This window comes from Schistocerca piceifrons, chromosome 7 (assembly GCF_021461385.2).
Source record: "Schistocerca piceifrons isolate TAMUIC-IGC-003096 chromosome 7, iqSchPice1.1, whole genome shotgun sequence".
Taxonomy (NCBI): domain Eukaryota; kingdom Metazoa; phylum Arthropoda; class Insecta; order Orthoptera; family Acrididae; genus Schistocerca; species Schistocerca piceifrons.
The window spans coordinates 20930112-21052007 of NC_060144.1; the positions used below are offsets into that span (position 1 = coordinate 20930112).

At 43.6% G+C, this 121896-nt stretch overlaps 1 protein-coding gene across 1 annotated transcript; it reads left to right on the plus strand.

Annotated features, from left to right (window-relative positions):
- The first annotated feature begins 61534 nt into the window (after positions 1-61534).
- On the plus strand, positions 61535-108830 carry LOC124805389 (myrosinase 1-like). The gene is made up of 11 exons (XM_047265951.1): positions 61535-61670; positions 67080-67213; positions 80888-81022; positions 83076-83198; positions 83279-83462; positions 86627-86721; positions 87555-87702; positions 96457-96572; positions 104475-104609; positions 104702-104808; positions 108692-108830. The coding sequence occupies exons 1-11, from the start codon at positions 61535-61537 to the stop codon at positions 108828-108830; spliced, it is 1452 nt and encodes a 483-aa protein (XP_047121907.1).
- Positions 108831-121896: the final 13066 nt, after the last annotated feature.

Sequence of the window (121896 nt, forward strand, 5' to 3'; positions counted from 1 at the left end):
AACGTGAAAAAGTATATATAGTTTTGCTCATAAAACTGGACTTTGTCAATTTTCATGAAAAATAGGAAATTTATTGCGATGGGAAATGTTAGCATTATTATAGGAGTGAAGCTGAAAAATAAATAATAATCGAACGTTGAACAGCGACTCTTGTCCGGCCCTGCTCGAGTGTACTAAATTGACGTAAAAACAAAGTCTGTGAACGCGAGGCACTGTGGGGCTGTGACAGCGGTGCTTCGTAGCGATTAGGGTCTGTACACTTTTAGAGGAACAGGATGCATTTGGAGGGAAAGTGGGACTTTCACGGCGAGGCGTCTCGGCGAGGCAGGTGCCGCGAAACTGTTGGCGTAGTAGCTCGATCTCGTAGTTTGTACACTCCTGGAAATGGAAAAAAGAACACATTGACACCGGTATGTCAGACCCACCATACTTGCTCCGGACACTGCGAGAGGGCTGTACAAGCAATGATCACACGCACGGCACAGCGGACACACCAGGAACTGCGGTGTTGGCCGTCGAAGCTGCGCAGCATTTGTGCACCGTCGCCGTCAGTGTCAGCCAGTTTGCCGTGGCATACGGAGCTCCATCGCAGTCTTTAACACTGGTAGCATGCCGCGACAGCGTGGACGTGAACCGTATGTGCAGTTGACGGACTTTGAGCGAGGGCGTATAGTGGGCATGCGGGAGGCCGGGTGGACGTACCGCCGAATTGCTCAACACGTGGGGCGTGAGGTCTCCACAGTACATCGATGTTGTCGCCAGTGGTCGGCGGAAGGTGCACGTGCCCGTCGACCTGGGACCGGACTGCAGTGACGCACGGATGCACGCCAAGACCGTAGGATCCTACTCAGTGCCGTAGGGGACCGCACGGCCACTTCCCAGCAAATTAGGGACACTGTTGCTCCTGGGGTATCGGCGAGGACCATTCGCAACCGTCTCCATGAAGCTGGGCTACGGTCCCGCACACCGTTAGGCCGTCTTCCGCTCACGCCCCAACATCGTGCAGCCCGCCTCCAGTGGTGTCGCGACAGGCGTGAATGGAGGGACGAATGGAGACGTGTCGTCTTCAGCGATGAGAGTCGCTGCTGCCTTGGTGCCAATGATGGTCGTATGCGTGTTTGGCGCCGTGCAGGTGAGCGCCACAATCAGGACTGCATACGACCGAGGCACACAGGGCCAACACCCGGCATCATGGTGTGGGGAGCGATCTCCTACACTGGCCGTACACCACTGGTGATCGTCGAGGGGACACTGAATAGTGCACGGTACATCCAAACCGTCATCGAACCCATCGTTCTACCATTCCTAGACCGGCAAGGGAACTTGCTGTTCCAACAGGACAATGCACGTCCGCATGTATCCCGTGCCACCAAACGTGCTCTAGAAGGTGTAAGTCAACTACCCTGTCCCCCATTGAGCATGTTTGGGACTGGATGAAGCGTCGTCTCACGCGGTCTGCACGTCCAGCACGAACGCTGGTCCAACTGAGGCGCCAGGTGGAAATGGCATGGCAAGCCGTCCACAGGACTGCATCCAGCATCTCTACGATCGTCTCCATGGGAGAATAGCAACCTGCATTGCTGCGAAAGGTGGATATACACTGTACTAGTGCCGACATTGTGCATGCTCTGTTGCCTGTGTCTATGTGCCTGTGGTTCTGTCAGTGTGATCATGTGATGTATCTGACCCCAGGAATGTGTCAATAAAGTTTCCCCTTCCTGGGACAATGAATTCACGGTGTTCTTATTTCAATTTCCAGGAGTGTATATGGATGACAAGGCAGTCTTTTAGGACAAGGATTTCCCCCGGCTTCGGTTAGGGGGATTGTTTAGTAGGCGTGTGTAGTGAACACTGGCGTCAAATAAGGATAGATGGTATATGCTTGGAGCTAATAGACGTTTTTGAACTCATCTCTGTCCAACAGCAGGATCTAATGAGTTGCACGTTTTCCCCCCTAGCTTGTAGGTGTAGGGTAGAGTCTGAGTGTTTCTGTCGCTGGTTTCGAGTGGTATAATTTTTTCCCAAATAGGATAACACGAGTTTTCAGTTTTTGCCGAGTATTGCCGTTCTTGTGTAGTGCTATGCATATAGTTGTGTAATTAAAGCTGGATTAGGTGAGTCTTATAGTTAGTTTTTGCGATTTTAAGCCGTACTTATGCAGCGCTATGCATATAGTTGTGTAATTATGTCCGATATTTGTGATTAATTATGTAAATAGGATGGATATTTGGGTCAGTTTCCGGAGCAAAATAAATAAGGTACACTAACCTAACCTTCCTCTCCTGCATCTGGGAGTTTCCATGTGTTAAGGGGGTTGCACTTAGGATTTCCATCCAGTAGAATCAGGGTTCGAGTTGTTGGAAAATTGGACTTTTTACTTGCAGCGAGTGTTTGTGCATTGAATTATTTTCGGGTGATTAAGCTTTGTGAGCGTGTTTGCATGCATTATTTCGGTGATCTGCGAGTAATTTGCACGTCTGCATGGTATGTACTGGATTATTTCAGTAAGTTAGGAGTTGGGTTGTTTGAGGGAAGAGACCAGACAGCGAGGTCATCTGTCTCATCTGATTAGGGAAGGACGGGAAAGGAAGGCGGCGGTGTCCTTTCAAAGGAACCATAGCGGAGTGCTCTTTAGGGAAATCACGGAAAACCTATATCAGGATGGGGCCGAACGCAGGATTGAACCATTGTCCTCCCGAATGCGAGTCCAGTGTGCTAGCCACTGCGCGGCTTCGTAATTTACAAGTTGTATGCGTCTCTGCATATCAGTGTAATGTGGTATTATTATTTGGGAGTAGTTTCGAGGTCTTTAAATTGTATATTGTGGCTCTAAGCACGTCAGGCTGAGTGTTTTGCATCAGGGTAATAAATAAATTAGGTGAAATCCGTAGCTAAATACATTGTTCAAAAAAGTAAACAAAGTACACTCCCTCCTCTCTCCAGCCGCCCAGAACAGGCTGATTCCATTTTTGACACCAATTTTGCTCCCTCCAGACCGCAGGCAGAGTGAGTGTTTTGTACCAGTGTAATAAATAAATTAGGTGACATACGTCCCTCGATGTATGTAGGAAATGTGGACGTGAGTGGTCGAATGACTTTGAATAGTAGGTAGTTGAAAGCGTAGCGAACCCCTTTTCTCACCCATATAAACCATTGTGGGACTTCAGTCACGCGTAAGGCTGGCGTAGGCGGTTCTGAGTGTTCTTAGAGGAAAGGGGATGTTTGTGTGTCCGGCAGACGCTGGTGGGTCTGAAAGTAGGTCAGTCGGGTGTCGTTCTTATTATCAACGCTCGACACACACATGCAGCCGGACGACAACGTGACATATCGCGAAACGCTGTAGCAGCGGTGAAGTAGGTCTGTTCCTCGGACGGATGCATTTTGCCTCTTGTGTAAACATTTATTTGCAGGACTACATTCTTCCTCTTCAAATGTTTAAGCAATAATGCTTGGTTGAATGAATGTGTGTAATAGAGCTATCCATATCTCAGCCTCTTGTTACGGTAACTCGAAACTAATGATGTATACAATAAATTTAAACAAATCATATTCGAATTTAATGAGCAGCGTCTAGTGGATGCAACACCAACTAACACCTGTCAGGTGCAGGAGTAAAGTCTTAAGGTAAAATTAGTGAACGTTTTGCCCAGATGATGGTGAACACACTTGTTTAAATACTTATGTCCCGAGCTGAGTGAGTGCTTGTAATACAGCTATGGATATCGCAGTCTCTTGTGGCGGTAACACGACACTAATGCCGTAGATAATAAATTTAAACAAATTATATTCGAACTGAATCAGCAGCGTCTAATGGAGTCAACACAATACTAACTCGTCTCAGCTGCAGGAGTATGCTCTTAGAGCAAAATTAACGTCCATTTTGCAAGACGATGGCGAACACACTGGATGGTGGTACCGCCTCTAATTGTTTAAATAAAGACTTATGTCCAGTTCCTAGGATGAGGTGAGTTAGGTTAGTGGAAGTAGCCCACGTGCCCTTTCTTTCCCGCCATTTTCTTAGGTTAGCAGATGTAGCCCAAGTGCCCTCTCTTCCCCTGCCAAAATTCAAACTTCCAGCTAGTTCACAGGAAGTGGATTCTGATCCTTTTGACAGTGATGGTGGTGAATCTTGGCGTCCATCAAGCAACGGTACTAGCTCAGAAGATGTTTCGGTAAGTATACAAAAATATTTTTTACTCGTGATCATTGTTCAGTGGCTTGTAACTTGGTTTCCCGTAACATTGCTCTCATAGTTGATCGTCGCTTTTGTGTTAATGAGACTCCTTTAGGGCCGAATTTTAATGACCACTGATTGTAATAATAGTATAGTTTTCACGGCTACAAACTTGTAAGAATATTTTTGTTATCAATGCCACTTCAGCGGCATCTATTGATTTGTGTGCCGGCAGCGGTGGCCGAGCGGTTCTAGGCGCTTCAGTCTGGAACCGCGCTACCGCTACTGTCGCAGGTTCGAATCCTGCCTCGGGCATGGATGCGTGTGGTGTCCTTAGGTTAGTTAGGTTTAAGTAGTTCTGTGTTCTAGGGGACTGATAACCTCAGATGTTGAGTCTCATAGTGCTCAGAGCCATTTGAACCATCTATTGATTTGAGTGGCATGTGACTATATCTCACGGACGTTCTGTGACTATTTTTCTATTAACATTACAGCTTGAAATAAGTAGAGCAAATGAAGTATCATTCCAGAAACCAAGCTCTTCAAGATGAAGAAAGCGTAATATTGGTCAGTGAAAAAAAATTAAGGCCAAACGTCGACGTAAAGCGGGTCAGTAGTATGTGTCTTCTAAAACTAACGAGACTGTTGAGGCAGCATCTTTGGGAAGTCCCTGTAGTTGTTCAAATAAGTGCTACAGAAAACTAATCGGAGAAGAAACAACATTTTCCACTTGTTTTGGGATATCGGAAACTTTAACGCCCAGAATACTTACCAATGTGCTCTATGAAAATGGTACCAAAAATGCGAAGGTTCGTTTCACTTTTTTTAAACACGAAAGGACCAACTGTCAAAAATTTACTTTACCTTGTTCTGCTTCAAATTTCTTTCTTTTACAGCTATCCAAAAAAGACAGCAAAGCAAATTTCATCTAGAGCTGTTACATTTTCATACAATGTGAAAGTAAATGGAATGGAAGTTATGATCTGCAAGCAAGCTTTTTTCAGAGTTCATGGTTTACAGAACCACACAATAAGAGTGAGGAATTTGCAACAACAAATGATGTTGTGTCGCGCAGTTCCAACAGAAGATGGAAGAGGTTTCTATATTAAATTTTACTATGAGGTATCCATCATAACCAAATAAAATAATGTTGAAGTATAATAATAACACGAAGTAATGTTCAACTCATGCGCTCTTTTCAAGACGAAGCCGTGCAAGGTGTCAGAACTTCCTCAATGCTATACCACAATATAACAGCCACTATAGCAGGCAGCAGAATCCCAAAAAAGTATGTTTTGGATGTGATCTCACAATTGAATCTTTATTTCGGGATAAATACTCCTTATACTGCAAGGAAAAGAGTGTCCCTACTGTCTCACAAAGCAAATTCAGGGCAATTTTGGTGTCAAAATTTAACATAGGCTTCAAACTGCCGAAAAGCGAAACATGTTCAACATGTAATGCCTTTCTAACAGCAACGAGTAACCCAGAATTATGTACAGAAGAATTACACAAAGGAAAAAACAACATGAGTTGCATCTAAGAAAGGCTGACAGCGGGCAAAATATGATCGTGTCTTTAACTTCTCTCGCTAAAGAGAGTGTGAAATAGAACCATGTAGTAGCTATGGCCAAGCAACAAACGTTTCCCACGCCAAAACTAACAGCTGGCCCAGCTTTCTACAGTATCCACGATTGTGGGTCAAATAAGGGATACATGTTTCTGTGGAGAGAGAAGGACGGAGGAAGGGGTTCAGATGAAGTTGGGAGCTGTTTATTAAAGTACTTGGAGATAACTAGATAACTAACACTCAAGCCAAAAATCTCCACATAATCACAGATAACTGTAAGGGCCAGGCAAAAAATTGTTCTCTTATTGCCCTGGAAAGGGCTCTCGTTGCCACCAAATTATTTGAATCTGTGCAGCATTGTTTTCCCGTGATAGGTCATACTAGACTTCCTTGCGGTCGTGATTTTAGTCGCAGTGAAATTTATGCGTGAAACAGACGTCCGTAGTATACACGCCAGATGAATGGGCAGAAGCAGTCAAATCTGCTAGTCCAAAAAATTTCATTGTGACGAAAATGCACAGACAAGACTTCAGAAGCTTTGGCGATCTGAAGTCATTAATCTCGATACCAGCTCTATTCAGATATGGAGATCTCATTCGTTTTAGTGAAGCGACTCAATTTAAGTTTGAGTATAAAGATGCCTTCACGCTAAGTGTGAAGCACTGCTACTCAGATACAGGAACCTTCACGTCAGTGGATCTACGTAGCAAGAGGAAAGGAAGACCTGCTGAAACACGTCCATTTCATATGCCAATAAAGTATAGAAAGCCACTTCAAATTAATCAGAAAAAGACTGATGACGTACTGTCTCTTATGACTTACCTACCTGCAACATATCAAAGCTTTTTCCGGTCATGTGCTGGAAATAATGTGAACGATGATGAAGTAGAAGAACATCCTCGTTTTCACATATACAGTGTATAATAAAGTATTAGACTGACTTATCTATTATGTATGTGTGTATGTGAAAGTGCAAAAATTGTTGAAAATTACTAGTTGATACAAAATTCCAAATAAAACCTTTAAAACGTATTTTGTGTTCTAAATTATTTTCAGGGAGACACAGTCATAAGCCATTTTCGACCACATCGTAATTAAAATGATAAATTAATGTTACATAACAGAAAGAAGATAATGTATTTTACACAATGTCTTCAACATTTTTATACTTCCATGAAATTTTAAAGTCGCTATAGCTCAAAACTAGTTGAATGTGGCTTATGACTATATCTCTCCGACTCCTTCAATTAGGAAATTACGCATGCAAATTGCTTTAACTTCGAACTGAGTAAAGCCTAGCGAAATATGTAAGTTTAATTATTACGATAATAGGTTACTTATTTTGAGTAATGAAAAATAACACCACAGCATTCAGTTGGCTGGTTTTACAAGATGACGGTGAGGGCAATATGTCAAAATTTTGTAGATAAGTCGTTATGACTATAAACCCCAGAATTGTTGGCCAATTGTCCATGAAACCAATGTAAATGGCGCCCTTTTCGTCCCAAAAACCGGTAGCCATCTTTTTCGATTCGAAAATGGAGATTGCTTAAACATTTTGGTTTGGACGAACTTGATTGGCACCACTGTATTAACTGTTTTTCCGATTCTGCGTTGGTGTACGATATCCACGTCTTGTCGCCAGCAACAACGTGGTAAAACAACTCATATCCATATTGTCCTTAGCACTCATTCTTTTCTCTCTGTGATGATCAATCAGTATTTTTGATACCTACCCAGCAGATACTTTTGTGATATCCGGGCTGTGCAGTGACAAATTCATTAGCCAGACCACTAACCGTCAATCGCCGATCACTTCGCAGTTTCTGGTTTAGTCGATCAACAATGTCGTCAGTACGAATACTGGGACTGCTACTGCGCAGCTCATCGTGAACATTTGTGCTGCCATTTTCAAACTCTCGACACCACTTTCGAACTTGTTTGTCATTCATTATTTCACGTCCATACACTAGACAAAACTCACGGTTTTTTTCAGGAGCTGAAGATTCTTTTGCCAGCAAAAATCTAAGCACACCGTGCAATGCACAACTGGCTGAATGTACCACTGTCTCGCCAACTACGATCACCTCTCAACGACTGGAAAACGACCACTGAATGAAACCGACACAGCAGTAGTTTCCTAAAGAGATGGGAGACTGAGTTGCATATGTGACACTTCATTAAGGCATGCCCTCAGTTAGACATTGGTCTCAGGACAGGACCTCATTTTTGGAATATGCCTCGTAGATGGTAAATGTATATACTGTAGGATAGACACACACACACACACACACACACACACACACACACACACACACAGGTAGCGGATAGAGCCCTACGTCAGAATACTTTAAGTGCATCTACGATATGAGGGACACTAATTGCAAGTACACAAAGACATTAATTGGGTATAATTATAATCTGTAGAAACTGATTTTACTGACCTTTTCGCTTAGGTATGACTCAAATGAAATGCCCCTCTGTTGTGCTGTCTGTATTAACAAAAAGATGTACCACCTGTTTTATTAATGTATTTAATTGATAGGACAATATCTTAAACAGTCAGTCTGAATGCGGTTAACTACTTCTTGATGTCATAGCAGATAATTCGCTCGCAAGTTCTCGTTTCATTCACCTTTTTAAAGCTGGTCCTTTCCTGCATCCTGTATCTATAATTATCAAAAGACGTATAACCACTGTAATTGAACCAAAAGCTGAATCGCATCTGATGAATTGTATTGTATTGTATCGTATGTTAACCGGGGACCTAGAAACGACGGAGAGGCTCCGCCGTCCCACACCGAGCCCAGGGTTATTGTGCGGTTCGGCCCCCGGTGGATCCCCCACGGAACGTCTCACACCAGACGAGTGTAACCCCTATGTTTGCGTGGTAGAGTAATGGTGGTGTACACGTACGTGGAGGACTTGTTTGCGCAGCAATCGCCGTCATAGTGTAACTGAGGCAGAATAAGGGGAACCAGCGCGCATTCGCCGGGGCAGATGGAAAACCGCCTAAAAACCATCCACAGACTGGCCGGTTCACCTGACCTCGACACAATTCCGCCGGGTGGATTAGTGCCGGGGACCAGGCGCTCATTCCCAGTCCGGAAAACCGTGCGTTAGACTGCACGGCCAACCGGGCGGGCATCTGATGAATAAGCTTCTCAATTTTCTGTATGCCTCAAGAAGAAGTTGCAATGTTGTTGATTTACGATGTTTGGTTCGTAGTGGATGTTTCCAAGTATTCATAGTAACTACACTCTAGACACTAAATCTAATTACACCATGGGGAGCAAACTCACTGGCTTTTACTTTTGGTGTTATGGCCTAGACGTCTTTATTTATTTAGTCATTTTATCTGGGAATAATGCGACCATCCAGCCGTCTCTTGCACCTAGCCAGGCATTCTTCATATTTTACATTACATAGACTGTTGTAAGCATCTTGTACTACGTTTAGAAATTAAAAATTACAATAGTGCAGATACGAAAACACACACACAGTTTATATTTATTAACGACACGTACTACAATAAATAGAAATTAAGAGAAGGTAGGTCTTAATTATAAGCGTTAGTACATTGGGCATGACAGGAAGGGGTTGAAGAGAAGGGGAAACAGTAACGTGAAAATCACAATTAAGAAATGTCAGCGAAAACAAAGTGGCGTGAGCCATAGCGAAGCTAAAAGAGAAATAAACATAATTGGGAGGAACATAGGTTTTATTGTTTGACAGAGAGGCAACTGGTCACTTACGTTAATTTTTGAGGAATTCTAATGAGGGTAAGAGAAGGAAGTCCATCAACTTCTCCTTAAAAGAAACACGGCATTGAATTGTGCGCTGAATGCAGGGTAGCTCCATCCAGGGGATGAAAGCAGCAACAGCGGAGCAATGTGCGAATGTTTTTGTTTTATGAAAGGGCACAGTAGGACTTGTGTTTCAGTTATGATGAGACACAGCTGTTCAATCTCTTGCGTGAGGTGCGGGGCTGGGGTGTTTTTGCTCTGAGGAGCAGATGAAGTACACATAGCGAGTGGGAGCCACATAACTTGCCTGACCACAAGCACCCAAAGTCGGCGTATGAAGTACTGCCGTGTTCATACAGAGGAACGTTGGAGGTGTGACACAGATGAAGCATTCACAGTTAGTTCCAACCGTCTGGCGTTCCCGCTACTGATGCCACGACGAATTATATCATCTGACAAGCACTTGTCGAAGTCATAGAAGCAGGCCGATGTGGCCTTGCTGTTCTAGGCGCTACAGTCTGGAACCGAGCGACCGTTATGGTCGCAGGTTCGAATCCTGCCTCGGGCATGGATGTGTGTGATGTCCTTAGGTTACTTACGTTTAAGTAGTTCTAAGTTCTAGGCCACTGATGACCTCAGAAGTTAAGTCGCATAGTGCTCAGAGCCATTTGAACTACATTTGAAGTCATAGAACGTAGAATCGCTACTGTATTGCGTGTTTGTGTGTATGTGTGTGTTTGTACAACTACGTGCAGCGTGAAAATATAACTAATGTTGTGATTATCACATGATGAAGTTTACGTACTTACTTAACAGACACATCTACTTTAACAAAAATCCCAATTTTAAAGAGAGACTTCAAGGAGGTAAAATTCTTTATAAATTGAATACATTCGGACGTTATTTTATACACTGATCAGCCAGAACAATATGACCACTGACCTACTATCGATATAAACCTGTTCAGACGATAGCAGCGTCGCCTGGCGAGGAATGACTGCTAGTCCGACACACGCACTTTGCATGTAGTATCAGTGAGCGTGCTGTCCATGTGTAGAATAGGGAAGGGGCCGATCGATGTCAGTTTGGCCGAGAGCAGATTTTGACGGCCTGGAGGCTCGGCACGAGCGATTCGGAAACTGCACGACTTGTTGGGTGTTCGAGGAGTGCCTGTGGTGAGTGCCTTCAGCACGTGACGAAATCAAAGTGAAACCGCATTCAAACGCTGTGGAACTGGGCGGTCACCCCTCGGACGTCATAGGCTAGGCTACGTTATTGGCCGGGAGGTCCCTTGCGGGGCAGGTCCGGCCACCTTTGTGCAGGTCTTATTACATTCGACGCCACATTGGGCGACCTGCGCGCCGGATGGGGATGAAATGATGATAAAGACAGCACAGTACCCAGTCCCTGAGCGGAGAAAATTCCCGACCCAGCGTGGAATTGAACCCGGGCCCGTAGGACGGCAATCTGTCACGCTCAGCACTCAGCTATAGGGGCGGACTGGCAGACTGGTGAAACAGTACAGGTGGCAAACAGTGGCGGATCTGACATCAGAATTTTAATGTCGGAAAGACTGTAGGTGTGTCTGAACACACACTATTCCCAATATTCCTAACGATGGGCCTCCGCAGCTGACGAACCATCCCTGTGTCAATGTTAACAGAACGACATCGGCAACTAGGGGCGACTGAAATGGGCGTGTGACGATCAGCACTGGATGTTGGCGCAGTGGCAGAGTGTTGTATGAAATGAGGAATCGTCAAGATATGACCATGCTGACGGTAGGGCGCGAATCCGTCGCCTTCCAGGGGACACCTCCTTGACACCTGTACTGCGGGAAGAAGACAAGACGACGGCGGATCCATTATGCTCTGGGAAGCATTCACGTGGGCGTCCATACGTCCAATGGAGCTCGTGCAAGGCACCATCACGGCCAAGGTGTATCAACACTGGTTGCAGACTACGTGCACCCCTTCGTGCGATCATGTTTCCCCACGGCAGTGGCATTTTTCAACAAGCTAATGCGCCATGTCACAAGGCTAGGAGTGTGATGGAATGGTTCGAGAAATACAGTGGCGAATTGCAACTGATGTGCTGACCCCCCAACTCACGAGATCTGAACTCGATCGAAAACATGTGGGATGTGACTGAATGTGGCGTCAGAGCTCATCGCCCCTCTCCCCAGAATTTGCGAAATACCAAGGCCTCATTGCTTCTATGCTGCGGCGCGTCGCCACTGCTATACGTGCCAAAAGTGGACATTCCGACTAATAGGTAGGTGGTCATAATGTTCTACCTGAGCAGTGTATTTTTTATAGGAACACTGAAAATTTTTCTTGTGTAGCGTAATTAATTAAAACTACTCGTGTATGTTCTCTTTCTCTGCGTTTCTTGTCCAAATGCGATAAGTTGAAAATGCATATTTCTCTAACCAGTTTGGCTTGCTTGCAACCTCTTTGCTTGATCACTGTGACAAACCTAAGGCGTATCTGTTTTGTTCTCGGCCAATACTTTACCTTCACAGGTGTGGAACATACGGTCTCTCTCGTTTGAAAATGTTTTGCCGTTACTGTTGGCCACTTCTTTTCTGGACTTTGAACGCTAGAGTCGAAAAGGCACCTTGTGCTGTGTTTATGATATTGAGAAGAGAGCTGCTTTTGTCTGGCAGAAATCTCGCTGTTGAGCAGACATTGCTGTGCATGAGGAAGCGGATGAGACCAAATCAATTTATTTACTATGATGAAGGATAGTTTTGTGAAGAGAGGTAAATTTGGATGGCTGGTTGTACCACTCTGCAGGTAGGTATATGATTGCGTTATTTCGGCTCAGTGCAATAGATGCTCAAAGGTTGCTTTCACTAACTGCCTGGAAAAAGCTTGCTGTTTCACTGAGTGCTTTATTTACTTCTGAGCTATTCGAAACATAAAAATAACTTTTCCTGAGGTGTAATATTTATTTTACCAGGTATCAGTCATGTATTTCAGACGACTTTACTTTGGTTTGTAAAGCTGAATGTAGGTTGGAAAATTCCTACGGCACTGTAAAGCTTTTCTCTTGACTTTAAAGCCAATATGGATTACTTGATGTACTCACCCGAATTCATTTGGCAGAACCACATCATTCTTGCTATTTGAGCTGTTTGCATGCATCGCGCTTATGTACTGCCATCTCGCTGTCTTACGAAATTTAAGTGACAGCCACTCTGATGAACGGTCACTCAACTACGGAGTTGGGTCTCAGAATTATAAATAATAATAAACAGAATTTCTCTGTGGTGTGCATACCGTAAGACCTTCGGTACACACACCATCAGATTATTTGACTTGTCGCTCTAACGAAGTAGGCGAGTGTCAGCAATATGTCTCGTGGTCTTATCGTGGCGTGTTTATCTTCTGCCGTTAGGTCAGACGATAGAAATGCCACTTGCATGCTTAGAGTAGCAGATTGACGGTGACTAACTTTAAACAGAACTTGATTAATTTTCACACACATTTATTAAAATAATAACAAGCATAAAAATAACTTAACTTGGTTCTGGATGCTATTGACAATGGACATCTGTATTTCCTTTGGTCTTGGTACGTTAATCTTATTCTCACATATCTCCGATACTTGACAAAGTGTCTATACATTTCTCTTCATGGCGATGTACAGGAATATGGTAATCTTATTAGGTGCAGACTGAAACTTGACTATAGAGTAATGCAGACTAATGCAGATTGACTAATCGGAGGTCTGTACACTCGTTATAATACCTCGCGCGTTCAGGTATCACTGCGCGAGTGTGATCCGCGAGGAGAAAAGGTTCTACGTTAGCAGCAATCTCATTGGCTGCGTTACATATTAATATGCGGATTGGCGGAAGCAGAATTTGGTCCGTCTCTAAGACAGCGCCATCTCGTAGTGCGGAAACGCATCTTTGGGCGGGTTTAGTGACATCTCTGAACAGTCAAGGGACTGTGTCTGTGATACAATATCCAGTCAAAGTCTACCTTCTGGAGTTCTGGAAACCGGGGCGAGGCAAACCTTTTTTTGATGTGTGTACATTGTGAACAGTCTGTAAAATGTCGACCAGTTAGAATACAGGATTTCCAGATCATCGGTCAATTTTGACAAAGAACCGAAAGATCTGATCATAGTTAACGCAACTGGATTCCAATAGAACTCTTTAGAGCTAATAAAATGAGTTGTACGTTCTTAAATATGGAAGAGTTTCACTTCGCGCCCAAAATTTATATGAAAAGGGATGTTCCAACAGACATTCTAAAGCCATTATAATCATATCGTTGACTATAGTATTCGTAGATAGGTGGGAGGCTATGGCACATTTAAATCAAAGTCCCTCAGTTTAATACTGAAGAATAAACAACAAAATGCAACTGAGTGTAGCGTGTAAGTAACCACATCGGAAGGACATCTGTGGAGACGACGAACTAACCTGCGGTTCCTGAAGAGAGGCAGCAACCTTTTCATAGTTGCAGGGGCAACAGTCTAGATGATTGGCTGACGTGGTCTTATGGAAGGAAAGGTACACAACAGTCAGTCGCAATGCCATTAGTTTTTATTAGCCTGCAAATCTAGATTTCGGCTATAAATAGACATGTGACTATACACCAGCAAGAACATATGGTGCCATGAACTGCCAAGAGTCTGTTGAATTGTAACGAAAATGCACCGAAGATGGCTGTTTACAGCCGAAATCTAGATCTGAAAGCATAATAAAAACTAATGGAATTGTGACTGACTGCTGTGTGCCTCTTCTTCCATATAATCTACAGTCGCTGTGCACAACGGTTATTAATGGAATCAAAATTGATGTAGCCTTGTAACATTATCCTACGTAGTCTTCCTATATTGGTGCTGCGAACAGCTGAAAAGAAGGGGAAACTAGAGCTATTATGTTTTCCGAGATTATTCAGCTCTACATTAATGGTTCTGTGATGATAACATTGCTCTTGGTTAAAAAATTTCGGAGATAGGAATGTCTTTCATTCGTATTTGTAGGAGGGGCCTTCTCAGGAGGATGTCATCTGGATAAAACAAGTCTGGTATTCACAAGGTCGAAGTGTTGAATTTTAGATACCTTGATCGTGAGGACTGGTTGGAGAAGTTGAAAACAGAAACTAATATGTCGCAGTTATGAAACTTCCTGGCAGATTAAAACTGCCAAGAGTCTGTTGAATTGTAACGAAAATGCACCGAAGATGGCTATTTACAGCCGAGCACTTGCCCGCGAAAGGCAAAGGTCCCGAGTTCGAGTCTCGGTCTGCACACAGCTTTAGTCTGCCAGGAAGTTTCATATCAGCGCACACTCCACTGCAGATTGAAAATCTCATTGTGGATGTCGCAGCTAGATATAATGGGATCTAATGAAGTGTGGTGGCAAGAACAGGATTCGTGTCCAGGTGGGTGGAAGGTTGTTAACAAGAGATCTAGGTGTAACGGAGTTGTAGGTCAAATAATCAAGAAAAAAGTTGTAATGTCGGTGAAGGCTGTGGAAGGAATGACGAATGCATAGCCAAGATAGATAAAAGCCAAGACCCATCACATTGGTACAAGTGTGTCTACTAGCACCATAGATATTAAAAAGACTTAACGAGTGTATGATGGGATTAAAGAAATAGTTGATTTCGTTAAGTGGGACGAAAATTTAACTGTGATGGGCGCTGGAATCTGACAACGGAAAAACGTTTGAACATAAAACATGAAATTATGAGATCTTAGGAAGTTGCTGATGTGTTGAACATCCCGCCATCTCAGTTTACTCTATAGAAGTCTCTAACAGGTGAAACGTGGCAACTATACTGTTTTTGTGACTTAGGCTAACCTGGAATCTTTGTGTCCATTAGCATTCCTAATCCCAGAAAGCAACGTAAATTTTAATTTGAGTTTAAGATCAATAGATGAGTCTTTCAATACGAATGAATGAAATGCGATATTTTCCGTGGTGGAGGTGGTGGGGGGGTGGGGGGGGGGGTCGGATGTACAATTATTGTGGTTAAAAATGAATAAGTAATCTGTACATTGATTATATTCAATACAGCATATGTCATATTCAGAGGGACGCCCCCAGAAGGTAACAGCATTCAGAGACGCATCAGGAGAAGACTTAAGAGGCGCATTGTTGGTGTAGTTGGCGACACTTAGTCGGAGCGTCACCAGAAAGAGTCCCTGTGAGAGCACTGTGCAGGGCGCCGAGAATGTTCTAGAACATGGGCGTGGATGGACTTGGGATTTCCAAAAAATGCGATGTGCACTATGTGCGAAGACATCCAACAAGCGGAGAGAAAGGGAAGAAAAACAGTGAGATGAAAATTAATAGTTTTTATGGAGAAACAAATCTACAGTAAATCCCATGGGACCGTTATGTTTAAATTTTACATCTGGCAGTATTAGTAACGCCTAATTTTGTGTCAATCGCAGTGTGTGCAGTAACGATGGACATCACAAGGGCCGGCCTGATGTAACAGTTGCGAGTGACGGTCGCCTGTGCGGATTCTCGCCTAGCTGAGGGCGTAGAGGCAAAATCGGTGGATTCGGGGAGAGGGGAGGGGGAGGGGAGCTAGGGTGGGGGGAAGGGGGGGAGAAGATTGACACGCAGGTGCAGCGTTAGCGTCCAGTAGTCACTGTAGAATAAACAGCCAGTTAGAATTAAGACAGTTTCGAGAAGTTTATTTTGTATGAGTGTGAACATTAAACAGTGAAATATGAATGCAGGGGCTGATTTGCTCATTCAGGATTTTGCTTCTATCCACACCAAGTAAATTCGCCTACGCCGTGTGCTCCTCTTGCGTCGTTTCCGAGAGTGAGTCCTTGAACTACTGAGGATCATATTGCTGCGACACAATACGGTTAGTGAATGGATAATATTGTTCTAACTTTGTGAAGTGGGTTTTTCGCATGCCAGTTGCAGTGCTCTGCATGTTGAACTATTTCTTTGAAACACCCAATTGCCAGAGGAGTTTTTTTACTGCGCTCTATCTTCATGTGTGAGAATTTATGCTCGAGTCTGTAAGGGTTATGTTTACCACGGGCTCCGTAACGTCGCACAGAACTGGTAGGGAAGCCGTCTTATGACTTCTCGGTTTTTTTTCATGAGTATTTGTGATGCGGTGCTAGGCACAGACTATGTCGAAATAGTAACATTCTCTCAAGCAAGAGTACTAGAAGCTACCGCATCTCAGTCGTAGTCTATATAGCACATCTACATCTACATCTACATCCATACTCCGCAAGCCACCTGACGGTGTGTGGCGGAGGGTACCTTGAGTACCTCTATCGGTTCTCCCTTCTATTCCAGTCCTGTATTGTTCGTGGAAAGAAGGATTGTCGGTATGCCTCTGTGTGGGCTCTAATCTCTCTGATTTTATCCTCATGGTCTCTTCGCGAGATATACGTAGGAGGGAGCAATATACTGCTTGGCTCCTCGGTGAAGGTATGTTCTCAAAACCTCAACAAAAGCCCGTACCGAGCTACTGAGCGTCTCTCCCACTGCAGTTTATCTGTCATCTCCGTAACGCTTTCGCGATTGCTAAATGATCCTGTAACGAAGCGCGCTGCTCTCCGTTGGATCTTCTCTATCTCTTCTATCAACTCTATCTGGTACGGATCCCACACTGCTGAGCAGTATTCCAGCAGTGGGCGAACAAGCGTACTGTAACATGCTTCCTTTGTTTTCGGATTGCATTGCCTTAGGATTCTTCCAATGACTCTCAGTCTGTCATCTGCTTTACCGACGATCAAATTTATATGATCATTCCATTTCAAATCACTCCTAATGCGTACTCCCAGATAATTTATGGAATTAACTGCTTCCAGTTGCTGACCTGCTATATTTTTAGCTAAATGATAAGGGATCTTTCTTTCTATGTATTCGCAGCACATTACACTACACATGTTGTTTTGTAGTTGATGGTAGATTCAACAGATTTCTTCTCTGGCTGATTTCTCCCGAGGTGTCTTGACGTGCCGTAAATATGTCAAACAGAGAATGCTCTATAAAGGGTGTTAAAGCGGACCCTACTTTTACACGAATTCGAAAGCTGACTTCTGGGCCCAGTAAGAAAGGTAGGTAAGCATAATTTTAGTGTAGTGTAGCACCAAGTTCACTGGAATTTAGATCCAGTCTATAGCCACAATTTTCTATTTCTTGTTTTTCGTTAATAGAAGGATATTGAAGAACATCGTCATAAAATGAAAACACGTATAATTACAATTTGACTGGTAGCTAATAACTTTGTAGCTCTCTCAAACACTTCGCTGACTCACCTTAAACTGTCTTTGTCTCTCAGTTGCTTCTATGTCTTCAGTAGAGTTTGTATACGGTTCGTAATTTAGGCTGCTAAATGTCATTCCCACAGAACCTGAAACAAATTTGAGATAAAACTGTTAAATATCTCATTACCTGTGGGTGAATTCCTTTAGCTTCGCATCAGAAAATAATACCAGTTATTGTACATCATTTATGCTACGTTTAAGTTGTTGAATGTGCAATACCAACAATAGATCACACAAAGTTGATACTGAAACGATTGAGGAACTGTCTAAACTACATTTGGTTCCTGATTTACATTTAAAGAAACACTTATAATAATTTTCATGGTAATTTCTTCATACTTAGCGCCATTAGATTACTATTTCTCTTATTATTGAAAGAGGCGGAAGCCCGCATCTCGTGGTCGTGCGGTAGCGTTCTCGCTTCCCACGCCCGGGTTCCCGGGTTCGATTCCCGGCGGGGTCAGGGATTTTCTCTGCCTCGTGATGGCTGGGTGTTGTGTGCTGTCCTTAGGTTAGTTAGGTTTAAGTAGTTCTAAGTTCTAGGGGACTTATGACCACAGCAGTTGAGTCCCATAGTGCTCAGAGCCATTTGAACCATTTGAACCAAAGAGGCGGAAGTACTTAATATAACCGTGAATAACTCAGTAGAATGAAATTTTTTCTGAAACTAGCAACATCTACTGAACGGATTTCTCAAATATATTTACAATTTATGTATTAGTTTTAAACGTGTCTGATTCGGGGCAGATGTCCCTATTTGAGAGGCACAACTGGTAAAATTAAAGTTGTTTTTGTTTTATGTTCATAATAACAAATCTAGCTATGCAACAATTTTTATATGTATAAGCATACTTGTAAATTACTTGAATTTAAAAAAAAACGAACGTAAAGCCCTTAGGCTCCTTGCTTAATAGTTTAGAGATACCTGAAGACTTCTGTGTACAACATCCAATCTAATACCAGTGTGTATATGTGCTGCATCTGTTAAAATTCACCACAAAGCTAAAATATTTCCAAGGATCCCAATAAACACTGGTACGATGGCGTTTATAATGATCTGCTTGGAGCACGACTCCAAATTTTGCTACATATTGTTCAATTTATTTTTCCTCTCAGAACAACTGTTTCTAATTTTCACTTAGTTCATTATTTAAAACGTTACATATTTTGTCAAACTAAATATTTTTACATTACAAACGAGTTACAGTTAGACAGTCCGCACACTGTGTGCAATTGACCAAAAAGTTACTTTGAAGAATGAGTACTTCATTCGTTATGTTTTATTGCATGATTTAAGATTCATCATTCCTCTGAACTCTAAAACGTGTCTAAAAAAAAAAGGAAGATTAAAGATGGTGTTGATGATGAGACAGTTACAGGTAGGGCCCAGGATCCGATTGAGGAACGGTAGGAATCTTCCCAGCATCCATCTTAAGTGATTTATCGAAATCACAAAGGAGCTAAATCTGAATTGGTACATAGGTAATTGAAATCCATTGTCATACCGCTGCACCACATCCAATGATGGTTTGGTTTTTGAATATCATTTTTGAAAATAAATGCGAAGAAACAATTTTTCAAGTTTACTGGTTGGTTGTGCAACTAACCTTGCTTACACCAATCTTGACTTCAATGGGTATAAACTGCTGGCATTAGTCTAGCCCCAGAAAACTATTAGAAGCTGCTGAGAACAATTAAAATCCTAAAATGATGAAATTTATGCTTCTGGCGGATTCCTGGGCGCTATCAATTATGTATGTCCCTAGTTTGTTTTGCGACCAATTTCGAGGTCTTAGGCGTCGTCAAAAAAATGTTATTACAATGAATAAGAGTGTTAAAATATGGTAGCCAAAATGACGAAATCAGGAAACCGCTTCATATGTGGTATATATCCATCGAGACTATTTTCTAAATTACCCCTCGTACTGAAATGCTGAATTTTTTCCTTTATTTTACGGTAGTTTCACTTGCTCTATTAAAAATTGCTTCATTTACCTGTTTAGTCCCACATATTGCGCTGTACCTGTTTGCAAAATTGGACCTTTTTAGGACAAGATTACCTGGTTCAGTCATCAGCTTGGAGCACGTCTACAAAGTTTACTACATATTATTCAATTTATTTTTCCTCTTAGAACAACTATTTCAAGTTTTCGCGTAGTTCATTATTTAATAAGTTACATATTTTGTCAAACTAAATATTTTCACATCACAGTTTTAATGAAGTAATCCCTCTTGTTTTAATACAAAACCAAACATTAACATTTTCCATCTTTGGAAATCATCTGAGATACTCTGTAGTTCCACTATTTTAAAATCTTTATCTCCACAAAACTTTTACTGCTCACGTATTTATGTTTGTATCTGACACTGGCATAACAGTCAAAAAGTAGTTAGGAAAATAATAAATATCGCGGAATATTACTCCAGTACAACGTGTTTTTTCATTTATAAAATTTGTAACCTTCATACAGAAAACACTATTAAACACAATATGTAGAACAAAATTAATCTTTCCTTAAGTCTTACCTGTAAAACTATTATTCTTTATCTACTACTTCGATCTCCAAATTTATAAAATTTAGCTGTTCGAGCTAGAAAGGAATTCAGAGGTCAAGAAATCTGAAATGCTTGTAAGAGTGTTGTAGGGTAGGCTGTGCCGAGAAATAGTAGTTAAGAAAAAATTCTATACGTTGCACAATTTCCGAGTTTATTAACATTGAAATTAGACAATCAGGCCGGTCGCGAGCAATTTCATGCGGCCCGCCAGAGACGGTGCCGCAAAACGTATTCGCCGTTTGTTTTCGTAAAATCGAACGACACAAGAACTGAACTTGGTACGGTAACAAGGATCGAACCCAAGGCAAAGGCAGAGCAGTTTTGCGCGCTATCATCTACGCTAATTGTATATGACACTACTTGTATCTGGCGCTCCGCTTGAATTTTCGTGCCCAACAACCTGATTGACTAATTTCAACTCAAAGTACTGTAGCTCGGAAAAGTGCAACGTATAAACTTTTTTCCTTAACAAGTATTTATCAGTAGAAGCCTATCCTGCAATACCCTTACAAGCTTTTCAGACTGTTTCTGCAACCCTCTATAGGAAACACAGGTCAAATGGGAAAGCGCCTGTATTAGAAATATTTCGTAAACAATTGAGCAGTGTCATAATTTAGACTTTCTCGGCGAATCTTCTCGCGTTATCAGCTCAGTCAAAGCGTCATTCTGCAACAACGTTTCAAGAAATTTTCTACTTGTCATCTTCAGGCGAAGTGCCGCGTTCGTGTCATTTCCTGCCGAAAATCTGTATCTCCACGACTGAATGCAGGGCGATACGCGACCTGCGAGAAGACGAAGATACGGTCGTCCTGGCGGCAGACAAAGGCAATGTGACGGTAGTGCTATGATCAGTTGACTACTGGCAGAAGACTGAGATCGTTCTACAGAATCCAGCTTACAAACAAGTGAAAAAAGATGTAAGAGGTCCATGACTAAGGAATTTATTGCTAGCACACTCGAGCAGATGTAATTTCGATGGATTTCTCACGCGCTGCCTGCGATATGTAAGCTATAAGAGAATCTCAGACCAGAGGGCAGTGTTGGCTGCAGTAGGAACTGTGTTAGTATTAGTTGTAGTAGTAGTAGCTAGCAGTCTGGTGTATGGAGTTGGCTGGGACGGTCGAGTGCAGCGATGGCGGTGCCTGAGCGTTGTAGTATAAGGTAATAGCAGCCTCGCGCATGTGTACTATTGTTATATCAAGTCCCATGTAAATGTTTTTAAAAAAATCTCTTAGTAATAATCTTTCTTATAAAAATAAACCTTTGACAGTCGTTCATCTCAATTTAAAGAATTTACTAATTTCTCCAATCCATGGTCATCCCGATTATTGTAAAGAAAAATCAGTCGTTTCTTTTTATACATGACAAATCTATCGGCCAGCATTGCACTGGGCTGTGCCAGAAAAATTTCTTATAGGAGCAGATGTATACGCGTTATCCGGCATCCTTATTGAGGTACGAATTTTCAATTTATTCAGAATGGCCATGACGCAGCACTGCTGACGTCCAAAATTTACCAGTTTAAATTCACAGTCAATTATTGAAAGGTTATAAGTGAGCCACAATTTTATTGAGAGGTTAGTCACGTTATTATTGTGAGGTTACGGAGTAGTAAACTGTTGGAAGATTACGCTAAATGTAAATGTTATACCTATTTTTTCCGTTGGGAGGTTACAAAGGGTCCTACATCAGCTGTGACAGAGAAGACCATCTCACTGCTAAACAACTCAGGCATGGGCAAGGATATGGTTAGAAGGCTGTATCACAGAGCTACGATATCGTCACGCTTGTGATATATACAAGAAGAGAGTTCCACTACGTCCAATAGCAGACACAATAAATTCAGCAACTTATGGAATTGCCAAACACATGGCGCAGTTATTGAAGCCTCTCGTGTGTCATTGTCCCCACCATGTCGAAAACTCGACAGATTTTGTGAAGATACTTCGAGGGACGTCTGGACAAAGATGACATCGTGGTCAGAGGCACATTCTTCCAACAGTTAGACGGAGTAGCCATGGGTTCCCCCCTGCCGCCATGTATCGCAAATCTATTCATGGAATACTTCGAAAAAACGGCTCTTGAAACGACGTGTCTGAAACCGAAAGTGTTCTACCGCTATGTGGACGAATCGTTCATGATTTTGCCGCATGGGGAAGAAAGTCTACAAGAATTTCTTAACTGCCTCAACGGCATACATTAAAATATTGAACTCACCATGGAGGTGGAACAAAACGGATGTGTTTCCTCGGCATTATGATAAAGAAGGAGACTGATGGCACGTTAGCCCATTCTGTTTAGAGGAAGAAGACAAACCGACCTGTACCTTAACGCGGATAGCTGCCACCATCCCACACGACACAAATCCGTGCTCACCACACTGGTGCAAAAAGCACGAGACATATGCGACAAGGAGAATCTAGTTTCCGAAGTGCAGAACTTGACGAAAAATGTTTCGCAGGAACGGCTATGCTGAGACGCAGATAAGATGCGCTTTCCAGCTGAGCAAGAACAACGAGAGAAGTAAGCGACGAAGACAGTACGCGTCTGGCGTTCCTTCCGTATGCTGAGCCACCCACGGCAAAGATTGCCAGGATATTAGAAAAGAGCACATTAAAACCATCTGTCGCTCATCAGTCAAAGTCAAGAATACGCTGGGCCCAGTGAGGAACATATTAGGAATACAGACAGCTGGAGTCTACAGCATCAGCTGCGAGTGTGGCAAACAGCACTTCGGTCAGACTCAGTGTTGTGAATCGCAGTGCTGCTCAGGACACGTTAGGTGCATTCACCTAGGCCAAACGGAGAAACCTGCAGTGGCGGAATACAGTCTCAACGAAAACCATATGTTTGATCTCGAACAAACAAATATGGTATGCAGGGCGATCGGGTTCTGGGATTCGGTTTTTAAAGGGGCTGTGTAGATATGAGTCCATTATAATATCTTGTCAACCGAGATAGCGGTTTCCAACTTAGCACAGCGTGGTATGAGTCGATAACAGAAATACCACAAGAACGCTCGAATGCGAAACCGGCGAAGACAGGGCCAGGACGCAGGAAACCCCCACCATCACCGGCCGTGACGTCCACCCCCCCCCCCCCCCCACCTCCCTCAATCCCGCCCCGCGGACCGCAATTCCCCTTCCGGAGGCGCGTGATAGCCGCTGCCGTCGAAGACGAGGCAAAGAAGCCTGCGATCCAGCATCTATAAAACACGGAGAGGACACAAACCCGACACTCTGCCTGAAGTTGACAGGTAGGAAACTATCTGGAAAACGTTGCAGCAGAACGACGGCTTGACTCAGCTAAATTCAGCAGTGCTTTAACTAAAAGTATCCATAACGAGAAATGTACCTTTTGAAAGACAAATCTGGGTCATTATACTGTGTGTGCTTGAATGTATAACGAGGTATAAGCCAGAGAGATAAGAGATATATAAAATATGGTTTAAAAATAATAGGTATAATGTAAAGAAAAAACTTATATTTAATTGAAACGTATACGAAAAAATTGTGAGAGGAAAGGTAAATCTATTTTAGATACAAATAGAAAATGGAAATGAAATGATTGTGAAAACAAACATCCATTGTTTGGTCTCCTGGATGGAGGGATCAGCAGAACTTGGGATCAGAGCTCAAAAAAGAACTGCAGGGGAAGGATACTGGAAAACAAAAAATTTTCTTTTGTGACCAAAAGAACAAAATTGGCAGAAACAGAAAAATAATGTGTGAAACTACATAGATAGTAGAAACAAAACAATAAAAAAAAATAAAAAAAGGGAGGGCTGCTATGAAACCAGTTAAGTAAGATAATATGAATATTAAATATCATAATTTTGACAAAGTTCTGTTAAAATTACATATCCCACTATAGATAATTCAATATAAACTAATAAAAACATGGCTATATAAGTAAATATAGTAGTGTTCAGATAACAATTAATATTGGGGCATCAATTAGTTGTGGTTATTAAGAAGAGAAATAAATAGTCAGTGGACGAGTAAATATTGATAGAAGTTTGGAGAGAGCATAGCAAACACGAGATGAAAGAGAGAAACAAGTTAAAAAAAGCCCAGCCGAGAGAACTATTGAGAATAAGACTGAGATGCTGTTTACCTGGATATTGCTGACATTTGAACAGCGATATTTCTCCAAACTGGAGAAAAGCGTTGAGTGCCGATGTGGCCAAGTTTGCTAGCATATCAGGCTATCAGGAAGATTGTCTTAAGTAAATGTATCTGCAAATGGTTCAAATGGCTCTGAGCACTATGGGACTTAACATCTGTGGTCATCAGTCACCTAGAGCTTAGAACTACTTAAACCTAACTAACCTAAGGACATCACACACATCCATGCCCAAGGCGGGATTCGAACCTGCGGCCGTAGCGGTCACACGGTTCCAGACTGAAGTGCCTAGAACCGCACGGACAGACGGGCTGACTGTATCTGCAACGGCATCAATTATTTTGAATGAAGTTGCATATTTGAGACACCGCACAAACCCTGGCGCAAATTCGAATTGTTTGCAGCAGGTGCTCACAGTATATCGTAAATTTAATCGAATAAAACATTCAAATCTGAGATGTGTGGTAGAGAAAATGAGTCCAAAAAATCAAGTGTGATCGAGAGAAACAAGAAACGCTGATGTGGGAGTTACACGTATTTACAGTCAAGAAAGTGAGTAAAAAGAAGTGTAAGAATGCACTCACAGGGAGACACGAGGTGAGTTGTGTTATATCCTAGCCAGTAATGCCACCCGAGCCCGCTGCCAAAAGGTTGGCAGCATCAAAGTCCGGACGCCGTCCGCATAAGCAGCGCCAGCGAGACAGGAAATCGCCGCAAGTCTGCGCGCGCCACCGCTGGCTTCTGGTTTCTTAAGCGCTGGAGTCGCGAGCGCTAGGACAGTCCTGTATTCGCCGCTCAGTTGTATACTCGCCACCGAATTGTGTACTTGCTAGTCAGTTGTGTGTTCATCGCAGCAGAGTTGTTGTTTGTCGTCAGCCGACGCCGACCTAGCCGCTCCGACTCGAACTAGACAGATCTCTGTAGACACGGAGATCACTACTGTGTTTCTGTATCTTCGTTAATAAAGATAAGTACCGACTTTTATTTAATCAGAGTGTTTGGGTTTTCACCTTTCTGTTCACTGTTCCAGCGGACCGGTCGGCCCGCTATTAAAAGTGTGGCGGTGACTTCGTAGGCCGTTTCTACAGCGAATTATTTGTCCCTACGAACGGCGCCACAAAACTGGCGACGAGGACTTCCGAACTCGTGTGCAGGGCTGGTTCAACTTGTTCTTGTTCTACTAATTATAGAGATAAAATTTTGGGGGCTGGTTTAATTTGTGTTCACTATGTCTGCCGAATTACAACAGTTGATCTTGTTACAGAGTCAGCAAATACAAAGTCTGGTGGAAGCAATCGCCAAACAAGCGGCTAATCCTCCAACACAAAAGGAACAAGCACAGGCAGCACCACCTTTCCGTGCTTTTGATGCATCAAGAGAAGAATGGCGAGAATATTTCGCGCAGTTGCAGGCGCACATGACAGTCTACAAAATCACAGGTAATGAGCGGCAGCTTTATTTAATTTCCACTGCAGGCGTGGAAGTCTATCGACTACTTTGTAAGTTGTTCCCGGAATCCAAGCCAGAAGCTTTAGACTATGACGTTGTTGTTAACAAGCTTGCTGAGTATTTCGAGTCGCGAGTTCATGTGGCAGCAGCCAGATTCAAGTTCTTCAGATTAAAGAAACTGCCACATCAATCTAATAAACAGTGGTTAACAGATTTACGGGGCCTCACCCGTCAGTGCCGATTTAATTGTGTGTGTGGAGCTTCCTACAGTGATGTCATGTTACGAGACGCTATTACTCAAAACATTGCAGATTCTCGTATTCGTGCTGCTATCTTAAAGTTGCCTGACCCGTCATTAGAGACTGTGATGAACATCATTGAAGCCCAAGATACTTTTGACTATGCTGAGTGTGAGTTAGATCAGCCATGTATGTCTCAAATTGCCTGTGCTAAGCAAGTTATGTCCCGCCCGCGGCCCCACCGGCAGAGTCAGACTGTAAAAACTAGCCGGCCGCGTCATGTTAAACACATTCGTCAGCCGCGTGTGCAAAATGATAGAGTTAAGTCTTGCCCTAAGTGTGTTCTTGCTCATCCTCGTGAACGCTGCCCGTTAAGAAACGCGGTTTGTCACTTTTGTCAAAGGAAAGGACACATCCAGACTGTTTGTTTGCGTAAACGCAAGAACAATTCTAGTGCTGCCCAGCCCATGGATATTCATGTTCTTCAAAGCCAGCCCGCCCAGAAGGTCGCGTTTAAAGACTCTTCCACGGTACGTGTGGGTAATAAACTTGTTCGCAATAAGCCACCCACCCAGCCCTCTGCTATGCGACCCAAGCGTAATTCAAACGCTGTAAAAAGTAATGTACAGACTGCAAGTGAAGCGGGAGTTGTTGTTCCACCCGCCCAACCCACGAGTTGTCGTAAGCAGCGAACACGCGCTAAACGCGCTGATTTTGTGTCTTCCGCCCCCACTGCACCGATCCAGAGACAGTGTAATAAACTATTTGTGAAGCTACGCATCCAGGATAAGACCTTCAATTTTCAATTAGACACTGGTGCGTCTGTGACTCTCATAAATAGTGCTACGTATGCGGCTATCGGCCGCCCTAAACTTTCAGCGGCAAAACATTCTTTGGCTACTTATAGTGGAGAACAAATTCCTGTGTTAGGTGTATGTAGCGTGCCAGCCACATTCCGTGGCAATACAAAAACAGTTTCATTCACAGTGCTCCGCGCTACAGACAGTGTAAACATTTTCGGATTAGACTGTTTTGACTTGTTTGGCCTGTCTATCCAAGACAATGTGTTGCAAATTAATTCTGTTCTTGTTCCTCAAGACAGCATAACCGATTTGTGTAAACAATACACTGACATATTTAAAGACGAACTAGGTTGTGCTGCGAACTTTGCCGCTCATATTACGTTAAAAGACAATGCTCAGCCTCGATTTTGTCGTGCTCGTCCAGTGCCTCACGCCCTCCGGGCACCTGTAGAAGATGAACTTCGTCGTTGGCAAAACAACGGTGTTATTCAACCCGTTTCAGCGAGCCAGTGGGCTTCTCCCTTAGTTATTATAGAGAAACCGTCTGGCAAGTTACGTTTGTGTGCTGATTTTAAGTCGACAGTTAATCCTCAGACTGTCATTGATTCTTTTCCTTTGCCTAGACCGGACGAGCTGATGGATAAGTTAGGGGAAGCTCGTTTCTTTTCCAGAATTGATCTCCGTGAAGCATATTTGCAATTGCCCCTCGACGAGCAATCACAACAGTATTTTGTCATAAACACGTCGTTGGGGTTGTTCCGTTTTCTGCGTTTGCCTTTTGGTTGTGCGTCAGCTCCAGCTGTTTTTCAGAGTTTTTTGTCACAACTTCTGGCTAATGTGCCATCGTGTTGCAACTATTTAGACGATATTGTTGTGTCCGGTCGGACGCCTGCTGAACATTTCCGTAATTTGGAGTGTTTGTTTAAAGTGTTGTCTCAGGCAGGCCTACGTTGCAACATCGATAAATGTTCATTTTTCCTTACGGAGATGGAGTATCTGGGACATGTTATTAATGCTCAAGGCATTCATCCCTCCCAGTCACATTTAGCAGCTATTCGTGCTTTGCCCGCCCCTCGCAATCTGCAGGAATTGCAAGCAGTTCTTGGCAAATTGACATATTATATTAGGTTTATACCTAATGCATCACAGATTGCTGCACCGTTGCATCGTCTCCGCCGTAAGAATGTTCCGTTTGTGTGGTCAGCTGATTGCCAATCAGCCTTTCAGCAGCTTAAGGCGGCTTTATTGAATGATCGTTGTCTGGTCCATTACGACCCTAACAAGCCTCTGGTGTTAGCTAGTGATGCCTCTTCTTTCGGCCTCGGTGCTGTGTTGTCTCACCGAGTCGGTAACGCCGAACGTCCTATTGCGTTTGCATCTAAATTGCTAAACAAAGCTCAGTGTAATTATAGCCAATTGGACAAGGAAGCGTTGGCTATTGTGTTCGGCGTCACAAAATTCCATCACTACCTCTATGGTAGACCATTCTATTTAGTAACAGATCACAAGCCCCTGACGTCACTGTTTCATCCGTCTAAACCAGTTCCTCAGCGGACAGCTCAGAGACTACAACGTTGGGCTCTTTTGTTATCACAATACCAGTATGAGATACTGTATCGCCCTACAGCTCAGCATGCAAACGCTGACGCGCTTTCTAGATTGCCGATTGCTGCGGATGATGTCTTCGATTCCTCTGACGACTCTTGCCATCAGATTGACGCCGATGAGCATCAATCCCTCCGGGATTTTCCGATTGATTATCGTCAGGTGGCACGTGAGACAGCTACGGATCCTCATCTGAGTTTACTATTACGTTTTGTTCAACGTGGTTGGCCGTCCAAGGCAAAGGAAATATCGGATCCTGTGGTTCGTCGCTGTTATCCGCAACGTCATCTGTTGTCTGTTTCGCACGGAGTTTTGCTGTTACGCACCGAGAATGACCAGCTTCGTGTAGTGGTTTCCCAAGTGCTCCAATCCAAGGTCCTCGACTTGTTGCATCAAGGTCATTGGGGAGTGGTCCGCACCAAGCAGCTTGCCCGCCGTCATTGTACATGGATCGGCATTGATAAGCAGATTACGCAGATGTCTACAGATTGTTCGACGTGTGCCGAACACCAAGCTGCTCCGCCTCAACGCTATTTTGAGTGGGCACGCCCTGCCGGTCCCTGGCAGCGAGTACATATTGATTTCGCTGGTCCATATTGGAATTCTCGTTGGCTCATCGTGATAGATGCATTTAGTAATTTTCCGTTTGTTGTGCCCATGCAGTCTACAACGTCTGCACAAACTATACAGGCGTTGACTTCAATTTTTTGTATTGAGGGTCTTCCAGAAGTTTTAGTGTCTGACAATGGTCCACAATTTACCTCTGCTGAATTTGAAAGTTTTTGTTCTGCCAATGGCATTCGCCATGTTCTTACTCCGCCGTTCCACCCTCAATCGAATGGTGCAGCGGAACGTTTTGTACGCACATTCAAGGATCATATGGACCGCCTTCGTGCTACGCACTCTCGTCAGCAGGCCCTCATCACGTTCCTGTCGTCGTACCGGACCACGCCACGCGACGGCCCTTCGTCTGCGGAGCTTCTCCACGGCCGTCGTCATCGCACCCTACTACGGTTGTTGCACCCCCCGGATCGACCCGCCGCTTCTGAGCATCGCACGCGTTTTCAGCGCAACGACGCGTTTATCACGGTCGCCATCGTTGGGAACGTGGTACCGTGATAAGTGTCCAGGGTCGCGGTTTTTATACTGTTCAAGGTGCTACTGGGGTGCACAGGAGGCATCAGAACCAGTTGCGCCGCGCTGGCCGCCCGGATTCTGCCGCTCGTTCTTTGTCCACAGATTTGGTCCGCGGCGGGTTCCAGCCGCGCCTTCCGACTTCGCTGCCGCCCCCAGGGCAGCAGCAGCAGCCGTCGCCGCTACCACGCCGACAGCCCGTCCCGTTGATGCCTCCCGCGCAGCTTCATCCGGGAGCGCCCCAGGTGGTCGTTCCGGCGCCTGCGGTCCCTCTTCAGTCGCCACCGTCTTCGGAGCTGATGGACGTCGACCCCTCAGCCGGGCCGCCTTCCCAAGCGGTGGCTGTGCAGCCTGTCCTGCAGCCGCTTTCCTTGGGCACCCCCAAGGAGTCTGACACCGCAGCGCCTTGTCCGGCGCCCACTCAGCAGCCGTCGACGCAGCGTCAGGAGACGCTGCCTCTCTTCGTGGGTCCCGATGCCCCGTCGCGTCCAGTACCAGAAGCTGCGTCCGTGGTCACAGGCGTGCACCCTGACCTCGGTTTTCAGTCGGTGTTTCCCGAGGCCCCGCGCAGCCAATGCTGGGGTGCGGACCGGGGACTGCCACCGACAACAGTCTCCGCCCCGGTCTCTTCTGCTACGCCTGCGGCCAGACCCCTCCCCCGCCGTCGACGCTCGCCACGTCAATATTCAACGACAGTGCGGCGATTTGGGGGGGGACGAGTGTTATATCCTAGCCAGTAATGCCACCCGAGCCCGCTGCCAAAAGGTTGGCAGCATCAAAGTCCGGACGCCGTCCGCATAAGCAGCGCCAGCGAGACAGGAAATCGCTGCAAGTCTGCGCGCGCCACCGCTGGCTTCTGGTTTCTTAAGCGCTGGAGTCGCGAGCGCTAGGACAGTCCTGTATTCGCCGCTCAGTTGTATATTCGCCACCGAATTGTGTACTTGCTAGTCAGTTGTTTGTTCATCGCAGCAGAGTTGTTGTTTGTCGTCAGCCGACGCTGACCTAGCCGCTCCGACTCGAACTAGACAGATCTCTGTAGACACGGAGATCACTACTGTGTTTCTGTATCTTCGTTAATAAAGATAAGTACCGACTTTTGTTTAATCAGAGTGTTTGGGTTTTCATCTTTCTGTTCACTGTTCCAGCGGACCGGTCGGCCCGCTATTAAAAGTGTGGCGGTGACTTCGTAGGCCGTTTCTACAGCGAATTGTTTGTCCCTACGAACGCCGCCACAAAAAGTTGACCGATCCTTCTTCCACACACTCACAAACTGACTTGCACACATATGTAGATACGTAGACACATGTACACAGAGCATTCAGTATACCGGATTTGATCAAGAAGGAACAAACTATCAGTATCAGTTTTGTTTGCAGTCACTCCACAGACACCCATGTGGAAACCGAAGACAGGTTTAAAGCAAAGTGGACGAACCGTTCTGTGTCGCTCTGTACTGCTCGTCGTAGAGGTGCCAGACGCGCGCGTGCGCCTTCACCAGCGTGTGCGTCGCCAGGTAGTCGCCGACGCCCGTCGCCGGAAGGCCGGGCGGCACGCCGGCTATGGCGTAGCCCCAGACGCTCATGACGGGATCGTTGAACGTGATCCACCACTTCACCTGCCCACCCAGAGACACTCGTGAGCTGAGGGCGCCACAGATGAGGTCGGCGGCCAGTTACGAGCGCTGCCTCACTGGAACTTACCCTGTCTCCGTAATTGTCGAAGAGCAGCTTGGCGTAGTCCGCGAAGTAGTCGACCATGATCTCGTTAACCCACCCACCGAGGTACTGCAGCGCTTGGGGTAGGTCCCAGTGGTACATCGTCACCTGTAGCAAAAGTACGTTTCTCCATGTATCAGGCAGAAAGCTCCCTTCACAGTTCATTGTCAGTTATCTTAATGTAATTTCATTTCTGAGATGTTAACACTGTCTCCATTCTGCATTAACGATCACGTCCAATTCCGTAATTTAGGAACACCGTTAATATATCAGTTATTCTCTCTCTCTGTATTGGGATGCATCTATGCCAGAGACTCCTGCAATGGGCAGACATGCACAATCCATAAATGTCTCAAATACCATTTTCAACGCAAAATTACTTTTTTTTTAAAGGGCACAAGTATACTTCTGAGGAAATGAAAACTAGAGGTGCAGGTAGCGATGATGGACTTGTTTCCACTGTTCGAAACCTCGTACCTCCTGAAATACATAGACTTTAAAGGATTGTAATGGCACATCAGTTTCTGCCGTGATATGCAGACCAAGTATGGGCCTACACAAGGCCCCGGGACAGTCCAGGCAACAGTATTACTGCATTACAGCATCACGACAGAAACAGTGGCATCACTTCCATTATTTACAGTATTTCACGAGATATAAGATTTAGAGCACTGAAACCAAGTTTGAAATGCCTACTACCTGTACCTCTGATTTTCATTTCGGTAGAAAAAATGAACATGTACCATTTAAAAAAGCATAACTTTTGTGTTGAAAATGATATTTGTTTACTTGTAGAGACTGTGTATTCCTGACGACTGTAAGAGTCCCTAACATGGTTGCATCCCTGGCCAACTGCATTTTTCACATTTATTTCATTTCAGAAATATACTATGACGTGGCAAATTTAGGTGATACACCCTTTATATTTGATGTCTCACATAAAACTTGTACCGCAGATATTACGGATTTGGAAAGTGCTATTGATATATCGTTTTCACAAATGGAAATTGGAAATTTGTGGTAAGTTCCCATGAGAGCAAACTGCTGAAGTCATCGGTCCGTAGGCTTACACACTAGTTAATCTAACTGAAACTAACTTATGCTAGGGACAACACATACACCCATGCCCGAAGGGGGACTCGAACCTTCGAAGGAGGCCAAGGCGCCTCAGACCGCGCGGCTACCCTGCGCGGCTCACAGAATAGATTGGTAGTCAGGGGCGCTATCTGTCTGAGGTTCACCGAGGACATACCGTGATGGAAAGACCTTGTGGGTGTTCGAGGAGTGCTGTGGTGAATGTCTTCAACACGTGGCAAAACCAAGGTGAAACCATGTCTAGAGGATGGGCGGCCACTACTCATTACAGATTAAATGAGTCAGGTGGCGAACTGTGGCGGAACTAAGACTGGACTTTAATTCTGGGCAGAGTACAAGAGTGTCTGAACGCACAGTGCAGCGAACACACCTGACGGTAGGGCTCCGCAGCCGACGATCGATGCATGTGCCAATGTTAACACCACGACATCAGTAACTACGACTGAAATGTGCACGTGATCATCGAGACTGGTCTTGGCACAGTGGCCGAACGCTGCACGGTCTTCTTCATCATGCCGTTTGGAGGGTGCGAATCCGTCGTCTTCCAGGGGTACAGCTCCCTGACACCTGTTCTGCGGAACGGAGACAAGCTGATGGCGGCTCCATTACGCTCCGGCAAACATTGATGTGAGCATTCACGGGTGTAGTGGAGCTCGTGCAAGGCACCATGACGGCCAAGGAGTATCGTACAATGGTTGTAGACCACTACAAGCCTTCATGGCAATCATGTTTCCCGATGGCGCGACATTTTTCAACAAGATAATTCTCCATGTCACAAGACCAGGCGTTTGGTGGAGTCATTCGGGGAACACAGTGGCGGGTTCCAGTTGATGTGCTGGCCCCCAACTCGTCAGATGTGAACCCGATCGAACACATCTGGGATGTGATTGAATGTGACGTGAGGACTCCTAGCCCCTCTCCCCAGATTTTACTGGAATTAAGTGAGTTGTGTGTGTGGATGTGGTGGCAACTTCTTCCAGAGACCTGCCAAGGACCCATTGTTTCCATGCCACGAGGCGTCGCCGTTTTTATGCGTCCCAAAGGTGGACATACCGGCAGTTAGGTAGGTGAACATAATGTACATAGCGGCCTAAGAAAACACCAATAAACTTTAGGGACAGGTTTCTTAGACAAAAACAATAAATGTCTAGTAAACAAGGGCTCTAAACTGCTTAACTAGAGAACTATGAGAACTATGAGCGCTTGTTCAGGAGAAGAGTCGGTTCACACTAACGACGAGGAGCAAGTGCTCATAGCTCGTAAAGTATGCGTTCTAGACCCGATGTTTAGTAGACATTTCCTGTCTTGTTTTGGTCAATACTTGCTGCTCCAAAATATGGAAAGAAAAGACCTTGATGTGGAAAAAGTAGTCGGTAATACACCCTTTTCATATTTTTTATGGTACTTGTTACAGGTTCCTCGTATCCTGATCTATTCTTTTATGTTGAACTCAAGACAGTTGTTTCTGTCGAACGCAGACTTCATCTGGTGCAGTGGACTTTATTTGAACACATACCCTTCCCATCAACGTAAGTCATAAAGAAAGATATGTGGATAGCTGACTGTACGGGTTGTACAAATATAAAGAACAGTGTTACAAATTCAATTATCTCTGCAGTGACATACAATGCTGATAACTGAATGTATTTCGTTTTACGAAGGGCAGTCATAGGGTTTTACTTATCACTGCGAAAAAGTCAAGCTATGAGAGTGAAACTTGGTGTTACGCATTATCTACAAACTCATCCTTCCAGGTGTGACATTTTTCCCAAGGACGGAGGCGTTGGCTGTTGAAGTTTGCATTTTGATTGTTCAAGAAAATAAAAAATCGCTTCGTTATCATTTTGGATATGCCTGCCACGCAACAGTTTCTTCATCCTAGGAAAGAGGAAGAAAGTATTCTGTACCATTTCTTGGGAATACGGACGATGAGGAAAACTTTGCTAGCCCCCAGAACCAGCATGTGCAGAATGCGCCGGGGCGCTTTTGTGGATCACAAACAGCCCAGCGAGAGAGGTGCAGTGGTTAGCTTACTGGACTCGCATTCGCGTCCGACCATCCTGAGTTAGGTTTTCCGCGATGCCGGGATGGTTCCTTTGAAAGGGCACGGCTGAGTTCCTTTCCCATCCTTCCCTAATCGAATGGGACCGGTGACGTCACCGTTCTGTCCCCTCCCCCTGTCCGACCAACCAAGCAACAAACACCCCCTTAGAGAGCTTCCCGCGACTTTTGGTGTTAACAGCTTCACGTACCCTCGTCAGGAGGTTTAGATAGTACGCGCCTATCACTGTTTGGTATTTACAAGCAAAATCTGTTAGCATCACTCCACGACAGTCCCGAAAGACGCTCAACAGCACCTTGCCGATGATGGTCGGGCATTCACTGCAATGGTGACTCGACTCGAAATGCTTTTACTGTTTGCTTTGTTCGTTGTCCTGAGGATGACAGCAATACAAGCAGGATTCATCCACGGTGATGAGCTGGTTAGATAAGTCAACTGCACTGTCCTGACACAACTGCTACATTTCCGGTGCTGTGTCGGGTCTTTTGGCTCTTTGGATAAGTATCTGCGTTTCCCTATTTCACGAGGGCGCGCTCATCAGTAATGGCTCCCAATCTTTTATTCTGTTCTCAGTACCGGCCGAGGTATTACGTCTCATGCATATTTATCGGTCCGGTCGACTTTCTCGCTTCGCTGACACAAGTTGCAACCCTCCGCCGCAAGAGGACTCCGGATTATAGTGTGTTATATGGCGGTGTGTAATGCAACTGTGTCACTGCATCAGAGACAACGTGCTGTAAGCGAGCTTCTGAGAGCGGGAAACGTGGCTCCAATGGAAATCTGTAGAAGAATGAAAACTGTGTTCGGTGATGATTGTGTCGACATCAGTAGCGTGCGACGTTGGTTTTTTTTGTTCGTAATGAAGGGAACGACTGTGCTGACCTCAACGTGTGTGATACTGTTCGGAGTGGACGACCGGCTTACGGCAACAGACTAGACTCATCGGAATCGGGTTGATGAATACATCAGAGAAAATCGTCGGACAACACAGGCGCGGCTCTCAGGCATCACTGCAGAACTGCGGCACAGGTAGCTGTGTGCGCAGTGATTGCCCCGAATACTAAGGAGATTGAGGCGATACGGTTGTCCGACATCTTCGAAATTGGGAATTAGCATGACTGGAGAAATGACATGGAAGGATTAGGCCCCTGCAACTAACATCATTTATCCTTGGGCAACAACATTAATTTTTATAGTTTTTTGGTAACAACAGGTCCCCTTTGAAAAACAGGCAGGAAAATTAAAGATAATTTGTCATTATAAACATGAAGGCGTTCAAAAAGGTGCATGAGACAGCCATTGAATTACAATAATAATAACCTGAAACAAATTCAAGACATAAGACCTTCACAGTATTTCTCATTTTAAAATTTTTGAATTTAACAATTTAATTAAACCAGCCAATTAAAACAATTAAAACAGTTCTAGATAAATTTCTTCAAGTGAATTCGAATCCAAGACATTAGGCCGACCACCAAAAGATAAATATTAACAAAAATAACAACTGGCCTTTAGGGATTATCCAAAAGGCTTACACCCAGGAATTACAATAAATCTTAAAACAAGGGTACAATATGTATTTTCCTGTGCAGTCAGTTAATTTCGTTTATAATGCAAGTCAGCTAACATATGATGCTCAGCTTGAGCACAGACAGCCAGGACACGCGACTGCAAACGAATAACAAGCCGCGCTAGGAAAGAAGCCGTTGACACGGAACACTGTCCAAACAACTTTGTAAGTGCTTTCAACAGACAAGAAAGATAAGTGTCTGACTGGATTATACTACAAGTAAAAGTTGTGGTTTAACCGTGATGACACTTATAGAGCCTTTCCAATAAGTTGATACACCCTAAGAAACAAGTTTCGCTAACAGAGAATTACTGAAAGGGAGCTGTAATCTCTTCCAGGAAGGAATATAAATATAAACGCACTAGGGACTTACCATTAGCTGGAACTCACAACATGCTTAAAGAGCTGGATAATAGTGATAAGAGAGACCACCAGCTTCTAAAAAATCGTGAAAACTAATATTAAAATTCAGTAACAGCTGGCTGTCTTGCATGAGAATTTTAAAACAAACACAATAAAAAAACTAGATAAGGCGTAAGCCCTTGATGTAGCTATGTGTGACAGCTGGGCACGCTACATAACCATAGCAACATTAGTCACTTCAAATTTTTTTCAGAGAGAATGCTGGGCAGTAGATAAACACAAGTTACTTCAAAATCATTCAGAGCAGACAGGGCAGTACACTAGTCCTAGAATCACAGAGCCAAATAATAAGGCGACCATGACGACTCAATGAACATAAACACGAACATCTGCTCAAACAGCTTATGGAGGGGAAATCAAGGCACAGAGCTCAACAACTAGCCGCACACAGCATAAGCCAACCAGACCTCTGGTACGAGGTGTTTCCAAGCGGCCAGCCAAGTTCTAACCGGGTGCGATGTAGCTTAGCTTCGGTGATCCTATGAGAACCGGTGTATACGACATGGTATGGCCGTTGGCGCCAATGTAACGTAAAGGCACGCCAGAAGTCGCTTAAGTCCCGTCTCCAGACACATACAGTCGCAATTTTCGGACGAAATCGGGTCATATTTGATGCAAAGCAAGTCCTTCCACCACAGTACATGCTTTTTGAACGGGTGTATTCTGGTCATCCAGCGCGAAGATGGCGCGAGCCGAACGACTGATAAAGCGTAAACGGTTGCCTAATTAATAGGCGCTCCCGCACACGCGGAAGGCGCAAGTTAGCTCGATGCGCCGCCGGCCGTTCGCGCGTCCGGCTTCCGACATTGGTCCTGTCGTCTGGCGCAATTACACACGGCCGAGCAAAGTGTGGACTGGACGCTGGCTGAGTGAGATGAGACTAAATTGGTTCAAATAGCTCTGAGCACTATGGGACTTAACTTCTGAGGTCATGAGTCCCCTAGAACTTAGAACTACTTAAACCTAGCTAACCTAAGGACATCACACACATCCATGCCCGAGGCAGGATTCGAACCTGCGACCGTAGCGGCCGCGCGGTTCCACACTGTAGCGCCTAGAACCGATCGGCCACTCCGGTCGGCATGAGATGAGACTGTCATGCTGGAAAGCGCCACCGCTATCGCTATCCGCTGTGACACACAAACACACAATATAGTTGGAGGTATTTGCGAAATCTGCACACCGCATTTACGTACATCTGTCCCCTACCGACCCGACCTGGCGCGAATGCCGCTTGGGTGTGTGGCCCATATGGCAGAGAAGAACGATGAGCGGCTGCTGAAAAGAAAGTAGCCAAAAGCGCCTTTCCTTTTTAACAAAAAACATTAACTTTTACTAACAAATTTCGCAATTTACATTCCTGCCAAACAATGGCATCTTTGGTATTCGATTAAATATCTGCAGTTTCATACAGTTCTGTTACTTGTAAAGTTTTTCTGGAAGTTTTCTTCGCACGCGTATTCCTCAAATTTTCGTTAATTTAGAATCTTATGTTAATCACCGTAATTTAAACTGACAATAGAGATTTCAGTAACACATCAGTACTCTAGGATAAAAGGGGGAGGAGGGTGACAAGGAAATAGCCAGGAAAAAAATGAAGGGAGCCAACTGCACATTTTTATTTTTTTGTTTATTTTTTTATTTTTTTAAGGGAAGAGCAGTCTGTGGATATCAAATGAAAAGCGGGCGATAACGAAACTTTCTTCTTCATTAGAATGAATTTTCCCAAACAGGTGACTTCAAAACCTATTTAACAAAATGAAAAAAATTCTGTTCTGTTTTGTTCAAATCATCCATCTCTGATGAAGGGCTACGCGGGCTAGCCGCGCGGTCTTGGGCGCCTTGCCACGGTTCGCGCGCCACCTCCCGTCGGAGGTTCTTTTCAGATGAAGGGTGAAAAAGAAAGTTTGTTGTAACGAATGATCACTGCCATTGCCGGCAAGGTAGCTCAGCGTGTTCGGTTGGAGAGTTAGCTGCCTTTGTAATGAAAAACTGAGTGAGCGGAGCAACGATGAACTTGAACAAGTGTCACGGGACGTCCGCCCCGGACAAGTGCAGCGAACATTAACGAAAAAAAATGAGATTAGAAAAAAAGAGGTTTGAGACCTCCTGCGGGCATGAGTGTGCCTGTTGTCCTTAGCGTAAATTTAAGTTACATTAAGTAGTGTGTAAGCCGAGGGACTGATGACCTTAGACGTTTGCTCCCATAGGAACTTACCACAATTTTCAATTTTTCGATGAAGGCTGAGAAAGAAAGTTTGTTGTAACGAATGATAAGTGCCACATTGAAAGTCCACGTTCGAAGGAAAATGTACTAAAACCATCTACTTCATCCTAGGTAGAGTAATTCAACTCAATGTCAAGGATGGACAAGAAATTAAGAAATAGAAAATAATGAAATAAAGGGAGTAAAACTACAGCTCATATCTAACGTTTCCACCGAGCGAGGTGGCGCAGTGGTTAGCACATTGGACCCGCATTCGGGAGGACGACAGTTCGAACCCGCGTCCGGTCATCCTGATTCAGGTTTTCCATGATTTCCCTAAATCACTCCAGGCAAATGCCGGGATGGTTTCTTTGAAAGGGCGCTGCCGATTTCCTTCCCTCTCCATGCCACAATTCGAGGTTGATCTCCGAATCTAATGAACTGCAGATCGACGGGACGTTACACCCAATTTTCCTTCTTCCTTCCTCCACGGATTTCGTCGTCAAAACAATTGAAATCGGGTAATTTTCTAAATTACGGTGATCGGACGAGAACCGGTGTATTCAACATTGTATGGCCGTTGGCTTCTAAATTACGGTTTGGAGAGCAGTCGTCATAAATTCTGTCTCAGTGGGGTTGATTAGAAATCTAGCCTGCCGTTCTCGATATTTTTGTGTACATTGCTTCTTTCTGTAGGCATTCCATAGGTCAAACACGGGAGTTTTTCCGTCAGCGAGAGGAGAAAATGGTGTGTGCTGTGTGGGCAGAAAGCCACACATTTGCGTCACGCCTTCGACAGAATGTAGGTTCCGACTATCATCCCTTTCTCTATTCTCTGTTAACAGCGTGTTCCATTTTGCATGTGCTTCAGCGATGCTCTGAGTAAAGTGAAGCGCAGTTGTGACAATTTATAGCCGCCATCCTATGCGCATTCGCCGTCATTTACACACGAGGGGTTTTGTGCTTGTCTTTCATGATGTACCAGCCACGCCGCGCAGTCTTCGTGACGGGGGTTAAAGACAACAACACGGATTATCTCGGACTGACAGCTGCCCCTGATGCCTTCTCAAACTGTGTGAGGATGGAATGAAGCACATCAACATCTTCATATCATTCTGTAAAGATGCATAAGTCACCTGTTTCAGCTCTACAGATCAAGAGGTCGTTCCAATGGAAATCCCTCAACATTCTTTGCTGCATTTACGAAGCAAGGAGTCTATAGCAATAGCGAAAAGGCCCATTGAAAGGCGGCAGTCTTCTCTAATAGATCGTGTGACTGGGAACCCGGCTGCAGGACGCCCATTAATGACTACGTGTTATGTTGCAGCCTGGAGAATGTTATGAGTCGTTTCAAATCCCATTTTCCTCATAATTCTGCTTAAATATTCATGACTAATTCTATGGAACGCATTCTCAAAATCGATGGAAAGAACAGCGGCCCTGTATCCATTGTGTGTAGTGGCATAAGCAATGCAGTCGCGGTACGAAACACTGCGTCATAAATATTCCGCCACGGTACGGCGCACGTTTGAGGAGGACTTACGACATTCTTCAACGAAAGTTTCAGTTTGTTGGAGTTATATCGGCTATGATTTTGTTATGTGCATTCAACAGAGTTGTCAGCCTCAAGGTGGAAGTGCTGGGCGTGGCTACTGCTTTCGGAGCGAGGACAATCAAACCTTCAAAAAACTCTTGTGGGGCAACGATGGCTCTGTGAATCTTGTTCGCACTGACAACAAAACTATCATTTAAAGGAGCATATAACTTGACACAAAACTTCACAGGAAAGCCGTTGCCGTCCGATGTGGCCGAGCGGTTCTAGGCGCTTCGGTCCGGAACCAGGCTGCTGGTACGGTCGCAGGTTCGAATCCTGCCTCGGGCATGAATGTGTGTATTGTCCTTAGGTTAGCTAGGTTTAAGTAGTTCTAAGTCTAGGGGACTGAAGACCTCAGATGTTAAGTCCCATAGTGATTAGAGCCATTTTTGAAAGCCGTCACTGCCTGAATGTCATCCACAATAAGGCCTTCACTTAAAAGCATTCTATCCGACCGAGTTGATACATGTGAAACTTTTTGAAATAGTAACTGAAGAGCTGTATTATCCATAGGCTTGTATTGGAAATGACTGGACAGATGCTCTTAAAGTTATGTTGTGATTTTAAATCTTTTGGTGGTTTTTAAGCCGTCAGTAGTATCCTAATCTTTTATATAGAGGTGGTCACTAAATTTCTGTCCCCGTTTTAAACGGCACACTGCAAGAGTTTCAACCGTCTCAGTTTTGAAAGTCCCACCGCGACGAATAACAGCACCCTTTGCTTTACGGCAAGGCCTGTTTAAGATTTTAGTCTTCATCTTATCTGAAGAGGGGAGAAATACGGGTCGAATGGCGACTTAACATACAAGATGTTTTAGGCATTCTTGATAAAAAGTTAACGTCGCAATCTCCCAGTAGCCCTAGTCAAGATTATAAGTAATTGGACGATGACGGGTTCAAGTTGGGGATTCGTTTGTGAATGACAAGGGAGAGATCGTGGTGTTACATGCCAGATTTGTTTAGGGCACCAAATGGATAAAAGTGCTAGAACGAAGCTATCTCACTCTATTACAGCAATGGCACGAGGCGGCCGCAATGAAAACATTTCACCACCGAGACTGGATCAGGGCAAAACACAACATCGGCGTTTCTGGCGAGCCAGGCAGCAGACGTCAGCAGAATGTAGTGGGACAGCAGCCAAACTGTGTCACGTCACCTTCGCATCTGACGAAAGAAAGTCTAAGGCGAATGCGACAAATGGTACCAAGAGCTTTACAAAGCAGTTCTATGCATGGTAGAAGGTAAACCACTGATACCTACGTAACAGCAAGCCCTATGTGGCCAAGACGAGTGGCGCTGGGTAAACATAAGCCACTACTTTGCTCCATAAATAGCCCAGCAGTTTAGCTCATAAGGCAGTCGGTCAGACGGCTCAGTGGCATACATGACGTTCGCACTAGATTCCCTGGTCGATGTGAAGTGACGTCTGGCACAAGTTTGCAGTAGATTTCCTGCACGCTACGGACAACAGTCGTTACTGGGAGAGATGGCTACCGCTACCTCTATCGCAGATGGAAGGACCTGCATGACTTTCTGTCCCGCCAGGGTCAGGACAGCTGCGTTCCTGACATTCCGGCGGACTGAATGGGGGCTACCTGGATGTTAGGCCAATACTGTTGAACTTCACGACTACACAGCAGCAGTCATTACGGTAGAATGGATGACGAAGGATGGTGATCAGGAGGGGACAGAGCACCTGCCAAGTCGGCGTGTGTTAGTTTAGTACATGTACCGACGTCAGTCAGTGCCACGGCGTCGCGGTACAGTCGGGGGCAGGACCACCACAAGCGGTGAGCCGCCAGTACAGCAGCCAGCTGGAACGAAGTGTGTGGTTTAGCTGCCTCGAGCGGGCTGAAGACCATTTACGGCGCTATTTCTCAGCGGGCATTGACAGATGATGCCAACCACGAGTCAAGACGCTACCTGTACTTTTATGGAAATATTTAACCAATTCTCAATATTTGTTGTGGTAAGGACTATGGGACCAAACTGCTGAGGTCATCGCTCCCTACTTAATGTAACTTAAATTAACTTACGTTAAGGACAACACACACACCCATGCCCGAGGGAGGACTCGAACCTCCGACGGGGGGTGGGGGAGGGAGGAGCCGTGCGAACCGTGACAAGACGCCTTAGGCCGCACGGCTACCCCGCGCGGCCAATTCTCAACATTTCACGGCGCCTACTGGCGACCATACGTCATTACAATTGTTCCGAGGAAAACTGAAATGGAGCTATCTGGGAGATCTATTTGATGATATCCATTTCTTAAACCTGGGGTTAAAAAAGAATTTCCACTGGCCCAATTATCTAATATGTTAGTAATATTAGGAATTGAATATGCATCTCCTACTGTCTTTTCATATCCTGAATCTGAAGTCGCAACAAATCCGATATTTCTTTGTTCCATCTGGTTACTTCTTACTCACAATCATGATACTCGCCGACCATGGACTATCACTATGTTCTATAATCCCATCCGATAATTGCTGATTCACCATTTCCTCTACCAAAGGCCGTAAATGCTTAGGTAGCTGATACTGTTTTCTAAATACTGGTGGACGATTACCTATTGGTATTCTATGCTTTGTGATTCATGTAGCAAGTAATAGTCCTTGTGGATGGAACAAAGCCTTATAGCGTATTAAGACTGATTCCATCAATGCCCTGTCTTTACCCTGAAAGTGTTAACTTTTAACTTTTTCTTGCAATGCAGGTATGTCGACAGGTTGCTGTGTTCTACCTCGTACCCTAGAATCCTCAATATCTTCCTCTTCGAGAACCTCCAACATGGCTATCAGTAATCCCTTTGGAAGACTCACTTCATCTCCCCCAAAATCACCCACACTTATTGCTAAAATAACCTGACCGTTGATATCCATTGTATGTATTGTAAACCTACGTTCAAAACAATGTTGCTCATCCAACATGGTCGGCCGTGGTGGCCGAGCGGTTCTAGGCGCTCCAGTCCGAAACCACGCGGCTGCTACGGTCGCAAGTTCGAATCCTGCCTCGTGCATGGATGTGTGTGACGTCCTTAGGTTAGTTAGGTTTACTTACTTCTAAGTCTACGGGACCGATGACCTCAGATGTTAAGTCCCATAGCGTTTAGAGCCATTTCAACCCTCATCCAACAAGTCATTACTTGCTAGCGGTTCTACTAAATAAACTGCACTCTGTTTAATGTTACTATCTACAGGTATCCAGATTAGGTTTTCTTATCTGCTGGTACTGTGTTACGCAAAACAGCTTTTAATGCACTTGTTTATTCGAAGCCATCTTTGCAACGGGTACGTCTTGACATATGGAAGCATCTGCAACTGTTCAACCCAATGGGAAGAACTTACCATCGAGTTCAATCGCCTGTTGCGAATGATTGATTCTAGCACAATGCCTAACCACAAAATCAGACCTAAGTATCGCAGCAACAACTTGTCCACAGTCGGCAACACTCCTATTTGCTTACGAAACCTTAGATTTTCTATTTTAAACCCAAGCCTTGCTGTCGCGACTGAATCAAATGCATCGCCGCCTGTTGCGCGCAAGCTGTACCTTGGCTCTTGTAGTCTGCTCTTTTCCACGAGGTCCAGACTGACGACCGATACGTGTACCGCAGTATCTACCAAAAATTCATATTGTTTGTATTTCAAACAAGCCACCAACGAACAATCCGTCTCTGTGTGTGCATTGAATGCACTTCTATTTAATGTGAATGCTTCTCGATGGAATGAAGATTCCTGTTGTCGTTTAACGATTTCTTTTTCCCATTATAGTTACCCCGTTTCTTTGACCTACACTCCTGTGTCTTATGACCAATCGGTTGACAGTTAAAACATTGCGGTTTGTGACACTGTGCTTTAAAATGACTATTCCTTCCGCAGCGATAACATTCTTTGTTGGACACAAACATTTTCTGGTCATTCTGAGACTTAGTAGCACTATATGTCTCTTGCAGATAATTGGCTACCTACAGCGCTGCTGCTACTTGTGGATTTTCCATTCTCACTCTGCGAGAAATTTCTGGAGATATCCCCTTATGAATACATCCAGCGCCCAATCCTCAGCGTCCGGTGTGTTAGTCAAGTCACAAGTTTGACCGTTGACCTTGCGTGTGTATCCAAAAACGCTTCAACAGTTTCATTTAACAATTGTCTCAAATTACTTAACTTTTCTCGAAAGAAACGAGCACTATTTTGTTTTCTGTATCGTTGCTTTAAGCCATCTGTCAAATCTGTAAATGTGGTTATTTTACTCGAATCCTCGTGGTACATGATGTACGTCCTACTCGGCAAGCGTAATTTGGGCTTCTGCAGTGATCTTTCTTCAGACTAATTGCACAAGCTGGCGGCTGATAACATCCTGAATAAAAATAATGACATCACCTGATGTGTTCCCATAGAAAAGGGAAATAAGACCAGTGAGTACAAGATCCACAGAAAGGGAAAGTACTGCCAGTATTGATTAAACTTCACTAGAACCCGATTGTGAAGGATCTCCCATTTGACTGCACAATTGCTGAGTCATTTGCTCGTTCTATTCTCTTAATTTATTTAACCTGTTCTGTCAGAGCTGATATCATGTCTGCTGTAGTAGCTGCTGGCGTTTGAGCCATATTTGTGCAGTTTCCTTTTTTATCACAGTAACCCTTGTATACCACACACAATATACACTGCAATGAATATCAAAACTTACTTATTACTTCGTCTCATTGAAACCTAGTGACACTTAACAAAGCTCTCTTTTGCATGACCATACGCATGTGGGATGTATTACGAGAATAAACCTATCACAAGGCGCACTGTGCCTAGACAAATTACGAATTTTACAATCTATCGAAAAAAATGCGTTTTACTAATATTCCCCTTAAACGCTGATACTTGGCTTTGCAAAAAGTAACTCTGAAGTAACTGTATCTTATTCTGGATATGATCACCACCTAACCATGCTTGTGTGAGAAACAAAGATTTCAGTGAGTCGCATCGCAACTGAAACTACTGGTGTTGCTCTGTACGGAATACTTCGTAGAGCCTTTTGATGTAGATTCTGCAAGGGTTAGAAGCACAACCACTTCCTGACACCAATTTTGCAAGAGGCGACTATTGGGAAGGCGTAAGTGTAGTTGGTTCTGTGTGAGGAGGCACTCTCCCAGATAGCTCCTTGCCGGTTTTCTTCAGTAGGATGGTAGTCACCTATGGTCGCCGGTAAACACAGCGGAAAAAGATTCAGAATTAGTTACTTGTTTCCAACTTGACTCGTGATTGGCACCGTCTGTCAATGCCCGCTGAGGAATCGCGTCGTAAGTGACCTTCAACCCCTTCGAGACAGCTGAACCGCACACTTTCTCCCAGCTGACCGCTGCTCTGGAGGTTCGCCTGTGGCAGCGGTCCTGGACCCGGCTGTGCCGTGACGCCGCGGCACTGAGTGACGGTGGCCCTTGTACTGAACTCACACACGCCGACTTGGGAGGTGCTCTCCCCTCCCGCTCACCACCCGCCTTCGTCGTCCTTTGTAACGTGAAGACGGTTGCCGTGTAGTCGTGAAGTTCGACGATATTGGACTCTAGTCCTGGCAGGCTCCATTCAAGCCTCTGGAACGTCAGGAACGTTGGTGTCCTGATCCTGGTGGGAAAGAAAGACATCCAGGTCCTCCCATCTGCGATGGAAGCAGACTGTGCTGTTGAACCCTGCAACTGATGATTATGGCGAGGTATCCATCTCTCACAGTAGTGGCTGTTGCTGTCCGCAGCGTACACGAAATCTACAACAGACCTGTGCCAGACGTCCCTCTGCTGCAAGCAGGGAATCGAGGTGCTTATGGAGCAAAGTAGTCGCTAACGTTTACCCGATGACATTCATCTTGACCGCATATGGGTTGCTGTTACTAAGGTATCACTGGCTTTTCCTTCTACCGTGATTGTTTAATGAGTTTGTTATGGCACCCTCCTCAGATTTAGTTACATGTTGGTACAGTGGATAGACCTTGAAAAACTGAACACAGATCAATCGAGAAAATGGGATGAAGTTGTGTGGAACTATGAAAAAAATAAGCAAAATATACAAACTGAGTAGTCCATGCGCAAGACAGGCAACATCAAGGAGTCTGTGTGTTCCGGAACGCCGTGGTCCCGTGGTTAGCGTGAGCAGCTGCGGAACGAGAGGTCCTTGGTTCAAGTCTTCCCTCGAGTGAAAAGTTTACTTTCTTTATTTTCGCAAAGTTATGATCTGTCCGTTCGTTCATTAACGTCTCTCTTCACTGTAATAAGTTTAGTGTCTGTGTTTTGCGACCGCACCGCAAAACCGTGCGATTAGTAGACGAAAGGACGTGCCTCTCTAATGGGAACCGAAAACATTTGATCGCAAGGTCATAGGTCAACCTACTCCTCCACACGAAAACACGTCTGATACATTCTATACGACACTGGTGACGGCATGTGCATCACATGACAGGAATATGTTGTCGACCACCTAACTTGTACACTTGGCGAATGGGTAAAAAGATTCTTCTACCTTGCCCGATTTAGGTTTTCTTGTGAATGTGATAATCACTCTCAAAAATGTGATGATAACATAAGAGTTTGTCACATAAACTTTAACAAATGAATGCAACAGTTTCACAGTCGCACAGTTTTCCCTGTGCTCTGTCAAAACATATGTTTTTAACGTTTTCAAAATTTTTCCGTGTGTAGACCGTCAAATCCTGCGTATGTCCAAGCAAATCTGAACATGTCTTGGAATTTTGGAGAGCGAAGTTGATTACGTGTGAGTGCCTGAACTTTGTTAAATGTCTCAAAATAAAAAATTAAACTTTTCACTCGAGGGAAGACTTGAACCAAAGCCCTCTCGTTCCACAGCTATTGACGCTAACCACGGGACCACAGCGCTCCTGAACTCACACAATCCTTGATGTTGCATATATTGCGAATGGACTACTCAGTTTGTATATTTTGCTTATTTTTTTATAATTCCACACAACTTCTTCCTGTTTTCTCGATTGATGTGTGTTCAGTTTTTCAAGGTCTATCCACTGTGCTAACTTGTAACTAAATCTGAGGGGGGTGCAATGGGAAGGTTCCCTTGTCAGTAACCGATCACACGTTACTCCATGGCTTAATGGGCCTGCTCCCACCGACGACATTTCGAATGAGTGATGAAAATGGAAGGTAAATGGAAGAAGACAAATCAACAAGGGCTTGGCGTCTTTCATGATCAACTTCAGTGTAATTGTTTAGTGTACCATATGTTCGCAGACCATGAAATAAACTGTATTTGCTAATGGATTAGCAGAGAAATGGTAATATCGCTGAGCGTCTTCTCCAGAAGGGGATGCAAAATTAACGATTTTGCATCTATATTTTTGTTCTGGGAACCACTGTGAAGTTCATGGCAGGAGGTAGATCCCAATGTACCATTTATTAGGTCTTTGACGTGTTCCATTTGTATACGGAGCACTGGATGAATGATTACTTAAACGCCGTGTAATTAGTCTAAATTTGTCTTCGCGGCCTGTGTGGAAGCGATGTGTAGTGGGTTGCGGCACATCCCTAGATTCACCACTCAGTTATTAAACAGGATCCTTGAGTGTCTGCCAGTACTCCACTTGTTCGATGTACCATATCAACTGATAAGTGCAAATGTCAAGTCCTTCTTTATCGAACACACTTGTCGGATAAGTATCAAGTTGCTCTTTCCTGTGTCGATTGGAAACACCTGCGCTACAGGAAGTAGATCTTGCCTCTGATACATTGGAAGTGCCCATCACTAATGGCATAGTGGATAATCTCGAAGTATTCCAAGTACTGTGACAAGTACGAGAAACAGACGTTACATTAAGGAGATTTTAGTGTCTGAAGTTTCCCCTGGTGACTCCACACGCTATATTTCAGAAACAGCGTGGTCTGTTACATGCGGCGAACACCGTGAAAGGTTTACTCGAAGAACAGCGCTAAGGATGCAATGGATCTGTTTGTTTGTTTTACTTATTTATTTATTTATCTATTAGTTTTCATGCGATCATGTGAGCCAAAGCTGCTTTTTATAGGACGAGGCAGTACATAGTTACGAGACTGCCGATTAGAAAATTTATAAGCAAAGAATTAATGAAACTAAAGAAAAACCAGAATATAGGAATAAATAACAAACGACAAAGAAAAGTTCTCAACTACAGCGAAAAATTCCTGTACAGAATAGAAAAACTGTGCCACAAGAAGGAAAGTTTTGAACTCGGGTTTGAATATTTGGGATTAACCACTGAATTTTTTTCAATTCTTCTGGAAGCGCCTTGAAAATGAAACCTGCTGAAAAGTGTACATCTTTCTCTACAGTGCTTAGGGAAACGTTATCGAGATGCGTATCGTTTCTGCGTGTGGTATTAATGTTAGAGTTTCTTTTGAATGTGTCAACATTGTCAACAATAAATCCCATGTTGGAATATATGTACGAGGACCGCAGAGTTAGCAGTGAGAAATACTTAATAATCGACTGCACATAGTTCGTGAACTGACGCCTCAGATCAGTCAGAGTGACAGTTTCTTGATCAACAATATTCTCCGTGAGTCCACAGCTCTGCCCTAAATATAACACCATACGAGATAACAGAGTGAAAGTAAGCCAGGTAAACAAGCCTTCGTGTTTGAGTGACAGAGAGAAATCATTTTTATAGTGGAGCCTGTGTGAAGTATTAGTTAAGCATTTAGCATTAAGACGTCGGCTCTGAACCCAGTGGCCTATACACTGAACAGATCGCTACCCATCATATCGTGCGAGAAGTAAAAGCAAAGTCACGCAACGGATAACTAATTAAAAATCTGAATTAAACAGGGGTGACCCAATTAAACGGAAAATATGGGTAAGGCAATTCACACAAATATACCGATAAAAGTTTCCATCTAGCTACTATATGAAAGTAAAGGTTTCATAACAGTCCGATTTATTGCTAGATGCGTTAATGTGATCCTGTCCACTGAATAAACAATACGAATAATTTCAAATGGGCACAAGGGTCTAAAAATATGTCGAAAAACCTTGGCGCTGGAGGGTGAATTTGAAATATAGATGATACAAAAACTATGTGTTCGATAATCGTCAATGATTGCTGAATAGATCACTAAAGCCTAAAGAAAAGATCCAGAAAAGTACGTACAAGTACCAGTTCTTTTGAGTAAGCGGATACTTAGGAAAACGAAATCTTGACCTCAAACAAATAACTTTGCTGTCCCTTCGTCACGACGTACGCAAATGAGACCCATGATGATCAATGTGAAGGTGCAGAGGATAGCTGCGGCAGTGGCTGAGAATTCTAAGTTCCACCCCAGGAACTGTGGACACATCTCCGTATGCATTACTAAAGTGTTCTCGGACTGCAGTCCCAAGACAAAGTCTTCTTTCTGTGGAGATCATGGCACACATTATAGTATGGAATTGGGTTGCCAAGCCACAACATTAAATTCACATTCACACTTCACCACAAGCATGCACACGAATTTGTGTATTGTGTGTGTGTTTTGAATCGGGGACCTAGAAACGACGGAGATGCTTCGTCCTGCCGTAGTGCTCAGTGGAACCCCACAGAAGGCCACAGTAGTCCACACAACCCACCGCCGCCCCGCACCGAACCCAGGGCTATTGTGCGGTTCGGGGTCCCCAGTGGACCCCCCCCCCCCCCCCCCCCACTCTCCCACTGGGAACGTCTCATACCGGAATACTGTAACCCCAAATGTCTGCATCGTAGAGTAAGCTTTGTGTACACGTACGTAGAGACAGTGTTTGCGCTGAAATCGCCGATATAGTATAACTGAGGTGGAATAAGGGGAACCAGACCGCATTTGCCAAAGCAGATGGAAAACCGCCTTGAAAACCATCCACAGGCTGGCCGGCGCACAAGACCTCGACACTAATCCACCGAGCGGATACGTGCCGGGAACCGGCACGCCTTCGAGCGCGTTAGACCGAGCGGCTCGGCGGGCGGGCATCGACATAAGTACTCTTATTTGCTTTCGTGAGGGTAAAATTTCATTAAGTTTATCTATACTTAAGGGCGCACCGGCTCACAAAGTTCCACTCAGACCTACTATTTACTTTTAGAACAGTCAAGAGAAAAGGCATTGCGTTAAGAATCTCATACACACATGGATGGCTCAAATTTCCCATACTCAAAATCACTTGAACATTTACTTATTAGACATACACACTTCCTATATTATAATCGCAAATCATTCACACTTTATATATTCTCCCTAGCGTCATTATTCACGATAAATCACTGTGTATAAAACAGATATAAATACAATGACATAGTATCCTTTCAACATACGAGAGGTGTTCAATAAGTAATGCAGCAAGTTTTTTTTTTCTCGGCTAATTTGGGTTGAAATCAAATAGAATTTGTTGCGGGACATGGTGGAATATTCACGCTTCAGCCCCTATAGTTTCGTGAAATTTCGATAGGTGGCGCCGCTATATGCAGCCTTCAAAATTGCGTCTGTAACGGAGGTGTGTTCCAAGCAGAGAGCTGTTATTGAGTTTATCTTTGCGGGAAACGAGAGCATCACAGATATTCATTGGCTCTTGCAGAATGTATACGAAGGTGTGGCAGTGAACAAAAGCACAATGACTCGTCGGGTGAGGAGTCTGTCTCCATGGCAACGAGGTCACGAAAACCTGTCCGATCTCCCGTGTGCCAGCCGGCCGTACGCTGCTGAGAAATTAAAGAAACGTCGTCAGTGTGATCGTCGACACAAAGATGCAAACGGACTTCTCCTCCTCCATGACAACGTAAGGCCCTACAGGAGTCTACGCACGCGAGAGGAGGTCATAAATCTTCTTTTGACTGTTCTTTGTCGTTCACCCTACAGCCCGGATCTCGTACCTTCTGACTTCCATCAGTTTGGCCCAATGAAGGATGCTCTCTGCGGGAAGCCGCACGTGGATGATGGGTGGGGGTGGGGGGTTACTGATGCAGCAAGTTGTTGGCTCCGACATCGACCAGTAGACTGGTAGCAATGCGGGAATACAAGCCATTCCAGCAAGGTGGCGTAAGGCCGTCGCATTAAAAGGAGACCGGGGAATAGTATGATGTACTGGAATCCGGAATAAAACCAACTTGATTGGTGTGCCATCTTAACTGCAGAAAATGTAACACTGACGTGCTCAACTTAGAGTACAATTATTTTCACATGCAACAAACACACTTAAATGTTACCAGGTAACAGAACCGTGTAACTTGCAACACCGCTGACGATGCTCCTCTGGATTCTTTCATGAAGTAGGCAGTTCACATGAACGTGTTTTCGCATGTCTCAGAATGGGCCTATAGGGTAGCTGCTGCTAATACATTTACCCACTCACTTACACACACACACACACACACACACACACACACACATACACAAATTAAATTAAATATGCCCCTAAAAAGAAAAGCGTCAAAGAAAAACACAAAAATACACTGTACTGTTTGCGAGCAAACACACACTTTTCAACACACGGATGGTCTTGACTGAAAGTTTGCAATCAGAAATGTCACGATTACATATGGGTTAATGTTCGGAGAGCTTTTACAGTACATTTTGTAAAACCGCGTCACCAATTTGCAGCTTGTATTAAGATATCGTTTGGTTGATTTGCCCTCATTTGTATTTTGGTCAAAGGGCTAGATAATACGTATATCAAAAAAAGTTTTGCACCACTCCGGTTCCCAGAACTCCTGAAGATAGATGCTGACTGTGGATGTTGTATCACAGACACAATCCCTTTGTTCAGAGATTCACTAAACCCGCCGAAAGATGTAAACAACCATGCATGAGCAGCGTCTATCAGACGTAGGGGGTCCGATAGCCGATCAGTTCCAGTCATTCTAGCATGCAGGATATACACGGCTCCTGTTGTCTGTAATTTAACCATGCCAAGAAGGTCAATGCGGCGGTTCCATCGCGTCCGCATTGTTACTTTGTGCCAGGAAGGGAAGTGTCCAGGCGTCTCAGAGAGAACGAAACCTATGTTGTTAGGACATGGAGGAGATACATAGAGACAGGAACTGTCGATGACATGCCTCGCTCAGGTCGCCCAAGGGCTACTACTGCAGTGGATGACCGTTACCTACGGATAATGGCCACCATGTCGAATAATGCTTTCCGTACAGACACAGGACGTCGTGTTACGACTCAAACTGTGCACAATTGGCTGCATGATGCGCAACTTCACTCCCGACGTCCATGGCGAGGCCCATTTTTGCAACCACGACACCACGCAGCACGGTACAGATGGGCCCAACAGCATGCAGAATGGACCGCGCAGGATCGGCATCAAGTTCTCTTCACCGATGAGTTGCATATGCCTTCAACCAGACAATCGTCGGAGACGTGTTTGGAGGCAACCAGGTCAGGCTGAACGCCTTATACACACTATCCAGCTAGTGCAGCAAGGAGGAGGTTCCCTGCTGTTTTGAGGTGGCATTATGTCGGGCTGACGTACACCGCTGGTGGTAATGGAAGGCGCCGTAACCGCTGTACGACGCGTGAATGCCGTCCTCCGACCGATAGTGAAACAATATCGGCAGCATATTGGCGAGGCATTCGTCTTCATGGCCGACAAATTCTTGCCCCCATCGTGCACATCTTGTGAATGACTTCCTTCAGGGTAACGTCATCGCTCGACTAGAGTGGCCAGCACGTTCTCCAGACATGAACGCTATCGAACATGCCTGGGATGCACTGAAAAGGGCTGTTTATGGACGACATGACCCACCAACCACTCTGAGGGATCTACACCGAATCGCTGTTGAGGAGTGGGACAATCTGGACCAACAGTGCCTTGATGAACCTGTGGATAGTATGCCACGACGAATACAGACATGCATCAATGCAAGAGGACGTGCTTCTTGGTATTAGAGGTTCCGGTGTGTGCAGTAATCTGGACCACCACCTCTGAAGGTCTCGCTGTATGGTGGTACAACATGATATGTGTGGTTTTCATGAGGAATAGAAAGTGCGGAAATGATGTTTATGTTGATCTCTATTCCAATTTTCTATACAGGTTCCGGAACTCTCGGAACCGAGGTTATGCAAAACTTTTTTTGATGTGTGTATTACCGTTCGTGCCCATAGCCTGCTTGAAATAAAGGACTGGCTTATTCTTATCTACACTTCTCCCAATGTCTGCCTTTCTGTTCTTCATGACCGCAGGACCTGATGGATGATCAGTGATCTAGTTGCATTAGTAAGACAACGTGATGTGTCCTTCTGGTTGGTTTCAGTGAGTTGCCTAGCAATGTTCATACTCACAAGCAGATGGAGTAAAACTGGTTATGTGTACTGTATGGATGCAATCGCACTTGCATCACTCTCAAATTGCACTATGTGTACACCAAGGCAAAAGTTCGAGGTGAGCGTTGCACTTGATATTTATTATTATGATATGTCTTGTGTGGACAGCACAATGAAAAAGTCTGTTATAGATGAGTGCAGTCCACACGCAAGTTATTCCAATCGTCGCAAGGGCTGTCTGGTTTTACAACTGTGATAAGAGTTGACATCCGAAGCATTGCCTCTTGACTTTGCCATCAGACATCAGTTTTGGATGTTCTAAGGAGGATTACTGGACAGTGATCAGTTGTGTCATGTGGATGACTGCTCATCACCATCAGCAGGTACAAATCCCTATTGTACGCAGCCAAATCCTGGTTCTGTGCCACCAACCATAAACATGCGGTGTGGCGCACAGTGCCGAGTGTGGCTGTCCTAGACAGGGGACTCATCGTGGGCCTCCAAGTAGAACTTGGCCCAGTCCCTTCTCATGCTCGCACCGAGGCATGTGGGCCACGATCGCTGCTTTCCTGCTGCTGGCAATGTGGTCAGCTATGCTGTCATTTCATTCGCGCTCCAAAGCCCACCTCAATCTGTCCTCAAACAGAGTTAGGTAGTTGCATGTTAGAAGTACAAGAAATGGTCGTTACAAAGTACTCATGCCACTCAACGTGGGTTACTGATCAGGAAAAATGGTTATCCATTATGAATTAAAACTGAGAGGTGTTTCCATCATTTAACTTACTGTACAAAAGTTAGTTCCACTATCATTTAAAAATGAACAATCTCGGTTTGTGTGGCATCCATGAGCAGAGTGGTGCGTACTAATGTCTAACTTCATAGTCTAATATTGGAAGTGATTGATTTACATGGATGTATATGTGTACAAATTGGTAGTCATGCTATTGATGTTTAACACATGCAAACACGGGAACCTTTTCTATTACACAAGTGACGCAAAATTTAAGGTACTTATTGCCACACTGCAAGACTAACTACTCTGCATGCAGCATGTGTGTGTACACACTCTTCTTTAATGACAGAACCTCCGTTTTGTCGTTACATTCATCCGTTTTGTTCCTGGATCATTCAACGTATGATGGTTTCTGTAAATGATGTGTAGTTGCTCTGAAACACACAACACGTACCTGAACAACAAATGGTCGATAAAGGGAAAGAATGGAAAATACCCCACAGCGATCCTCAAACTCAATAACTATATCTATCATAAATCTATCTTTGTATCTGTGAACTGATAGCCGTACCGTAGGTGCAACCACAACGGAGGGGTATCTGTTGAGAGGCCAGACAAACGTGTGGTTCCTGAAGAGGGGCAGCAGCCTTTTCAGTAGTTGCAAGGGCAACAGTCTGGATGATTGACTGATCTGGCCTTGTAACAATAACCAAAACGGCCTTGCTGTACTGGTACTGCGAACGGCTGAAAGCAAGGGGAAACTACAGCCGTAATTTTTCCCGAGGGCATGAAGCTTTACTGTATGATTACATGATGATGGCGTCCTCTTGGGTAAAATATTCCGGAGGTAAAATAGTCCCCCATTCGGATCTCCGGGCGGGGACTACTCAAGAGGATGTCGTTATCAGCAGAAAGAAAACTGGCGTTCTACGGATCGGAGCGTGGAATGTCAGATCCCTTAATCGGGCAGGTAGGTTAGAAAATTTAAAAAGGGAAATGGATAGGTTAAAGTTAGATATAGTGGGAATTAGTGAAGTTCGGTGGCAGGAGGAACAAGACTTCTGGTCAGGTGACTACAGGGTTATAAACACAAAATCAAATAGGGGTAATGCAGGAGTAGGTTTAATAATGAATAGGAAAATAGGAATGCGGGTAAGCTACTACAAACAGCATAGTGAACGCATTATTGTGGCCAAGATAGATACGAAGCCCACACCTACTACAGTAGTACAAATTTATATGCCAACTAGCTCTGCAGATGACGAAGAAATTGAAGAAATGTATGATGAAATAAAAGAAATTATTCAGATTGTGAAGGGAGACGAAAATTTAATAGTCATGGGTGACTGGAATTCGAGTGTAGGAAAAGGGAGAGAAGGAAACATAGTAGGTGAATATGGATTGCGGGACAGAAATGAAAGAGGAAGCCGCCTGGTAGAATTTTGCACAGAGCACAACATAATCATAGCTAACACTTGGTTTAAGAATCATGAAAGAAGGTTGTATACATGGAAGAACCCTGGAGATACTAAAAGGTATCAGATAGATTATATAATGGTAAGACAGAGATTTAGGAACCAGGTTTTAAATTGTAAGACATTTCCAGGGGCAGATGTGGACTCTGACCACAATCTATTGGTTATGACCTGTAGATTAAAACTGAAGAAACTGCAAAAAGGTGGGAATTTAAGGAGATGGGACCTGGATAAACTAAAAGAACCAGAGGTTGTACAGAGATTCAGGGTGAGCATAAGGGAGCAATTGACAGGAATGGGGGAAATAAATACAGTAGAAGAAGAATGGGTAGCTTTGAGGGATGAAGTAATGAAGGCAGCAGAGGATCAAGTAGGTAAAAAGACGAGGGCTAGTAGAAATCCTTGGGTAACAGAAGAAATATTGAATTTAATTGATGAAAGGAGAAAATATAAAAATGCAGTAAGTGAAACAGGCAAAAAGGAATACAAACGTCTCAAAAATGAGATCGACAGGAAGTGCAAAATGGCTAAGCAGGGATGGCTAGAGGACAAATGTAAGGATGTAGAGGCCTATCTCACTAGGGGTAAGATAGATACCGCCTACAGGAAAATTAAAGAGACCTTTGGAGATAAGAGAACGACTTGTATGAATATCAAGAGCTCAGATGGAAACCCAGTTCTAAGCAAAGAAGGGAAAGCAGAAAGGTGGAAGGAGTATATAGAGGGTCTATACAAGGGCGATGTACTTGAGGACAATATTATGGAAATGGAAGAGGATGTAGATGAAGATGAAATGGGAGATATGATACTGCGTGAAGAGTTTGACAGAGCACTGAAAGACCTGAGTCGAAACAAGGCCCCCGGAGTAGACAATATTCCATTGGAACTACTGACGGCCGTGGGAGAGCCAGTCCTGACAAAACTCTACCATCTGGTGAGCAAGATGTATGAAACAGGCGAAATACCCTCAGACTTCAAGAAGAATATAATAATTCCAATCCCAAAGAAAGCAGGTGTTGACAGATGTGAAAATTACCGAACTATCAGCTTAATAAGTCACAGCTGCAAAATACTAACACGAATTCTTTATAGACGAATGGAAAAACTAGTAGAAGCCAACCTCGGGGAAGATCAGTTTGGATTCCGTAGAAACACTGGAACACGTGAGGCAATACTGACCTTACGACTTATCTTAGAAGAAAGATTAAGAAAAGGCAAACCTACGTTTCTAGCATTTGTAGACTTAGAGAAAACTTTTGACAATGTTTACTGGAATACTCTCTTTCAAATTCTAAAGGTGGCAGGGGTAAAATACAGGGAGCGAAAGGCTATTTACAATTTGTACAGAAACCAGATGGCAGTTATAAGAGTTGAGGGACATGAAAGGGAAGCAGTGGTTGGGAAGGGAGTAAGACAGGGTTGTAGCCTCTCCCCGATGTTGTTCAATCTGTATATTGAGCAAGCAGTAAAGGAAACAAAAGAAAAATTCGGAGTAGGTATTAAAATTCATGGAGAAGAAATAAAAACTTTGAGGTTCGCCGATGACATTGTAATTCTGTCAGAGACAGCAAAGGACTTGGAAGAGCAGTTGAATGGAATGGACAGTGTCTTGAAAGGAGGATATAAGATGAACATCAACAAAAGCAAAACAAGGATAATGGAATGTAGTCTAATTAAGTCGGGTGATGCTGAGGGAATTAGATTAGGAAATGAGGCACTTAAAGTAGTAAAGGAGTTTTGCTATTTGGGGAGCAAAATAACTGATGATGGTCGAAGTAGAGAGGATATAAAATGTAGGCTGGCAATGGCAAGGAAAGCGTTTCTGAAGAAGAGAAATTTGTTAACATCCAGTATTGATTTAAGTGTCAGGAAGTCATTTCTGAAAGTATTTGTATGGAGTGTAGCCATGTATGGAAGTGAAACATGGACGATAAATAGTTTGGACAAGAAGAGAATAGAAGCTTTCGAAATGTGGTGCTACAGAAGAATGCTGAAGATTAGATGGGTAGATCACATAACTAATGAGGAAGTATTGAATAGGATTGGGGAGAAGAGAAGTTTGTGGCACAACTTGACCAGAAGAAGGGATCGGTTGGTAGGACATGTTCTGAGGCATCAAGGGATCACCAATTTAGTATTGGAGGGCAGCGTGGAGGGTAAAAATCGTAGAGGGAGACCAAGAGATGAATACACTAAGCAGATTCAGAAGGATGTAGGTTGCAGTAGGTACTGGGAGATGAAAAAGCTTGCACAGGATAGAGTAGCATGGAGAGCTGCATCAAACCAGTCTCAGGACTGAAGACCACAACAACAACAACATCTGTGAACTCGCAACTTTACCTTTCTATCTCTTAAAATTACATTATTCTTTACTTATTCGTTTCTTCTGTGGACCGTAGATGTCTTTCCCATCACATTTATAATCACAAATATGGATTTCCTCCAGATGATAGTTGTACTTTCTGTGAACATTATAATAAGGACTCGAAAAATTCTGCACCTTCACTTCATGTGACTCATGTATCTGTTAGTGAAGTGGCGCGTCGGTGCTCTAACTCTCCCCCTTAATGGTCCAGTGTATCCCACAACTGTCTCCCTTCCCTACTGGCACAGTACTCCATCATGACCTGCAAATCAAGGCTCGCTGTGTCCATGCTATCGGCAAACATGGCACAATGGATCTCATTGCTGGCTCCTAAAGAAAATTCCACTAGGCAGACAATCCTGATTGGGAACATTCATCCAGTATCTCGTTCGATGCTTTTATCCTTGTCATCTTCCATTCTGCTACTATGATCCAACTCTCACTGGAGGTCATCCACACGTTAATTTACCAGTGTCTGAGCGACTACAATAAAAGGACTAATGTGGCAAATTGGGCGCTCTCAGTTTTATCAGCATTTAAATATCTCAACATATTTTAATTTGTTTGAGTGTACCTTTCGCTAAGTGTGATGTACCAAAATTCCTCTCCTGTTCAAACACGAGTCAGATTACTCTTCCTTCTCTTCAGGTGTACCTCTGCCCATGGATGTGAGACTTACTGTAAGATCTCAGACTACCTTTGTTCTATAACCATTTGAAGTGGGAAATGTGTTGCCATCCCTTCAGTTTGCAGCTCCTGATGGGTTCGATCACTACAACATTGTCATGAATAATTCTCCTAACTCGGCACAGTCCAAAGTAGGCACAGAAAAATATGTGACTCATGATCTTACTTTTTCGTGATATTTCCTTCATCTTTAACAGAACCTTTCCACCTTCACCAAGCTTAAGCTGTCTTCTCACGCCTTTCTGATTAACTATAAATACACTTTTAACTGGCGCAGACATCCACGTTGATATTACTGCCACGATCTAATTTGTAGCATATGTTCCCCTATTTCCAGCATTTACCGCCCATTAAGGCCTCATAACTCGAATAGCATTCTCACCATCACTGTTCAGTGCTCTTTCTTCTTTCCTCTCCGTCTCAACCACCAGAACAGCTGCATTCGCTGTATCTGTAGCACATATGTTTTCCTGGTGTTTTATCATACATTCTTCGTTCACACTTTGCTACTCAGCTCGAATAAACATCACCTTAAGGTATATCTAGCACCGGTTGATCCATCCTTTTGAATGAAGAAGTGTGTAAAACGTGCTAGCGGCCTTTTCTTAAATAATAAACCATACGTACTCTATCTCATCATCTTCGGAGTCGCTAGCCCAAACACCTTCCCATTTGTCGTCATCATCTTCACAACATCCTTCAGTACCTGATCCTCTTCTTCTACCGCTAATTCTGTCCTCGCCTCTGTCGTCAGAACATCTGATGAATCTGCTTCATTACCCTCGTTTTCCTCTTACAAGGAACCTCTTGACTGCCAGGTCGCAAAAGGCCAGTGATGCGTATGCCACATAATGTCTTCCATGCAAGCAAAATATTGGCTGCTAATAGCAACAGGGGTGGGACTGGAGATATACAATGACAAGACCGGCATGAGCCGATGGAGAGTAGTTGAATTGTGTAGACAACGAGTAACTCACAACAGTGCTACAGTGTTAATACAAAGCAGAACAATGGCAACGATAAGCAAACAAAAATTGCATTACATCAACAACAACAGTTGCCGAACTTGACATTTCTTCAGAACGGAAAGGAATTTCGCAGGGTGAGAAAGAAGTGGCAGATGGAATATTAGCATTTCTACGAGACGAGTTAGTAGAATATATGGTTTGTATACGCTCGATTCTGTGGCAATATCCATTAGGAACACAATAATGGTGATATGTGCTTAAGGAGTGAAAGTGATAGTGAAACATGTCGAGCCGTGTAGTTTATCATCCTTGTCGGATAGGGAGCCACAAATCTGGTGCGATACTATCTGACAACTTCCTTCGTAATTCATAGCAGTCGATAAATAAAACTCCGAGGAGTTGTATACCTCCTAACGGCAAGGTCACAGCCTATCCCATTAGACAAATGCGCTGGGTATTCCCGCCTCCACCATCGTTGCATTGATCAATTGACGGGACAGGACTACGTACTTCCACGATTTCTGCACCTTCTCTGCGCTGATCTCTTCTTCCTCCTTGGCTGCCTCAGTCATCTAGTTGATATGGAGACACCCAAGATCATTGAGGAGTCTTTCTACGCCACCTATCACCGTTCTTGCAGGGTGGATGCCTCGCACACCAGTTTCAGTTGTGGACAGTATACTGCTTCACCTCGAAGTGGATTTGCACAGACATGCTAAGAAAAAAATTAAAAATTAAATTTTTAGGTGCAGTCTTCAGGTCTTTAGAGGGCAAAATCTGTTTAAGACAAAGAGACGGATTATGCCAAAGGCTGTTCAGTTGTATGTTAGGAAAGGTAATCATGGAATGGAGGAAAAGAACAGAAGAAGGAATTAAAAACACCGCAATCTGGACGAAAGGATGTAATCTGAGAACTGATTGTTTGGGTTTTGTAAAAGATTTTGCCATCTTAGCTGAACTTGGAGATGGTGAGCAATGCAGATAAATATCGTACAAGAGAGAGCTTTAAAAGCAGACACATATATATTTTGAAAAAACAGTATATGGCAGCTGGGAAGACGGCATCTAAACACACGGAAACTAGTACAGAAGAATGAAGAAAGGTTCAAAAATGGTTCAAATGGCTCTGAGCACTATGGGACTCAACATCTGAGGTCATCAGTCCCCTAGAACTTATAACTACTTAAACCTAACTAACCTAAGGACATCACACACATCCATGCCCGACATAGGATTCGAACCTGCGACCGTTGTAGTCACGCGGTTCCGGACTGAAGTGCCTTGAATCGCACGGCCACCGCGGCCGGCTAATGAAGAAAGGCTGCAAAATTTAAATATCTAGGAAAAATAATGGAGCTGAATGCGCTGGATGAACTTTAAGCTGCATCGTGACATTCATATTACTGATAAAATCTTTGCCAGTGGCGAGTATATCTGATACGAATATCTGTTGTCGAAGTTTTCAGCAATCAGTACTGTTGATACGTCAACGTACTTTCCCATCTCCGTAAATGATAACTCAAACTTAAGATGCTACTTTTTTATGCCTACCGGAAATGGCTATTACACAAGTGATTCGGTTTGGTCGAGTTATAATCAGTGAATCACTTAATCTGTTCAGTGCTGAGTAATGTTACGAAGTAGTTTACAACCTGTACGTATATATATCAGCTGGGTTGTCTGCCTGACATTACTGACTATACGAGATGCTGAAGCTGACCCTGTTGGCTGGCCTGATCGCTGTTGCCGGGGCCCAGACGGCAGTCAACCGGTTCCCGGATGGTTTCCTTTTCGGGGCGGCCACTGCTGCCTTCCAGATCGAAGGAGCGTGGAATGAGGATGGTGAGTATAAACTAACATCTGTGTAAGAGTCTTCTTAATCGTCATGTGGTTTAAATATGAAAGATGGTGGCAAATTAAAACTGTGTGCTGGACCGAGACTCGAAGTCGGGACCCTTGAATTCTGCGGGCAGGTGCTCTATCGAATATTTTTTCTTTTTGTCTGCCGATTTCTTTTTCCGTAGACCCACTTCAGGTGTTGGCCCCTAACGCCCTTACTACCCATAAAATCTATCTAACACACAAACAAAAACAATACCTAGTGCCACTGCCGCTTTCACCCTAAAAACTAAGTAGGGGAGATGTATGCCACCCCATCAGGCTCCGTCTGCAAACTAAAAAGAGATACGCCTCCGATAGTTTTGTAAAAAAGAAAGAGGAATGAAAGAAATGGTACCACGATTTATTTTATTTTATTATGTTAACTATTTTAAAATCTTCTTTCACGGCTGTCCAGATCGTCTTCTCGTTCATCGAGGGTGAAACACCCTACAATTACCGTTGATCTCTCACATCAGCCCATCCTGTGCTATATCTTTAATCTCACACGCTGTAGCCGGTATCGGTGGCCGAGCGGTTCTACGCGCTTCAGTCCGGAACCGCGCGACTGCTACGGTCGCAGGTTCGAATCCTACCTCGGGCATGGATGTGTGTGATGTCCTTAAGTTTAAGTAGTCCTAAGTTCTAGGGGACTGATGACCTCAGATGTTAAGTCCCATAGTGCTCAGGGCCATTTGAACCAGATGAACACCCTGTGCATCCCAATGCTTTGAGGGGCGCATAAACAACGGACCCAAGTAATTAGCAGAGAGCGAACCATTCGACCCTTTGCGCCATAAAACCATGTAGTTGCTCTTTAAATAGAACCATAAATCTAATACAACCATTAAAATTGCTACACCACGAAGATGACGTGCTGCAGACGGGAAATTTAGATGACAGGAAGAAGATGCTGTGATATGCAAATGATTAGCTTTTCAGAGCATTCACACAAGGTTGGCGCCGGTGGCGACATCTACAATGTACTGACATGAGGTAAGTTTCCAACCGATTTCTCATACACAAACAGCAGTTGACCGGCGTTGCCTGGTGAAACGTTGTTGTGATGCCTCGTGTAAGGAGGAGAAATGCGTACCATCACGTTTCCGACTTTGATAAAGGGCGGATTGCGATTGCGGTTTATCGTATCGCGACGTTGCTGCTCGCGTTGGTCGAGATCCAATGACTGTTAACAGAATATGGAATCGGTGGGTTCAGAAGGGTAATACGGAACGTCGTGCTGGATTACCCTTCACGCTGCATCACAGACAGGAGCGCGCGCAATGGTGTACTCAATGACGAACCAGGGTGCACGAACGGCAAAACTTCATTTTTTCGGATGAATGCAGGTTCTGTTTACTGCATCATGATGGTCGCATCCGTGTTTGGCGACAGCACGGTGAACGCACATTGGAAGCGCGTATTCGTCATCGCCATATTGGCGTATCACCCGGCGTGATGATATGGGGTGCCATTGGTTACACGTCTCGGTCACCTCTCGTGCGCTTTGACGGCAGTTCGAACAGTGGACGTTACATTTCAGATGTGTTACGACCCGTGGCTCTACGCTTCATTCGATCACTGCGAAAACCTACATTTCAGCAGGATAATGCACGACCGCATGTTGCAGGTCCTGTGAGCCTTTATGGATGCAGAAAATGTTCGACTGCTGCCCTGGCCAGTACATTCTCCAGATCTCTCACCAATTGAAAACGTCTGGTCAATGGTGGCCGAGCAACTGGCTCGTCACAATACGCCAGTCACTACTTTTGATGAACTGTGGTACCGTGTTGAAGCTGCATGGGCAGCTGTACCTGTACACGCCATCCAAGCTCTGTTTGACTCCATGCCCAGGCGTATCAAGGCCGTTATTACGGCCAGAAGTGGTTGTTCTGGATACTGATTTATCTATGTACCCAAATGGCGTGAAAATGTAATCACATATCAGTTCTAGTATAATATATTTGACCAATGAATACCCGTTTAGCATCTGCATTTCTTCTCGGTGTAGCAGTTTTAATGGCCAGTAGTGTAATTTTGCAACGGCCTCACTAGAAATGTATGACAGCCCCATTCCTTTAACGCACACCGTGGCGTCATGTGGAGCAGCAGGGTGGTATGTGACGTCAGCATGGATCAGTTCTGTGGACTGCACGGACTGAGTCGTCCGTTGGAGCAACAATGGCAGCATGCGACGTCTGAGGAGCCTACAGTCCGCAGCCGTATCACGAACGAAGCGGTGCATGTCAAGTGTCGACAGCTGAGCGTCGGGGCAGAGAGGGTCCTCGGAAGATGCGTAATGTGGGGAAGTTTCCAGTCGTTATCACATACCACAGCCCCCCACCGTGGTGGGAAGGAAAGGCGCGTGTATGTTACTCCACACTCGCTTCCAGCCAACCGCCGGATGTCGGCGTTTAGTCAGCAAACAGTGCTCGCCGCCGATGAGCTACCCAAGTACGACTCACGACTCTCCTCACAGCTTTACTTCCGCCAGTACTTCGTCTCCTACTTTCCAAACTTCTCAGATTTCCTGTGAAACTTGCAAGACCTTCACTCATGGAAGAAAGGATTTTGCGGAGACATGGCTTAGCCATAGTCTGAAGGATGTTTCCGGAATGAAATTTTCACTCTGCAGCGGAGAGTGCGTGAACTTCCTGCCACGCTCCACCAACATACTGACACGCATATGAGTTTATCACTTCAGACAGCTGACAATATGTCTCACGCCGTTTACGCTTTCGCACATTGGTGTAGTGGACTGTACGTAAGGTATGGAAGATGACAGAAAGGCCCACGCTGGACAAGTCACGTATGTATAACATAATGAGAGAACATGATTTTTTTTCACTTTTAATGTTCCAGTCTGAGCAAGATTTATGTGGTGTACGTACACTGATGAGCAAAAACTTTATGACCACCTTCTTAATTGCTTGTTTGTCCGTCTTTGGACCGAACTACATGACTGATTATGCGTATCACGGATTCGACGGTTCGTTGGTAGGTTTGTGCAGGTGTGTGGCATTATATGTCTAAGTAAAAGTCATGTAATTGGCGTAAATAACGGGGCCGCTAATTTGCTTATGCGTGACGGGGTACGATAGCGACCAGTTGGGTTTACACCAGAGGAATTTGGTCGCCGGGACATCAACGTGACTTCACTATAATGCTCCCCAAACCATTGTAGCATGGTTCTGGCTCCGAGATATGGACAATTATACTGCTAAATGATGACACTGCCTTAGGGGAAACATCAAGCATGAAGGGATGAGGGCGCTTTGCAGCTGTTAGCGTTGCTTCGATTGCTGCCACAGGCTCCATGCAAGTACAGGAGAATGTCTCCCTTAGCATAATACTGCTGCTACCAACCTGCGTCCGTGGTGCGCTGCACTTTTCGAGCCGTCGTTCACCTCGATGACGGCGTTTGTGGAGACGATCTTCGACCTAGTGTAGCGAAAATGTGATTCACCCAAAGAACCGACACGTTTCCACTGATCGACGGTCGAATTCTGATCGTCCCGTGCTCACTGTAATCGTAATTGACGATGTCGTGTTGACATGTGAATACGTAGGGGCGGTCCGCTGCGGAACTCCATGTTCAACGATGTACGATGAACGATGAACGATATGCTCCAGAACACTTGTACGTGCACCAGCATTGCGCTCTTTCTGCAGAGCTACCACAGATCACCATATATTGTACTTTAGAGAGAACAGAAGTCCCCTAACTCCGCGTTCTGTGGAGGGTCGTCCAACCACTAGTGTTGTTCACTGTCCTACCTCTTTCCACGACTAAAGCACGTCAACATTAGACCAGCTTCGCCGTTTTCGAGATGCTCGTTCACAGGCTCTGTGTCACAATAATCTGATCTCTCAAATGTTTTTTATTTCAGTCTCTGACCACCATATCAATTCTTTTGACGATGGCCGGTTTCAGTCAGTAATGACCATCCTCAGATCTTTTCTACACCATGTCTGAGGATGGTCATTACTGACTGAAACCGGTCATCGTCAAAAGAAATGATATTGTGATCAAAGACTGGAATAAAAAAAAACATTTGACAGTATTGGATCACTGTTCAATTATGCGACTATGCCGCAGGTGGTGGAACATGAATTCTGTCAAACTCGCTTATCTAAATGGATTTCCCCATTTTCATTCCCACAACTTCGCTAGGGTTCCCTCCCGTCCGTGTCTGCTCCGCTTACAGAATTTTGCTATCGCGCCACATGCTCACAACACCACCAGGCGGTAACCAGCATCGCTGGACTGTGGTCATGTTTTGGCCTACCAGTGTATGTGATTGCGCACTGCAGTATTGTAACTGTAACAGGGTGATTTTGTATGATTTCTGTACTGGAAATGCAATTCCTAACAGTGGGAGATACTACGAAATCCCGCACAGGCTTTGAATTCTGCAGCCAACAGCAACTGTCAACTGAAAATGATAGCGTTAAAGGCTTACACGAAGACTGTGCTGATGTGTTCAGCATCGTTACGCATCTCTAGAAGTAGAGTTGTGTTCTGCATAAAATCCAGTGTTTTATTCCTGATACCTAAAGCATGAGAGTGGCGGCTGACATCGGAGGTGGGAAATTAAGCGCCGTGGACAGTTGCAAATTACTGTTAGTTGTGCTAAAATATAATATGCTGTATATAAGACGACTAATAGACCGTCTTCCTCTACTGCGAGCTCGTTTGCCACCTCGTTCCCCCTCTGAGACACACACTGGCTGCAATATTCGATTTCCATTCGACTGGGTACGAGCCGATAATTCTCCTTTCAGAAATTTGTTTCCTCCTTTTCTTATCACTCAGTTCTTGCTCTCTTTCTTACTGCTGTCTTCTGCAGAAAACTTCTGGACTCCCTCCGCTCTCAAGCAACTGTTCCTCATTTTCTTCTGCTCTGTGTCCATCTACTTTCTCACAGTCAGGTGACAGGCGATGTAGCGAAATGGCGGTGCCAAAACAGTTTCCTCTGCGTGAGGCGACATTTGAGCCACGTGCTAATGTCCTAATGTTGCCTAGGCATCGTTCGTGGGGCGTCCGTTGGCCTGTGAAGGTCTTTGGTGACGGGTTCATACTCTGAGGTATCTCGGTGGCCCTCTGATGATAAATTCCTGTACTAATGAATCGTGTGAGAGGCGTGGGATATCAATGGTTGTCTGCTCGCAGACCATTGCAGTATGGACTCAGGTTCCTACAGCGGAGTGGAGGAGAACAGTAGCATCATTACCAAGAGCCTCCATTAGAAACTCTCTTTGTAAAACTGCTTTCCACTTAACTGTACCTTAGAAATGACATATATTATAGCAATTGTTCTTTCGCTCACAAGTCTGCTACAGTTCGTGGAATTATAGTTCGTTTGTACGCAGGCAAGGGTGAGAGCATCTGGGACCGCATGCTCCACGAACACCCGGAGTACGGCACGAATGGCGACAACGGCGACGTGGCCTGCGATTCGTACCACAAGTACCAGGAGGACGTGCAGATGCTGAAGGCGATCAACGTGAGTACTCGCTGTTACATAAATGTGGTATTCAGTGAATCTACATTGTCAGTGTCGCGGTAAGCCGTGGCACAATTTGTTGATCTTCTCCCCACATACCAGAACGTACTTCCCTCATACAGTATTTAAGCAATTTAGACTTAGCAACAACGTGTCTATCCTACTTGGTGAATGATTCCTGCTGCCATGGTAGGATACATACAAGATAATGAGTTTAAACCGATGTATCTCCTTTAGGCGTAATTATGCCCTTTGCTTATTTACCTAGAGTAAAAGTAACTTACTGATACCACGTAAATATTGCGTGTAGTACTTTAAATGCAATCTGCTCAACAAGTATCACAAAGATGCAGATATTGCGACGGTAAACTAATCTTATCTACCATTTACGATAAATACTTAAACAGGTGATATTGTGATATTAACTCTTCCTGAAAGTTTAAAGTTCACGAAATCTGATCATTTATTCTATCTTTCGTTACTCACGAATTAAGATAACAAAGATACCTAATCGTTTAACGGGGATACTGTGAACAAGACAACGGTTCAAAAATGGTTTAAATGGCTGTGAGCACTATGGGACTTAACTTCTGAGGTCATCAGTCCCCTAGAACTCAGAACTACTTAAACCTAACTAACCTAAGGACATCACACACTTCCATGCCTGAGGCAGGATTCGAACCTGCGACTGTAGCGGTCGCGCGGTTACAGACTGTAGTGCCTAGAACCGCTCGGCTACTAGGGCGGGCAAGACAACGGTCAACTTCAGAGTATCGTTGATAGCTTTCAGAATTCCTGTTTGCATTTTCTATTTATTTTATATATTTTTTTCTTCCATTAAATTATTTTCTATCTTGTTAATAACTTTTACCTACAGTCTGTGTATTAAAACCTATATAAAAAAAGAAACAAATTTTGAATCTTTCGTATGTAAGTACGTGAAGTGTCTTATCTTTCCCTTTGCTTACTTTGTTTGATCTCTGATCCTGGAGAAATAAAAAAGAAAGTTATTTTCTTTTGAAATTAAAGCTTTATCATTCATTAAAGTATGTTCATCGTGTTCACTAATATCAACTGGCTCCTGAATCTTTAAGACAGAATTTTATTCTTTAAGGGCTGTCTGGCAGTTTCACGTTATTGTCACTTAAGATCAATTACATGTGTTGAAATCAAGTAGTGATGTCCTAATTTAGCTTTGCCTACAAAAAAGTTAGTTAGTGCCACCACCACTTGATCTCTAAAAATTTAACAATCAAGAAAATCTCTACCATTCAGACGCTGAAGAATTTGTTACATACTCGATTCTGCTGATCTTGTTGGGCGAAGAGCAAATTAACTCGCTTGAAAAATGAATTTCCCAGTTATGCGGATGTAGTCGCCGCTGCATCAACAAAATTTCCTCTTGAGCATGTACATGCACTTGAGGTAATATATAAACAGATCCTTCACCGTCCGCGAGATCACAAACACTCTCGCTTGAAATGGTTCTGTATAGGACACCCACCCGTATTTCGCACCGGAGCTAATTGGTGCTTACCCCATTCTAATACTATACATGTTATCGATAAATGTTGTGTTTACGACCTTTTGGGGCCTTATCGATCTAACATCCTTTATTATGCAGTATCCTTAAATTGACAAATGAATCGAATTCATTTACCGAATGATAAAGGAACAATATATGCATATTACTCTTTAGAACGGCATGAACTGACTATAGACAGAAAGTTTTAAATTTACTTGACAACCTTTCCGTAGCAACCTAAAGACAACTTCTCCAGTGACTTACCCATTCTCGGTCTGGCAACTTAACTACGGCAGGATCAATATATTACTGTCATCAGAGCCATATTACAGCTCAGGAACGATGAAAATTAGACAAACGCTACTAGTACTCTTAAACAATGTTGTCGCTGCATTCGTTGGCCATGAGTGAAGTGTGCAGCGGCTGACCACACGCTTGCAGTACACCCTTCGCGACCACGGAGCTGCAACATAGGTAGCTACTCTTGGCCCCAACAGTTTGCGTCATCTTTCTCCTTCTTTTTATCTACAATGTATTTGACACAAAATTTGTACATCAAGAAATTTTCAATTTTATACATCAGTTTTATATTCATGGAGCTCATTTCCCACGGTTTATAAGCTAAGAATGGCCGTTAAATGTAGTTATTCCATTAGTTTTAAGCTATGTAAATGACTTTTCTCTTGCTAGATATGCAATTTCGAGACCACCACATTAGCAATACTGTAACCATACTTTTAAGCAGATCCAAATGAGGATGGAGCTTTATAACTAGACTTTTTGTGCCGCCTCTAATATAGTAAATGTTGTTGGACTAATCACTTTCTATACGTGCTCTAACATATGGGCATTTGACATTGGTATTTACAATAAAACCTGATATCCTGTATCTATCTCAGTTATGTCCAGAATTTGCCACACATCACACATTGCATTTAAAGAAATCTGTAGCCCTGTCTGCACTTCTTCAATAATTTTTTTTTCCACTAGCAGATCACATTCTTCTCGTGTAGCAACTATTTTCAGCGAATACTCGGATTTGTATTTTGGACTTCCATTTCCGCTTTCTTTTGCGTACAAGTAAGATATTAGCTAGACAGAAAGGCGTCATTTCTACAATAGGAAATTGTTTAAGTCCTTTTAGTATATTTCTCCTTTTCCTTGAGACCTGTGGAATAAGATGGTACCCAATCCTAGTTTGGCAATAAATATGTTTGACAGTATAGTGTGTAACAACGTTCTAGAATGAGAATAATACATCTTTGACTATAATAGGAAAGCTTATATTGTTGTTGTTGGAGCTTGTGTTAACAATTTTCACACAGTTCACAGGTAAATAATTAAAACTGTAGGCAATCAGAACAAAGTTAATTTTTCTCGGTCTTGATTGGAAGATTTACTTGTACACTAGTCAACGCTTATGTATTCTTCTTACCTCAGCAGGAAAATTGCAGAACACTGTTAATCACAGCAACTATTCTGTAAGCTGTCCAACTGTTTGCACCACACAGAAACGATAGTCACAGAATGCAGGGGAGCATAATGGAAATACTCTTTCTTGGCATTTAATACAAACAGACAGTCTTCCACAGAAGCAAGCACACCATCCATTCTATAATTACAAATCGTGGCCTGCAATCTGGTAACAGCATATTCTTTAGCTTAGGAAAATGTAAAAGTTTCTCATGCACACATATAAAGGACACTTCATAAAATAAATAGATGGTTTCTGATATAATTGTTCAGTTCTTGGCTATTGATTTGACGTATTAATATGATATTTATCTTTATTCTATAACTGGAACTCACCCACATTAAACTGTCTATTCAAAATGTCTAATTGTTGCTCACAATCTCACTGCTGTTTCCTTGGTAGTCGTCTTGCACACAGAGGTCATGGTTTGATGTAAGGTAATTACACATCTCCATTTTGTTAAAAATCCCAGAAAAATCTTGCGTTATATCCAGACCCACAAGGAAATAGTCATCTTACCATAATTGCTTCAGAACTGACCACTTAGATATCTCTTAAACGTACCACATATCTCGCTCTTTAACGTTATAGACCGTCCGTTCCCTAATGGTTCTTGGCAGTCCACTTGTACACAGCTGCAGGCCTCTGACAGCAACATGATACATGTGAAGCCCACATCTCCTGTAAAAGGAGACACAAGACATGTGCAAGTTTGAACACAATAACAAGTATCCACTTGCCTGAGAACTACACATCTGACCACCATCCCCTGACGTCACATACAAGAGACTGGGAGGAAGAAGTCTCTTTTGGACTTAACTTGGAGTTATCTGAAATGAGTGTACGCTTGTACGAAAGTGAAATGTGGACGATGAGCCTTTCAGACAAGAAGAAAATGGAAGGTTTTGAAATGTGGTGCTGTAGAAGAGTGTTGGAAATAAGATGGGCAGACCGAATAACTAATGGGTGAATCCAAAAGAGGAAGAATACTTTGCGGCACAACTTGACTATAAGAGCGGACAGGCTGATGAGACACATTCTGCGGGGTCAGAGAATCACCAAGTTGGTAGTGGAAAGAAGTGTGGGAAGTACAAATTACAGAGGAGACGAAAGCTGAATACAGTAGACAGATTCAGAAGAATATACGTCGCAGTAGCTGTCCAGAGATGACCGGGCTCACTCAGAACGAAAAGGAGAAATGGTTCAAATGGCTTTGAGCACTCTGGTACTTAACATCTGAGGTCATCAGTCCCCTAGAACTTAGAACTACTTAAATCTAACTAACCTAAGGACATCACACACATCCATGCCCGAAGCAGGATTCGAACCTGCGACCGTAGTGGTCGCGTGGTTCCAGACTGAAGCGCCTAGAACCGCTCGGCCACAAAGCGAATAGGAGAGCTGCATGAAAGCTTCCTACGTTTTACTTCTCCGGAGTTACAAGAAATTTTTCTGTATGTCACGTCAATTTTTGCTGCAGTTATATCTTATTCAATAAGGTTTCTATACTGTTTCCTCATCCATCCTGATACATTCTACTTTTACTTGCCATTAACTTCGTTCCCTGGCCAGCTATAGTGTTACTTTCTTACCTCATTCATAAGATTCTTGTAATGTTTTTGTTATGTTGTTAAGATTGGGTATTTCTGCGTGATACATAACTCTTTGGAGTTTTGTGTACAAACGATGTTCTGTCGTGCCTTAATTATTTTGCTTTACTACATTTTAATTCTTGTAACTACTTTCATGTCGTTATATAGATCATTGGTCGTTACCTCATATAAATTGCACTACATTTCACACTGTCCTAATTTTGCAGCTTTCTGTTTCGTCGTATACCACCTCTCCTTTATCTTATAGAGATTCAACCTACTGCTTATCGAAGCTGCACTACGTTTTGAGTCTACTTCAGCCCCTTGGCGTGCTCTGCAGTGCAGAAACTCTCTTTTTCTAACGAAGACATACTCAACTTGATATCTTCAGTTCCCTCCTACATATCCAATGTTCTAGTCGATCTATGTTTGCTTTCCAACCACATTGGACTATACTAGTTTTTCATCCCTCTTCACAGTTTCAACAATTTCTCTGCTCATACAGAATATTTTATTAAAGTGTTCGTCATTCTTACAGCGGATAGTTCTGGTAAAAAATAAAAAAATCTTATTAACATATGACCAGAAGAAACATTTTTGAGCTGTGGAACATTTTATCGACTGACAGGCATATGTCTGTTGGCACTAGAGGAGGTGTTCCATGGATTCACTACTTATCGTTACCAGTCCGGCACCCTTGGTTCTCAAAGAATGACAGATTTGTACGAATATCTGGTTGCCTTCGGATTCGGTTACAAGCGTGCCACAGACTTTCCAGTAAGGTGTGCAAGTTGTCAGTGGATCTAGAACATGACGGTGACTTTAATCGTCCTCAGCGTTATAACTGTAAGGGATTAAGATTAGGTGAAAGGGGAGGGGACCTAATCGAGCTATAGACATATCACTACACTTTTGCGTCAGGCACTGTCACACGAGGCGCAGACAGAGCAGTGGTGCACCGTAGTACAGTAAGAGGCTTTATTGCGTGTGTTACGTCTGACAACAGTATTAGTGCTAGAAGCAGAAGTACAGAGGCACACACAAAGAAGTAGAAATGTGTAATGAACGTCAACAAGGAGGCACCCTACACCACTGTGCTTGGGCCGTTCTACGCACAAGTTAAATGGCCCAATATTTGGGCCCAACCATTTGGCCAATATTAACACGCTGAGAATGTGAGGCACTCTTTTCAAATTCCTTGTATATTACTTCTATTTTCTCATCCTCGGCTTGTTTCATGCACATAAAGGCCTGTGCAGTCGTGGCTGGTGCGCTTAGTGTCAGAGCACAAAAGAATCTTTCAGTAATAACGTATCACTTTTGAATTTAAGTGTTTTAAGGCGTCCTTTGCCATGGTGGTTATATTAGAAAGGCCACACAGATATTAATATCTTTTCTGAACCAAAGAAAGCACACGAGATACAGAAAACAGTATATACCAGTACCTAGGATCATGCCGTATTGCTCAGGGAAACGGTTTTGTTAAAAAGATCCGAAGTACCCTTTACCAAAACTGTTTCACTGGGGAAGATCGTGTTGTGGTTCCTCCCTTAAACAGTCGCATGAACTTGAAAATGACAGATATCGGGAATAGTGACCAGGGGATAGAAAGGTAACCGACACCGCTCAACAGAGACAAGGACACTGGACCTAGTGAGACAACCGTACGACATAAGGGTACGCAAAATAAGTCGCTCCTCTTCTAGCGTCTGTAGGTCGCTGGAGGAGCTAAGCGTTCCTAGTAATCGGAAGAAGAGCAGCTCATTCCAGTTTCGAAGAAGGATCGTCGAGTAGACGCACAAAACCACAGGCCTATATCTCTGACGTCGGTCTGTTGCAGAGTTTTGAAACGTGTTTTATGCTCGCGTTTTATGTAATTTCTCGTGACCAAAAGTCTGCCCCGCAGGAATCAACATGAGTACCGGAAACAACGGTCGCGTAAAAACCACCCCCTCTGTTGAACCAGGCGCGCGAGATAGTAAACAACAGGAAATATCGGTGCATCTCGGCAGCGCGGCATAATGAATGAAATACGAGCGTGCGGAATGTCAGACCAGCCATGTGACTGAAGAGTTTCCAGCAAACAGAACACTGTAGGTCATTCTCAACGAAGAGGAATAATCAGACGTAAGAGTAACTTCGGACGTACAGCAACGGACTGTTATAGGACCATTTCTTTTCACAATGTATATGAATGAATTAGTGTACAATGTCGAATGTTCCGTGAGGCTTTTCGCGAACGATGCTGTTGTATACAGGGAAGTCACAATGCTTAGAAAACCCTTGTTCCACCAACACACGAATGTTTCTCATCCGTGTGCGATGTGTACCAGATAGGGTCGATAGAGGAAACTGAGAACATCCGAAGAAGAACGGCGCGTTTCGTTACAGGTTGATTTAGTAAGCGCGGAAGAGTCACTGAGATTCTTAGCTTGTTCTATAGGCGGATGGTGCAGCAGAGGCTTTCTGCATCACAGTATGGTTTACTTTTAGCGTTCCGACAGTGCACGTTCCTGGAAGAGTCAGCCAAGATATTGGTTCCTCCTACGTACGTCTCTCGAAGTCATCGTGAAGGTAAAATTATAAAGACTCCAAATTACACGGAGGCATGCCAGCAATAGTTCTTCCCGCGAACCAATCGTGACTGGAACAGGAAAGGGGGAACTGACTGTAGTGCATAAAGTACCCTACGCCACTCACCGTAAGGTGGCGTGCAAGGTGTAGTTTTTCAATGTAATGTTCTATCACCCATATTTACTCCGACATTCATTCTTTAGGTGGCGTCATTTGACTTTTATGCCTCACAAAATGTTACGATTCTGATCCCCTGCATTGCTTATCCCAGTATTCACGCCTATCCTAACATTTCTTTCAGAAAATTGGACCTCTTTCTGTTTATGAGCTCGTACTGTATACTCATTCAAAATCAGCGTCCCATTAATCTGTCTCACAGACTGGAAGATTTGCAAATCATTAACTGCAAACTGTTAACTTTAATGGCGCGATCTGCATGCAATCCACATAAAATGCATGGTTACTCTGCTATAGCACACAGGGGCGTGGACCCAAAAATAAAGCTTGCAGTTCTGCAGCATTTACTGTAGCTCAACCATCATCACCTGTCGCATGTTCCTACTCAGAGTGACGTCTGCATGTAAATGTGATACATAAATTGCACATTCATTTGAAGATGACAATGAATAAGTTCTGCACTCTATAAGACACATTACTTAAAATACATTACTCGCCATTCAAATTGCTACACCACGAAGATGACGTGCTACAGACGCGAAATTTAACCGACAGGAAGTAGATGCTGTGATATGCAAATGATCAGCTATTCAGAGCATTCACACAGGGTTAGCGCCGGTGGCGATACCTACAACGTGCTGATATGAGGAAAGTTTCCAACCTATTTCTCAAACACAAACAGCAGTTGACCGGCGTTGCCCGGTGAAACGTTGTTGTGATGGCTCCTGCAAGGAGGAGAAAGGCGTACCATCACGTTTCCAACTTTGATAAAGGTCGGATTGTAGCCTATCGCGATTGCGGTTTATCGTATCGCGACATTGCTGCTAGCGTTGGTCGAGATCCAATGACTGCTAGCAGACTAGGTTCAGGAGGGTAATACGGAACGCCGTGCTGGATCCCAACGGCCTCGTATCACTATCAGTCGAGGTGACAGGCATCTTATCCGCATGGCTGTAATGGATCGTGCAGCCACGTCTCGACCCCTGAGTCAACAGATGGGGACGTTTGGAAGACAACAACCATCTGCACGAACAGTTCGACGACGTTTGCAGCAGCATGGACTGTCAGTTCAGTGAGTATGGCTGCGGTTACCCTTGACGCTGCATTACAGATAGGTCCGCCTGCAATGATGTACTCAACGACGAACCTGGGTGCACGAATGGCAAAACGTCAATTTTTTCGGATGAATCCAGGTTCTGTTTACAGCGTCGTGATGGTCGTATCCGTGTTTGGGGACATCGCGGTGAACGCACATTGGAAGCGTGTATTCGTCATCGCCATACTAGCATATCACCCGGCATGATGGTATGGGGTGCCAATGGTTACAGGTATCGGTCACCTCTTGTTCGCATTGATGGCACTTTGAACAGTGGACGTTACATTTCAGAAGTGTTACGACCAGTGGCTGTACCCTTCATTCGATCACTGCGAAACCTGACATTTCGGCAGGATAATGCACGACCGCATGTTGCAGGTGCTGTACGGGCCATTCTGGATGCAGAAAATGTTCGACTGGTGCCCTGGCCAGCACATTCTCCAGATATCTCACCAATTGAAAACGTCTGGTCAATGATGGCCGAGCAACTGGCTCGTCACAACACGCCAGTCACTACTCTTGATGAAGTGTGGTGTTGTGTTGAAGCTGCATCGGCAGCTGTACCTGTACACGCCATCCAAGCTCTATTTGACTCAATGCCCAGGCGTATCAAGGCCTTTACTACGGCCAGAGGTGGTTGTTCTGGGTACTGATTTCTCAGGATCAATGCACCCAAATTGCGTGAAAATGTAATCACATGTCAGTTCTAGTATAATATATTTGTCCAATGGATACCCGTTTGTCAGCTGCATTTCTTCTTGGTTTAGCAGTTTTAATGGCCAGTAGTGCATCATACGAAACACCAGTTGCAATCCTGTTGCCTTAAACCCTTTATTGCCATGTCATGTAATATACATTGTAAAGCTATAACGTGAACTACGTTCTCAGCTATCGACCTAGATGCTACCTCGTCGCTACGTATGAAAAATATACGCTACCAGGAAGAAGTCATGTCGCTGCTACCAAAATAGCTCTCCTCTCTCTTTAGAGTACAAACTTGAGATTCGTTTACAGTAGTATGCCATTCCTCTTTTGTCTCTTCCCTCCTCCTCACTTCCGAGTATGTTGTGCAACCCCACACCATTCATAACGTGGTGCATGTGTGACATCCTTGGGCGTCCTCGACTGTTCTTCCCCTCTATAGCTCCTGCTACATAGTTCCACTGATATTATTGTGTTTCAAAATGTGCCCTACCAGGTTGTCTCTTCTTCTTTTGAGGTGTCTCCAGAGAGATCTGGTTTCTTGTACTCTTGTCAGCACCTCTCCACGGGTAACTCGGTCTTTCCAGCTGATCTTTATCAGCCTTCTACAGCACCAGATCTCCAGAGCTTCTGGCTTTCTTCTCTCCTTTGTACATCAATAATATTTTATGAGTCGCCATTGAATGTACCTAACCACATGAACCATGGACCTTGACGTTGGTGGGAAGACTTGCGTGCCTCAGCGATACAGATGGCCGTACCGCAGGTGCAACCACAACGGAGGGGTATCTGTTGAGAGGCCAGGCAAACGTGTGGTTCCTGAAGAGGGGCAACAGCCTTTTCAGTAGTTGAAGGGGCAACAGTCTGGATGATTGACTGATCTGGCCTTGTAACACTAACCAAAACGGCCTTGCTGTGCTGGTACTGCGAACGGCTGAAAGCAAGGGGAAACTACAGCCGTAATTTTACCCGAGGGCATGCAGCTTTACTGTATGGTTAAATGATGATGGCGTCTTCTTGGGTAAAATATTCCGGAGGTAAAATAGTCCCCCATTCGGATCTCCGGTCGGGGACTACTCAAGAGCACGTCATTATCAGGAGAAAGAAAACTGGCGTTCTACGGATCGGAGCGTGGAATGTCAGATCCCTTAATCGGGCAGGTAGGTTAGAAAATTTAAAAAGGGAAATGGATAGGTTAACGTTAGATATAGTGGGAATTAGTGAAGTTCGGTGGCAGGAGGAACGAGACTTGTGGTCATGTGAATACAGGATTATAAATACAAAATCAAATAGGGGTAATGCAGGAGTAGGTTTAATAATGATTAAAGCAATGGGAATGCGGGTAAGCTACTACAAACAGCACAGCGAACGCATTATTGCGGCCAAGATAGACACGAAGCCCATCCTACTACGGTAGTTCTAGTTTATATGCCAACTGGCTCTGCAGATGATGAAGAAATTGATGAAACGTATGATGAGATAAAAGAAATTATTCAGGTAGTGAAGGGACACGAAAATTTAATAGTCATGGGTGACTGGAATTCGAGAGTAGGAAAAGGGAGAGAAGGAAACATAGTGGGTGAATATGGATTGGGGGAGAGATATGAAAGAGGAAACCGTCTGGTAGAATTTTGCACAGAGCATAACTTAATCATAGCTAATACTTGCTCCAAGAATCATAAAAGAAGGTTGTGTACATGGAAGAATCCTGGAGATACTAGAAGGTATCAGATAGATTATATAATGGTACGACAGAGATTTAGGGACCAGGTTTTAAATTGTAAGACATTTCCAGGGGCAGATGTGGACTCTGACCACAATCTATTGGTTATGAACTGTAGATTAAAACTGAAGAAACTGCAAAAAGTTGGGAATTTAAGGAGATGGGACGTGGATAAACTGAAAGAACCAGAGGTTGTACAGAGTTTCAGGGAGAGCATAAGGGAACAATTGACAGGAATGGGGGAAAGAAATACAGTAGAAGAAGAATGGGTAGCTCTGAGGGATGAAGTAATGAAGGCAGCAGAGGATCAAGTAGGTAAAAAGGGATGGGCTAGTAGAAATCGTTGGTTAACAGAAGAAATATTGAATTTAATTGATGAAAGGAGAAAATATAAAAATGCAGTAAATGAAGCAGGCAAAAAGGAATACAAACGTCTCATAAATGAGATCGATAGGAAGTGCAAAATGGCTAAGCAGGGATGGATAAATGTAAGGATGTGGAGGCTTATCTCACTAGGGGTAAGATAGATACTGCCTACAGGAAAATTAAAGAGAGCTTTGGAGAAAAGAGAACCACTTGTATGAATATCAAGAGCTTTGATGGAAACCCAGTTCTAAGCAAAGAAGGAAAAGGAGAAAGGTGGAAGGAGTATTTAGAGGGTCTATACAAGGGCGATGTACTTGAGGACAATATTATGGGAATGGAAGCGGGTGTAGATGAAGGTGAAATGGGAGATACGATACAGCGTGAAGAGTTTGACAGAGCACTGAAAGACCTGAGTCGAAACAAGGCCCCGGGAGTAGACAACATTCCACTAGAACTACTGACGGTCTTGGGAGAGCCAGTCCTGACAAAACTCTACCATCTGGTGAGCAATATGTATGAGACAGGCGAAATACCCTCAGACTTCAAGAAGAATACAATAATTCCAATCCCAAAGAAACCAGTTGTTGACAGATGTGAAAATTACCGAACTATCAGTTTAACAAGTCACAGCTGCAAAATACTAACGCGAATTCTTTACAGACGAATGGAAAAACTGGTAGAAACCGACCTTGGGTAACATCAGTTTGGATTCCGCAGAAATGTTGGAACATGTGAGGCAACACTGACCCTACGACTTATCTTAGAAAATAGATTAAGGAAAGGCAAACCTACGTTTCTAGCATTTGTAGACTTAGAGAAAGCTTTCGACAATGTTGACTGGAATACTCTCTTTCATATTCTAAAGATGGCAGGGGTAAAATACAGGGAGCGAAAGGCTATTTACAATTTGTACAGAAACCAGATGGCAGTTATAAGAGTCGAGGGGCATGATAGGGAAGCAGCGGTTGGGAAGGGCGTGAGACAGGGTTATAGCCTGTCCCCGATGTTATTCAATCTGTATATTGAGCAAGCAGTAAAGGAAACAAAAGAAATATTCGGAGTAGGTATTAAAATTCATGGAGAAGAAATAAAAACTTTGAGGTTCGCCGATGACATTGTAATTCTGTCAGAGACAGCAAAGGACTTGGAAGAGCAGTTGAACGGAATGGACAGTGTCTTGAAAGGAGGGTATAAGATGAACATCAACAAAAGCAAAACAAGGATAATGGAATGTAGTCGAATTAAGTTGGGTGATGCTGAGGGAATTAGATTAGGAAATGAGACACTTAAAGTGGTAAAGGAGTTTTGCTATTTGGGGAGCAAAATAACTGATGATGGTCGAAGTAGAGAGGGTATAAAATGTAGACCGACAATGGCAAGGAAAGCGTTTCTGAAGAAGAGAAATTTGTTAACATCGAGATAGATTTAAGTGTCAGGAAGTCGTTTCTGAAAGTATTTGTATGGAGTGTAGCCATGTATGGAAGTGAAACATGGATGATAAATAGTTTGGACAAGAAGAGAATAGAAGCTTGTGAAATGTGGTGCTACAGAAGAATGCTGAAGATTAGACGGGTAGATCACATAACTAATGAGGAGGTATTGAACAGAATTGGGGAGAAGAGGAGTTTGTGGTACAACTTGAGAAGAAGAAAGGACCGGTTGGTAGGACATGTTCTGAGGCATCAAGGGATCACAAATTTAGCATTGGAGGGCAGCGTGGAGGGTAAAAATCGTAGAGGGAGACCAAGAGATGAATACACTAAGCAGATTCAGAAGGGTGTAGGTTGCAGTAAGTACTGGGAGATGAAGAAGCTTGCACAGGATAGAGTAGCATGGAGAGCTGCATCAAACCAGTCTCAGGACTGAAGACAACAACAACAACATTGAATGTATGCATAACGTAATCCACGGTAAGCCGTTTAAATTCGCGTACTCTCAGGTAGACGTGCTAGCAGTTCTCTGACAGAGGGTTTATAGCACCCTTTACAGCAAGACGTTTGCTGGAAATAGGGTCGTCGAACGTTTTCGGTTTGTTGATGTAATAATTTTCTCTGACAGAATGTCCGAATAAAAAAAAAAATGTAAAAATGCTATTTCTTTCGGGACACTGTTCCTGTTTCGTTATAACATACCTAACCGTGATTTTTGTTATCATTGTCACATGCCTGCTCCATTCTCCATTCTCGTGAAGTGTTTCGTCCCTTTGCTCAAAGATCAAAATGTATTCTCAACTGTACTCGACTCTCACACGTAGTGTACTACACGCTCTTGTTTATTTATCTATGTCATTTGAAATTTATAGCATAACTTTTGAAAGAGACCTAGAGTATGATTAATATATTCGTACATTCTTCCCGTACTCTTAGAATGAATTGGTCAACAAGGACAGCGGAGCTGTTTTCATAAACTTACTTACGTATTTTATTCTGTTTTGTTTACGGACAGGCGGACGTGTACCGTTTCTCCATTGCCTGGACACGCATCCTGCCCACTGGAGACCTCGACGTCATCAACCAACCGGGCATCGACTACTACAACAATCTCATCAACGAGCTGCTCGCGAACGGAATCCAGCCTCTGGTAAGAGAGAAGCATACATGCAGGTGTGACCAAAGAGTCGTTATGCAATTATAGGTTTCCATATGTAGTCGAACGTTGTTATAAAGTGGTTTCTTTGTCTGTCTACACTGGTTCATTTGTCTTGTGCTAGTAGTGCAATGGTACATTAGCGCAAATAATACTGGATCTAGTTTACTGGCCATAAGTATGTAAAAATTAGGGGAGAGGTGGAACTTTCGGGCACATTGTTGTCTTAGATTCAAGTGGTTCAAATGGCTCTAATAACTACGGGACTTAACATCTGAGGTCATCAGTCCCCTAGACTTAGAACCAAGTAAACCTAACTAACCTAAGACATCACACACATCCATGTCCGAGGCAGGATTCGAACCTGCGACCGTAGCAGCCGTGTGGTTCCGGACTGAAGCGCCTAGAACCGTTCGGCCACCGCGGCCGGTTTGTTAAGTCATAAGCTCAAAACTTGTCTATATAGGACACAACGTGTTCTTTCGCAATCTCGGTTACGTGCTATGCCCCATTCATGGTTCGAGTAGTGTGAATCACGTGCCCAGATTTTATTAGACGCCAGTAGAAGATGACCGCTAGGCAACATGAAATTAGGTACTCAGTGTTGTTTAGACCACGACCATGCTTGGGGTTACTCTAAAACAGTGTAACGTTCCAAGTGTACGTTACATGCGGGAATTGCTGGTATAAGAACTGATCCACAAGTAATGTAAGACTTTGGTTTCGTCACTTCAAATCACCTTTCGAAGAGTGAATTGAGGACGAGTTGTCAGTGCCATGATTTGAAGGCAGGAGTGACAGCTTCACGATTACAAGTAGTCTGCGTAAACCAGTTACGTTGGCCAGTGATGCGTTGTGTCTACGGATGGTGTTAAGCCCTTCAGCATCACTAAGGAATGAAGATAGTGCATTGTACCGCCGAAACTGCTAGCCAACAATAAATGACGTCATAAAGACGGCTGTAGGTTTTGAAGAAATCAGGTTCAGCATCAAGTTGCAGTCGTTGTAAGTATCGATCGTAGCAGGATTACCACGTGCAGAGACTATAATCAAGAGAAGTCTATAAAATCATATCATATTCTGCAGAAATATGCTCAAGTCAACAAGTAAGGTTAAGATAATGAGGTGAGCCAGCATTTAGACCCATTTCTGATGGTCTGGTCTAGTCCAGATGACTATTTTCTCTGTGAGCGTCCTGACTCAAGCTGCAATCTACACACTGGTAGGCCATACCACCTTTGCTGCGAAATCGTAATTGCTAGTACACAAAGAGAGAAAAATAGCTATAACGTGAACAACAACCTGTCTCGAAACGACCGGCCGGTGTGGCCGCGCTTCAGTCTGGAACCGCGAGACCGCTACGGTCGCAGGTTCCAATCCTGCCTCGGGCATGGAAGTTAGGTTCAAGTAGTTCGAAGTTCTAGGGGACTGATGACCACAGATGTTAAGTCCCATAGTGCTCAGAGCCAATTAAACCATTTTTTTTGTCTCGAAACATCGCAATTTCGTTGAGTTCCATGGAATGCATTTTGTCCTCCTATAATAGACATATACAAGGTGATTTTGACAAAAAAAGATAAATTGGAAGAAATGATCCTTGATACGATATAGAGCAAAATAGAATATGAACACTTCTGACGGGAAATTCGCACGAAGAGAAGTACACCCAATTGAAGCTAGAGATAAAAATATTTGACTGTGTAGGTTACAAAGACTGAAAACGTACACGACAATACATCACGGAAGTGGAAATGTTCTGTTTGTACTAGTGTTTTGGATCCACTCTCAAATACGCATTATTTCCAACTTCATGAGAGTGTCTCTCCCTTGAAACGCACTTTTGGCCATGTGTCCACATGACTTCTTGTCCTCTCAGCCATAGTTTCCTGCAGTTTGTCTCCAATTAGCAAAACCACCCTGAACGCTGAGGTAAACCTGATTTTGGAATGGACAGGTAACCACTAGATTTAAGACTGAAAAATGTAATCGATGGACAGCAAGTTATGGGATCTGGAATTTAAGTTCACGAAGCAAACTCGTTGTGCAGGTGACAATGTACCACTGGGACCTGCCGCAAGCGCTGCAGTACATCGGTGGATGGCCAAACCCAATTCTCGCTGACTACTTCGTGGAGTATGCCAGAGTGCTGTTTGAAAACTTTGGAGACAGAGTGAGTATCGATGGCTCCAGTGTTTCTCATATCGGTTCCTGCTCACTGTGATTACGCCTCTGACGGCTGTCGTCTCGCAGGTGAAGATGTGGACCACGTTCAACGAGCCGGAAGTGTTCACCATCGGCTACGCTTCGGCGGAATTTCAGGCTCCGTCACAGAACGCTCCGGGCATCGGCGACTACCTGGCTGCACACACCGTCATCAGAGCACATGGACTCGTCTACCGCCTCTATCAAGAACAGTTCAAGGCCAAGCAGAATGGTATGTTTCTCACTGTTGTTAGATCCTGCACGTATCACGCTTTCTCGAATTAATTCAGTCGGTCAACCTGATGATTACTTTTCGTGGATCATTCACGACTGTTCCCGCATCCTACCAATAGCTCATCTTCAGTGACTGTTTTCATATCGCTGGATTCGAGGAAGGCGGCCTACACCATCACCGAATGGTTCAATAGATTTGACTCCCGTAGTTTCTCTCTGGAAAATTATAAAACTGTTTATAAGGACAAATCTACTATAGTAGATGATGTAAAGGGCCGTATTCCTACTGACTGCGCAGGAACTTCCGCTGAAGTGCTACCGTGCTTACTTCAGGCTTCCAATGACAGACTGGAGCCTTGTAATGAGGCTGGTGGTGGCGTACTGAACACCACACTCGAAGGGCAAACTTCTTTCTTCTTCAGAATCCAAAGTATTTGTTTATTCAGTTTTTTTCGTAAGTTAGTGCTGACACATGGAACAGTATTTACAATTTTCAAACTACAGTTGCTCGTGGACTGCTACCAGAGGAATCCATAACACGAGCACTGACATTCTGTTAATGTCGATGAGCAAGTTCCATTTGAAAATATATACCGTACTGGGTGAACAAGAACTCCACCAAAAAATTTTGGAAGTTGTTAGGAAATATTTTCCAAATATTTTGGTACAAGTTATCTGTGTTCTCCTTACAGGCTAACAACATTTCATTTGCTATCTTAACCGTTGTATCGGTATTATGGTGAAAATTTGCAAGGCAATGCAAATGTCGACGGTATTTCACTCACGGTACTTGCTGTTCACAACAGTAAGGTCTACTTTAATCCTGGTCCTCAGGCTTGCATTCAGTACTCCTCTGTCCAATCTGGGATTTGTTTCTCTGGTAGTGGTAGTTGTACATTAACAGCGGTACATAGCGGCCTGGGCGGGTTTACTGAGGAAGAATAGGCCAATGTGCTTATCTTCTATGGGTTCACTGAATGCAGTGGAAAAGCAGCTATGTCCAGCTGTCCCCACAGTGACAGCAAGCATATCAGAGTAGTTTTGCGTAAATTTTCGCATCCTTTCATGCTACTATGTTTTGCTGATTGTGTATTGTAGGATTTTTCAGTGTTGTGAAAGTATTTTCACGGAAACAAACATAATACTGCTCAGAAAGCTGAATAAATCATAATTATAATATTCTGAACAAGCCATCAGAAACCACAGGTGCGATTTATGTGTGGATGTATGTCCAGCAGAGGGGGTGCATTAGATGGACAGAGGGCGGGGAGGGGGAGTAGGAGATGGAAAGAGAGACAGGGGAGGAAATGTGTTGTATGGATAGTATCGGTTATCGGTATGCTTTGCACGGGCTACACATGCAGATGAGCAAGGCAGAGCAGAGACAGCGGGATTGGGGGAGGGGGGGGGGTGGAGGAGAAGAGAAGGAGGAGGAGAAGGAGGAGCTAGAAAGTGAGAGAGGGGGAGAATGAGTAGGACAGAGGAGGTGGATAGAGGAGATGAATAGTAAAACAGGGAGGGGGAGAAGATGAACAGAGAGAGAGTGGATGAGAAGATGGACAGGCAGTGAATGAGAGGATAAGATGAACAGAGAAGGCAAGAGGAGATGTGTGTGAGGAGACTGTAAAGAGGGGACAAACAGACAGGGAGAAGGGGAGGAGAGGGAGATGCAGGAGGCAGGTGGAAGGTGTAGTGGGGTAGTGAACAGGGGATAAGAAAGACAGAGAGAAGGATGTAATAGAGTGAGGGGAGAGGGGGAGTTGGACACAATGAGGAAGGAGGAAGATAGGCTTGGAGTGAGGAGCTGAGGAGATGGAGGGGGAGGACATGGAAAGATAGAGAAAATGAAGAGGAGGATATGGACAGATAGAGCTGGGGAAATGAGGTGGACAGAGATGGGGAGAAAGAGGTGGACACAGTAAGAGGGGAGGAGGAGACATGTGAAATTATGTATCAGATGTGTATGTGGCGAGGGCAGAAGGTATACAGGATGTCTCTACCAAGGGTCGTCTTGCAAATTTTCTCAATTTCGTTTTTGCATTGTGTAGTTGGAGTCAGTCCAAACAATTGCTGCTCGTCTCGTCTTTAATACGATGCCCTTTGTCGACGGAAAGCGTCAGTTTGTTTCCCATTACAAAAAAAATTATTTTTAAACCGCAATTTTACGTGCCCGCTAGATCGGGCGCTCCCAAATTAGTCTAGTCGGATACTCGTTTTATCGACATGTATTAAGAAGGCCAGTAAAACTCTAACTGAAAACAGCAATCCAGGAGCGACTCAGTAGAGCTACGTGGTTGGCGGTGGCTGTAAGCGGGTGCCAGGGTTGTGCTGTCGCTGATGGAGAACTGGCTACAACAGCCAGTTGGAGACATGTCTGTCAAATGCCGTTCCTTCAGTTTGGCCAAAGAGGAAAATATCAGTGTCATACTTAAGAAAAATTAGCACTCCGCAATAAGCTTACTCCTTACGTTTAACTGTATTTGTATATAAACTACGAAAGGCTGCAAATTTTGCAATATTAATTTTTTTCATTCAGCAACCATCAAATAACTAGAGAATGTAATATTTTGATACTTTAACCGTTTTTTTGGAGAACCATATACGAAACCATTTTACTGTAAGTACGCTCAAATTCAATGTATAGTGAATTTTGGACTAATGAAAACAATGAAGAAAATCCCTTCACATTGCAGTCATAGTATTGCTATATTAACTTGACCTTCTAAAATACTCAGAATATCAAACTTATTACTTTCATTTGTCATTATCACTTTCTTGTTTGACGAAAGCTGGTTGCTGCGGCTGCAAACCTCTCTTGTATCATCTCCATAGAGTTCCACGTTGAACAGTTGTTCCACTTAGAAGTAATTTGTGTTGCTGTCTTACAGTGCATGCGTTTGACAGGTTATTGATAGCTTGTAGTAGCTGCTATTTAGTAAACCTACAACTGCCACTAGTTTATTTTGGCAACTTAATCCACATTTTTTGTAATTAATGGTACGATACTTGCAAACTTTCTTCACTACACTACGATGAGCTTCATCAATATGATAATGGAATAATGCACTTTACATTCGTGCACTTCTAAATAATGTATAACTTCCTTCATGCTAAGTACAAGTACTGTATTTCATTATTTTACTAAGTGGAAATCTGTTTCAGGCACCGTAGGAATTACGTTAAGTATAACGGGAAGAAAACCAGTCTCAAACTCCAGTGAAGACTTGGAAGCAGCTGAGAGGAAGTATCAGTTTGATGTAAGTATGGTAGTGTGATCGCTCCTGGGAAAAAAAACTTGAACCCTCATATCTAAATATAAATGCATGATTTCTGAAAAACTGAAACTTTTTGTGAGGGCTGCATTTCTCGTGAATAACATCTTTTCCAATCCGAACCAAGAAGAGTGGAAACGGAGCAGAGTAATCCCAGATGAATAATACTTTAAAGAAAATTTATAGCGACTACAAGCTATTGTTCAGCAACAATAAGTGAACCTTTACAATGACGTTCATGTGGGCGCCTCAGATTCTGCAGACTATTTCATATGTCGGGTACTGGCCTACTTCAATAGCTTACAAATATATCAAAAATAGTACAATTCCGAGAGGTGCCGGTATCCTTTTGCGCAGTAATGGAGTAATTTTGTAGAAGGATTTTGAACAGGCTAGTCATCATATTTCTTAATATTAAATTTTAAGTTAATTTATGATTCTTTTTAAAAAAAAAACTCCAGTCGACAGTGGTAGGATCCAACCCAACGTGACAAAAACACACAAACTCAGAATAAAGTCTGTACTGGACTCTTGAGAACATTGAAGATGTCAGCCAAGGAGAGGAGTAACACGTATACAGCTCCTAGCATTAGTATATCTTTTCATTTTTCATATAGAACTTTTTGCTATGACTGAAATAGTATCTATGACGTGTAATAAGTTTATAAAACTTCTATATACATTTAAAAACTGTATAGCTACTGCGAGATTATAAGTTCATCAGTCATGTAGTCTATCTACGTTTTATTATGTGCATCAATGATACGTTTGAGGAAAGTGCGCTGGTAGTGACAACCGTTTGTCTTGATATTGACCAGGTTGGTCACTACGCACACCCTATCTTCAGCCAGGAGGGGGATTACCCGGCGGTGGTGCGTCAGAGGGTAGACGCTAACAGCGCAGCAGAGGGGCGTCCCCGCTCACGGTTGCCAACTTTCACTCAGGAAGAGATTGAGTACCTCAGAGGTAAATATGCACCCATTAGCAGCGTCATTTCCTTTAAAGCGGAATGTAGAACAACTCATGCTGTGATTTCTTCCACAGAACATAAAATTTAATGAGATTACTTTTTGCGTGTAGTTGCTCTAAGTTTGCACCTTCTTCTATATCTACATATATACTCCGCTAGCCACCAAGCGGTGTGTGGTGGAGGGTACTATTCACGCCAAAGTCATATTTCCTCCCCTCTGTTCCACTCACGGATCGCTCGAGGGAAAAACAACTGTCCGAACTCCTGAGTACGAGCGCTATTTTCCCTTATCTTTGAATGGTGATCATTGCGCGGTTTGAAAGTTAGAGGTAATAATATATGCTCTACATCCTTGGCGAAGATCGGGGTTTTGGAATTTAGTGAGCAGCCTCTTCCGTTTAACGCGTCGTCTATCTGCAAGTGTGTCCCACTTCAAACTTCCTGTTGTGTTGGCAGAAGAGCCAACACCGTGTTGCTAGAGGAGGCCGAAATGCACGCGTTTTAGCTCACGCCAGCTGGCGTGAGGAGGGAAGGACTATACTGACGTGAGGTCTGGAACAAGACAAGGAATTAGAATTCAGAAAGCGGACGTAATTACTTTGATACTTAACTTTAATCCATTAATGATGAACGTCGCGCTTGACGGCACATGATTCACAATATTATCTGTTAAGAATAGTAACTGAATATGGCGCCTTGCTGGGTCGTAGCAAATGACGTAGCTGATGGCTATGCTAAACTGTCGTCTCGGCAAATGAGAGCATATGTAGACAGTGAACCATCGCTAGCAAAGTCGGCTGTACAACTGGGGCGAGTGCTAGGGAGTCTCTAGACTAGACCTGCCGTGTGGCGGCGCTCGGTCTGCAATCACTGATAGTGACGACACTCAGGTCCGACGTATACTAACGGACCGCGGCCGATTTAAAGGCTACCACCATGGAAGTGTGGTGTCTGGCGGTGACACCACACTTTCTGTGAGATTTGCAGCGCTCTCGCGATGTCTAAATGTACCAGTCACGAATCTTGCCACTCTTCTTTGGACCTTCTCAATCTCTTAAATCAGACCCAACTGGTAAGGTTCCCATACAGGCGAACAATAAGACTGGACGAACCAACGTATTGTATGCAATTTCCTTTGTTGAAGGACTGCATCGCTTCAGGATTCTACCAATAAACCGCAATCTAGAGTTTGCCTTACCCGTTACTTGTGTAATCTGATCGTTCCATTTGAGATCATTTCGAATAGTCACACCCAGATTCTTGACGGACGTTACCGCTTCCAAAGACTGGGCATTTATTTTGTACTCGTACATTAATGGGGATTTTCGCTTTGTTATACGCATTAGGTTACACTTAATAATATTGAGAGATAACTGCTAGTCATTACACTACGCATTTATTTTCTGCAGATCCTCATTGATTTGTTTATTCTTCTTCTTCAACCTCTTCTTCTTTTTCTTCTTCTTCTTCTTCTTCTTCTCCATCCGTCTCTTTGGAATCAATAGCTATGCTTTCTCAGTATGAGTTGTTCTCAACGACAGTGTTCCACATTAATTGACTGTAGTATGACCTAAAGTATCAAAAAATAAAAGCACGTCACTGGACTGAATGTAAAACATACACTGATGAACTCGTCTAACAGCGTTTGGACCGCCTTTGCAACGTACCTCACAGCAGCAGTCCTGTGCGGTTCAAATGGCTCTGAGCACTATGGGACTTAACTTCTTAGGTAGTCAGTCCCCTAGACTTAGAACTACTTAAACCTAACTAACCTAAGGACATCACACACATCCATGCCCGAGGCAGGATTCGAACCTGCGACCGTAGCAGTCTCGCGGTTGCGGACTGCAGCGCCTAGAACCGCAAGGCCACCGCGGCCGGCGTCCTGTGCGGCATGGATTGTAAAAGTCCTCCAAAGTTTTCTGGAGGTATGTGGAAGCAGAGGTGGCATGATCCCTGCTAGCTCGTAGGTACAGAGCTGGCGCCCAATAGCGCCCCAGAAGTGTTCCACGAGGTTCAGACTAGGTGAATTTGTTGGTCAAGACATCTACCAGTTCACTATCATGCTCCTCAAAACCAGATGAGCATGATTCTGGCTGCTTGTCTGTAACATTTATCCTGCTGCAAGAGGCTGGCGCCCCCTGTGGAGACATCAGGCACGAAGCGATGAAGGTGATCCACAATAATGATCATGTAGTTCACACCTGTCATGGCCCCTTCGATTACTGCTACGAGTACCACGGAAGATCAGGTGAATATCCCCTGTAGCACTAAAGGCTATTTCCCTATATTAAAAATATGGTTCGGATTGTTGTTATTTTGTAATTAAAGGCCAAAAGTCATTAAATTCCAAGACTTGGTCACATGATCGAAAACGCACTGTTATTGCTGAAGCTCTGGTGACGTCACACGCCAGGAGTAACATGAAACTCTATTTGTGTTACGAGAGTGTTAGCCGTAGTTACTGGTACACATGTACATGAAATGTCTTCGCAGCTGCGAATATGAACAACCGTCAGCTGCATAATGGGATGACTTCAATGAAAATTTGAGCCGATATTTCCCACTTATCGCCAAGCGGTCGACCAACCCTCGGGCTACCTGAGCACGACTCACGGTGAGACCCAAACTTCGGTATGTCGTCAACCACACATCTACAACCTGTACTCGTACGTCCATTATGTGTACTCCTGTACAGGGGCGACATTTTACTGGAAAGTCACTTGCTCAGTGTCGGCAGGTAATTACGATACTTGACTGTTTCCCGGAAATCGTCTTAACTGGTTAATTATGTCATCGTATGTTCGGAACACGTTTATGTGATGCCGCTGACGTCACTGTCTAGTACTTCCGCTGCTTATTCACCTGTGTTACTCCGAATTATGATGCAATGTCCCTTGGAACATGCATCGTATGGAAGTTTCTAGTGTTTTTTTTTTTTCGTACGTTTTTGCAAACGGTGTAGTTATTTAGTGATGGAAAATGCGTTTCCAACTTCTAAGTAAAAGTGGAAAGGAATTTTGTGAAGACTGACTGCGGAATCCTTCGGAAAGTTGATGCGTTTATGCCCTCTTCGTTCTTCTAAACAACCCAGATAATCAAGTTCCGGAAATAAGAAACATGAAAACTGCATTGCATGGTGACTGGTAAGGAAGTACTGTGACACAGCAATAAGTTGCAGAATTATGTTAAAAGTGCGGGAATCTGGAACTGTGTTATTTGTTCCGACCACGCTAAAGGTTTTCCAAGGCTGCTTGTGAAAGCCTGCTCAATAAGACACGTTGGAAACATTTTCATTCAGAGGCTAGTTCTGGCAGTTAAAATTTGTAGTTGTTGCCAGAACGACTACTGTTTTCCAGGTACCTCTTTTCTCAGTTTTCAAATTTTCTGACAGCGTCCTAACACTCGTGGGGATCCGCAGAGCACCGTCGGCTTACATACTGCCATGTTCTGTTCCTCCGTGTCATTAATTTAAATCACCGGAAAATTAGCTCTACGAAATATGCAGTTTACGCAGTAGAACCTTGAAGTATCCATTATTTTACTGCATATGTAATTGATGCTGAAACACTGCGATCTAAAGCTGCTTAAGCAGGACCGACTTTCACTTTTTTATTACATTTCCTCGTCGGTTCCAAGCAGTGTTCAATTTTTCTCTTTGACAGAATCACACAACTTTACAACAGGTTAAATGAAACCTGTTGTAAGTGACAAATTACTGTCTTCAACGACTTGTTTGGGAAGTATAACGCGGTCGGAAGATGTTAAATGGTGTTCCAGAGTCATCTGAACGAGAGATACCTCACGCACGAAATACGGTTTCTTAACTCCAACTTTGTGATGTATCTCAAACTGACCAGGTGTAAAATGTAGTAAATGACAATTTTACTGAAATGTCATATAGAATTTAAAGTTCCTACATAACTGTATTACGAATAAAGTAAACTTAAAAAGACGTCAGTGAAGAGAAGAGGAGGGGAAAAGAAAAACAAACTTTCTCCGAAGGAGAATCGGTCTTGAAAATATTGCATTAGACTTTCAGCATGCTATTTATTAAGCTACAGGCTATAATGTGTTCATACAGATGATGATGATGTTGATGATTTTTGCTTTGTGGGGCGCCCAACTGCGCGGTCATCAGCGCCCGTGTTCATACAGAGTGTCTACTTACATCAAAATGATGCTTACAGAAATAAACTCACGTACTGAGCATTTGATCTTTATGAGCGAGTTGCTACCAAATTTTACTTATCTTCTCGTTCTTTGGAACGCTCAAAAGTAGTTTTTTTCAGGAGCTTTATACTGTAGATGTATTTGTTCAATGGGGTACTACCAACTCAAAATTCCAAAACAAGGCATCACTGCGAATAAGCAGCGGAAATACTAGAGAGTGACGTCACAGGCATCGCATAAGCGTGTTCTGAACGTACGATGACATAAATAACTAACCAGTTAAGACGATTTCCGGGAAACAGTCAAACACCCTATTGTGCCCACAGCGGCCAGTGTCCGTGGTATTTAACACTTTCAGTGCTAGTTTCGATGCTATTCTCAATCATTCCTTTGTAAATGCAAGTAGAGATTCAGGACTTGAGAATGCGCTTCCGACCCTGAAATTAGTCGGAAAACTTTTTGTATATGTGTTTCGTTACTATCGAACAATATGAGGCCACGTACTTCGTCCTTTGACATGCCTTCATTAGGAACGTTATTTGTAGTAGAAGAAAATGGATTCACAACGACATTCAAAGTACCGCGTCAGATTTGCCACAGGGCTGAATCTCCTCTCCCCCTAAGAAATGGAAAAATGAAACTGTTAAAATATACATCATGGGAGAGGAAAAACTGGAGGCAGATCGAAGGTATGATTCTGAAGCGTGAGTAAAGTAAGGTGTAGTACTGAACCTTCAAAGAATGATTCAAGAACACAATGAGCTCATCCGTTTTGGTACATTCTTCGTGAATTGAAATGAAGGTTGCTTTCAAAACTCCTCGACTTTTCATTTAAATCCACACTCTTGAGATAATCAAAATTTAAAAATAGAAGTAATGTCAGTGAACGTCAAGAAAAGAAATGAAATACTTACAGCATCCTATTTCGAGTTTAAAAAGTGGTGTTTATTCTATTTTCACATCCAAAAAGTTGAACTATTGCCCACGATTTTTGATTAAACAATATTCAGCCTACACTGCAGTTTTCCACTGCATTCGAATGAACTTTCAGGGGAAAACCAATAAAGATGAAGATGATATATGAGCATAAATATATATGTGAAATATGTATGTCTGTATGCTGCGAAGCCACGGGCAGAAAGCTTGTTTATTCAAGCTCCTTTATATGCCACTGGTGCCCAGTGACCATGACAGGTTCCACCTTGACTGCTTGTCTGATGTAGAAGAATGGTTTGAGAATGGGTCTAAGACCTGGAAACTAGTAGTAAAGAGAGAAATATAAATATAGAAAATAAATACAACAAACTCTAGGAATGGAACTGTTACTTCCAGAAACATGAAACTGCATTTGTCGCCACGAATTCTGTAACTGAGAGTGTTGTGTCTTGGAACACCTTCCACACTTCGTCTCTAGCTAATCTTGTAGTAGAAGCCAAATATCCTTTCCCACTCCATTTTGAAATAATAGCATACAATTTATGTAAGCTATAGCTTTTTTCTGAAATTGCAAAACTTACCTCCTGGAGTAAAGTTTCGTCTAAATGTGAATAACGGATTCAATGTACAACTTGATCGTATGCCTAAGTACAAACATTCTATTTAAATTTAAAAGCGTTGCAACCGAGAAAATCTTCCCAGTACTGTCTTGCATTATTAATCTGTTACGCACCAATAATCACTTGGAGAAATCAAATTGAGGAAAATTATTATCAACATTTTGAAACGGAAGCTATTGGCAGCCAGCACAGACTTCCACTTTCAAGGCAGGAAAAATTGTTAAGACATTAGAAAGACTCATTTCATTTGCAGAAATGTTCCATGATAGTGCACCTTCTGTTTCGAGGTACAAGATGGTGCACGGTCGACGACATGCAGTGTAACAGCCGACGCGTTATTCAACTACTTTCAGAAATGTACAGAATTTTAATCGCCATGAAACTCTGTAAACAAAGAATTAACAGTATCTTCCGAACAGCACTAATACATCATACAACACTTAAACTACCTATGCAAAGGTTGCACGAAACACAACCTCATGTCTCACAACAGCAGAAACAGTAGAGAGTGTCGGAAGCTTCTTCTGGCTGTTTCAAATGCGCATTTCTTTAACTGGTTTAAAATCAATCAGTGGATTGAAACATGGACGAGAAAACATCACGAGTTGCCTGGTACACTATCCTCCACGTACAACTGTTTCCCCCAACTTCATTTTCAGTGCTGCCTATCTTTGCAATGCGATGTTAACGTAATTATTGTATTTTACAACATTAATAACTGACAATAAAACTGCAGGCTTCATGACAGTGTGAACCATTTCATATTTTTATATGTGGAACAGTTCAAAATCAGGATGTCCAAATCACTGCAAGTGTTATTAAATTATGGCATGCCCCTCGTTCGTTTTCTTCAGCGTTTACTCAGCCTATGGGAAGATGCACTAATGACGGATGTTTGGAATTTCCTGCAACTGGAAACTGTTTTCGGATTACATCTTTCGCCAGACGCCCTTCGTGGCGCCACAAACGTCAGTCACCCTAAGATAGGGACGATGTGTGTACCACTACTTTGGAAAATGTACTGATATTGTGAAGTGTGCTTTCATATTACAGCTCTTCCGGTGTCGTGTTTTGGAGGTGCAGTTAATCTTCAGAAAAGTGTGGAAAGCCGCCTGAAATCGACCGTTAGGTTTTTGGGTGTACTGGAGCAACAGCCTTTCATCAAGCGCGTGGAATACCCCTGTCCCACAAGTCAACCTCCTGCGCATTAAGTTCGACAAGGCTCTCGAATTACTCAGGTCCATTTCACAGAGTGCTGTGTGTAGCTGTATTGAGTTTTAATTCCACTGCGTTCATCAATGGAGCATAGGAGGAAAATATATACATGGCTCTGTACGAGCTGTTGTTAATATCATTTTATCTTTACTGTCATTAGGGAAGTTAAACGTTGGGTGTAGAAGATTCTGTTGTTAAATTCTACCCATATTCAAACTGCCCAGTAACTATTCACGAGACACTTTCATACATATGAATACGTTCAGCGCGACGTGTAGGTCCAAACTGGCGTGGGTCCATGACGGCGGCACACCTTCATAGCATAACACCGGCCTCCTAACGCGGACTCTGACCGCATGGAGCTGCTAGCGTGTAGCCCGGAGCGCGCGGTCAAAGTGATGTTTCAGCTTATTACCTGGCGGAATTTTGGCGTGAGAGGTATTTCCAAACGATAATTCGGAAGAGGGTAGAGTTGTGCACCTTCGCAGCAGCTGAATGGTTGCTGGTTCTCAGGATTCAAGGTATTTAGAGGATACTTCTAGCAAGCGTCGAACGGAATTACTTTTCAAAATGGTGGATTACGTTAGAGGATTTAGTGTAGGGTCTCTGTAAGCAGCACTTGAAATTCATTTTAAGACTTTGAGAAGTGATTTGTCTCATGTTGTTTTACACAGAATCAAGTCCAAAATGTGACTGCCATCCACAGTTTTACTTATAATTTAAGACTGTTAACAATTTATTTCGCCTACCAATTGAATGACGTGAGAGCTCAGCCACAAAAACAACCGCGAAACGAGGTGAAAAGTTTTGCGGTAATTTTATGAGGTAACAGCTGCGTTCCTCGTAGATTTGGTAAACTTTCAGCATAGTTTCAGGATATCTTAAAACTATTATCTTACCTCGTTTTAAGAGGGCTGAAAGTGCCATTTCAAAAGTGCTTGCATGATTTACAGAATTAAGTTAGTGTTGTGTACATACTTCCGCATAGTCAGCACATACACAATTTTCCCACTAGAGCGCGCTCCGCTAAGCACAACAGCGCAGGCGCAGTGCTCATCCGTCTCTGCACTACGAGATGGCGCTGCCGTAGAGACGGACCAAATTCTGCTTCCGCCGATCCGCGTATTAATGTGTAACGCAGCCAATGAGATTGCTGCTAACGTAGAACCTTTTCTCCTCATGGATCACACTCGCGCAGTGATACATGAATGTGCGAGGTATTATAACGGGTGTACAGACCTCCGATTAGTCAGTCGGCATTAGTCTGTACCAGTCTGCATTAGTCTGTACCAGTCTGTAGTCAAGTTTCAGTCTGCGCCTAATAAGATTACCAAATTCCTGTACATAGCCATGAAGATAAATGTATAGACACTTTTGTCAAGTATCAGAGATATATGTGAGAATAAGATTAACGTACCAATACCAAAGGAACTTCAGATTGTCAATTGTAAATAGGGTCCAGAACCAAGTTAAGTAATTTTTATGGTTGTTATTATTTTAATAAATGTGTGGGAAAATTAATCAAGTTCTGTTTAAAGTTGGTCACCATCAGTCTGCTACTCTAAGCGTGCAAGTGGCATTTCTATCGTCTGACCTAACGGCAGAAGATAAACACGCCACGATAAGACCACGAGACATATTGCTGACACTCACCTACTTCGTTAGAGCGACAAGTCAAATAATCTGATGGTCTGTGTACCGAAGGTCTTACAGTACGCAGACCACAGTTAGTGATTTTATTATTTGTAGATATGTTTAAAAGTCCGGAAAATGTGTTCATCTATCAGAAATGAAACTCTGTTGCAGGTGCATCTGACTTTTTTGGAGTGAATCATTATTTAACGAGCTATGTGAAACCAAGCGACTTTTGGAGTTCTCCATCCAAATGGCACGACGCTGGTGTCGTCAGTGTCAATATTGGGGTAAGTAAGCTGTAGAAGTCCGGCACAGCGTTTCCAGCCGTGGTTTGGGCGATTTGTAATTTTAAGTGGTGTTCGGTGTTGGCTCAGTTGAAATATGTTACGTACTGAAATTTCGTCTTAACACCTGTCGTCGATATGTTACGACGTCACATCTACGGAACAGTACAGACGCTGAACAGACAACACATTATGACCACGTTCTCAATAGTGCGTGGGACCACCTTCGGAACACAAAACAACAGTGGTTCTGGGTCGCCTGCTTTCGACTGGTCCTTGGACGTCTACGTACAAATCACGGAAATATCGTGAACTACGGTTTGTGGGCGCAAAGCTGGCGTCAGAAAACGTCGCAGGCGTCCTCCATTTCGATCAGACGAATTAGACGGCCAAGTTATCGACGTGTGTTGACTGTCTTGCTCCTCGAAGCACTGAAACACTGTTCTGGCCTCATGATATGGACAGTTATCTTACTGGAAGATGCCGTCGCCGTTGGGGGAAGACATCAAACGTGAAGGGATGCAGATTGTCCGCAGTAATGTTCAGGTAGTTTGCAGCAGTGACAATGGAGGAGGAGGAGGAGGAGACTAGTGTTTAACGTCCCGTCGACAACGAGGTCATTAGAGACGGAGCGCAAGCTCGGGTGAGGGAAGGATGGGGAATGAAATCGGCCGTGCCCTTTCAAAGGAACCATCCCGGCATTTGCCTGAAGCGATTTAGGGAAAACACGGAAAACCTAAATCAGGTTGGCCGGAGACGGGATTGAACCGTCGTCCTCCCGAATGCGAGTCCAGTGTGCTAACCACTGCACCGCCTCGCTCGGTCAGTGACAATGCTTTCGCTTACTACGACATATCGATTTGAAGCCCTGGCTGGTGCTCTCCATATCATAATACACACATCAAGAAAAGTTATACATCACCCTGGTTCCCAGAACTCCTGGAGATAGACGTTGACTGTGGATGTTGTATCACAGACACAGTCCCTTTGACTGTTCAGAATTGTCACTAAACCCGCCCAAAGATGTAAACATCCTTGAATGAGCAGCGCCTATTAGACGGAGGGGGTCCGATAGTCGGTCGGTTCTAGTCATTCCACCAGGAAGATGGTACGCGGCTCGTGTTGTCTGTAGTTCAACCATGCCTAGACGGTCAATACATGGAGGAGATACAGAGAGACAGGAACTGTTGTTGACATGCCTCGTGGAAGGCACCGTAACGGCTGTACGATACGTGAATGCCATCCTCCGACCGATAGTGCAACCATATCAGCAGCATATTAGCGAGGCATTCGTGTTCATGGACGACAATTCGCGCCCCCATCGTGCACATCTTGTGAATGACTTCCTTCAGGATAACAACATCGCTCGACTAGAGTGGCCAGCACGTTCTCCAGACATGAACCCTATCAAAAATGCCTGGGATGCATTGAAAAGGCCTGTTTATGGACGACTTGACCCACCAACCACTCTGAGGGATCTACGTCGGATCGACGTTGAGGAGTGGGTCAATCTGGACCAACAGTGCCTTGATGAACTTGTGGATAGTATGCCACGACGAATACAGACATGCATCAATGCAAGAGGACGTGCTACTGGGTATTAGAGGTGCCGGTGTGTACAGCAATCTGGACCACCACCTCTGAAGATCTCGCTGTATGGTGGTACAATATGCAATGTGTGGTTTTCATGAGCAAAAAATATGGCGGAAATGATGGTTATGTTGATCTCTATTCCAATTTTCTGTACAGGTTTCGGAACTCTCGGAACCGAGGTGATGCAAAACTTTTTTTTGATGTGTGTACTACCGAAATCGGCCTACGTTAGTAGGGCGCTGTGTCTTTAGAATAGCCGTTCTCCTGCATGACAGTGAATCCAAATACGAGCGTCAATCTGTAGCCTATGAGTCATCATTTCCATCGATCCACGCTTCACTCCCGACGATACGGTGAACAAAATTTCAGAAAAATGGCTGTTCAAAAAGAAGTAATTAAAGCGCTCCAACCAAATAACATTACGCCAGAGGAAAACGATGAAAACCAGTGCATGAAGCTCACAGTTTTTATCTATTTTATTGAAAGAAAATAACCTATCAGACCGGTAAGATTTTACAGAAATGTAACATCAGATGTCAGGTCAAGCCATCAGATTGGGAAAGGATAAACGTTCTTCCTTGTCGGTATGTGGGGCATGCAAAATTACTTGTAAGTGTGATGAGTCAGCATTGGAATTAAAAAGAGAAGTGTAAATATGCCTTTGAAGTAAAACAAAAGTTTTTGTCTACTAGGGAAAGGAGAAAGATCAGCTGTAGCAGAACACGCTCTTCAGGCTGGAAACCATGATGGTAAATTTTCCGAGACAAAATTTTATCTACATTGACGAACTATAATCGACAGTTATACAAGGTGTTCATAAACTCCCGTTACAAACTTCTAGGACTTGTAGAAGAAACTGAGTACGTAATAAGAGGGTCACTCCAAAAGAAATGCACACTACTTTTTTTTAAATCCATTATTCTACATGTTTGAAAGTTTTACAGTGTGTAGATACATCCTTTAGGAACAATATTTTCATTTTTCCGCATAATTTCCATCCCTCTCAACTGCCTTACGCCATCTTGGAACCAGCGCCTGTATATCCACACGGTAAAATTCTGGACCAATTTGTTGGAGCGACTGTTTGGCAGCGTGCACAAGGAAGTCATCATCTTCAAACCTTGTTGCATGAAGAGAGTCTTTCTGTTTCCCAAAGAGATGATAGTCACATGGAGCCAGGTCAGGACTATAAGGCGGGTGTTTCAGTGTTGTCCATCCCAGTTTTGTGATCGCTTCCATGGTTTTTTGACTGATATGTGGCCGTGCATTGTTGTGCAACAGCAAAACATCCTACTTTTGCCGATTTGGTCGAAAATGACTCAGTCGAGCTTGAAGTTTCTACAGTGTCATCACATATGCATCAGAATTTATGGTGGTTCCACTTGGCATGATGTCCACAAGCAAGAGTCCTTCGGAATCGAAAAACATCACAAGCAGGAATGATGTATCTACACACTGTAAAACTTTCACACATGCGGAATGACAACAGTATTTTTACAAAAGTAGTGTGCATTTCTTTTGGAGTGACCCTCGTATTTAGAATAGGAACCCATGTCGGACACGTTATCCAACTACGCTACGGAGCGTCAAATTTATAAGCACCGGCGCCTGTAAACGTATGTATATAAAGGGTGATTCCGTGATGATGTTAAGACTTATAAGGATGATGTAGACGGATGAATGTATCAATTTGAGTTATGGGTCCCTGTACCGAAAACGAATGAGTCGACAACTACAAGCGAAAATCGTACTGATATCTCTGACAGTGGAATATATGTACCGGTGTTTTTGTTACTAAGACTGTAGGGTAGGGAACTTCCAGAGGTGGTAGTATGGACCAAAACAAGAGAAAATGTCCGTTAAACAAGGGCTCTAAGATGCACAGCTGAGAAGCCATGAGCACTTGTTCATCTTCGCTAGAGCGTAACACATCTCCTCTATAGAACAAATGCTCACAGCTCTCAACGAATGCATTTCAGAGCCCATGTTTACTGCACATTTTTTCTTGTTTTGATCCCTACTGACCCCTCTGGAAGTTGCCTATCCTACAGTCTTGGCAACAACAACACCGGTACATATATTCCACTGTCAGAGGTATCAGTACGGTTTCCGCTTATAGTTGTCGACTCATTCGTTTTCGCTGTAGGGACTCATAACTCAAAGTGATACATATATACTTCTCCCTGATACTGCAAAGCTTGTAACATCATCACGGAAATACCCCTTGTACACATACATACATTTCAAGCGCCGCGCCTGACGCTCTGTAGCGTCGCTGGATGACGTTTCCGGTCAATGGTTCATATGAGAAATACTATGTACGCACTTCCCTTCAAAAGTCCTAGAAGTCTGTAACGGGAATTTCCGCACACCACGTGTACAGAAGCCCTCTAAAAACAGGGCGCAACGGATATAAGTGCAGATATTTTTATATGCTTTAATATGTACTCACATTATTTTGCTGGTTATTTTTTCTCTGCACCGGACAGTCTTCCCACAAACACGTCACAAACTCTACGACCCGATCTTTTCTGCACCGTCGAAATCGCATCATTAAATGGACTACAGCCGTCAGTACATACTAAAGACTAACAACTGTGCATCCACGCGTCCAACATCTCTTCTGCTGCCCAGGGGAAAATATGCGTTAATGGTCTTCTTGCCACATATACTTGGAGGTACCAACCAGCCTAAAACATAGCTATACTTATTAGTCTGCAAATAAAATAAATACCGATGTAATGTTTTTCAATACCGAGTGCTCAGTGAGCAATAAAAAGTCTGCACTTACATCCATTACACCCTGTATACAAACACGGCGACAACTCAGATTTCACAGAAAGGAAGAAGCCATGAAACTTAGTGATGTATGGACAGCGGATCTCCAGTATCTATTGATAAGTTTTATCTTTGTCAGTCCAAAGTTCCATAATTAAGTTTTATGTTTGACTAGGATTATCTTTGCCTATCATGTGTAAATCTTTACCGCAGCTCCTTCGCGTGATATTCATATAGCTCTCCATTGGCCGACTGGCCAGTCGCCAAGACTCAGGAGAACCAGGAGTACCTCTGATGATGTTCAACGTAGCTCTGTACAAATAGTGTGGAGCGAAAAAGTTTCATGGACGACGATCATACAACCCATAAGACTGCACCAACAACAAAGACAACCGCTCATGAAAGCCTCCATTGTACGGTGTTGATAAATCCAACAAGTTTCACACCGAGCAGTTCACTAGTAGAGGCTGATGCACGTGGTGAAATAGAGCGGCTGTTATTAATATATGAAAAGGTCTAGAGTGTGAGTCAAGCGGCCGGGGATGGTGATGAAGATGCGGGTGCTTGTAGTGAGGCTATGAGCATTACGTACACAAGCACCTGTCTGATATCACACCTGTGGAAAAATTTGAAGCATCCAGTGGCCTTTCCGATAAAGCCAGACGCAGAATGTGAAGGCCGTGTAAAGTTGTAGATCTGGAGGGGGACAGATATCACCCTCATTGGATAACGGAGAAGCAACGAGACACTCCTTCATATAAATTCCGAATGGTTCCCTGATGAACATTCCAGCATTCTTATTAGAATCACGTACCAAAATCATCAAGTAGGTGTATCCACACTGAAGTCCCAAAGAAACTGGTATAGGCTTGCTTATTCAAATACAGAGATATCTACACAGGCAGAATACGGCGCTGCGTTCGGCAGCGCCTATATAATAAAGATAAGTGTCTGGCGCAATTGTTAGATCGGTTACTGCTGCTGCAATGGTAGAATATCAACATTTAAGTGAGTTTGAGCGTGGTGTTATAAACGGCGCTCGAGGTAGCGATGAAGTGGGGATTTTCCCATACGATCATTTCGCGAGTGTACCGTGAATATCAGGAATCCGGGAAAACGTCAAATCTCCGACATCGCTGCGACCGGAAAAAGATCCAGCAAGAATGGGACCAACGACGACTGAAGAGAATCGTTCAACGTGACAGGACTACAACCCTTCCTCAAACTGCTGCAGATTTCAATGCTGAGCCATCAACCATTCAACGAAACATCATTCATATTGGCTTTCGCAGCCTCTTGCTCCCTTGATGACTGCACGACACAAAGCTTTTCGCCTCGTCTGGGCCCATCAACACAGACATTGGATTGTTAATTACTGGAATCATGTCGCCTGGTCTGACGAGTCTCGTTACAAATTTGAACGAGCGGATGAACGTGTGTGGGTATGGAGGCAACCTCATTAATCCTTGGGCCTTGAATGTCAGAAGGGGACTGTTCAAGCTGGTGGAGGCTATGTAACGGTGTGGGGCGTGTGCAGTTGGAGTGATATGGGACCTCTGATACGTCTAGATACGACCCTGACAGGTGACACGTACGTAACCATCCTGTCTGATGACCTCCATCCATTCATGTCCATTGTGAATTCCGAGGGACTTGGGCAATTTAAGCAGGGCAATGCAACACCCAAACGTTCAGAATTGCTACAGAGTGGCTCCAGCAACACTCTTCTGAGTTTAAACATTGTTGTGTCCCTACACATGGACATTACTGAGCATATCTGGAATGCCTCACAATGTGCTGTTCAGAAGAGATCTCCACCCCCTCATACTCTTACGGATTTATGGACATCTGTGCAATTTCCTCCAGCACTACTTCAGACATTGGTCGAGTTCATCCCACGTCGTGTCACGGCACTTCTACGCGTTCCCGGTGGCCCTACACGATATTAGGCAGGTGTACCAGTTTCATTGGCTCCTCAGTGTATAATGCGCTAGTCGCTCGACAACTCATTAGAATATTCGTCAGCAAAGTCCATGTTCGACCAATGGCTATGGCTATCTTTACAATGGCTTTCGTATGCTATACGTTAATGGCATGTCCAGGTTCATCGCTACAGCCACGATCGCATTCGGTTCAAATCCCTCTCCTGTCACCCAGATTTAGGATCTCCTTGATTTCCCTAAATTGTTTCAGTCAAATATTGGTAGGGTTCCTTTGAAAAGGGCATGGCAGATTTGCTTCCCCATCGTTTCGTGATGTTCTCCATCTTTTATGACCGCACTGTCGACAGGACGTTAAAATCTAATCTTTCTTTCTTCTTTCCTATCTTCTGCTAGTATTTCTTTCAACAATAGTTTCCAAAAGTATTACTTAAAAACAGACAATGGGCATTAAAGGACAAGAGACTCAAGTTTAAAAATTAAGATTATTAGATACGAACTATGTAAATAATCAGACCTCCTGACAACGAAGATGTAACAAAAGAAAAAATAACTGAACTTTTATAGCTCAGGAAATAAAATTTAACAAAGCAATTTACAACACTGGATTATAACGAACTACGCTGGTAAACCGATTGGGCAGATTAACCCTTTGACTACCGCCAGGACGTATGTGTCGCACGATAGATTATCAGAAAGCCAACTGTAATTTGTTGCATGTCATTGCTATTTATGGATGTCCCACAGGTAGAGGAAAGCCTGCCAGTGGTTAGTAGAATTTCTATAATTACAGAGTGCACATGTAGCTTGTTCTGTCCTCAAGTTTCATCGTTAACCCTCGTCACCGTATTGTCACACCGAATTACTCTGCATCTGCAGATAGGCAACCCAGTTACCAGATTCGCAAAGCGGGCCTTTGTGCCTTCCCGGACGCATCGTCTTAACGACTTGCACCCACGATTTGACGCTTGCCATATCACAAACGAAACGAATATTGAGCACCTTTAGCGTGAGCTACAATCCTGGAGAAATGGTCTGTCCTCTAATGTGTGTCTCTTCTCGGAATGTAGTTTTTGTATAGTCTTCGTCTGAAATCCTGGAGGTATTTATGAACACTGGTGTACATCCTACCCTCTCCCCTCCCCCAACCCCGCCCTCAAACCCCTTGGAAAACGAAACGGTGGGAAATACTCGTTTCATATTGTTGCTTCTGACTAAGACATTAATTAAAATAACGATACATTAATGTTTTGGAAAAAAAAATTGTAATCATAGAGATAAGACGATGATGGATGCCTGATAGTTGTGACATTATAAAATGAAGTGGAAAAACAGTGATGGGGATGTCTTTCATTTAGCCGTGCTTGGGCAGATTATCTGGTTGATTACTTTTAACGTTCCCCTGTGGATACCTGTTTCATTAAAAGGACGTATGATGTCACGGGAATGAGGAAGAGAAATTTCACACTGCGCATTCTGTGATGTTTTCTACATTCCAGTAACTGGTTTGCAAACATGGTTTCTTGTGATGTCCAATTGTTGAAAAACATTTTTCATATAATGCTAAATGTGCCTTCATTTTCTCGTGTTCCAGTACTATCCTTCGGGATTCCGCGACTTACTGAACTGGCTCGTTAAGGAATACCCTGGTTATCCAATCTTTGTGACAGAAAACGGATTGTCAAATACTGGTGGTCTTAATGACACCGACAGAATCGAGTACTTTACGGTGAGTTACGATTTTTACCTTCGGAAACAGTAAACATTAGTAGTTTACTTCCTTAAAATGAACTCCTTAATGGTTTTAAATATTCATTACAGTCGTACCTGACGGCTCTTCTACAAGCTATCCACGTTGACGGTGTTCCTGTGATTGGCTACACCTGCTGGAGTCTCATGGACGACCTCGAGTGGACGGACGGATTTACGTAAGTCCTTGTGCACGTTCAAGTTTCTTTTCGTTTCCTCTTGATCAAGGCTGAAAAATCGATAAAGCCATTAACTGATCATGGAAATGTGTTCTGAAGTTTTAAGTATTGATGACACAAACATACAAGTTATTAAAACCGTCGCCGAATTTATTATGCCATTTATTAAAGAGAACTTCAGTTTAGTTTTCGTTAGCCATAACACTTCGTTTTGACTGGAAGCAAAACCTGATTCAACGTAAGCAGACTAATAATAACCGGAAATTATTATCCTAATTATTAAAAGTTTTATATCATATTACTCATGAACGCCTACTGGAATATCTGAAGATTTATCACATCTACGATAAATGTCAATCAGGCTTCTAGAAAGCTATTAGGATAGCAGATAAATTGATCAAAGTGGCTCATGAGTTCAAACATCCCACAGATTGACGGGAGAGAGTAATTTATCTCCTTGATTTCAGTGAGGTATCTGGCACCGATGATTTTATTATCCTAATTTTGAAAACGACAGAAACGAGTTTCTCAAACACTGACTTCGGAGGTACAACCAGAAGCACAGAAAGAAACATCAAAAAATCGATTGTGGATTGTCAAAGTACGAATGTGCTCTGAGGGGTCTCTTTGGGTACATTCCTTGCCTCGTTTATTTTCCCTCTTCGTGCTACATAGTCTTTGTTATTACCACTTGCCTCCTGTCCTCGTTGGACAATCCGCTCTCAGGAGTACCCTAGAGTTCAGGATTTTCTCCGTTCATTTTGTCCTTGTGAATGAATGATCTTACCTGTTTTAATATGACTCTCCTCCTGCCGATATCCAGTATTATCGAACTGCCAATAATAAATCACCTAATAAGTCACGTTCGACTTATCACGCATGAATGGTATACTGTGTTCACCATCAATACTCCTACAACACATGGTTCTCAAATTAAACCAACTCTGTGTAACAGTGAATGCTTACCACAAACATGTAACTTCCAGCCACTGCAGTCCACCTTATGAATAATTAGCGTGGATACTATCGGAAAAGTCACAAGCATTCTTTTCTTCATTCAAACTTCTTAGTCACTGGACTCTCCCTCACTTGTTGTCGTGTATCAAATACCTACCAACATTCCGTAATTCCAGCATAAGAACTGGTACTTCCAGCATCTGTCTTGAGCGTAGGCATAGCTCCAAATCTTTCTCCATCTCCCTCTCTCATTACCAAAAGGATATAATATCTCCACAACAAAAATGGAAGTAACACTGATATGTAGATTTATTACACCACCTATCATTAACTAGGACAGAGGTGCTCTCCCAGTGAAGTACTGAGGAGAGACTTGTTCCTCGCTCTTTGAGTACACGTACGAGCGCACACGCTCTTGTTACGTGTCCCCGCTCGAAGAGCGACAACGGAACGGCCCCTCTCCACGCCAGACGTGAAGGGGTATATCTTTCAGTCTCTTCCATTACTCCTTCAGCTCAAGGTGTCAGAAACATCGTCTGCCAATCAGCATTGCTCTTCTAAAACGCGAGAATGACGTTTCGTTTAAGGCTACCAATCCAGAAATCTGTAGTATTGGCGTTTGGCGTTTGCTGTCTCCCTCTGAAAATCTCTGAAACTGCATGCTATATTTGTAAAGAATGCATAGGTTGGGCGCTCCCACACAATGTAGCGGAATTTGCTTTTAAGCCAAACACGGGGTCGTTCCCCCTTTCACTCGGGCAAACGCTGTCCGCTCCACGGGCGGCTGCCGGCCGACGTAGATAGCTCCCTGTGAGCTTCGAATAGTTGAACCACGGTGTGCTTACTTGTTATTTGCATATTGTTTACATGAATTCATACAACATTGACTTTATCTTATCGAGTTTGGGTTCGAACGAAGCGTCTTGATGTGCGGAATATGATTGTGAGGGCGGAATATGTAAGCAATGAAGGTCAGGAGACCATGACTTCTTACAAATGTAGTCACTGATCTTTTCTCTGGGACTGGTGCCATCGCATGTGCAATAAATTACAATTAGCTGAGTGCAGCACAAGCCACAGGCAAAATGTGACCAAGCAGTAAAAAAAAAGACGACCGCCAGTGGTCGAGAACGTGAGCGACATGTCGAAAGTGCAAAGTTGTTGGACATACACATAAGCCAGTGGTAGAATTGCCAGAACCAGGAGACTGTTTCTCCCACGTATGTACACGAAGATTTTGTGGGCCTGCTTGCAGTATCCAAAGAGTATCCGTGTACATTTACGTCTGTTGTTGACAGATACACTCTTTGAGTGGAAGCGACGCCAGGCAGTGGTATATCAGCAGAAACAGCAACAGGAACATTTTTAATGACTGGACTAACGGTTGCGACTGTCTAGCTCATGTCACTACGAATGAAGGGCGAAAATTTGAGTGGAGGCTATTTCTCGAACGCCACCATATGACTAGCCACCTTCTTGCAAGCTACACGGCGGCAAAGCGCGGACGTGTCACTTTAAAAGCCGCGCTTAGGCATGCACCGAGGGAACAGCTGGACCGCCGCTGTTCCACACGCCTTACTGGACCTCCGCACAGCTTTCAGATCAGACATCGATACCGGAAATGGTTTATGGGGGACACTGCACTTCCCGTCGGAGTTTTTTCGGTATAACAGCTGTCAGTTGAACCATGGCTACCGTTTTTATGGAAACAAGTCAAGATGCAAATCTCTAAGCTATGCTCTTCGCGAGCACCCAGCCACGGAAATCAGAAAGTTTTCATCCACAACGACCTTAAAACTTGCTCACATGTGATGCTAAGGATAGATGTAGTACGCCCACCGTTACGACCGCCATAATTTAGACCTTCCTTAAATGCGATGAACATATTCTGCAAATAATGTGCAACGACAAACTACTAACGGTATCGCTGGAAGCCAACACCAGACGGGAAACCTGGGACTCCACATCAACGATTTCAAACCAACTCTCCAGTTGGGCTGGTCAGTCAACCCGTGTCACGCATAAATACCCGCACAGTGTTGGCAGGAGGGGGGGGGGGGGGGTGCGTAGGGCTACATGGGAAGGAAACATCGACTTTGGATAATAATTTAAAGTGCCGACGTTACATTTTCTCTTTGTACTTTTTGACAGTTCTTTGTTTACTTACGTTACATGCGTATTACTGAGTTATTGCCGCATGTTTTACACAGGAATCTTATAAGATGTTGTAGTTCTTATACTAGTGCATATACAGGTACGTGATGCGCAGTACATCAGTTCTTATGTCATACTTCTTTACGAACTTTTTCAAACTATTTGGGTTGTGTGAGTTTTTCGTTAAATGGTTACGCTCATACTTACTACCGTTTGGAACAGAATTTCATTTTTTCTTTCCAGTGAAACCTCTTAAAACGTGGTGTGGAGTCCAATTGTATCTGTTTTTATACCACAGACGCGCTAATAACACTCAAATGAGGGTTCCTCATCATCCGGCTACCACCAAGTTATTCTGTTTTTCTTTCTTTCTTTTTTTTCGTTGTGTTGATTGCTTGGTGGTTCTTGACCGACTGCGTCTCCGTTGTGTGCACACGCGCCCACATTTTACCATACGTCCTTTCCCTCTGGCGCGTCTGCGCCTCTCTAACACAGAGCGACTTTCTCCCTGCTATCCTCGATCTACTGGTACATCATTTTCAGTATACAGGAAACCTAAGCATGGATCCGTAATTTTCTATTCGTAATAGAAGCCAATCCACGTAACTCCCGGCACTTATTAAAAAATCGCGTTTACACTGTCATTTAGAATATTCAGTATACACAAAAGCATCGAGAAAATTATGTTATGTAAAAGTAATCTGTCACTATAAGTAGTGCTAGAATCAGTACACTTGTCTGTCAAAGCCTTACCAGTTTTAAACGTTTGCAGCAAGAAGCTAGGGCTGTACGAGGTGGATTTCGACAGCCCGAACAGAACCAGGACGCCAAGGGCCTCTGCAGCTTTCATGTCGGAGATCTTCGAGACTAAGGAGCTGCCTCAGGAATACTTGCGCTACAGTCTCCCCTGAACTACAACTTATCTTGGTCTGCTCTTTATATGACCTTATGTACTGCAAAATAAAGAACTTTGGCTAAGTCTTAATCATTGACGTTCTTTCCTTGTGTGGTAGCGAATGCAATCCGCAGAATCACAGCAGTTCGTTATTGAGACCTTCATCTGGCAGTGGCATTTCCGTTTTGAGACTATCTGAATTCTGATTCCATGTTGCTCATCCGCACATAGTTCTTAAAATTTTACTACGTGAAATGCTTTAAGATAACGAAATTAGAGTCCATGGGAAACGGAAAGCAGTGGATTACGTCTGTAAAGAAATTAAAATCGATAGTACTAAATTTTCCGTACGTTTACATTTCAAAAATTCCTTAGTAAGCATGAAAACCAGGTAACACATGTAGTAGTAACTGCAAGAAGCTAAACTCCCACATTACTCGTATATACCGTTCTATGTAATGACCTGATACAGGGACAGATGAAGCCTGACGTATTAAAATTCCACTAAGGAATAAAACGTAAAACATATTAAACACGAATGGTACGCCACAGATTTTACCAACAAAGTACGCTGAGAGCGTAAGATAAACTTTTACATTACATTCGTTGTACAAAAATGTTCAAATGAGTAAATTTCTAAGAGACCAAACTGCTGAGGTCATCGGTCCCTAGACTTACACACTGCTTAAACTATCTGATGCTAAGAGCAACACACACACCCATGCCCGAGGGAGGACTCGAACCTCCGACGGCAGGAGCCGCGCAGTCAGTGACGTGGCGCCTCTAACCGCGTTCGTTGTACACTGATTGCACGTGCATTTCAATATAATTCCATTTGCACAGTTTGTAAAATCCACGTAAACATAAGAAACTACACTAAATTGCAAGATTTCAGTAAACTTAGCACTTCGGGGTAATATTCGGAACAACGCTGATGTTCAACAAACGGACAGTGCAGATAAAGACAAGTGAAACACGAGGACTGAACAAAGCTTAACGACTAAGCGAGAAACACATGTAAACTCGTCACTCGGTATATAGAAATCAGCTGCAGCTTTAAGCCCGGTGTCACAACTTTGACATTATGAAAGACGGTGACATTATGAAAAACGGTGCGTAACAAAGGCAATACAACAATCACATGTGCTGTGAAGTGGCGTGAATTGAGGTCGCACATATGTCTCGTCTGCAATGGAAATTCCTTCGAAACAGATTTTACAGCCGACAAAACATTAAATAACAAGTAAATAATATGGAAGAAGGGAAGAAAAAAAGGAAGCTATTTAGAACATTGAAACTACATCAGTAATTAAGTAATCAGGTCCTCATGGAAGGTAAGACCGCTTTGAACGTCACAGTCTACAAATCTCACCAGGTATGTTCTGCAGGCACCAGCAGTTCAAAGTAGCTTTCAAGGAACTGTGAAGTTAGAATACTTCACACACAAAGCACGATAACAGCGATAGCAGTGTCATGTGCTAGAAAGTAAGTCGTAGGAGCAACTGGGTACTAAACACAGAAACATTTGTATCTACCACTGACCCACACTCGCACCGAACTACTCGGCCTGAAATAAGTAAAATGGTTCAAATGGCTCTGAGCACTATGGGACTCAACTGCTGAGGTCATTAGTCCCCTAGAACTGAGAACTAGTTAAACCTAACTAACCTAAGGACATCACAAACATCCATGCCCGAAGCAGGATTCGAACCTGCGACCGTAGCGGTCTTGCGGTTCCAGACTGCAGCGCCTTTAACCGCACGGCCACTTCGGCCGGCTTGAAATAAGTAGCAGAGGATCTGAAATGGCGGGAGTTAAAGTATAACGGCTGCAGAAGAATCGCAAGGTCAGAACAGGTAGAAGGCGGCAGCAAATCCTTTTGGAGCAGAAGCCATTATGTGACATAATATCAGTGATGAGCAAGAGAAAGTGTATGGGTTTACCCTAAAATTCCCGGTATAACGTATCTTGTACCAAGAATCACTGTCGCCGGATAAATTAACCCAAGCGAGCTGTTCGGAATGAACAGGAATAGCTCAAAAAACTTTTAATGCTTGTCCATATCTGATTCCATTAAACGCCATTTTCCTCATTCTTACTGGTTAATGTGTGTTGATCGCCTTCACAGGTGAATGTAAGTCAGTTAAGTCAACCACACCAGAAATACTGCAGTTTAATTATTATGTTATGGTAATAAACATCACTGCCCCCACCCCCCGAGCCATTGACCTTAACGAATTGGGAAGCCTTTCGTGCCTCAACGAAGCAGATAGCCGTACAGTAAGTGCAACCACAACAGATGGGTGTCTGTGGGGAGGTCAGACTAACCCATCGCTCCTGAAGATTAGCAGCCTTTCAATAGTTGCTGGGGACGTACTCAAGATGGTTGACAGATCTGGCCTTGAACCTATGCCATCTGGCCTTGCTGTGTTGGCACTGCGAAAGCAAGCGAAACTACAGCATTTCTTCTTTTACTGAAGGCATGTAGCTCTACCGTATGACTTAATGATGATGTCTTCCTTTAGCGTTAAATATTTCGGAGGGAAAATAACGCCTCATTTGCATCTCTGGACTGGGAATACTCAGGAGAATGTCATCGCGTTAAAACAGGTCGGAGCGTGTAATGTTAGAACCCCCAACTCAATAGGTGCGTTAGAAAATTTAGAACGGGAGGTGGGTAGGTTAGACCTAGTGGGAACTAGTGAAGTGCTGTGCCATGGAGAAGAAGACTTCTGGTCAGGTCAGTACAGGGTTGTCACAAGAAAATTGGTTGTAATGCAGGAGTACTCATAATAGTGAATAACAGAATAAGAACGCGGGAAAGCTACCATGTATAGCATAGTGAACGCATTATCGTAGCCAAGATAGATAAGAAGCCAAGAAGGAATACGGGTTAATGAGAGAACTAGTTCCGTAGATGCAAAAGAGACTGAAAGAACGTATGATTAGATGAAGAAAATTATTAAATAGTTAAGGGTGACGAAAATTTAATTGTAATGGGGGACTGGAAATCGGTAGTGGGGAAGGAAAGAGAAGGAAACATAGGGGGAGAAGACTGTGGAAAAGGAATGACAGGGGATCCTGCCAGCTGGAAATTTGCACAGAGTATAAATTAATCATTACTTACACTTGGTTTAAGAGTCGTGAAAGAAGGCTGTACGCGTGGAAGAGACCAGAAGACACCGGAAGGTTTCTGACTTATTGTACACTAGTTACCAATAAAATTGCTACACCAGGAAGATGACGTGCTACAGACGCGAAATTTAACAGACAGGGAGAAGGTGCTGTGATATGCAAATGATTAGCTTTTCAGAGCATTCACACAAGGTTGGCGCCGGTGGCGACACTTACAACGTGCTGACATGAGGAAAGATTCCAACCGATTTCTATACACAAACAGCAGTTGACCGGCGTTTCCTGGTGAAACGTTGTTGTGATGCCTCGTGTAAGGAAGAAAAATGCGTACCATCACGTTTCCGACTTTGATAAAGGTCGGATTGTAGCCTATCGCGATTGCAGTTTATCGTATCGTGACATTGCTGCTCGCATTGGTCGAGATCCAATGACTGTTAGCAGAATATGGAATCGGTGGGTTCAGGAGGGTAATACGGAACGCCGTGCTGGATCCCAGCGGCCTCGTATCACTAGCAGTCGAGATGACAGGCATCTTATCCGCATGGCTGTAACGGATCGTGAAGCCACGTCTCGATCCCTGAGTCAACAGATGGGGACGTTTGCAAGACAACAACCATCTGCACGAACAGTTCGACGACGTTTGCAACGGTATGGACTATCAGCTCGGATACCATGGCTGCGGTTACCCTTGAAGCTGCATCGCAGACAGGAGCGCCTGCGATGGTGTACTCAACGACAAACCTGGGTGCACGAATGGCAAAACGTCATTTTTTCGGATGAATTCAGGTTTTGTTTATAGCATCATGATGGTCGCATCCGTGTTTGGCGACATCGCGGTGAACGCACATTGGAAGAGTGTATTCGTCTTCGCCATACTGGCGTATCACCCGGCGTGATGGTATGGGGTGCCACTTGTTACACGTCTCGGTCACCTCTTGTTCGCATTGACGGAACTTTCAACAGTGGACGTTACATTTAACATATGTTACGACCCTTGGCTCTACCCTTTATTCGATCCCTGCGAAACCCTACATTTCAGCAGGATAATGCACGACCGCATGTTGCAGATCCTGTACGGGCCTTTCTGGATACAGAAAATGTTCGACTGCTGTCCTGGCCAGCACATTCTCCAGATCTCTCACCAATTGAAAACGTCTGGTCAATGATGGCCGAGCCACTGGCTCGTCACAATACGCCAGTCACTACTCTTGATGAACTGTGGTATCGTGTTGAAGTTGCGTGGGCAGCTGTACCTGTACACACCATCCAAGCTCTGTTTGACTCAATGCCCAGGCGTACCAAGGCCGTTATTACGGCCAGAAGTGGTTGTTCTGGGTACTGATTTCTCAGGATCTATGCACCCAAATTGCGTGAAAATGTAATCACATGTCAGTTCTAGTGTAATATATTTGTCCAATGAATACCCATTTATCATCTGCATTTCTTCTTGGTGTAGCAATTTTAATGGACAGTAGTGTATAATGTTAAAATAGATTTTGAAACCAGGTTTTAAACTCGGCGTTCCAGGCGCATGTGTGAACTCTTTCACTGATTACGAACGGCAGATTAAAAGCAAAGAAGTTGCAGAAAGGTATAGTGATACGGAGTTAGGACTAAGATAAACTGAAGATATTATATTGTTGAGAGTTTTGCGGGACGCATCAGACAACATTGGACTGAAACGGGGTAAAGGAGTACACTGCAAACGAAACAGTAGCTTTAAGAGGAATTAGGAAGGCAACATGACACCACACGGGTAAATAAGCAATGTGTACTAGAAATTGTAACGTTATGTGTGTGTCCATCGACCGAATTTAACTGGATAAGTTCTCCAGAGAATGAAAGACTGAGTGAAATTGGAAAAGTCGTGTGATATGACGTGACCTGTTCTGGCGCAGAGCGCCAAAGATTACTATTGCGATCCGATATACTCAAAGGCGGTCAAAGTTATTTCTTAAGCTCGACCGCGGTGAAACAAAATGTGAGATACAATGTGAAAACTAAATGTGTACTAAATCATATACCAATTTCGTTTTGTCTCTCTGTATGTGTAGACGCGCGTTATTACAGTTCATTGTAATTTACAATTAAAAATATGTAATGTGAATAGTTTCGATGTGAAATGTCTCAATACATCAAGAAGTACGACATATAAAAAAAGCAATGGATATTTGCCTGTTTCTGAGGAGTTGTAATTATTAGCACAAAGGCTGGTTTATGTGGCATTGTCAGCCACGATAATTTGTGAAAAAATGTTTAAAGTAAGTTTCTCTATAGCTTTTTTTTTTTCTTTCGAATAACCCATTTGGAGGGTCCGATGAATCAACTTTGGCTATTCTTCATTGTATTAGATTTCTTCAGTTTCCAAATTTCCTTCATCCTTTTAGAGTGTTGTTCCCTTTCTTCTTGAGTCCACTTTCGTCTAGTTATTTTCTTTCTCTCCTGAAATTCTGCCTTTTGAACTGCCTTTCTGAAATGTGTTCTGTTTTCTATTGTGTCTATTGTAACTCCAGCATTTTCAATGTCCTTTTCAGTCTCTATGAACCATGCTGGCTTGGATTTGTAGCTATTGAGTAATGTGAATATCCGCTTGGTTAGTCTGTTGTTATCCATTCTGAATATATGTCCAAAAAACTGTAGTCTCCTCTTCCTCATTACATCAGTTAGTTTCTCCGTTTTCAGATATAGCTCTCTGTTTGGTCTTAACCTGTATTCAGCATTATCGTTTCTGTTAGCTCCCAGTATTTTCCTTAAAATTCTTCTTTCGACCTTCTCTAGTTTCTCAAGATCTCCATTTCTTATTAGTTTAAGTGTTTCTGCCGCATAGAGAGCTTCAGGTCTGGCCACTGTTTGGTAGTGTCTTAATTTCGTGTTCCAGGACAAGGATTTTTTATTATAAACGTTTTTGGTCATATGAAACACTCTTTCCATTTTGTGCACTCTAGTTTCTATAGCTATCTTTTCTTTGGCATTGCATGTAATCCACTCTCCTAGGTATTTAAAGGAATCTGTTTTGTGTATTGTGTTGTTGTCAACTGCAATATTTTGAGGAGCATCACAGATGTTTGTCATAAACTTTGTTTTTTCATAGGATATTTGTAGTCCTACTTTGGCTGCTTGTTTTTGTAGTTCTCTTATTTGTTCTTGGGCATTGTCTAGTGAATCTGTAATCAATGCCATGTCATCTGCGAAGGCTAAACAGTCGACAGTGATCTTCAAAAAATGGTTCAAATGGCTCTGAGCACTATGGGACTCAACATCTTAGGTCATAAGTCCCCTAGAACTTAGAACTACTTAAACCTAACTAACCTAAGGACATCACACACACCCATGCCCGAGGCAGGATTCGAACCTGCGACCGTAGCAGTCCCGCGGCTCCGGACTGCAGCGACAGAACCGCTAGACCACCGCGGCCGGAGACAGTGATCTTGTTTGGATTTCTCCCTAGTTGAATCCCTTTAGTATTGATGGCCTTCCTCCATTCTCGAACGACCTTCTCCAAGACACAATTGAAAAGCAGAGGTGATAGACCATCTCCCTGTCGAACACCTCGCACAAAACATCAGGTACCATAGTTAACAGCAAAATACTCTCTCCATTTCCACTCATTCAAATTATTTATAATAATATAAAATACCTGTGTAATATAGGAAATACTGAATTTAGCTGATGAAAGGAGGAAAGCAAAAATGCTGCAAATGGAACAGGCAAAAGGGGAATACAGATGTCTAAAAATGAAGTTGGTAAATGGTCAAAATGTCTAAGTAGGAATGTCTGGAGGATAAATACAAGGTTGTAGAAAAAAATGGCTCTGAGCACTATGGGACTCAACTTCTGAGGTCATTAGTCCCCTAGAACTTAGAACTAGTTAAACCTAACTAACCTAAGGACATCACAAACATCCATGCCCGAGGCAGGATTCGAACCTCCGACCGCAGCGGTCTTGCGGTTCCAGACTGCAGCGCCTTTAACCGCACGGCCACTTCGGCCGGCCAAGGTTGTAGAAGCATGTATAAACAGGGGAAAGGTAGATGCCACCAACAGGGGAATAAAAAAGACCTTTGAAGAATGGAGAAACGACAGCTGTGTGAATATGAAAAGTTCAGGTAGCAAGCTAGTGGTAAGCAAAGAAAGTAAAGCGAAAAGGTGGATGCAGCGTATAGAGGGCCAATATATAAAGAAAACAAACTGGAGGACAATGTTATAGATGGAAAGAGGAAGTAGCTGAAAGTGAGATGGGTGATGTGACACTGCGTGGATAATTTGACAGAGCACTGAAAGACCTAATTATAAACTGGGACCAAGTAATAGACAATCTTTCAGAATTAGTAAGATCCATGGGAGAGCAAGTTGTGACAACATTATTCAATCTTGTATGCAAGATATACGAGATCTGGGGAATGCCCTCAGACTCCAGGAAGAATGTAATAATTTCGGTTCCAAAGAACGCAAGTACTCGCAAGTGTGAATACCACCGAACCATCCATTTAACAAGTCATGGCTGCAGATTATTAACAACAATTATTTACAGAAGAATGGAAAACTGAAAGAAGCCGGCCTCAGGGAAGATCGGTTACAGTTCCAGATAAATATAGGAACAAGTGAGGCAATACTGACACTAAAACTCATTGTAGACGAGTTGTCGAAGAGAGGCAGATGTAAGTAGTGAAACAAGGGCGAGGCGGGGGGAGGGTGTTTCTGAATCAATTTGAATGTCAAATTCATATCAAATTAATTATGTAATTTAACTCATTGATCAATTAATTAACCACACCACTTTATGATGCCAAGGGTTTTCTCCAGCCGCCACGTAGGTCTCCCTCAGGCAACTCCGAGTCCCTTCACCACCCTTACACTCCCCTCTCATCCCCTCTCCCTCCCCATTCCCCTGGAAATGGCAGAAAACTAAGATTTTGACGGTAAATGTTGTGTGTTCACCTTGAGGTCCAGAGACCAAATGACCTACTTCACAACACCACCGCCAGAGGGCACTGTTGACATTGTCACATTCCCCCTTCCATCCCTTCCCCATTCCCATCCCCTTCCTATCCTCTACTACCCTCCCCCACTTGGAAACTGGCGGGAAAAGAACCCTGTCTGTGCTGAGCTGCCACACTGGACTGACATAAGTCTAATATTTTGTACGCAGAGGAGCATATTGCTTATTTAAATAATTTGAGTTGCCATTGATCGAGCACTAGATAGTATCTCCAGCAAGTTTCATCAACAATTGCTAGTCGTGGAGTGGATATTTTCGCTATTAGTCCAGCACTGGAGAGTTGCTCCGGCCAGCCCAGCCGATAGTCCTGTATGGGAAGGATAGGTGATGGTTGTTGCTGTTGTTGTACTCTTCAGTCCAGCTCTCCATGCTACTCTATCCTGTGCAAGCTTCTTCATCTCTCAGTACCCACTGCAACCTACATCCTTCTGAATCTGTTTAGTGTATTCATCTCTTGGTCTCCCTCTACGATTTTTACCCTCCACGCTACCCTCCAATACTAAATTGGTGATCCCATGATGCCACAGAATATGTCCTACCGAGCGATCCCTTCTTCTAGTCAAGTTGTGCCACAAATTCCTCTTCTCCCCAATTCTATTCAGTACCTCCTCATTTGTTACGCGATCTACCCATCTAATCTTCCACATTCTTCTGTAGCACCACACTGCAAAAGCTTCTATTCTCTTCTTGTCTAAACTATTTATCGTCCACGTTTCACTTCCATACATGGCTAAACTCCATACAAATACTCTCGGAAACGACTTCCTGACACTTAAATCTATACTCGATGTTAGCAAACTTCTGTTCTTCAGAAACGCTTTCCTTGCCATTGACAGTACATTTTATATCCTCTCTCATTTTTGAGACGTTTTTATTCCTTTTTGCCTGCTTCATTTACTGCATTTCTGTATTTTCTCCTTTCGTCAATTAAATTCAATATCTCTTTTGTTACCCAATGATTTCCAGTAGCCCTTGTGTTTTTACCTACTTGATCGTCTGCTGCCTTCACTATTTCATCTCTCAAAGCTACCCATTCTTCTTCTATTGTATTTCTTTCTCCCATTCTTGTCAATGGTTCCCTAATGCTCTCCCTGAAACACTCTAATATCTCTGGTTCTGTCAGTTTATCCCATCTCCTTAAATTCCCACCTTTCTGCAGTTTCTTCAGTTTTAATCTACAGTTCATAACCAATATATTGTGGTCAGAGTCCACATCTGCCCCCATTCCGTATTCACCTACTACGTTTTCTTCTCTTCCTTTTCCTACTATCGAATTCCAGTCACCTACGACTATTAAATTTTCGTCTCCCTTCACTATCTGAATAAGTTCTTTTATATCATACATTTCATCAATCTCTTAGTCATCTGCGGAGTTAGTTGGCATATAAACTTGTACTACTGTGGTTGGCGTGGGCTTCGTATCTATCTTGGCCACAATAATGCGTTCACTACGCTGTTTGTAGTATTTTACCCACATTCCTATTTTTTTATTCATTATTAAACCTACTCCTGCATTACACCTATTTGATTTTGTATTTATGACCCTGTATTCACCTGATCGGAAGTCTTGTTCCTCCTGCCACCGAACTTCACTAATTCCCACTATATCTAACTTTAATCTATCCATTTCACTTTTTAAATTTTCTAACCTACCTACCCGATTAAGAGACCTGACATTCCACGCTCCGATCCGTGGAATGCCAGATTTGTTTCTCCTGATCACAATGTCCTCCTGAGTAGTCCCCACCTGGAGATCCGAATGGGGGACTATTTTACCTCCGGACTATTTTACCCAAGGGGACACCATCATCATTTAACGATCAAGGGCAGGGGCAGGTATGGTTCAAAATGGTTCAAATGGCTCTAAGCAGTATTGGACTTAACATCTGTGGTCATCAGTCCCCTAGAACTTAGAACTACTTAAACCTAACTAACCTAAGGACATCACACACATCCATGCCCGAGGCAGGATTCGAACCTGCAACCGCAGTGGTCGCGCAGTTCCAGACTGAAGCGCCTAGAACCGCACGGTCACACCTGCCGGCGGGCAGGTATGCACTCAGGGGCAAACCTATTGTTCTTCTTTGATTGACAGGTACTTAACCTGTTGTTCTCCTTTGATTGACAGGTACTTAACCTATTGTTCTGTTAAGTGGTTTTACATATCACCCCCATTTCTTTAAATTATTGTACTGCCTTTAATATTAAATTAAGTAATTAGTTATGTCCTCCCACCATTTTATGGTACACTTTTCGAATTTCACATGCTTCTTTGTCACCCTCCCCATTAAACTACTGTAGTGTATTTACACAAAAATGATGCAGATTACCCTATTGTTCTGCACTTAACCTGCCATTCTGCTCCATTTCACCCACTCACGCACCCCCTCCCCCCCAACTATTGTCCTGCTAACACCAAGTTGATACAAAAAATTCATGCAAATTAATTAAATCGCTATTTTTCATATGTATGGGGTAGTTTTTCTTAATTCGCAGCATCCTATTGGTCGGTGAAATCGATGGAATACAGTTAACAAAAGACGCTAAAAAAACACATCCCACCACTCGACGTCCGACGCCGCCCCTTCCCCCACTGCAGAAGCCGCCGCCACCACTGTGCCCGCCCTCGACCCCAGCTCGGCCACCTCCACAACAGCATCGCTCTGGCGTCCATAGACCGCCCTCCCTCAGGCTAGCGGGTTAGGGCTGCAGCAACCAGGCTGCTCGCAGTGACCCGATTCTGGAGCGTCTCCTCCTCTGCCGTCACGTCCTCGCCAAACACGTGAGGTACAGCACACACCCGTGTCCACCTCGACACAGAACTTCAAGGCACGCTCACCGATCCCATATGCGAAACGCCTCCAGGCAGCATGTGTGTTTACCGTTTCTGTCACTATACCTATGGATACTGATGTCACAGACCGCACTATAGAAACCTGTTCCAGAATAGCACAGGCTTCTTTCTCCCTAGCGATCCTAACAGAACATACAAGATACCCCAGCGTGACTGACACCTCGCCGCGAAACGTTCGTGTGGTGACTCACCATCTAAATGGTTCTCAATGTTATTCTGACATCACATGGCTATGTAAAAAAATAAGAACCGATTCGACCTCTCGGACATTGCATAGTGTCCCAGAAATAGTTAATGCTCTCTTTCTTGGTGTCTTGGCTTGTATGCACGGAAATTCTTGCCCTAACAGAACATGTTTACGAAAATAGCGCGGAATAACGCCGAATGCATTCTTCCTCATGGTCCTACTGTGGCATCCCGCCCATCACGTGTTACTCTTCCTGCTTTCAACATACACAAACGTTCTCACTGCCAAAAGTCTGTGCACGCTCTCGAAAACTCTGTTACTCATAAAAGCATTCTTGTTGTTTGGAAAGAGAGCACTTTCTAAGCACAGATGGGGGTGATTCAGAACAATTGCCACAAACAGAATTCGAAGCACTGTCATACAGAAAAGAAAAAAAATTGCCAGAATTTTCGGTATCCTACAGCTACAAGTCAGGAAATGTACTAATGCCACAGTGGTGGATGAGTGACGGCATCCCTGCCAGGGATGGATGGTCTGCTTCAACCTGTCTTTTGAATAGAGCATTACGATTGTATTTTGTACAGATCATCATATTGCACCGCCAATTAAACCCTGCAATGTGCCCCACATACAGTCAAATACAGAAAGACTCTCACTCAATTACACTGCTAGCCCACTGAGGACATGAGCTTGAATATTAGAGAGTGAAACCAATCTCTAACCCAGCAATGTATCACCATGTACCATCTCGATGTAGTAAACATACAAAATCGCTCCTTTTACATCATTCGTACATATGCCACAAAGACAGACAGCATCATATACACTCCTCGCAGCACTAGATATCCCCCTGCGAAGTCGGTGGTCATCCAGACCCGGAGGGTGACCAGAGAGTGCCCTCAGCGGACAGAAGTCACTCTCAGAACTGTTCTACAAATTCGGGCTCGGTTCCCCTCCCTCCCTCCCCCCAGCACAAACACGTTACTTTTTCTGGTCCGGACATGCTTCCTTCCTTGCTTGCTTTTCTACAGCCTTTCCAGACTCTGGGATTACAAGAAAAATATATTTTCGTATGGTTCGACACAGCTGCAACCTACAGATCTCTTGTGCAACATAATTCTCAATACATAGACTGAAAGTTATATCTCTACAAACCCGAACCTTTAGCGAGGTGGAGTGTGCTGTAGATCACTGACTAACTAGAAACTTGTCCCTCCTGCGAAGACATTTACGTGAGAACTCGAAACAAATAGAGGAAACTGATATCTCCAATCGCGAATACCGACGTCGGTGATGTAGCAGATTCCAAATCATCCCTATAATTTGTAAGGTCAGTTAAGGTGTTTCTCATATCTAGAGAACCAGCAAACTTGTTTTTCACCTGCTAGATGCACACACCACAATCGATCTTCTCTCAACTAAATAATGGCGCGAAATGTACAGAAGCAGTCAACCGAACAATCTATATGGGAGCGAATAACGTTCATCGCAGACGCACCTCCATATTCAATCTTCTCAAATTTCCACTCGATCACGAAAGCTATGCAACACATGTGAGACCTGAGTTTCTCCTGGCGTATACAACTTTCAAATAACTTCCGGGAATTCAGCCAGGTAACACTTTCAGCGACCGCCGATATTTCGGCGGGAGAACACCCCGCCATTTTCAAGGCAAACTGCAACGGACAGGCGACGTACATGCAAATTTAATACCTCGGTTCTCGGACCCAAGCAGGAAAGATAACACACACACACTGAACACTAGTGCCACCAAAGATGGCCAAAGTCAGAGCTATCGATAGTGAGACTATGAATTCGCAGGTGAGGTAGCATTGAGTCTGTCCCTCTGTTTCTTGACAAGGGAGAGAGCCGGATTCCAAACAGAGTTTAAACAGAAACCTCCATCC

Excerpts from the sequence above, each read along its gene's own strand:
- LOC124805389 (XM_047265951.1), top strand. The coding sequence starts at position 61,535 with ATGCTGAAGCTGACCCTGTTGGCTGGCCTGATCGCTGTTGCCGGGGCC. Across the intron at positions 61,671-67,079 it reads AGGAGCGTGGAATGAGGATG|GCAAGGGTGAGAGCATCTGG; the intron begins GTGAGTATAAAC and ends GTTTGTACGCAG. Across the intron at positions 87,703-96,456 it reads AGAGATTGAGTACCTCAGAG|GTGCATCTGACTTTTTTGGA; the intron begins GTAAATATGCAC and ends ACTCTGTTGCAG.